At 40.6% G+C, this 144179-nt stretch overlaps 2 long non-coding RNA genes across 4 annotated transcripts in view, besides 2 other annotated features; one reads left to right on the plus strand and one right to left on the minus strand.

Moving 5' to 3' along the window:
* Positions 5874-6037: a silencer, noted in NCBI's record as "fragment chr2:16519470-16519633 (GRCh37/hg19 assembly coordinates)". NCBI's record gives its function as "represses an EF-1alpha promoter that drives an FKBP-Casp9 reporter gene in an ReSE screen in HepG2 liver carcinoma cells {active_cell/tissue: HepG2}" and the evidence as "EXISTENCE:reporter gene assay evidence [ECO:0000049][PMID:32094911]".
* Positions 22664-100671, plus strand: LOC107985855 (uncharacterized). Of its 3 annotated transcripts, none has more exons than XR_001739298.1 (3): positions 22664-22939; positions 59925-59998; positions 100177-100671. It is a non-coding gene; the product is annotated as an uncharacterized LOC107985855 (long non-coding RNA). The 3 variants fall into 3 exon arrangements; XR_001739300.1 differs by lacking the exon at positions 100177-100671 and adding an exon at positions 73877-74169; XR_001739299.1 differs by lacking the exon at positions 100177-100671 and adding an exon at positions 71466-71591.
* Positions 105234-105419: a silencer, noted in NCBI's record as "fragment chr2:16618830-16619015 (GRCh37/hg19 assembly coordinates)". NCBI's record gives its function as "represses an EF-1alpha promoter that drives an FKBP-Casp9 reporter gene in an ReSE screen in K562 erythroleukemia cells {active_cell/tissue: K562}" and the evidence as "EXISTENCE:reporter gene assay evidence [ECO:0000049][PMID:32094911]".
* The window catches only part of LOC105373444 (uncharacterized), a 9687-nt gene continuing 1842 nt past the window's right edge, over positions 136335-144179 (minus strand). Inside the window, exons 2-3 of the long non-coding RNA XR_939753.3 lie at positions 137565-137647; positions 136335-136421 (exon numbers count right to left, since the gene is read on the minus strand). This is a non-coding gene — a long non-coding RNA (uncharacterized LOC105373444). The remainder of the gene's footprint in view (positions 136422-137564; positions 137648-144179) is intronic.

The raw sequence follows: 144179 nt of genomic DNA on the forward strand, positions 1-144179 counted from the left end.
CACACAGAGATAGAGATATATATACAACACACACAGAGATAGAGATATATATACACATACACAGAGATAGAGATAGACACATACACACACACAGAGATACACACATACACTCACACACAGAGAGAGAGATATACACACAGAAATATATATATACACAAACACACAGAGAAACATTTTATATATATATACACCTAGACATACAGAGACACAGAGATATATATACACACACATACACACACAGAGACACAGAGATACACATGGAGAGGGAGACATATGCACACATATACACACACACAGATATACACACACAGACACAGAGAGAGAGACACGTATGCACACATACACACACAGAGATATACACACAATGACAGAGAGAGATATACATACACAAAAGTACACACACAGATATATATACACACACACACACACACACATATATGTATATATTTTCACTTTAGGTAGTCTCATGACATCTCCATGAAAACATTTCCAGAGCAAAGCTCCTTTTAGCGAGGTTTGCCTGAGCATGATCAGGTTTGGGAAAGGTCCAGCATAGTGTCTGGAGCCCTGTGGGTGAGCCACAGGCCTGGGGTAGTGTCTCAACACACCACATGTGTATTTCTAAGCCCCTTCAATTCTTTCAGCATTTCACAAATGAAGCTATTAGAGTAGACTGGCTTTAAGTCTTGTTCCAGGGGGAACATTTCATGATACTATGAGAGTACCAGAACACAAGGGATAGTTTCATAATCATTACTAAATAGAATAGTGCCTAGTTTGCCAAATTTGAATAAAAACAGAAGGACAAGGCCGTGTTGCCTAGGTTTATAAAGTTCCATGCCATTTTCAGATTGTGCAATTTTGTCTGAATATTCCATGTCAGTGTAACCTAACCTCTGTTTTAGATCCTGGTGATGATCCTGCACAGTTGACATAATTACCACCACCTTCCCAGGTGCCGAAATTGAGACTGAGAGAAAAACAATCAGCCCCCGATTTTACAGCTACAGAATGCTGGAGCTGGAGCCTAGCGTCCTGACCCCTCTACTGCACTTACAGATTTCTCCGGATCTTGACTACAATCCAAAGCAATCGTGCTGGAACTAAGGAGAGCTGTAGCCTCATCCATCAGACTGAATCTTTTACTTTTCTTCTGGCTGTTTGCATGTTATAAACAAAGCTACGAGTTACTCTTTTTTTCCAAGGTGGCACACAGTAACTGTGGGGAGGGTCAGATGCTTTTCTTGGAGTACTGATTCCAAGGAAATACCTTAATCTCATTGAGTCAATTCATTAGCAGCTTCTAAGACTTTAATCAACTAACATTTCTGTGCTAAGTCAAAACCAAACTATTTAAAAATTTTTAAAAAAACAATTTCTAATGAACCTGACTCCCACTTAGAGTACTTCAGCTGAGAATCTTTTTTGGCCCCTCCCTAATTGTCTAATTAATGCAATATTAAATTGACACCAAGCAAATGGGAGCTGAATTGTGTGCTAACAGTTTGGGCAAACTGAGAAGAAGTGTAATTTCTGTGCATAAGCCAGATGGGAGCAGAGAAGAGGAAGGGATATGTGCATGCTAATTTGCAGTTTGACAAACTCCTTTTGTAAAAATAAACACTTTTGCAGAAGTCTAAGGAAAGCAAATGTCATCCATTTCATACCATACAATGCCTACTCATAGATATTGAACATGTGCTGAGTGCTCATTTCTTTTTTTTTTTTTTTTTTTTTTTGTTCGACGGAGTCTTGCTCTGTCGCCCAGGCTGGAGTGCAGTGGTGCGATCTCCGCTCACTGCAAGCTCCGTCTCCCGGGTTCACGCCATTCTCCTGCCTCAGTCTCCCTAGCAGCTGGGACTACAGACGCCCGGCTAATTTTTTGTATTTTTAGTAGAGATGGGGTTTCACCGTGTTAACCAGGATGGTCTCGATCTCCTGACCTCGTGATCCGCCCGCCTCGGCCTCCCAAAGTGCTGGGATTACAGGCGTGAGCCACCGCGCCCGGCCCATGTGCTCATTTCTAACCACATTTTACAGTAAGAGTCACATCTAATGAAAGCAGAGAAGTTCACCTCCTTATTCCATCACTGCAGTATTGGCTGTCAGGTGCAAAGAGACTTGAGCTGAACTAAGAGATGCATCCAGCCTAGTGCTGGGAGGAAATGCTCCAAGTTCCTTGTTCTGAACTGGCCAGAGGCCCAGGGGACTGAACAGCACTCCAGGTTTCCATGCTTGCAGATGTCAGATGCCTACCAGAGACACAGTCTGGGGTGGCAGCATTATCTGGTCCACCTCCTACATCAGTCTTGAATGCTTTTTCTGAGGGAGAGGGAAGATTTGCTGCAACCCATCCTTGGACATCCAACAGAGGCTTTAGTGGAACCACGAGTTACAGATCAGGAGCAGTGACTATCAGTGCTATAAACTTTTTTCATAACCCTCCCAGAGATAGACGTACAGATGTGCCACCCAGATCCTTCAAGAAAAGACTCATTGCCAGTCATAAGGACCAAGGTCAACGGACAACCTTCAGCTATTTTTAAGTCTCCTGCAGCTGCAGAGAATGATACTTCATGTAAGGTGTCAGTACAGGTGCCTGATTTGGGGGCAGCCTGTATCAGGTGCCTGTGCAAGGCAAGAGGGGCACAAAAGCCCAGCCATTTCTCTCCAACATGGGAAGCTGTGAGGGATAATACACTCTCCAGAGAGCGTCTATTGGATAGTGGAGGCTTTGCTGGGCCTGCATTACAGTTAAACTTCTCCCTCTGCCCAGTCCTCCTCCTTCACAGGCATTGATCCCTAATAAACGTCTTGCTCTCCAAACTCCCTCTCAGTATCTGCTTCCAGAGGATCCAGCCTGGGGCACTGTATTTCTTGCTTTTTTCCCCCCTGTTTTCTGTAGGGATAAGATCCTATAAAATAAAGGAATGCTTATACTGGCTTTCAGGGATATTACCCAGAGTTGAGAATATTTTTTCCTGATTTGGCCCCTGTAGTCTTGGAGATTTGGGCTAGGAACCCTGGTACTGAATGACTTAGGATTTTCTCAGCAATAAGCAGTGTGGCTTTGTGTGGCTGCATCTCTGTGCAGAGCACACTGATATAGCAGAGAGCCAGGCTGTCAGCAGTGTTAGGAGTTAACTCTTAAAACTCAGACATTAAGCAGATTGTTTTGAGTAGAAGGCTCTGGGGACACAATCAGATTAATCTAGATAGCCCAGGCAATTGCTTCTGAGTGTATTGAATTAAGCTCAAAGACCAATTCAGGAAATGGCCTGGGTATTTGCATTACCAAAACAAACAAACAGACAAACAAAATAAACAAACAGTGTGATTCGCTTGGAGGGCAGCAGATCCCCAAGATGAAACTGAGCCTGAGGATCCCACAGCAAACTGTCCCAATAGACATAACCACAGACTGTAGGGCAGCCAGTATTGCAAAGTATCACTAGGCATATGGGCAGCAGGGGTGGTGCTGACCCAGAGAACTACCACCACCACAAAATGCCCAACACATGTGGCATGGGGGGAGCAGCCCCCAAAGTGACCCTGCACACCTCCACAAGACTCTCAGGGAATGCTCTTTGAGGAACTCTGGTTAGGATTCAGGATTCAACCATCTGCAGGAAATGAAATTTTGTATATGCCCAGGCATTTTACCAGGACAAGCTCATACCTTCTCCAGAACACGAGAAGGAAATGTCCTGGCTCAATATTTATATGAAGCTAATTGTTATTTTGGCTTCATCCAGGACTTAGAAAGATATCTCATAATTAAGGCTGAAGTGTCTCAGCTGCCACTGGCAGGACAGAGCTTCAGACCCAGCGGCAGAGGAAGTCTGTTAACTCAGAAACTGGCAAAACAGGAATTATTAGAAAACACACTGGCATCCAGTGATTAGAGGAGAGTGGACCCTAAATTGAAACCAGGAGACAAAAACCACTGTGGACTTTTTCTACAAACCACAGAGTAGGATGCAATTTCAGCTGAACTTAAACGAGCAAGACTTAAGAATGGAGGAAGATTAAAGATAACTCATTTAGAGACGTTCCAATGGTCCTGATTTGATACTTGATGGTCCATTAGAATTCTTGGAAAGTATAAAAGGAGAAATACATTGTTGCCAATTACCAAAGGGTCATCAGGCAAACACCTTCTGGCCTGCCTTCCTGGTGGCCATTCCCAGTGTACATCTCAGTTTTCTCAAAGACTCTTCTTAGAAACACAGGATGCTAAAAGGAGTGGAGCCTTAAAGATGCATCTAGGCATGGGATGCCATAGATGAGGAAACTAAAATCTAAAGGGAATGGGACTTGTCATCCCTGGTGCCATGCAGGGCCCAGGCTTCCTACCTTCTAACCCATACTCTTCCTGCAGAACCACGCTGACTTGCAATACTTATGCTTGGGATTTTCAAGAAGCCAGGCAGAGAGAATCTCATTATGTACCTAAAGCTTCTCTGGTGCTGCAAAGCACTGTTCAAAAGCTTAGGTCTTGTTGAGCTCATGAAGCAGTATCTGTGGCCTCTTCTGCACTCTCCATACTTGGCAGCCACACCAAACTTCATCAGAGAAAGATCCCCAGCCAGAGAGGGCATCTGTAGAGTGCAACTTGCTTGATTTTCAATATTGATAAAATAGGTCTGCTTGGTCATTTGGGGAAAGCACAACAGAAGGGAAGAGGAGAGAGCACCTCTGCACACCCAAGAGCAAACTACGGGGTGGGGTCTGGGTGCCGGGAGTGGGATAAGAGGTCAGGGGCAGCTTAACCTGTCCTCCTGTCTGCTTTACTAATCTCCTCTGGACAGCTCTGATCTCACCTTGCCATGGAGCTGTAAGTATGTTAGCGGGGAGCGCACAATGGATGTCAGAGATAGACACAAGCATTAAGGAGTCGGCTGTCAACAGGCTCAAAAGAATTAGTGGGGGCCTGTGTTAGGGGCTGACTGCGATGGGTAAGGGGCAGTTTGGAAAACGGTTCTCTCCACTCGCTATCTTCCAACAGTTATCAGTTGCTTTACAAATCATAGTCATGCCCCACATGAGGATATTTCCATCAACGATGGACCACTTATATAATGGTGGTCCCATAAGATTATAATAGAGCTGAAAAATTCTTATTCCCTGTTCCCACCACGTCATTGTGCAATTACTTTATTTTTCTCATAAATTTAGTGTAGCCTAAGTGTACTGTGTTTATAAAGTCTATACAGTAATATCTTAGGCCTTCACATTCACTCACCCCTCACTCATTGACTCACCCAGACCAACTTTCAGTCCTGCAAACTCTATTCGTGGTAAGCGCCCTATATAAATGTACCATTAAAAAAAAATCTTTTGTACTATATTTTACTGTACCTTTCCCATGTTCAGATATGTTTAGGTACACAAATAATTACCATAATGTTATAATTGCCTACCGTACTCAGTACAGTAACATGCTGTCCAGGCTTGTAGCCTAGGAGCAATAGGCTATACCACATAGCCTAGGTTCATAGTAGGCTACACCATCCTAGGTTTGTGTAAGTGTGATGTTTGCACAACAATGAAATCATCTAACGATGCATTTATCAGACCATATTCCTGTTGTTAAGCAACACATGACTGTAGGAGGTTCATCCTCAAAGACTGAAACTTGAGTACCTGAGCACACCATCCAGGGGGGTGGGTATCACCCAATCTAGCCTACCACTGTTGACACCTGAGCAGTCCTTCTGGTATTTGAGGTTGAACCCCCTGAACCTGTTACTACCACCACAGCTGCCACTCATCTGCATGTGCCACCTGCAGACCTGGGGACTGGCCCATCCAGCCCATTGTAGCCATCATCAAAAACAGCAGGGATCTCTTGGGTCCCAAAGATTGTCCCACCACTGCTACTGTGATTGCCCATGCCACACCTGCTGCCCAGGGGCTCAATAATCCACCTGCCCAGCCCACCACTGTCATTCCTGGCACCTGAGCAAGCCACCTTGAAGGCCAATAATCAGACTTCCTGGACTGGCTAACACATGCCAGCATATACAACCCTGGTGCCCAAGGATAGGCATGCTCAGCCTGCTGCTGCCATCAATGGGCCCTGAAGACTGGCCCACATGGTGTCTCAGTCCCCAGCAGAACTTCACCACTGCCTCCACTAACAACTGCACCCTAAGCCACTGAGGAAATCACAGATACCACTGATGCTGTTTTTAGCCAAAGAAATCATACAGAGACTACACTACTGCACAATCCCAGAATCAAAGCCAAAGTACCATACTCAACCAACTCCACAGATACATCTTCAGGAAAATGTCCTTCCCCAAAAAATCAAATTAAAAAATTGGAAGAAGAGACTGTTATGCTAGATGTGCAGATATCAACATAAGGACACAGGAAACATAAAAAAACAAGGAACTATGACACCTCCAAAGGAACACAAGAATTCTCTAGCAACAGATAACAATCAAAAAGAAATTTATGAAATCTGAAAAGCAATACAAAAAAGTCAGAAAAGCAATTCATGATATGAATGAGAAATTTACCAAAGAGATAGATATTATAAAAAATAACCAAATAGAAATTCTGTACATAAAAAATTAATTAATTTAAATACAAAATACATTCAAGAGCTGCAACAATAGACTAGATCAAGCAGAAGAAAGAATCTTAGAACTAGAAGATAGGTTTTTTGCAAAATCCAGTCAGATAAAAATGAGTACATAAGAATGAGCAAAGCTTAAATTTATATATGGGACACTGTAAAATGACCACATATTTGAATTTTTGGCCCAGAAGACAAAAAGAAAATGAAAGGGTAAGAAAACATATTTAATGAAACAATACATGAAAACTTCCCAAGTTTATTTAAAAATTAGACATCTGGATACAGGAGGCACAAAGATTCTCAAATAAATACAATTCAAAAAAATCTCCTCCATGGCACATTATGGTCAAACTGTCAAGTCGAAGACAAAGTAAATTTTTACAAACAGCAAAAGAAAAGCCCCTAGCAACTTATAAAGGAACCCCCATGAGACTAACAGCAGATATCTCAGCAGAAAACACAGGCAGCAGAGGATGGGATGATATATTAAAAGTGCTGAAAAAAAGAAAAAAACCCTGGCAACCCAGGATACTATACTCAGCAAAGTTATCTTTTATAAGGGAATGATAAATAATTTTTTTATTCTCTAAGCAAAAGCTGAGGAAAATCATTACCACTAGACTGACCTTACCAGAAATACTTAATTGAGTGCTACACTTGGAAGTGAAAGAACAATAACTACCATCATGAAGACATGAAAATATAAAAACCACTGGCACAACAAGCTCATAAACAAGTAAGAGAAAAAACTAAAATATTACCACTACAGAACACTACCAAACCACAATGATAAACAATATGAGAGAAAGAGAGAGGAACAAAAGATATACAAAATAACCAGAAATTACTTAATAAAATGACAGAAATAAGCCCTCACATATCAGCAATAACCATGAATGTAAACTGATTAAACTTTGCACTTAAAAGATATAGACTGATTAAATGGATTAAAAAACATGACCCAACTATATGTTATCTACAAGAAACTCATCTCACCTGTAAAGACACATATGTATTGAAAGTTAAGGGATAGATAATGATATTCCATTCAAATGGAGACTAAAAGTGAGTAGGAGTAACTATATTTTTATCAGATAAAACAGACTTTAAGTCAAAAAGCAGTAAAAAGAGATAAAGAAGGTCATTATATAATGATAAAAGGATGAATTCAGCAAGAGGATATAACAGTTCTAAACATAGATGCACCCAACATCAGAGTGCTGAGATATGTGAAACAAATATTATTAGATCCAAAGAGAGAGATAGACTCTAATGCAATAATAGTTGAGGACTTTACCATCCCACTTTCAGTATTAGGCAGATCATCTAGACAAAAATTCAACAAACTTCAGATTTAAACTGCACGTTAGACCAAATGGATCTAAAAGACATTTACATAACATTTCATTCAATGGCTACAGAATACATATTCTCATCAACACACAAAACATTCTCCAGAATAGACCGTATGTTAGAATACAAAGCAAGTCTTAACAAAATTTTAAAAACTCAAAGTCATACCAAGTATCTTCTGAGACTACAATGGAATAAAACTGAAAATCAATACAAAAGGAACTTTAGAAAAAGTACAAATACATAGAAATTAAACAACATGCTTTTGAATGACCATTGGGTTACGAAGTAAACTAAGGAGGATATATTAGGTGAGTGCAAAAGTAATTGCAATTTTTGCATTGTTGGAATTTGCTATTTGATATTGGAATACATTCTTAAATAAATTTGGTTGTATTATACATCATTTTAATGGGTACTTCTTGCTTTATGTTTTTTTGCTAGTGACTTATTACTTGCTGTTTATTTTATGTTTATTTTAAACCCTGGAAATAATGTTAGGCAAAAAGTAAATTTGAATGATTTTTTTATTCAGTTCAAAATGGGTTGTAAAGCAGTGGCGACAACTCACAACATTAACAACACATTTTGCCCACTATCTGCTAATGAAATACAGTGCAGTAATGGTTCAAGACGTTTTTCAAAGGAGATGAGAGACTTGAAGATGAAAAGCACAGCGGCAGACACTGGAAGTTGACAATGACCAATTGAGAGCAATCGTAGAAGATAATCATCTTACAACTACACGAGAAGTTGCCAAAGAACTCAACATCAACCATTCTATGGTCATTTGGCATTTGAAGCAAATTTGAAAGGTGAGAAAGCTCCATAAATGGTTGCCTCATGAACTGACTGAAGATTTTAAAAATCTTTATTTTGAAGTGCTGTCTTCTCTTGTTCCGTACAACAACAATGAACCATTTCTTGATCGGATTGTGATGTGCGATGAAAAGTGGCTTTTATACGGTAACTGGCTATGACCAACTCAGTGGTTAGACTGAGAAGAAGCTCCAAAACACTTCCCAAAGCCAAATTTGCACCAGAAAAAGTAATGGTCCCTGTTTGGTGGTCTGCTGCCAGTCTGATCCACTACAGCTTTCTGAATCCCAGTGAAACAATTACATCTGAGAAGTATGCTCAGCAAATCAATGAGATGCACTGAAAATTGCAATGCCTGCAGCCTGCATTGGTTAACAGAAATGGCCCAACTCTCCACAACAACACTTGACAGCACGTTGCACAACCAATGCTTCAAAAGTTGAACAAATTAGGCTACAAAGTTTTGCCTCATCTGCCATATTCCCCTGACCTCTCACCAATCAACAACCCCTTCTTCAAGCATCCTAATGACTTTTTGCAAATAAAATGCTTCCACAACCAGCAGAATGCAGAAAATGCTTCCCAAGAGTTCATCGAATCCTGAAGCATGCATTTTTATGCTACAGGAAGGAACAAACTTATTTATTGTTTGCAAAAACGTGTTGATTGTAATGGTTCCTATTTTCTTTAATAAAGATGTGTTTGAGCCTAGTTATAATGATTTAAAATTCACAGTTCGAAACTGCAATTACTTTTGCACCAATGTTGAAAACCTTTTTTGAAACAAATGAAAACCACAACATAGCATATCAAAATGTATGGGATATAGCAAAAATAATCCCAAGAGAGAATTTTATAGCAATAAATGGCAACATAAAAAAAGTGGAAATATTTCAAGTAAATAAACCGTCAACAATGCACCGAAGGGCCTAGCAAAGCAAGAAGATACCAAACCCAAAATTAATAGAAGGAACAACAACAACAAAAAGATCAGAGCAGAACTTGAAGAAATAGAGACTATAAAACAATCTAAACGAAACCATCAACAAAACGAAAAGCTGCCTTCTTAAAAATATAAACAAAGCTGATAAACCACTTGGTAGACTAACCAAAGAGAGAAAAGACCCAAGTAAACAAAATCAGAAATAAAAATGGAGACATTGCAATGATACCACAGAAATACAAATGATGATCAGAGACTGTCACAAACAAATGCATGTGCACAACCTAGAAAACCTAAAGGAAATAGATAAAGTCCTGGACACATACAATCTACCAAGATTGAATTGGGAAGAAATAGGAAATCTGAACAGACCAATAACAAATAATGAGATTGAATCTGTAATAAAAAGTCTCCCCCAAAAGTAAAATGCAGGACCAGATGACTTAGCTGCTAAATCCTACCAAACTTTCAAAGAAGAAATAATACGAATTGTCCTCAAACTATTCTAAAAAATGAAAGAGGACGTAATTCTCCCTTTTACTCATTCTATAAGACCACCATTGCCCTAACACCCAAACCAGACAGGAATGCAATGACAAGAAAAAAACTGCAGGCCATTATCCCTAATGAACATAGATGCAACAATTCTCAAGAATTGAGCACACTGAATCCAACAGCACATCAAAAAATATATATATATATATACATATATATGCCATGATCAAGTGGAATTTTCTCCAGGGTTGCAAGGATGGTTCAACATAGGGAAATAAATGTGATACATCACATCAACAGAATGAAGGACAAAAACCATATGACCCTCTCAAAAGATGTAGAAAAAGTATTTGATAAAATTCAACATCGCTTTGTGATAAAAACCGTAAACAAATGGGGCATAGAAGGTAAATACCTCAAAACAAAAAGGCCATATATGGCAAATCCAAAGCTAACAAAACATCATACTGTATGGCCCACTTTTGTGACTCCTAGTCAACATAGTACTGGAAGTCCTAGCCAGAGCAATCAGGCAAGAGAAAGAAATAAAAGGCAAGGCATCCAAACTGGAAAAGCAATCAAATTGTACCTCTTTGTTGACGATATGATCCTATAGCTAGAAAAAAACTAAAGACTCCACCAAACAACTCTTAGGTCTGATAAATAAATTCAGTAAACTTGCAGGATACAAATCAACATACAAAAATTAGTAGCATTTCTGTACATTCATACTGAACTGAGAAAGGAATGCCGAGGGCAATTGCATTTCCAATAGCTACAAAAATAAAATAAAATGCCTAGGAATAAATTTAACCAAGGGTGTAAAACATCTCTACATGAAAAATAACAAAACGTGAATGAAAGAAATTGTAGAGGACATAAACAAATAAAAAGACATCCCCTGCTCATGTATCAGAAGAATTAATATTATTAAAATGGCCATACTGCCCGAAGCAATCTACAGATTCAGTGGAATTCTTATCAAAATACCAATGTCATTTTTTACATGAAATAGAAAAAATAATCCCAAAATAAGTATGGAATCAAAAAAGTGCTCAAATAGCCAAAGCAATTCTGAACAAGAGAGAACAAAGCTGGAGGCATCACACTATCCAAAATATACTACAAGGCAAAACAGAATGGTATTGGTATGAAAACAGACACACAGATCAATGGACAGAATAGAGAATCTAGAAATAATTCCATGCATCTATAGCTGACTGCTTTTTGATAAAGGTGTCAAGAACATATACTGGGGTAAAGACACACTCTTCAATAATAGCTCTGGAAAAATTGAATGTCCGTATGCAGAAGAATGAGACTGGATCCCTATCTCTCACCATAAACAAAAATCAACTAAAGATGGATTAAAGACTTAGTAAGATCTGAAACTATAAAACTACTAGAAGAGAACATAGAGAAAACAATTCAGGACAATGGTTTAGACAAAGATTTTATGACTAAGACCTTGAAAGCACAGACAATGAAAACAAAAATAGGCAAATGGAAGTCTGTTAAATTAGAAGTCTTCTTTGCAACAAAGAAAACAATCAGTAGAATGATGAAAAACTTGTTGAATGGGAGAAAATATCTGCAAATCATTCACCTAACAAGAGACTAATATCCAGAATACCACTCAATAGTATAGAAACAAGTAATTCCATTAAAAAGTGGGCAAAGGACATTAATAGACATTTTTCAAAAGAAGACATACAAATGGCTAACATGTATATGAAATAATTCTCAACATAATTATCAGGGAAATGCAAATCAAAACCACAATGAGATATCATCTTACTCTGGTTAGAATGGCTATTACTAATAAGAAAAAAAATTACAGATTTTGATGAGGATACAGAGAAAAGGGATCTCCTATGCACTGTTGATGGGAATATAAATTAGTACAACCATTATGGAAAACAAAATAGAGATTTCTCAAAAACTAAAAATAGAACTACCAAATGATGCAGCAATACCACTACTGGGATTTCCAAAGGAAAATAAATCAGCATATCAAAGGGATATCTGCACTTGCATGTTTATTGTAGGACTATTCACAATAGCAAAAATATGAATCAAACTGAATGTTCATCAATGGATGAATTACTAAAGAAAATTTGACATATATACACAATGAAATATTATTTGGGCATAAAAAAGAATGAAATCCTGTCATTTACAGGAACTGGAGGTTATTGTGGTAAGTGGAATAAGCCAGACATAGAAAGACAAATTTCACACGTTATCACTCACATGTGGGAGCTAGAAAACTTGATCTCATGAAGGTAGAGAATAGAATGATAAATATCAGAAGCTGCAAATGGTGTGTGGGTGAGCGGGGGAATGAAGAGAGGTTGGCCAATAGGCACAAACATACAGACAGATAGAAGGTATAAGTTCTAATGTTTGATAGCAGAATAGGGTGTCTATAGTTAACAACAATGCATTGTATAGTTCAAGTAGCTCTTAGAAGAGAGAACTTGATATGTTCCCAACATCTAGAAATTATAATCAATGTAATACATACCATAATACCCTGACCTGATCATTATGCATGCATTCTATCTAACAAAATATCACATGTACCCCATAAATATTTAAAATACTATGTAGCAATAAACATTTTTTTAAATAAAAAAGATTAAATATTGTTTTAGAGATTGCACAAAAGCACAGCTTCTAGACTACAGCTCTGTGGCTTCTCAGACCACCATTCTCATTAAGATACAGAGGGTCAACCAGGCACAGTGGCTCACGCTTGTAATCCCAGCACTTCGGGAGGCTGAGGCAGGTGGATCTCTTGAGGTCAATAAGATCGAGACCATCCTGGCCAACATGGAGAAAACCCATCCACACTAAAAATACAAAAATCAGCTGGGGGTGGTGGTGCGTGCCTGTATCTCAGCTACTTGGGGGGCTGAGGCAGGAGAATTGCTTGAATCCGGGAGGTGGAGGTTGCAGTGAGCCAAGATCGTGCCACTGGACTCCAGCCTGGTGACAGTGAGACTCTGTGTCGAAAAAAAAAAAAAAAAAAAAGATACAGAGGGTCTTAACGACGACCTCAAATGCAAAGATGGCTTCTGCCTACTGATTTCATCACATTGACACTTTGCCTGTATGTACCGACTAGTTGGTAGCTTAAATGTTTCTTTGCTATGCAAATCTGATCAGGCCAGAAGGAGGCTACAGCTGATCAAAATGTTGAAAGTTTATCAAAGCTGAAATGTACAAGACAGTAGTGACACTGAGCTCTCCAATTATTTTTAAGAATGGGGCACCAAAATGTTCATTGGTAGCTGTTGGTGTTTGTATGGGGAGCATAAGGCTTATCAACTTGGGTTGCTCTTAGAGTGCAACTCTTGTTGAGTTTTATGTTGCAGGAACCCTTCATGTCAGTGCCTCTAGGTTTATTCTTGGACTGGTCAGCTTCCCCAAAGGAGGCTCTTCCAAACTCCTGCTAAGCTTTGTAAGTGTGGCTTCCCTTTCTGAGGCTAAGTGAGAGAAGAGAGCTGAATGGTGGTAGGGTTAGGGGTGGGGGTTCAACTTTTTCTTCTTCTCAGCTATACTTCTCTTCATATGCCAAGAGAGCCTCTGTTTTGCAATCAACAGAGAATAAGTCTTTATTCTTCTGCCGAAGTGAAGGAAGAAATCTAGGGTTTTACAGCATCAAATATAATTTTAATTGATTCTCCTGTTTTTAACTTCACCTGTATCTCCACTTTTAGATGTATATAGAGCCACAAATTCCAGAACCTTTTGAGATTTCTTCTGTTTCTGGAAGCTTTCTCCAACACTGGCTTAGGATACAGCTTTCTGGACTCAGCCAAGCCACTAATCCACGGTCCTACTGCTCCATAGCTGTCAAAATTTTGTTGCAATTGTCCTTTTCACCGATTGTTCTTGTTCTTGTAAAAAAATCAGTTTATTGACACATTACTGGAGTTTCTGGAAGGAGCTGAAGGTAGTGTATATGCTCAGTCTACCATCTTGAATGGAAGTGTTAGAATTATTTCTTTGTCTCTTCAGCATTGTATGAATCTCTAGTCATAACACTGATAACTCAAACCTAGAGCAAACCAAAGTAGTTTGCATAATCTTCAGAATCTCTTTTGACTTTTATTCTCCTCTTTTTCTCAGTGATCACTCTCTGTCCTGAATAATTAGTTGACTCATCAAACCATATCTAGGTTTGTGGGTCACAAAACTAGATACTCATGGATCCAGAAAAAGGAAGTGAGGACAAGCATTCCAAGTAGGAAGGTGGGGTTGACACAAACAGAGGCAGGGGCAAACATTGCATGTTTGGTGAACACAGTGATCAACGTGACAGGAATATGGGTATGTGTATCAGCCGGATGAGATGTGTCTGGATAAGGAAGTCACAGCTTGCCACACATTCTTTTCACTCTCCACCTCTCCACTTCAACAGGGCTGCCCCACTTGTAGGCTTCTAACAAGGTCAGTCTATTTTACGGTTTTGTATTTTCCTCCTCCCATTCCTTTTGCTTGGAATGCAAAGTCTCTGCTTTGTATATTTGGAAAACTCTGCTTTTTAAAGATTCAGCTCAAAAAGTATCTACTCCATGAAGAGTTTTATATACCTTGCATCTTATTCCCTTATTTGGGACACTGTCTGGTCTCTTTGCAATCTCATGGTTACCTACACAGCCTCCTATTAATGAGATAAATAATATTAGATGTTTTTCTGAAGGGCAAGGATGGTGTGTTATTCCTCTGATATTCCCAAGCACCTAGCACATGGTGGGTAGTCAGTAACTTGTGTTAACTTAGAGAATAATTTATGTTAAATGGGTTATTTGTTTGCTCATTTATTCCTTTAGTTTTTGATTCATTGAGGCATTTGATATTGATTGAGGCTGTCAATGATCAGGCCAATTTAGTAAAAACTGTTACTCAGTGGGGCAAAAGTTCTCTGAGCCCAGTGGTTAAAAAAGGTATTCTGGGGAAAGAAGACTTAGGTCATGAAGAACGAGAAAGTTGTAAACAACTCAAGGAGAGCCTATCTTCATATTCTCCCCTTAAGAGACTCATAGTCTTAGAGAAAAATAAGATGTAAGTCCCATGACTCTGAAAATTGAGTAAAGTAAAATGTGATGTGTAGTTTAAGAGGAGTTTAAATTACTATGGGAATACAAAAAGTAGGGAGGCCCCACACGCGGGGATTTCTAGGGATTTAATGAAAGAAAGACTAAATGGGTGTTATCTCCCTCCATCCATGTCAATCTGCAAAACATACACTCAACTTGCTCTGTATGAGGCTCTGTGCTCATTGCTAGCATGACAGACAAGAGCAAGACACTGTTTCTTCCTTAAGTTGTTGCCAGGAAATAAATACCTTTTACAAATGCTCCCAAGATGGATGTGGACATGGATGTGGACAAATTAGAACCTTTGTGCCTTGCTGGCAGGAATGTGAAATGGTGCAGCACTGTGGAAAATAGTCTAGCAGTTCCTCAAAAATTAGCATAGAATTACCACATGATTCAGAGGTCCCACTTCTACATATATACCTCTAAAGAACTGAAAGAAGGTAGCAGAACAGATACTTTTACACCCATGTGCATAGCAGGATTATTTACAATAGACAAAAAGTGAAAATAACTCATATGTCTATCAAAATAAAAGGATTAAAAAATGTGGTATATATATGCCATGGAATATTTTTCAGCCTTAAGAAAGAACAAAATTCTGATACATGCTACAGCTTCTATCAGCCTTAAGAACATTATGCTAAATGAGTGAAGTAAGCCAAACACATAAGGGCAAACATTGCATGATAATTTTTTTTTTTTTTTTTTTTTTTGTGTCAGAGTCTCGCGCTGTCTCCTAGGCTGGAACATAATAGCACGATCTCTGCTCACTGCAACCTTCGCCTCCCTGGCTCAAGTGATTCTCCTGCCTCAACCTCTCAAGTAGCTGGGATTACAGGTGCCCGCCACCATGCCTGGCTAATTTTTGTATTTTTAGTAGAGACAGGGTTTTACCATATTGGCCAGGTGGGTCTTGAACTCCTGACTTCAAGTGATCCACCTGCCTAGGCCTGCCAAAGTGCTGGGATTACAGGCATGAGCTACTGTACCTGGCGTGTATGATTCTTCTTATAAGAGATATCCAGAATAGTCAAGTTCATGTAGAAGGAAAGTAAACTAGGGCTTACCAGAAGCTGGGAGGAGGGGGTAATGAGTGTTTAATGGGTCCAGAATGTCAATTTGGGATAAAAAAATTCTGAAGATAGATGGTTGGGATGGTTGCATAACAATATGAACGTGCTTAATGCCATTGAACTGTACACTTAAAACTGGTTAAAATGGTAAATTTAGGAGGGCAGATCATTTGAGCCCAGGAGTTTGAGACTAACTGGTCAACATAGTGAAACCCCATCTGCAAGAAATACAAAAATTAGCCGGGCATGGTGGCAGATGCCCATAGTCCCAGCTACTCAGAAGGGTAAGATGGGAGGATCACCTGAGTCCAGGGAGGTCGAGGCTGCAGTGAGCTGAGATCACACCACTGCACTCCAGCCTGAGCAAGAGAGTGAGACCCTGTGTCAAAATAAATAAATAAATAAATAAATAAAATGATAAATTTTATGTTATGTATATTTTACTACAGTAAAAAAAGAAAAGGCAGAGGGGTTGCTGTAGGGAGAGTTCTAAGACCAAAAGACCAAATCTTAGTCTGAAGATGTAGTATTGTTTCTGTAGCTTTCAGGACTAAGACAGACAGGGCAGGGGCATGGGATGTGGGTTTGAGGCAAACAGTCAAACTCGAAGGAACCTTGATCTCTACCTGTGTACCAGGGCTCACTTAGCCTGTGGCCAACCCAAGGTTGTATTTCCTGGATCAGGTGGCTATGGCCTTAATGATTCTCAAAGCTTTTATAAATATCTTCATGAAACCCCTGCTGACAAAGTGAGAAATCTGGAACAATTGTGCAAAGTTTGTTTTTAATAATTGGAAAATGATATCTAAAAAGAATATATGATTTAGGCTGAAAAAGCAGAAATTTGATTCATTTTTTTCCACCAAGAAACTATGTGCAATCCTCTGTTAACACCAGAGCATCACAGGGAAATAGACTTTTGGGGAACAGATTCAACTGCCTTGAGTCCAGAGTGAGATCAACAAGACAGAAAATAGAGCAGGGTAGGAGGAGAGATCCTCCTCAGTTAGTGGTGTCTTTGTCATTTATATTCCTAGAAAGAAAGACAAATGGCTTCAGACTCTTGAGGCCATCTGGTAGTCTTTAGCATCTACTAGGGGGATCTTGTTAACATTCTGAAACTTGGGCCCCTATAGACCTCCCAACTCTTCAGTAGCAGGACCTGAGATGCTCTCAGGGTCTCTCAAATTTTACCTTTCTTTAAAATCGCCTATAAAACTACAGATGGCTGGACCCAACCCCAGCGTTTCTGATTCAGTGAGTCTGAGTTGTCATCTGAGAATCTGCATTCATAACAAGCTCCCAGGTGTTGCTGATACTGCTGGTCCAGGGATCACCCCTTTGAGAACCACAGTTTTGCATTGACAGCCCTCCTCAGACATCTCTGATAATCAGTCAGATTTTGTAAACCCTTTGAGAAACAGCCATCTGTGGGAACCACCAATAGCTTTTGTCTTTCTTTGGATTTAGTTTTCAAAATCATACCTCTGGAGGTAGGGAAGGAAATGCAAGCTATAATAAAAGTGAGGAAATAAAATGATCAATTCATGGGAGGTTTTCCTAGTCTGGCCCCTTTTCTAATCCGCACATTCATTGCATATGGTGTCTTCTACACCAAGGCAAGATATGATTTGGGTCTGTGTTTCCACCCAAATCTCATGTCGAATAGTAATTCCCAATGTTGGGGGAGGGGCATGATGGGAGGTGATTGGATCATGGGGGCAGATTTTCCCCTTGCTGTTCTCATGACGATGAGTGAGTTCTCATGAGATCTGGTTGTTTAAAATGTGTAGTACCTTCTGTCTTGCTCTGTGTCTCCTGCTCTGCTATGGTAAGACATGCTTGGTTCCCCTTCACCCTTCTGCCATGATTGTAAGTTTCCTGAGACCTTTCAGTCATGCTTCCAGTGAGAATGGACTATATAGAATATTGGTACTAGAGAAGCAGGGCATTGCTATAAAGATACCTGAAAATATGAAAGTGGTTTTGGAACTGGGTAATGGGCAGAGGTTGGAACAGTTTGGAGGGCTCAGAAAAAAGACAGGAAGATGAGGGAAACTTTGGAACTTCCTAGAGACTTGTCAAATGGTTGTGATCAAAATGCTCATAGTGATATAGACAGTGAAGTCCAGCATGAGATGGTCTCAAATGGAGATGAGAAACTTACTGGGAATTGGAGTAAAGGGGTCACTCTTGCTATGCTTTAGCAAAGAGACTGGTGGTGTTGTGCCCTGCTCTAGAGATCTATGGAACTTTAAACATGAGAGAGATAATTTAGGGTATTTGGCAGAATAAATCTCTAAGCAGCAAAGTGTTCAAGATGTGGCCTGGCTGCATCTAAAAGCCTAAGCTCATTTGCGTAAACAAATGAATTACCTGAAACTAGAACTTATATTTGGAAAATTTGCAGCCTGACCATGTGATAAGAAAAACAACAACAACAACAACAACAAAAATGTTCTCAGGAGGAATTCAAGGCTGCAGACATTTGCATTAATAAAGAGGAGCCAAATGTTCATAGCCAAGACAATAGGGAAAATGCCTCTAGGGCATTTCAGGGACCTTGGAGGCAGCCCCTCCCATCACAGGCCTGGAGGCCTAGGAGGGGAAAATGACCTCATGGGCCAGGCCCAAAGTCCTGCTGCCCTGTGCAGCCTCTGGACATGGTGCCCTGCATTCCAGCCACTCCACTTCCAGCTGTGGCTAAAAGGGGCCAAGATACAGCTCAGTTCACTGCTTCAGAGGCTGTAAGCTCCAAGCCTTGGTGGCTTTTATGTAGTGTTGGGCCTGTGGGTATGCAGAAGGCATGAGTTGAGGTTTGGGAGCCTCTGCCTAGATTTCAGAGAATGTATGGTAATGCCTAAATGTCCAGGCAGAAGTCTGCTGCAGGGGCAGAGACCTCAAGAACATCTACTAGAGCAATGTGGAGGGGAAATGTGGGGTTGGAGCCCCCACACAGAGTCCCACTGGGGCACTGCCTAGTATTGCTGTGAGAAGAGAGCCACTGTCCTCCAGACCCCAGAATGGCAGATCCATTGACAGCTTGCACCATGCACCTGGAAAAGCTACAGGCACTCAATGTCAGCCCATGAAAGCAGCTGCAGGGGTTTACCCTGCAGAGCCACAGGGGTGGAGCAGCTCAAGGCATTGGGAACCCACCGCTTGCATCGGTGTGGCCTGGATGCATGACATGGAGTTAAAGGAAATTATTTTTTAACTTTAAGATTTAATGACTGCCCTGCTGGTTTTTGGACTTGTATGGAGCCTGTAGTCCCTTTGTTTTAGCCAGTTGCTCCCTTTTGGAATGGGGGCATTTACCCAATGCCTGTGCCCTCATTGTGTCTTGGCAGTAACTAACTTTTTTGTGATTTTACAAACTCATAGGCAGAAGGAACTTACCTTGTCTCAGATGAGACTTTGGACTTGGACTTTTGAGTTAATGCTGGAATGAGTTAAGACTTTGAGGGTCTGTTGGAAAGGCATGATTATATTTTGAAATGTGAGAAGAACATGAGATTTGGGAGGGGCCAGAGCCTGAGTAATATGGCTTGCCTTTGTGTCCCCACCCAAATCTCATGTCAAATTGTAATTCCCAATGATGGGGGAGGAACCTGGTGTGAGATGATTGGATCATGGGGGCAGATTTCCCTCTTGCTGTTCTCATGATAGCAAGTGAGTTTTCATAAGATTTGTTTTTTTTTAAAGTGCATAGCACTTCCCCCTTTGCTCTCTTTCTTGTGCTCCACCATGGTAGGACATCCTTTCACCCTTCTGCCACGACTGTAAGTTTCCTGATGACTTTTGAACAGTCTGCAGAACTGTGAGTCAATTAAACCATTTTTCTCCATAAATTACCCAGCCTCAGGTAGTCTTTATAGCAATGTGGGAACAAACTAATACACATGGAAATCACTGACTGAAAGGGGAACAACTGATAAGTCAGACCATGACCATCAATTTTGTTCTTGAGTGAAATCTAGCCAGTTTAACTCATTTGCCATTTTCGTTAAGTTGTGACTGCTGGGGAAACTGAGTCCTCCATCCATGGAATGAACCACTTGAAACAAAACCAGTGACCAACACAGGTGCAATTGACATGCAGAGATGTTTAACTGACTTGATGAAGGGGAATGATAAGAAGTTCCTAGGTCAAGAGAAGGGCTGGAAAGTGACCCCTAGGCCTGGAAAATAATAGGATCAATGTGAAGTTCAGATCTGGGAATGAATGGGGCTCTGTCATCTTGTGAAGTCTGAGGAGCTGATGTTACTGTTGCTTTGGCCAGACGAATGGCTCACTATCTAGTTGAAAATGCTTCCACAAGAACTGGATGGGGACACAAGCAAATAACCATGGCACTCCATCCTGACCCTGGGACCAAGGAAGTCTCTAAAGAAAAATTGCAACAGGATTAGTACTACTAACATGGCCTCGTATTTCTACAATGGTCTACCCTTTATTTTATTGTTTTATTTTATTGGACCTCAGGTTGCATAGACTTGGATTAATTATAATCGTGATATACACTAATTATTGGTCAATTATTGGTGACTTTTATTTACTTAACCTTAATTATTATTTTCTTTTTTTCTTTTTCTTTTTTTTTGAGATGGAGTCTTGCTCTGTTGCCCAGGCTGGAGTGCAGTGGCACTATCTCGGCTCACTGCAAGCTCCGCCTCCTGGGCTCACGCCATTCTCCTGCTTCAGCCTCCTGAGTAGCTGGGACTAGAGGTGCCCACCACCACACCCAGCTAATTTTTTGTATTTTTAGTAGAGACGGGGTTTCACAATGTTAGCCAGGATGGTCTCGATCTCCTGACCTCGTGATCCACCCACCTTGGCCTCCCAAAATGCTGGGATTACAGGCGTAAGCCACCACACCCAGCCTAATTATTTTTAATAATGCAGCAAGTATTCTTGAAAACACCATCTAAAACAAAAGCTAAGACCTTGACTATAACCAACCCATCCTTCTGCCTCCTTGTTCCCTCTCACAAGGCAATCAATGTCTGAGATCCTGTGTTAGTTCACTTGCTTCCTTTATTATAAAGTGTTATTGCCTCTTTATGTAACACCATTGTGTATACAGATTATATATGATGTGCACATTATATATAATTGTGTGTAAATGCAAACATATTCACTTTAGTTGTTTTTATTTTTACCAAAAGGATGTTATACTGTATGTAATCCTTTGAGATTTACTTCTTTTACTTAACTTTACATTTTCAAGATTAATACATATTGTTACACTTCTCTGTGTTTCTTTTATAACTGTTGTATAATATACAAGTGTGAGAATATATCACACTGCATTTACTCTCCCTTTGACAGGCATTTGGGTTGCTTCTAATTGTTTTTGCCATGAGAACATTGCTGTAATGGATACTTTGGTACATGTATCCTATATCCTCCAATAGTTTCTCTTTTCCATTCTAGTAGGACATGGTGCCTCTGTGACATCATAAAGTTATTTACATGCATTTGTTTGTTTCTGAGCTCTCTATTCTATTCCATTGGTCAATGTGGCTGTCCTTCCATCAATACCAGACTGATCCAATTATTACAGCTTCATAGTAAGGTGGTGTTTGGTAAGGCAAGTTCCTTATTCTTGTTTTTTTTCAGAAGTATCCTTGTTAGACTACTTTTAGCACTTAACTCCTTCATATATATTTTATAATCATCTCATTAAAATTCATTTAACAATACCCTAGGTGGAATTTTTATTTAAATTCCATTGAATCAATTTGAATCAATAGATTGATTGGGGAGAACTGATAGCATATAAATAGTCTACTCACAAATATATTTCTCTATATATATCTTCTTTAATATCTCAGTAAACTAAAAAAAATTATAGAGGTCTGAAACATCTTCTGACAGTTGTAATTTATTGTCTTTTCTTTGTGTTTTCTATGTTTCAGGTTGTGTTTAGAACAGCAGTTGACATTTTTATATTGCTCTTGTACCCAGTTATCTTGCCAAACTCTCCTATTATTTTTTTTCTTTTCTTTCTTTATTTTTGAGACAGAGTCTCTCTCTTTGTTGTCCAGGCTGGAGTGCAGTGGCATGATCTTGGCTCACTGCAACCTCCACCTGCAGGGTTCAAGCGATTCTCCTGTCTCAGCCTCCCAAGTAGCTGGGATTACAGGTGCCCACCACCACGCCCAGCTACTTTTCGTATTTTTAGTAGAGATGGGGGTTTCACCATGTTGGCCAGGCTGGTCTCGAACTCCTGACTTCAGGTGACCCACCCACCTTGACCTCCCAAAGTGCTGGGATTACAGGTGTGAGCCACTGCACCCAGCAAACTCTCCTGTTATTCTAATCATGTACAGGTAGTTCCTTTTGGTTTTGTAAGTAAAAAAGCATTATCATCTGCAAGTATTGACAGCTTTTTATCAACTTAAAAAGTTTTTATGCACCTTTTTATTTTTTCTGGTTTTATTGCCCTAGCAAAACTCTTCAATACATTGTTGCCTAAATGTGGCAATAGAATAATTTTTTTTTTCCATTTCTAACTTGGAAGAGGATTCTTCCAACAATTTTTCATTTAGGGTAAGTTTTGCTTTAAATATTTAATGTACATTGTTTATTGTGTTTATTTATTTCAAATTTTCTAAGAGTCTTATTAAGAACAGGTGTTGAGGCCAGGCGCAGTGGCTCAGGTCTGTAATCCCAGCACTTTGGGAGGCCGAGGCGGGAAGATCACAAGGTCAGCTGTTTGAGACCAGCATGGCCAACGTGGTGAAACCCGATCTCTACTAAAAGTACAAAAATTAGCTGGGCATGGTGGCGGGCACCTGTAATCTCATCTACTCGGGAGGGTGAGACAGAAGAATTGCTTGAACCTGGGAGGTGGAGGTTGCAGTGAGCCAAGATCACAGCACTGCACTCCAGCCTGGGTGACACAGCAAGACTCCATCTCAAAAAAAAAAAAAAAAAAAAAAAAAACAATGAATGTGAATTTTACCAAATGTTTGTAAAATGAATGGTTGTTTTAGGGATTAAGGTTATACTAGCTTCATTGAAGAAATTGGGTCATTCTCTCTTTTTCTGCTGTCTAAAGGAGAATATATTTGTTTAAAGTTTGGTAGAACTTGAATGTAAAATCATCTGGTTCTGGTGTTTTCTTTGTGGGAAGATTTTAATTGCTGCATTAGTTTATCAATAATTATAAGACTATCCAATTTATTTTTTCTTGAGTTCTGTTTATACTTTTCAAAAATATTTGTCCATTTTACCTAAGTTTTCAAAGTTGCAGGCAAATAGTTGCTATATTAGTTTTTTGTCCCTTCTAATGTCTTATTTATCTGTCTTTATGGCCCAAATTATACCCCACTTTTCATTATTAATTTTTGCCTTTTATCTTCTTCTCTTGATCGATCTTGTCATGTTTGTTTTTTTCCAACTTTTGACTTTTTGATATTTTTAATTATATCTTTGTATTTATTGTGTTGATCTCTGCTCTTAATTTTATTATTTTCTGCTTCTGCTCTCCATGGTTTTATTATCTCATTCTTATTTCTTAAGAGGGACACTTAACTCCTTAATTTTAAGACCTTCTCCCTTTCTAATATTATTTATGGCTTGTATTAAAAAATATGATATCTCACACAAGTTTTGATATATTTTGTTTTCCTTATTGTTGGGTACTAAATATTTAAAAAATTAATTATGATTTATTCAGTAACACATACTTTTTTAGTGTTTATATTAAAATTTTAAAATGGAAACTTAAAATATTTTGTAAACATAATTTTATTATGTTGTGTTCAAAGGTTATGGCCTGTATAATTCTTTTTGAAATTTAATTTATTAAGGCTTTCTTTTGCTAATACCTAATCAGTTCTCTCTCTTTCTCTCTCTCCTTTCTCTCTCTCTCTTTTTTTTTTTTTAGAGATAGGGTCTTGCTTTGTCACCCAGGATGGAGTACAGTGGCATGATCATAGCTCATGGCAGCCTTGATCTCTTGGGCTCAAGTAATCCTCCTGCCTCAGTCTCCTGAGTAGCTGGGACTACAAGTGCATGCCACCATGTGTGGCTAATATTTATTTATTTATTTTTTTGTAGAGATGAGGTCTCACTCTGTTGCCCAGGCTGGTCTTGAACTCCTGGCCTCAAGAGATCCTCCCACCTTGGTCCCCTAAAATGCTGAGATTACAGGTATGAGCCACTGTGCCCAACTACCTGCTCAGTTTTTCTAAATGACCCATACTATAGTTGAAAAAAGTAGATATTCTCTAACTATTGGAAGGAGACTTTATAATTGCTCATTAGTCAAGATTCTTAATTAATTCTCTATAATACTATGATTTTGCAGAAATATCTGTAATAAGCCACAAAGGAAGCTAGACCCATTTTTAGAGCCAGAGCAATTACCATCTGCCTCCCAATTTTATGGGCTGGCCATCATAATCTTGGCTTTCTTGTTCCAGAGTCTGTCAAACAAGGTCTCACTACAATGACTATACAACTGAGATATTTTGCAGTTCTTTTATATCCTTCCTAATTTTTTTCAGCTTGTACGATCAATAATCAAGAGAGATGTGTTGAAATCTTAAAATGTAATAGGAAATTTGTTCACTTCTCTTTGTATATTTTGCTTCACTTGTATTGAGACATTTTTATTAAGTTCAAAATATTTAAAAGTTGCTGTAGCTTCTAAATTCATTAAAATGTCTATTCTAGTCATGCAAGGATGGCTCAATCATTAGAAAATAACTCACTACATTCTTAATAATGCTTTATATTTCAAAATTAGTTTTACTTGTTTAATGTAGGTTTTAAAGAGCTTAGTTAAAATAGTTAAAGCAGGTTTCTTTTAGTTAGCATTTGTCTTGTATTTACTTTATCTTTTTAATTTTAATCTTTTCAAAATTTTTATTTATTTATTTATTTATTTTTGAGATGGAGTCTCGTTCTGTTGCCCAGGCTGGAGTGCAGTGGTGCAACCTCGGCTCACTGCAACCTCTGCCTCCTGGGTTCAAGAGATTCTCCTGCCTCAGCCTCCCGAGTAGCCGGGATTACAGGTACCCCCTACCATGCCCAGCTAACTTTTGTATTTTTAGTAGAGACTGGGTTTCACCATGTTGGCCAGTCTGATCTCGAACTCCTAACTTCAGGTGATCTGCCTGCCTCCACCTCCCAAAGTGCTGGGATTACAGGTGTGAGTCACCACTCCCAGCCTAATTTTAATCTTATGTTTTATGTGTGTCTCTGGTAAACATCACGGATTTATAAAATCAATCTAATTTTTTCTTTCCTTTGGTGAATTCATTAATTTAATTTTATGTAAATTATTGATAAATTTGGGCTTGTTTCTGCCATTTTACTATATTTATTTCAGTGTGTCCCACCTTTTATGATTAAAAAATCCTTTTTTAAGACTTAAGATTGGGTACAGTGCACACTGTTCGAGTGATGGGTGCACCAAAATCTCAGAAATCACTACTAAAGAACTTATTCATGTCAGTGAACACCAGCTATTCCCCAAAAATCTATTGAAATTTAAAAAATCCTTTTTATATGTTTAAATATATATATTACATATATATTATATATATATGTAATATATATATATTTAAAGTTCTTATTTTACTAAGCCTATCAAGATCCCTGGAGTTCCCCATTCACAACCACCATATTGATAGTGTCTACATTTAACTCTGGATAAACTATGGATTATTATATTTATATTTCTCTTTTCCTTTAATCTTAAGTTATTTTCCAGATAATTACAAATTTTACCAAAATATTTGATCCCTTTTCAATGTGTGCTTGTGCCCTTGTGAAGAAAAACTTTTGAAATTTTTTATGCCAGGTAATATTTTTATCATGACTTCATGTATGAATGACAGTTTGGCTTGAAATTAAATTTTGGATTCTAAGTTCTTTTTCTTCAGTACTCTAAAAATATTACTTCGTTATCTTCTTGCATCAGTATTGCTGCTGAAAAAAACCACATGTCATCTTATTCTTGTTCCTTCATAAATAATTTGTAGGCCAGTGCGGTTACTCACGCCCAGCACTTTGGGAGTAATTCCAGCACTTTGGGAGGCCGAAGCGGGCAGACCACGAGGTCAGGAGATTGAGATCATCCTGGCTAACATGGTGAAACCCCGTCTCTACTAAAAATACAAAAAAAAAAAAAAAAAAAAATTAGCCAGGCATTGTGGCAGGCACCTATAGTCCCAGCTACTCGGGAGGCTGAGGCAGGAGAATGGCATGAACCTGGGAGGCAGAGCTTGCACTGAGCCGAGATTGCACCACTGCACTCCAGCCTGGGCAACAGAGCAAGACTCCATCTCAAAATAAATAAATAAATAAATAAATAAATAAATAAATAAATAAATAAATAATTAATTTGTACTTTTCCTTTGACACTTTTATAATTTTCTCTTGATATTGTTAATTTCATTATAATACATCCTGTTCTAGTTTTCACCACTCATCTCTCTTCTTTCATTCTGAAGTCTTTCAGCTTTTTCTAATTCTGGCAAATGTATCTCTATTACTTACTTAAATATTTCTTTTTGGTGGCTTTAGTCTCCATTGGGCAAAACACACTTTTCTTTCTTTCTTTCTTTTTTTAAAGATGAAGTTTTGCTCTTGTTGCCAGGCTGGAGTGCGATGGCACAATCTTGGCTCACTGCAACCTCCGCCTCCCAGGTTCAAGTGATTCTCCTGCCTCAGCCTCCTGAGTAGCTGGGATTACAGGCGTGTGCCACCACACCTAGCTGATTTTGTATTTTTAGTAGAGATGGTATTTCTCTATGTTGGTCAGGCTAGTCTCGAACTTCTGACCTCAGGTGATCTACCCTCCTTGGCCTCCCAAAGTGCTGGGATTACAGGCGTGAGCCACTGCGCCTGGCCAGGCAAAACACACTTTTATAGGTGTAATCAAGAAAATGGAGATGAGCTTACTGACAGTAATTCTGTGTGGCCCCTGTGCCAATAAGCGTATGGCCCAGATAATTGAGACCTTTTCTTCTCCCATTTTGCAAACATCTATTGGGATATGAATGCCTCCACCTCTTAATGGTCATACTTAAGCTTCTTAAATTCATTTCTATCTTTTAAATTTTTCTGTCTCAGTCCTCATGGTAAGATTTTCAGTTATCAACTCTTGCTTCTAGTGTTTTCTTTTAGTTAGTTTGTTAGATCTGTTTAGTAAATGTATACAGAAAGAATATATCAACAGGCTTCATATAGAAGACTGGAATATGTCCAGTTAATTATGACCATGAGTTTAATGACATTTTTTGCATGCTCAGATATTTTCTTGCTTTTTCAAGGTATAAGAAAGAACTTAATTAGTGTATTTTGGTAATGAAAAATAAAAATTTTAAACCTCTTCAGTTTATGTACAGAGATCATCATCAGTGTGGGTCTCTGGGAAGTCACAGAATGCTGATACACCCTTGGCCTGGCAGTGAGAAAGCAGAGGACAGCGGGGATGGGGAGTGCTAGTTACCATGTGACCCATAGGGCTTTTCTAATGTTGAGTCTATATCTCTCAATTGAGACCAATTTGATTTCCAATTCTGGCTCCCCCATTATCTCATTTTGTGAGTTTGTACAAATGAATTATCATCACTGGGTCTCTGCTTCCCTATCCATATAGGAAGTCTATTTGGAAAATCTCCATAGTGTCTTCCAGCTCTGGAAAACAAATTTTTCTGGTTGGAATGAAGTTGAACCTCTATGTTTTTGTAGAAATATTTGTGAAAAACTGCAAAGAAAGCTAGACTCATTCTTAGAGCTACAGCAATGACCATCTGCTTGCCAATATTATGGGCTGGTCATCATCACCTTGGCTTTTCTTGTTGCAGTGGCTGTCAAGCAAGGTCTTACCACAATGACTATACAATTGAATCTTTAGAATCAGATCTAAAACACATAATGACAGATCTGATTGACTGCTGATTTGACACAAACTACAACAATTACTATACATCATACCAGTGTTTGCCAAACCAGGAAATATACAAAACTGGTAAAATATACAAACATTTTAGTGCATATTGTTAAAAATTTACAGGCTTATTCTAAAGTAGCAAAACTTTTAAAAAATGATTTCATTTATTTACTTTATTCCAGAAATAAAAAAACATATCGAATATGCTGAGTTTTTCACTGAGTTAGTTTTCATAATACCTTTTATGTAAACTTTTTGCATCATAAAGATTATTAGTGATTTGTAGATAATTATGGAAAATACTGCTCAATGCTGTCCAGTAAAGTCTGCATATTTTCTAGGTAAAAACTTCCTATGGTCATACTTCAGTATAAGTAAAATTCCTTAAATTCCTATATGAAAATTCCTGGTGTGTTGTGGGTCTTGGCTGAATGAAAACTGGCTATTCATGCAATACAACATGTTAAAAACAACATAAAATTAATTCCTCCTGGTTTAATAAATGACTTTTGAATTTCAGTAAAAGAAAATAAAAATGTTAAAACCTTTCAACTTAAACATAGAGATTGTCACAAATGTGGATCTTTGAGAAGGAATGGGATATTGACAGAAGGGAAAGAAAGGTATTTCTTGAAGCTTAGAAAGAATGACCGATGTGGAAGAAGAAAAGGTATCAGGGACACTAAACTAACAAACCACAATACATTTGTCTGTTACCCTGTAAAATTGCCAGTCAGCATGGTTTGGAATGTCCAGCTTGGTGGCATATTGACAAGGAGGTCCATACTTTGTAGAAAAAAGGACCAAGGCCCATGTTGCATAGTCACTGATGTGCGCTCAGCAGCGTTTGTGATTCACAAACGAGAGGATGCTTGAAGGCTTAGACTAGCTCTAGGAAGGCAGTTGTCACTATAGGGTACACATAATTGTGTGAATGGCTTTGGCATTTTTGTTTCCGCCTATTTGACCTCATGTAGATCTATAAGTCACGAGCTGTCTTCAGTGCTTCTCAAAGGAAACACTATTGGTATTTCATAAATGCAATTCTTCCTTGTGTTGGACTGTCCTGTGTATTACAGGATGTTTACCATCTTGAACTCCCTGCCCACAAAATGCTAGTAACCTAACGGCAGTTATGACAGCTAAACACACCCCAGCATGTTTTCAAATGCCCCTTAGAGGGCGGTACTTTCTCTGGTTGATTACCATTGGCACGTGATGATCTCTGCAGTCTATTTCATCTGAGAAGTGTTATTTTTTTCCTCTATGTGTTATGCATTTTTGTTGTATGGAAGAACACACAGTGGGGAAATGAACCCATTATATTTTGGAAGGTTTGTAAAAGTATCATTCATTTTTTATGACTCAAGTCCACCGTGATCACTGCCTCACCAAACATAGGTGATTCCTCCTCCGGGCTAACTTAGACCCAACTTAACCTCTATTATAGCAGTTGCCATTTTACCATCACTCCCTAAACGTACCCCACTTGACCTCAGGCTGTGAGTTCTTTGAGAATACACAGACTGTGCCTTATTCATTCTCTATCTTCAGTAAACAACATAGTTCTGACATATATTAGGTACAATATAAAGTGTTGCCAAATGAATAAATGGATGAGGGAAGAGTAAAGCTGAATCTTTTGCTTTTTCTACATGAACATTTTCCCTCCAAAGGGATTTTCACTATATTTCTAGCTTAACGAACAGAAATGGAGAGCTAAGAGATTAAGCCCGGTTGATAATAATAACACAACAAAAATAATCATAAATAATATTAAGAGTAAATTGGAATCATAATTATGAACACCATTACAGAAGATCTTACTCTGTGCCACACGTTGTTTAAGCACTTTTTTTACCCAATTTCATTTAGCCCTCACAGATTAGGTAAAGCAAGGGAGACACCTAGGATGCAAAGTTTTGAGAGGCCTCAGTCTCAGCTGTGAACCCTGCAGTGAGTGAGTGCTTCATTCATCTTGTTCCAGACCTTCCTCTTTATTATTCTATCAAATATTTTTCATTATCATCTTATAGAGGAAGAAACAAAGGCTCAGAGAGCTAATCTGCTTATCCAAGCAGGTAGTAAGTGATAGAGGAGGAAATCAAACCTAAGCTTATCTGATTCTGAAGCACATGTTTCTAACCCATTAGAGAAAGGACTCGTGCCAGGCTTGGGGCGGTTTATTACAGGTCCATCCTAGATGAGTACAGAATCAAAGAGAAACCATTTAGAAGCATTATAGCAACTTGACAATGTCCCTACAAATAAAGTCATGATCAATGTATTCATTGCTTTGAACAGAGTAGAGGTACCAAAGAATCAGCACGTCACGACTGGGAAAAAAACAAGCAATGAAATTGTCCTTTGACACAGTTTGAGAAGCACTGCATCAGGAAATACCAGAGAAATTGGGAAATTTATTAAATTTTTTTCTTTGCAGTTATAGCACAAGCTGAAAGACATGGTACTCAGGGAGTAACGTAATAATGTGAAATTTTATCAGACTATATTTCTAATTATTTAATTTTTTAACTTTTTAAACATTTTTGGTACCTCACATACAGAGACATGAGTTGTATTTTTCATAACCTACTGTTTATGATGCAGTCTCAGCATCATGCATGACCATCTTTCATTTTGTATACTGATATGATATAATACTATAATAAACACTGATGAATCACCACCCAACCCAGGAATCAGATCAATTCCATTACAACTACCTGAGGCCTCCTCCATGATCATATCTGCTTTCCTTTCACCTCTCTTAACATTATGTCACTAAGAATCACCCATGTTCTAGCTATGGATATTGTTGCTTAAAGTTGTTCATTCATTTCCATGGTGATAATATTCTGTGATGTGAATGTCCTTATTTTCTCCTTAATGGGCATTTGGGATACGTGTCAGCCATTATTTCATTGTCTCTCTTCCAGAGCCACCCTTCATTGCTGTTCTGTGACAATGGGTACAGACCCTGTAAACATTTCACCTTTGTCAGTGATGGGTACTAGATGGCAACACAAGACTTCTCTTCCAGCGCCAGTGTGCTCCTTGGGAAGCCTTCTCCAGTGCCAGCTCTAGTGCTGGCTACTGTAGTACATGGCAGGCAGCAGCACATGGGGCTGGCAACATGTGGAGTTCCTGTTTAGGAAGCTTCCCGTGGTGCCCCTCAGGTGGCTACACAATGAGTTCTGAGCCACATTGCCTCCCTGTGAGTGGTTTCTACTGGCATCCTAGAGAGTGGATTCCCACCGGACACCTCAGTGGACTTCTTTACCATCTGTGAGCCACAGCAGAGAGCTTTCCAGTGGAGTCTGCATCTTAACTTTGGGGAAGGGGTCCTCTTTTAGGTGTATTCTTTTCTTTAGTGCTCTAATTCAGTTCTAGGGGTAGCGGCTGCACCTTGTATCTTCTATTCTTATATCCTTTAGAGTTCTCTTAACCTCTGAATAACCAATTGCCTGTTACTCTAATCCCCCATTATAATTAATATTTTATTCATGTATAAAAGTCCCTGTTCAAATTCCTGTGTGATTTATGTCTCTTGACTGGACCCTGACTGGTAGAGTTTGTTTTTAATTTTTTGTTATTACACAAAGTGCTTCTACAAATGTTATTGTACATTTCTCCTGGGCACATGTGAAAAATGTTCCTTAGGTATAAGAATGTAATTGCATAACCATAAAGCATGCAAAAGTTAAACTTTATAAGATAGCCCCAAATCATTATTGCTACTAGCTATGTCTGAGAGCCATTGTTTCAGATTTTCCCCATCACTTTTTATAGTCTAACTACTAAGTTTTTGTCAATCAGAAAGGTACAACATGATATATCATTGTGGCTTTGATTTCATTTCCTTGAGTAAGAATGAATTTCAATGTATCTTCATCTTTTTATTGGTTTTTCCTCTTCTTTGACATGCCTGCTCACATCTTTATTTTTCAATTGACTTTGGTCTTTTTTATTATGATTTTTTAAAAAAGTACTTTATATACTTTTTCCCTTTGTCTGATATGTCATGACAAGTGTCTTTCCAGTTTCTTAATTTTCTTAAAAAAAATTTAAAGGAAGATTTTCATGAACAGAATTTTTACTTTTTAATGCAGTCAAATGAGTCAAATTTATTTTAGGGTTAACATCGTTGTATCATTTTTAAGAAATTTTGATCTATGCTAAGGCTCAATATGTTTACTCTTATATTTTCTTCCAAAAATTTTACAATTTTGTTCTTAACTTTGGATCCAAATTTGCTATTTGTGTGTGGTGTGAGGTAGCAATCCATTTAAACTTTCCATGTAAAAAAATATTTTTTTCAGACCAGTGTCTCTGCTTTTTCACTCTTCTCTTCTATGCCTCCTTTGTCATATGTGAAAATTCCATATATAAATGGATCTGTTTCTGTGTTCTCAATTTCGCTCCCTTATGGACCTTAATTTCCATATAGGAAGAGAGTCAGGATGATGAAATGCTGATAATTGGTGCAAAAGGGGCATTGGCAGTTACCAAGAATCTATCAAGCATTGTATTGGGCAATTTACATGCATTTTATCCTTTAATCCTGGCAATAACCTCTGAATCATGCATCATTATCCACACTTCACATATGAGGAAACGAAAGCTCAAGGAGATTGTGTGACTTGCTTAGTCTCATCCAGTTTGTAAGTGGTGGAGGCCAGGATATGAATCCAAATTCTGTGTTCTTTCTACTATATTATATTGTTTTTCTAAATCATCCAAATTGAATTAATTCACATCTTTAAGAATTGGAGCTGGACTAAGATCAATGTAAGAATAATTCTATAATTTAATTTAGGCATTTCTTATAGTTGGAAGACAGGCTTTGGAACACAGAGTGAAGATGAAATATGCAAGCATCTGTAGGCTTGTCCTTGGCATTCAGAGAATGGGCTTTGGGCCACAGACTCATTCTGCCACCTACCAGCTGGTGGGGTTGGATAGTCACATACCATCAGGTCTTGTTCTCATTGGCCATGGGAGTAGGTAAGGTGGAGCCCATGGCAACCTGCTGGAGTGAAAAGAGCAGAAACCAGAAAGATTGCAATTCAAATTCTGGTTCTTCCATTTTCTTGTTGTGTATACTTGGAAAATCACTTTCCCTCTTTGAGCCTTAAGTTCCACATTTGTAAAATAGGAAAAATAAACTCCACCTTGTATGGTTCTTGTCATATCTATTAAATGTCTAGCACAGTGGTTGGCACACATTAGGCAATTAGTAGATAACAGCTTTCTTTTCCCCCCTTGCAAGTGGCTAAGATGAGAGCAAGAAGAGACTTTGCAGGCTGCTCCTATAGTTTGTTCTCCAAATATATTCTTTCTTGTAGGGGTGTTTATTTTTTACCAGTGAGGACTTCAGCTCTCCTGGAGACCCAGATCACTAAGCACAGGCTTTACCACTCTCACTATTAAAAAAAGATCAGACATTTCCAGTCTTCTGAGGACGGCCTCAAATGGGAAGACATCCCTCACAGAACAGGGTCAAATGGGAAGACATCCCTCACAGAACAGGGAGAACACTACAGCTACTTAGTACAGGTCCTTGACTAAACCGCATTTGTTTTCACTCTTTTGATCTTGCCTATTTTGGGGCAGATTAAGCTGTGAGATTCCAGAATGAAGAATGACCACTAGGGTCAACTAATTCAGTCTCTTTATTTTGCTGAGGGAGAAGATTCAGAAAAAGCAAGGGAGTCAACGGGGGCCACACAGTGATTGGAGATGGAACCCTTACCTAGCCAGCTGTTACTGCAACCGCCCCCTCTCTTAACATTTCTACCCGAGATTTTGAGAGTAACCTCACGTGCAGAACCAGCTAATCCTGCTCATTTGCTATCTGGGTACTATCTTTGTTTTTAGCTTCACCTAAAATGGTTATTAAAAGATTCAGCAGACTTTTAACAGCAACTAGATGCCCTAAGTGCTAGTATCTGTAAAGCACTTACTATGTATCAGGCACTATTTAAGTACTCTCTATGTCTTGACTTATTTAATCCTCACAACAATCCTTCAAAGTAGGTATTATTATTCTTTTCACTTTTGGAGATGAGGAAGTTGAGGCATTCAGATACACAACTTAATCAAAATCACTTGATTCCCAAGTTTACATTTTTAGCTGCTCTGATGTAGTGCCTTATTTGTTCTGATGCAAAGTAACTGACACTATAATAACAAAATGGAGCCCAAGAAATTTACTAACCAGAAAGGAAAGTAAGGTTTTAGGATAGTTCGGAAGCTCTCAGAGTTATATTCAAGACATATAGCATCAATGTATTTATTTTATGTTTTTCTCCCAAGACTTACGTCTCTGGCTCAAATAACACAATGCAGCAAATGTCTTAAATAACATATGGACTGCTATTCAGAAAAGAAAAGAAATTTAGCGCACACTTTCTGGTAAATTCAATAATGTGAACAGTATTGAAAATGTGTTTGAAGTGATGAAATTCAAGGTCTAGGAAATGCCTAACTACAGGAATGAAATATCAGAAATATACAGTCTAAGACAATTTCATTAAGTAGAATTCACATGTGTGATATAACTGTGTATCATCTAAGTAGAATTTTCTCATTGTCAGACCAGAATACATTATCTGGGTCTTACAGTTATCAGGTTCCAAAAGGAAGTGGCAGTCTTTGAAACAGTAATGATCATTTATAAATTAGTCTATAAATACCCTTCTCCACTTAACACTAACATCTCTTCCTACCCATTGTTTCAGTAGCTATCAGTTGTTTGCTATCTTTTAGATATCAAATATTTATTATAAACTACCAACCGTGCTATCCAAATCAATTGCAAAGTGAGATGTCTTTTTGTAAAAGACGTAAGATTAATATTGTATACTACTTAGATCATATACAAAGCTGTTGGCATATCAGTAACTGGCAGAGACTGTCCAGTTGAAACATAGAATATTTTAAAAAATAATGGTGGCAGGATAGGTGTTCAAAGGAGATTGATTTAAACATCAAACCCCTTGGAGAAATTAATGAAGTCCCTCCCTGTTTTTTTTTCCTAAAAATATGTGATTTTTATTATGATGTAGTACAATCCAAATGTGAATTGAAAATTGTCATAGTATACTGTGATACAAGTTTGCCTGGAAAAACAATGCCCCCTCAAATTCTAAGATTTATCTCACTGCAGCTATAACCTTTTGTTAAATATAAGATTAATAACTTATCTAACATTTATTTCATTTTTAGCACAATTTGCTGCCTAAACTTACTTGCCCTTAAAAATATATCATAAAGTGATCTCCCTATGTTGAGTTAAACTACTTTAAATTTGTCTTTTGACAAAATCCTTCCTTAGTGAATGCCTCTTGTATTTAAACATAAACATAAATACAGACTTGAACAAGAATTCTTAGGAAAGAGAAAAAATGCAAGTATCAATTCAATTAATAAACAAGTGCCTATTAAATGTCCCCAACACTTTGATTAGAAACAGAATCATTTGATTATATTTACAGGGTTATATTTACAGAAACTAACTCTTCAGCAACTTTCCTGAGCAGTATACAGACAAAAAATAAGAAATAACCAAAAGGTCTCAGGTCATTCCAAACAAACAATAAGAGCTCTCAGTTGTGTATTTAAAACCAGTAGCTCTTAGTTGATATGAAATTACTGACAATCATGTCTCTAACCTAACAGTGAGTCAAGAATAAGTCAAGGGAGGGGGGTAGTTTACTATGAATATTAATCACTTATTCAATGTCTTGTGCAGAAAAATTCCTAATTTTGGATAAAATTATAGCAAATCTTGTGCAAAAAGAAAGGAAGAGAGCTAAAGAGTGAAAGGCTGAAGCAGGAGCTAAGAGCGAGGACACGATCTGGTCTTGATCAGTCTCTCTCTGCCAGCTCTGCACAGCTGGCTAGCTTTCTTTCCCACTACTGAGGGTGTATGCACGTTCATTGCCAAGCATGGTATATGCAAGCTGTGGTTTTCAATGGCTAGATATGCAGAGGATAGACTTCTGGTTTGGAGGAAGAAATTCTAACTCAGCTGCCAGTCCATAAAGGGGGCTCAGAGATAACAAGACCCTACCACCTTTGGAATTCACCTTATTTTTGGTCTCTGCCTCTCTTTACTTTAGGTCATCTCTTTATGACATTGCTTCTGTGAAGTTGTACGTATTGGGAAGAGTAAAGCCACAGTGCATCAATAGTCTTATGAGAAGTCCCAAGGAAGGGAGGGCCTTGTAGAAAGGTAGAGAACAAAAGACATAAAGTGACAGAAAGACAAAATGTGTTATTTTAACAAAAGGAAGCATTGGCCAGGTCTAGCAGATGGCTTCAGAACAAATGAGGCACATGTATATGAGGTTGAAACAACTAGGGGGATTGGAATTATTTTGAGAGTGAAAGAAGACATTATTAATGATTAATCCTGGGCTCTGGGAATACACCGTGACTGTCTTGTACAAATGAGACTTATGGTCACCCTAGCAATAGCTGACCCCACAGTGAAGGAAGTGCAGTGCCTTTGGGGTGGCGTCGTGGGAGTGTGGTTGATGCCCGCATCCTGGCTATTATAGGGGAGGTCATTATTGAAAACATTAAGAATTTGTACGGTGAAGGCAGAAACCTTGCCAGCTTTATTTAACCACTGCAGAATTAAAAGTGTTTTAGGTTAATACGTTGTATAACTATAACGTGTAAATATATCTACCATTTACAGAAGGGTTTGAATGAAAGAATGTACCAACCTCTTGTTTCATGAATTGAATAAATTGGGGACTTAGGTGTTTATTTTATAGTTATTTTTAAATTATTATAGTAAGGTATCTTTTTACATATTATAAATTAAATATAACATATATGAAATTTCATAACATTTTTCAGGAAAGTGAACTTTGTCAGTTTCATGTTGGCTGGACATTGCCTGTGTGAAATCCATGTCAGTGTATTTGACATTTATTCCTTTGGTTACTCTATTTCTATATAACCCTGAGATTGTAATAATAGTATCCTAACCTGTCCTCTATATGTTTTCTAGTTTTGTCTTTCACAATAAAGTCTTTAATCCACATGAAACTGATTTTTGTATGTGGCATGAGATAAAGATCCAAATTAAAATATTTTTTCTTGTACGGCGAACCAATCCTCCCAGCTCTGTTCCCCACCAAACAGCAAAGTGAGGATCAGAATCTATTTCTGAGCTGTTTACTTTATTACTTTCATTTATTCATTAATCTCTGAACAAAAAAATACTTTCTGAATTATTATAGATTTTTTAAGATATACATTTAAGATTTAAGATTATACATTTTTTAAGATAAATTTTTTGGGGGGGAAGAGTTTTGGATTTACAGAGACATTACTAAGTAAAGAGAGTTTAAGTTTTGTTTATTTTAAGTTTTGATACCAATTAGGGCATTTCCTTCCAAACTGATCTTCCTCAGGCATGTCCTGGCTCATCCTTGCCCCTTGCATTACATTTTAATTTTTAAATCAGTTGTGTTCTATGAAAAAAGCTATTAGGATTTTGGCTAGAATTGCGATCACTTTCTCATTTGATGTCTTTATGATACTGATTCTTCCAATCTACAGCTCTGGTATATTTTTCCATTTATTTAGGTCTTATTTACTATTCTTCAATATATTTAATGCATTTATCCTTATAAATGTTTTATATATTTGAAATTTATTCTTATATTCCATGTAAGTCTTTTGCATATTTGAAAGCTGTTTGTTGCTTTTTACAAATTATGTTTTTAAAATGGTATCTTCTAACTTTTCCTGTTAGCATATAGAAATAAAATTCACTTTTGCATAACAATTTTATTTTCTTGCTAAATTATCTTATTAGGTTTCATAATTTAACTACAGTTTTAACTTTTCTATATGAACAATCAAAATGTTTATGAATAATGACAGTTTAGTTTTCTTATCTTAAATTTTTTTATCATTTATTTTTCTTGCTTTTTGTGTAAGACCTCAAATGAAATATTAAGTCGAAATGTTAATAGTGGGCATTTTTATCTTTTTCTTGCTTCGAATAATTTACCATTAAACATGATGTTCACTATAAGTATTTGAAAAAATATTTTATGCTGTTAATAAAATTGCTGTCTATTCTAACTTGCTAGAATTAGCAGTCAGGTTGTTGTTGCTTAACTTTTTAAATTATTACGAATACTACTAATTGTACATATTTATGGGATTCATGTGATTTTTGTTGCAAGCATATGATGTGTGACAATAAAATCAAGGTAAGTGGGGTATCTACCACCTCAAACATTGATCATTTCTTTGTGTTAGGGACGCTCTAATTCCAGTCTTTTAGTTATTTTGAAATATACAATAAATTATTGTTTCCTATAGTCACTTTATTGTGCTACCAAATGGTAGATTTGATTCCTTCTAATTATATTTTTATACCCATTAACCAACTCCTTTCTTTCTCCCCCTCCACACTACCCTTCCCAGACTCTGGTTATTGTTGTTTTTAATGGTATCAAATTAAAAAAATATTTTTCTGCAACAGTTGAGATGATGATGAGATTATACCTTTAATTACATTAAAGGCTTTTCTCTTATTAAATCAGCCCATATTACTAAAATACCTTGCTTGGCTGTGATGTGTGTATGCATGAGTGTGTGTGTTATGTATACATGTGTGAATGTATTGTTATTGTTTATTCTGTGTTGGATTCTTTTTTCTTATAGGTTACTATTTGATCTCTTTTTTATTTTATTGATATGTAAGATCAGGCTATAATTTTCTTTTCTGTGTTCTACATTTTTTAAGATAAATTTTTTGGCGGGGAAGAGTTTTGGATTTACAGAGACATTACTAAGTAAAGAGAGTTCCTGTATATTCCTCCCTGAGTTTCCCCTGTTGTGAATCTCTTACATTGCCAAGGTATGATTGCAAAATGAAGGAACCAATTCTGTTGCAGGATCTGATTGAAGGTGCCACATTGTATTTATTTGTCATATGACCTTAGCCTCCTCTGATCTGTAACAGTTTTTCAGTCTTTCCTTGTTTTTCCTGATCTTGATAATCTTGAGGAGTACTGTCCAGAAAGCCTGCAGAATGTTCCCCTGACTTGGTGTGTCTATTGCTTTTCTTGTGATTAGAATTGGGATATGAGTTTTGGGAAGAACCTCAAAGAGGTGAAGTGCCTCTCTGTTCACATCATATTAGAGGGCATATAAGATCCGCATGACATCGCTGGTAACGTTAACATTCGTCACTTGGCTAAGGTGGTGTTTTCCAGGCTTATCTACTACAGAGTTACTATTTTTCCCTTTCTCTACTCTATTCTTCCAAAGCGAATTACTAAATCTAGCCCATCCCTGGGAGGCGGGCAGGGTTAAACTCCACCTCCCAGATGGGGAGTGTCTTACATATATTATGTGATATTCTTCCATAAGGAAACTTTGTCTCTTCCCCCCATTTATTAATGTATTCCATAACTATTTGTATTGGTATGTTCTAATATATATTTATTTTATGCTTTAGGTTAGAAATGGATTATTATTCAATATTACATTATTTATTTATTTATATTTTTTACATTTTCCTTTGATTTCTTCTGTGACCCAAGATACATTATTTATTTTGTTGCTCAGATTATATTAGCTTTGGCTATTGGGAGCTCTTTCAGGCTAGCTTCTGTGCTTCTTTGACATGCTCTCACCTTTTTGTTTTTTGAGCACTTCCATACTTTCTGGCACTATGACATGCTCCAGGCTTAACTTATATTTTATGTTGGAGTAGAGATGAATGGAATTAAAGAATCAACCATTTCTTCAAAAAGCTCTTGTTCTTTTTTGTTGGAAAATGGTATTTAGAAACCAAGATGTGGGTGCTGGCTGTGTTTATTGCTACTGGGGTGTAACTGCTTCTAGGACTTTTCAGTGGACAGAGCTAAAAAATATGAGTATGTATACTAACCCATGTATGCACATATAACTATAATTATTTCTCCCTACATGTAAATCTGTATCTATATCAAACTAAATATAAGTTCATGCTGATATGCCCGATTCTAATCTAGTGCCACAGGATTACTTCTACACTTCTTGCTTATGTATAACTTCTCTTTCTAACACTGAGAAACCTGGTTCCTACATCGAACATCCATTGACTTATTTTAGCTTTATAGTAAAAAATGTCCTATATTGTAAGGTTCCTCTTCTTATAATCATTATGTAACTAAATTTCTCAAAGAAAAAGAATGATTATCTCAGTGTACAGTCTAGAGAACTTAGTTCTTTCTTCAGATCTATTGTGAGAACTGACCTATCTTTTTTTGAGACAAGATCTCACTGTCACCCAGGCTGGAGTGCAGTGGTGTGATCTCAGCTCACTGCAGCCTCGACCTCTTGAGCTCAAGTGATTCTCCTGCCTCAGCCCCTGCAGTAGCTGGGACTACAGAAGCGCACCCCCATGCCCAGCTAATTTTTTGTCTTTTTTGTAGAAACAGGATTTCACTATGTTGCCCAGGTTGGTCTTGAACTCCTGGGCTCAAGCAGTCCGCCCGCCTCGGCCTCCCAAAGTGCTGGGATTACAGGTGTGAACCACCATGCCTGACCAGTGTTTTTTTCTTCTGCTTTATTTTGTGTTTTCTATTTGCCACATTTATTATTATTATTATTCTTTCTAGCAAAGCTTTCTTGCTGTTAAAGTCTTGTTACACAGAATATAAGATCTGTAGCTTTCCTTAAATTTGTAGCTTCTAAATCAAAGTTGCCTCATATATTCAAGTACCTTGAATTTTGCACTGTAGTGAACACCTAATACAGGTCTTCATAGTTTATCCTATAAGTTCAGGGCTCATCTTATACTGCCAAAACTTCAGAAACCCTGATTTTACTTAGACAACATCTCAGTGCAAAGGCCCCTGGAGTCCAGACATCCTTATAGCCACCGGGCACCATGGAGCATGGGCAGTTGCTTTCTAAAGGCACAGACTTTTGAGAATTGTGATCTTGAACATTTGTTTTCCTGGGAAGGAGCATAAGTGAATTTGAAACATCAGATTATTTTGGTGACAGTGAAATTCTAATGAGAGTCTCTTTCTTCTATAAGAATGAGAGCCAAGGCTCAGTAAAGAACAGACTTCTCCCATTTGAACATTCTTTCCAAGAGGGAGATTCACATTTACTAAGCGGTCCTTCTTTTTTTTTCTCTGTCATCCAGATCCATATCTGGTTGTTTCATTTTTCCTTTTCCTTCTTTCTTTTCTCCCTCTCTCCCTTCTCTTCATCTCTTCTTCCTTCCTCTCTCACGCCTTCCCCCTCTCCCTTTTTTTCTCCTCTTCAATCTTCACTCTTCTCTCCCTCTTTCTCCTTTCCGTTTTTTTCAAACTTGGGTTCAAAGCTTGGCCCTACCACTTATTAGCTGTATGATTTTAGTGGCTATGTAACCTCAATGATCCATGTTATCTTTATTTTAAAATATGACTAATAATATGTTTGCTGAAGAGTTTTTGTGAGACTTACAAATAAGTTGCAAATTTCCTGGCACATTGTCTGGCACATAATAGGTGCTAGGAAATGGAAAGAATTGTTATCATTATTTTCTCCTTTCAAATCCTACTCTCTGACTCTCTTTTCTCCCCCTTTGTTCTTGGTGGACAGAAAGGCAAGCCACAGAGGAAGGTGGTCTACTGTTCTTGTACCTCCTCATATGTCTACATTCCACTGGTGGAAGCAGGGGTGTAATTTTTGCATCTGTTCAAAGCCAACCAGGTTGAACCCAAAGGACTGTGTCAGGTTAGAGTTGTACGCTTATCCAGCACCAGTGTATTATTTAAGATTGAAATGGAGTATCCAAGTTAGAGGCATTTGGGGCCTAATCAGCTCTAATTTAGTGTATTATAATTCAGTTGAGGCTCTACAAGCTGCCTTAGACTCTTAAAACCAAGAAGCAAGCCTGAGAAATAGCTTACCTGGTTCTAGATAATGTTGGTGGCCAATGAATAGCTTATGGTTTATAAAACCCTTTTACACTATGATTTTATTTGATGCCTTCAATAACATTATGAAGTTGTCATTATTATAAGAAAACTGAAATTCAGAGTGGGAAAGTGATTATAGGAAACAAACCTTGTTCATATTTCCACATTCTCTCAACGGCCTCCTTCATTATGTTGGTCAATGCCACCTACATGACTTTCCACTTCCAGACCTGGGTGAAATGCCACACAAACGAGCTGTGTCATGGCTTTGGGTGCAGCCACCTAGACGTCAGAGGATGCAGCCCCAGCGTGTGTGGGCATTTGCTCCCTGTGGAATGAAACTTGACCACTGCGATGAGAGTTGGGAGGAAACCGCTTTCTCATCCTTTCTGCTCTCTTTGTACAGCTTTGGGGTGCAGATTTTCTACCAAATTGTATTAGTTTTCTAGAGCCACCCTAACAAAATGCCACAAAATAGGGGGCTTAGACAACAGAAATTTATTTCTTCCCAGTACTGGAGGCTGGAAGTTCAAGATTAAGGTGTCGACATGGTTGGTCTCTCCTGAGGGCTCTCTCCATGGCATATGGATGGCTGCTTTCTCACTGTGTCATTGCATGGTCTTTCCTTATGCACTAGCATCTCTGGGGTCCCTTTTTGCATACAATGTCTTGGAAGGATACCAGACAGATTGGATTAGGCCTACTAACAGGGCCTTGTTTCAACTGAATTGACTGTTTAAAGGCTCCATCTCCAAATGTAATTACATTCAGAGCTACTCAGGGTTAGGGCTTCCACTTGTGAAGTTTTGGGGGGGTCACAATTCAGCCCATAAAACACACCTCTGGAGAAGACCCCATGGGAATCAAGCACACCTGCTGGGAGTGAGCTGCTATGTTTTCTAACAACTCAGGGTAAAGCCCTGGGTGGCAGGGTAGTGATGTATCACACGACATTACCCTGCTCCTTACTTACTTTATTTCCATCCTTTTCCTCGTTCTCACTACCTTGACCTTACAACTCCACACAGAGTATCAACACTTTCATCCTGGCCTCAGGCTCTACCTTCTAGGAGACCTGGGTGAATACAGTGGCTCAGTCAGGGTGGCAGCTGGGTCTGGGACTTGAGTTTTTAAATTTCAAATCTCATCTTTTCATTATCTCAAATTTGTCATTTATTCATCAGCGTTTTATAGAGTCCATGACATGTAAGATGTTGCCAGACATGAATGAAATACTGTGATGAGCAAGAAATAGCCTGAAACCAGAGGCCCATAATCCAATGGTGAGATATGACCACACACAACATAAATAACAGCAACACCACCACAAACATGAAAGCATGACTTCTGAGCAAAAACAACTCCTTGTCTCCAGAAAGGTTTTATATATTTTGCAACTTTTTCCTAGATGCCAAGTTCTAGGCTATCCCATTGGTGAATAGAGAAGACATGATATATAAGTTAAATTCAAATAATTAAAAACTAAACAAAAACAGGGCTGACACAGCACCTAAACCAGAGTCACATGGTGCCAAAGACCAAGGCATATGACACTTGCTCATGAGCAGGCCTGAGACTTTCAGAGTTTAACTTGCTGAAGAGTCTTGTGCTCAGGTTGACACACAAGGAGGGGCAGGTAGACGCCCTTGTCCTCGTCAATGTTCTGCCAGCTTTTTAACTCATCCAGTCAAGTTTTTGCAAGTGAGCACTCCTTTCCCATTTCTACAGGAAAAGCGGAAGTTGTTTCTTTTGGTGACTTCTTAGAGTTCAAATAGTTATTCGAATTTCCTTGTAACTTGAAGGTGTCATCAATATCACTATTACGTACAATTAAGGTTCTGATAGATGCAATTCTAACCTTGGTTGGAAATATGATGCCTTATAGCATCTGGACTCTTTCCAGAAGGAGTCGTCTAAATTCTTGGAAAACTCTTAGAAACTCAGGTGGAAACAGTCTACCTAAAAAAAAAGTCCACTTGGGTCATGGTCCAAAGAATCTAACCAATAATCTTATTTTTTTTAACTTGTTTGTGGACTAAGGTTGCCTTATATTAAATATCTCAAAATGGTGCTGGACAAAAACAAGGGCTTTCGAATTAGACAGACTAGGATTTAAATCTGGCTTCTATTTGTATGCCATGCTCTTGCAGCCTTGGTTTGGACATCTGTAAAGTGTGGCTAATAACACCTGTCTAATTATTGCAAAGATTGAATAAAATAATGATGGTGAATCCCAGCTCTGCTTTTAACTTGTTGTGAGAGGTTGATCAAGTTTTTTGATGTCTCTCTAACTTATTTCTTCATCTGCAAAATATGAATTATGCTAACATACATACCTATGTCCTATGTATACCTATGAATAACATATCTATAATAATACAGGGTTAGCATGAAGACAAAATTTATTTTAATTAATACAAGTGCTGGAACTGTACCTGGCACTCAACAAAAAGCATTCTACAAATATTGGCTATTTTTCTTTTTTTTTTTTTTTTGCATTATTGCTATGAGTGATCAGATTTAAATAGCAGTCGCTCATTTGGTTCCCTGAATGCATTTGACTTCCTTTGCTTCTTGAAAGTACTTTCCCTGTTTATGAAAATAATCTAATGGAACTGGTGGTGAAAAATTCTTGAGGATGTTCATTTTCACCCAAGTCCTTTCAACCAAAGTATTCTCTTATCCAAACTGTGTGCTCCCAAAGCTCAATGATTCTGGTTTCTTCTTCCCTGTAAGCCTGGGAAGCTCAATACTTGCGTTTCTAGCCCATTTCCATGACTTATCAACAAATCAGATAGGCCTACATTTAACATTTCTGTCTGCTTTGTTCTTTTCCATTCTTATTCACTCTGTAGTGTCCAGTTTCATAGACACTAGCCACGTGTGGCTATTGAGCACTTGAAATAAGGCGAGTCCAAATTGAGATATGCTGTAAATGTAAAATATATGCTGAAGAAATGAGTATGAAAAAGTAAGGCTGGGTATGGTGGCTCATGCCTATAATCCCAGCACTTTGTGAGGCCAAGGCAGGAGGATCTCTTGAATCCAGGAGTTTTAGACTAGCTTGGGCAACACACGGAGACTTGGTCTTTAAAAAAAAATACAAAAATTCGGTGGGTATGTTGGTGCATGCCTGTAGTCCCTGCTACTAGGGAGGCTGAGGTGGGAGGATTGCTTGAGCTCAGGAGGTTGAGGCTGTAGTGAGCTGTGATCATAGCACTGCACTCCACCCTGGGCGACTGAGACCCTGCCTCAAAAAAAAAAAAAAAAAAAGTAAAATATTTCATTGGTGATTTTGTGCATTGAGTAAATAAAATACATGAAATATATGGGTTAAATAAAATACATTACTAAAATCAACTTACCTGCTTCTTTTTATTTTAAAAAATATGGTCACTAGGAAATGTTAAATGACATATATTGCTCACATTCTACTTCTATTGGACAGCGATGTTCTTAATCTTCTCATCCAGCTTCTCTCTAGCTCCAATCCATCATGTACTGTTGTTGTTTCCATCATGTGCTAGATGTTGTTTTCAGATGGCCACTCTCCTGCTCAAAAATCACCATGATCTATCACCTTGATGTAAGCCAGGGCACAAGCCTCCAGGTGTGCTGAGTGGAAAGAGAATTTCGCTGCCTGTTTCTCCTGGGGTCCTGCTAAGGTGGATGTATTGGGACTACTTGAGCCTGACACACACTTCACACCTCTGCTCCTTTGCCTATGCGTTTCCTCCTGCTTGCATTGCTCACATACACCTTTTTCTCCCCCTGCATAGTGGGTTTATTCCAACCTTTGAGACTCAGCTCAATGTTATCTCCTTTAGAAAGCCTTCCCACACTGAGTTGCATGATCACTCCCTCTCCTCTGCTCTCATTACTCTTGGAGCTGCCTCCAATGATTGCCTTTTACATCTTTGGTCATCAGTGTAGGTGTCACCTTGCAAACAAGACTATGGGGACCCTGATGACTGGGGTTAAGTGTTATGCCTTTCTGTATCACTACTACCTAATTGGGTCTCAGTAACTCTGCAGAGTAAGTAAATGAATGGAATAGCTCTGGAAAAATGGAAATAGGTGGGATAATCAACATCACAATCTAGGAAATTACCATCTACGTGGTAAAGTTGCTATGATGGAGTCTTTGTTCACCCATTCTGCTTCTCTGACCTTGGTGCCTATTGTTTTCTAAAGCACTCTCCCCCTCTATTGCACTTTTATTTCTACAGTCCTTTCTTTGTTCATGTAGTTCACCTATCCAGAATCTACTTTTTCTGCTGTTATTCTTCACATCTTTCTAGAACCCTTACAGAGTCATGTAGAAAGCCATATATATCTGTGCAGAAATTTAGAAAATACTTGCAAAAAGTTTTGAAAAAATTGGCAAAAAGTTTAGTTATGCTTTTTTCTTTTTCTTTTCTTTCTTTTTTTTTTTTTTTTTTTGAAATGGAGCCTTACTCTGTCACCCAGGCTAGAGTACAGTGGTGCGAACTTGGCTCACTGCAACCTCTGCCTCCTGGGTTCAAGAGATTCTCCTGCTTCAGCCTCCCGAGTACCTGGGATTACAGGCACAAACCACCACCCCTGGCTAATTTTTTTTTTTTTTTAATTTTTAGTAGAGACAGGATTTGGCCACGTTGGTCAGGCTGGTCTTGAACTCCTGACCTCAAAAGATCCACCCGCCTCAGCCTCCCAAAGTGCTAGGATTACAGGCATGAGCCACCGCGTCTGGTCTGATAATGCTTTTTTTGACTAATGATACAACAGTTTGCATTTAATTATCATTAATTGTTGCATGGATATTGTTTATATTTTCTTACTTCAAGTAAACCCCTGAGGCCAACACTTGAGTTTAACTTGTCTTATTTCACTACCATATGCAGCAGAAAAATATCAGATGGAAATGTGTAAGATTACAGAGGAAAGAGCTGTGAAGTCAGTATGGGATATGCTCTATAGTAAAAACAGTGGGGTACAGAAGCAAGAAAAGGGAGATAAATGGACAGAATGAAAGAGGTGATCATAATACATCCTGATACACTGTATCATTTAATATATAATAAAGCTTCTATTATAAGACCATTGAGGGGGTGGAGCTTTAAAATAAATGCTATTATGCCAAAAGGTTAACTGTTAGAACATAATCAAGTTAGAATACAAATAATGAATCACATCTAATGAAGCACACCTCCAGGATGCACCTAATGAAAATAGTGGCAAAGCAATGCCTGAGAAGTTTCCAGAATTGAATATGGGTATAACCCTTCGGTAAAACGTACCCGCTAAGTTCTGAGCAAAATAAATATAAAACAAATCCACACCTATGTCCCTGATAGGAAACTTGAAAATCAAGGATGAAGAAAATGTATTATGTCATATAATAAAAGGAATTAAAGTTAAAATTCATGAAAATTAGACAAATTGTTTTTGGAGTCTTTCAATGAGGAAACATTTCTTTTTCTTTGAGATGGAGTTTCACTCTTATCACCCAGGCTAGAGTGCAATGGCGCGATCCCGGCTCACTGCAACCTTTGCCCCCTGGGTTCAAGTGATTCTCCTGCCTCAGCCTCCCTAGTAGCTGGGATTACAGGTGCCCACCACCACACCCAGATAAGTTTTGTATTTTTGGTAGAGATAGGGTTTCACCATGTTGGCCAGGCTGGTCTCAAACTCCTGACCTCAGGTGATCCGCCTGCCTCAGCCTCCCAAAGTACTGGGATTACAGGCGTGAGCCACCACGCCCAGACTGAGGAAACATTTCTTAAGCTTAATAGTGATAATGTCATTCACATGACAAATAACTTGTAAGCTTAGCTTAATAGTAAAATAAAATAATACTTGATAGACGAACAGTAAGCTGAAAAAATAATTGTAGCAGTAACAATAGGGCAAAAGTTAAATAAAGTTTTTATTATACACATAAGAACTGGCACCTGGTTAGAAAAATCAGCAAAGAGTATGAAACAATAAAGTTAACAGAAAAAATAAGACAAATGGCTAATGAATGCATGAAACATACTTAAATATTTCTAATAAATATAAGTAAATATATGAAAAAATCAATGTTGGAAATAATCAAAATGATGTCAATAATTTTTATACAATAATTTAGCAAAGGTGAAAAAATTATACTATTTAAATGGGGAAGAATGCAATGAGATAGCTCTTTACACATATTCACTATAATTAAGAATTAAAATTGGCAAAATTTTTCTGGTAAGCAATTTGAAATTAAGTTTATAATACTCAATTAATTAAAATGTGTTGAATCCGTGCTACAGCTTCATTTCCATTTATTTATCTTAGAGAAATAAATAATTTTGGACCAGAATGTTCATTACAGAATTTTTCCCTTGTATTTTTACTAACTTAAGAAAATAGAGTAGTAAAAAGACTAATATGAAAAATAATAAGGTATTCATTACCAAAAATTTAAAGAAAAGTTTAATATTTTGTCATTTATTTTATATTTTAAAAAATATAAAAGTTTAAGTAAAGTTTATATCCCTTTTGTTCTCATGTTAATACCCATTCTACTCTATCCACTGAGGAAATAATTAATATGAAATTGGTATATGTCCTTCTAATTTTTTTAATTTTAGATACCTCTAACTACTCTGTATCAGCCATATGTAATTTTTTTGTGTTTAAAACTACATAATTGCAAAAATTACTTTACTTTTCTAATTATTTCAAGGTTTTGTATTTTACAATAAATCTGTAATTCATTTATGTAACAAATATTTGTTGAGCATCTACTATATGCAGGCAATGTTCTACATACTTAGGCTGTATCAGTTAATAAAACAGAGAAATATGTCTGGCTTTATGGAATTTATATTCTGCTGGAAGGAGATAGACCATATATACAAGAAGTTTTAAACAAGAACATTATAGATTACTTAAAAGGTGATCGTGCTGTGGAAAAAAAGAAACTAGAGTGGAATAAGGGCAATTGAGAGAGGTGGGGTTTCAGAATGAGTGGGTTAAACTTTTAAACAGGATGGTCAGGGTAGACCTCATTAACAAGGTGATGCTTGAGCAAAGACTTGAAGGAGGTAAATGAGTGAGTCAGGTGGATTCCCATGAGACGTCAAGTTGGAGGGAAGAGCAGGTGCAAAGGCCTTGAGTGGGAGACCATGCTTGGTGGGCTTAAGGAATGGCAAGGAGGCCAGTGGGGTTCGAACTGAGTGACTGTCAGAGACTTTACAGGAGTCAGATCCTAGAGCACCTTGTAGGCTCATACAAGGAGTCAAACAGAAAGTCATTGAAGAAGGTTTGGAGCTGATTACTGACTTGGTTAAATATACTTAAAAATATGTTTTGGCTCCTTTGTTGACAATAGATCATAAAAGAGTAATTGTGGAGACAGAGAAACTATTGCATTCATTCAGGCAAAAAATGATGGTAGTAATGCCAGGGCAGTGGTGGTAGGGGTCATGAGAACTAGTTGGATTTTGGACCTATTTTTAAGATGGAGCCAACGAGATTTTCTGATGAATTAAATGTGTAAATTAAGAAAAAGAGTCAAGGATAATTCCAAGGATTTTAGTTTGAGCACTTGAATCGAGTGGATAAAGTCACCATCAGCTGAATTGAGGAAGGGTGTGGATAGTTCAGAAGTTCTGGTCTCATTAAGTTTGAGATATGTATTAGCCACCCAAATGGAGAAGAATCCATTCAAAATTCATTTTTGTTTTTGGCTTGATGTAAGAACCTGTTTTTCTCCTACAACTGAAACCAGTGATCCTAACATCTGAGAGGTCTATATTTCTACCACTGATTTACAATGCCACAGCTATAATATCCTAAATTCCTGTTGATACTTGAATTTGTTTGTGGACTTTCTTTTTTTCGTCTATCTGCTTTAATTAATTATGCTGCTTTAATCACATTATATTACTTTTTAAAAATTTTAATTTTATTTTATTTTAAGTTATAGGATGCATCTGCAGGACGTGCAGGTTTGTTACACATGTAAACATGTGCTATGGTGGTTTGCTGCACCTATCAACCCATGACTTAGGTATTAATCCTGCATGCATTAGCTATTCATCCTGATGCTCTCCCTCCCTCCGCACCCGCAATAGGTCTCCGTGTGTGTTGTTCCTCTCCCTGTGTCCATGCGTTCTCATTGTTCAGCTCCCACTTATCAGTGAGAACACACGGTGTTTGGTTTTCCGTTCCTGTGTTAGTTTGCTGAGGATAATGACTTCCAGCTCCATCCATGTCCCTACAAAGAACATTTCATCTAAGTTGACATTTTTTGACATAAATTTATTAATAATATTTTCTTCTCATTATTTTATTATATGTAGAGTCTGTGGCATTGTCACCTCTCAGATATTTGTAGTTTGTGTCTTTTTTTTTTCTGATCAGTCTGACTGAAGGTTTATTGATTGTATTGATCTTCTCAAGAATCAGCTTTGGGTTTCATTGAGTTTTTCTGGTTTCTCTGATTTTCAAGTCAATATCTGATTGTTCTAGTACCAAAAGAGATAAAATACATGTAAAACACAATAGTCTCTGGCATATTGGGAGCATTCAATGAATGAGTGCTTTTAATGTTATTTTATAATTGTCATCATCTTTTATGATGCAAATTTCTTCCATGTTCTTCGATAATTTGAATTGCAAACTTGTCTTCTGTGTGAATTTCATTTCTTCTTTTCTCTATGGTTTCTGGCAGTTTTATAGTGCCTTCTCCCTGGTGCAGTAGTTTTCCTTGTTCAGAACTAGGTCATGTATTATTATTAGCGGTTTGAGTTTTCATCTTGTAAAGTTTCTGTAAAGCAATTTTCAGAAACAGGGGAAAGCTAGTCCAATGTACTGGTCAATCAGATATCTCTTTCTTTCCTAGTTTCTTGGCAGCAAGTTAGTATCAGCTGTATCTTTGGGGAGGGTTTGCTGCTCTTTGTGCCTCCTGTTCATAAGTGGTAGATTTCCATTACTGTTCATCATATAAGGAAACTCTCTCTTAACACAACTTCTTGGCAGAGGTTGGGGGGCCGTTATGAGGGTGAGAAGCATTTACTTATATGATGCTATGACTGGCATCTCTAGCAGTTGGGCAGTGCACCACCTGGCCAACCACACATGGTAGTCATGTTTGCTCTGATCTTCCATATCTACTTCTGAACATGTCTAATTCTTGCTTCTTCTGCCTTTTTGGGTTATGGGGTCCTGAAAGATTACATTTCATCTTCCCAGTGATATAGTTCCATCATTTACACCTCATGGAGTTAACAGTGTTATTGTTAAGTATATTGTTAAGGTTCTCTTTTGACATATTTTTAACCAATTATCTATTATGATATGCATCTGGAGTACAAAGGTGGAATAAAGTGGTTTATTTGGGAACTCACAGGACCATCTTGACTGAAAGCCAGCGTTAATTTTCATAGTAAAACTTTTGAAACAACTTAATAGTAAGCATAGAGAAATGGTTAACCACATTCAGTACTTTCATACCATGGAATTTTATGCAGCCTTTTAATGTTTTTGAAATAATTTTAATGACATTTGAAAATTCTAAGGTTATAATGTTAACTGGAAAGATAAGATTTTTAAACTGTACTTGTACTATAATCTCAACTAAGTAAAAATAGGCATATAAACAGGCTGGAAGGAACTAACATAAAATAATACCAACTGTTCTCCGGATGGTGTTACTATGAATGGTCAAATTGCTAAATAAATACTTTCATAAAATTTAAGTTTTTTATAATGAATATACATTATATTGATGAGCAGAAAAATGTGAGTGGTATAATAAAAGCAAAAGTCCACTCACTACTTTGAGCTTACCTTGGAAGAGGCAATTCATCACTTCCGTATGTCTCTTCCTTTCTGTACCAAAATTTAGGGACTCTTGGGCTCAACTGTTGCTGCCAGTTACATAGGACAGCCGTCAGGCTCCTTAAAACCTCCAAGATCATGCTGATAGCCCACAGTGGTCTTCCTCTTTTTAACACTCTCTGTTCAGGTTTGTGCTGCACGATCAGTAGATCGTGTTCTGCCTTGTTTAGGGACCCTGATGGCTACTTATGTCAACTCAACCAGTACATGACAAATAACATGTCATCTAACATTGGCATGTACCATCTAGATCCAGGAGTTACTGCATACAGTAGGTGCTTAATACATCTTTCCTGAAATCATCCTCACCTGTGTAATTACAGCTCTGCCTTTGCCCAGGATGAAGGAAGCATAGAAAATAAAAAGTGGTTGGATAAGGTGGTAGAATTCTGTGTGATTCTGTTTTTTATTTTAAAATTCCTATTTTGGCTGTTATGTTTTTGTGGAATAAAATAAAATTTTCTTGAGTTCTTGAATTCCTTCGATTCCTTCACATCTGGGAGTGTGGTCAAGAGCTTTCGTTCTTGGAGGCCGAGGTTCAAATGCAGGCCCTTTCTGTTCCAGTATGGCTTTCATAAGCCACTTTACCTCTCCAAGTCTCACATCCTCAGCAGCAAAATAATCATATTGGCTTTGAAGCAGTTGATGTGAGGCTCAGTCAGGGTAACGTAAGTGAAGTTCTTTGTGCATAGCAGTTACTAAATGAGAAAGCTCTTCTTCCCCCTGCCTTTTATACAGTAAACCCAGGTGGGTGGACAGAGTAAGTCCACTTTGGATTTCCTTAGGGGGCCCTTTGCTACAGCTAAAGGGCCTCTGACCTCGATTCAAGAGTTTTATTTAAATGAGCAGACAGTCTTTGTGTGAACATTGCCTCTTTTGAGGATATATACCACCCAGAACTCAAGAACTTGGGCTGTGTGTCGCTCTGTTCCAAGAGAACTTCCTTGGGATTATCTGGGCCACCTTTTTAATTTCTCAGACACCTCTGTCACTTCCTTTCATCTCTGGGCCCAGGAGAAGAGAGTTTGATTGGACCTGTCAACATCTGTAAGGAGGCCACTTGAGAGTCATTTGAAGAATTCCCACACCCAAGAGCATCTCAGAGCAGCTGGGAAGACCCAGGCAACCTTCAACCTTAGGCCCATGTCTTGCCTTGGAATGCTAGCTTTTGAATGGTCTGTGTGGGATTGTCAAAGTGACTCCCCAGGTGTGTGTTAGTGGCTTTGCAAGTCATCACAGTAGCAGAGAACACCACACGAACAAATCAGACAGTTCGTTCTTTGCTATGTAAAATATTATCAACCTTAATTATAATACTCATACTTTAGAATATGAATAGAATATGAATGGAGTATGAATACAATAAAATGAAGTATCAAACTCCTATTATGCTCCAGGCACTCGGCTGGGTTTATATCTAACCGTCACCACACTGTGCAAGCCAGGACTTATGGTTTCTATTTATAGATGAAGAAACTGAGGTTCACAAAGTTCAAACCACTTTCCAAAGGTCACTTGATGGATGAAAAAGCCTGGATTAGAATGTAGATATGTATTTTATTTTGAATCCTTTTCTTTTTAAAGAATGACTCTGACTGCTTCTCAAAAAACGTAAAGATAGTTTGATGAGGAAGAAATATGGGCAGTTGCTAATATTAAGAGCCAAGATAGGGGGAAAAAGCCAATTTCCCTGGGCTGATGTTTGAGTTAAAAGGTTCTTGCTAGTATGAGCCACAGTTAAACTGGCACCAATTAGAGTCAAGTGTAATGAAAAATAAATACAGCTGAGCTGTTAGGCGAGCTGCTATGGCCCAGCATCTGTCAGCACTTCTATTATACATTGAGTTTTTTCAAGGAATTATAAGGGCTGTAAAAATGTGTGCTATGGTGGAACTTGGCAGGGAAAAAGTTTCCATTTAAAGAGCTTTTCAAATATATTTTCTAAAGTTTCAAAAAATTAGGTTTGAAACTTTAGTCATGAAGTTAGCAACCATTTACATAGTCCAACACCTTTTAACCGACTGCCGAAGTGACAAGGCACTTCAGCACCAGGACAAATTCCTTCAGCCCCGTTCATGGGCTTCTGCCGTGACCTTTGCTTCCCCACAGTGTTCTTGTTGGTCTCTACTGCAGCCTTAATAGCAATATCAGGTGTCATGTTCCAGGGGAGTAAAGAGTTGGGGAGTGAGAGCCCGGAAGGATCGTGGTTGCCCATGCCAGGGTGACATGACCCCTGTGTGCCGAGATGCTCCTCTGAAAGCCCTTCCAGGCCAGTGCACAGCTCTATTGGCCTCCTTCCAGGCCAGAGGCTGACACTCAACCTAAAGAGGGACTGGGAAAGGGACTGGAGCTGGGGAGGTGTTGGCCAGGGAGGCTTCAGAGGATGTGGGCTACAGAGTCTGGTAACAGAAGGTCTCGATCTGCTTTTAATTAATTAATTAATTAACTCATTATTTGTCTGAGCAGAACTCAAGACTTGGAGACAGAAAACCATGGTGTGACCTACAGCTCTGCTACTATCATATCTTTTGACAATGTGCTCACTGCCTAATCACTTTGGGCTTTTGTTAACTTAATTCTGAAGGAAAATGACCACCTTTATACAAGTTGCAGAATGGTAGGGTATGAGAATAACGAGTGTTGAAGTACTCTGTGAGCTTTAAAGAGGTACACAAATAGAATAAAGGAGAATCATAAGGAAACATGTGTTGACCTTTTCCTAAGGATCCTTTCCTAGTGGCCAGGCAAGGTGAAGGAGAGAAACATGAATAAGACATGCTGTTGACATACAAAAACCCAGAACAGACAAGAGTCAAGCTGGACTAAAGGGCATTTTGACAAATGCCCACATCCAAGAGAAGGAGTAAATCCAGGACTCAGTGGGCCATAAACAAGCCACTCGCTCCAACATTTTACCAGGAAAGTCCCAGGAAAAGAGCTAATATTAAATTCCATCCTGGGATTCTTACTTATCCAGAATTCTATCATTGCACATCAATATCGCCATACCTGGTCTTGGTGTTTCTTGTCATCATTTCACAATGAATACTGGAGTCAACAGGCAAATAACGTTTCTGCATAAGTCAGTTGGGGCCAGGGTACCTAACCATGGAAGTAGTAACTCTCAAACTTGACCTGGTGAAGGAATCCCTGGTGGTGTTTATTAAAATGTAGAGACCCGGACCCTCCCAACAAAGATTCTGACTTTGTAGGCAGCAGCCCCCAGATCTGGATTTCTAGAAACTCTCTAGCTGGAGGTAGGACATATGGCCACACACTGAGAAACACTGAATTTAGACTTCTCTGAGATGGCCGCGTGAGTCTAAATTGTCAGAGCTGGCAATCTCTATACAGCTTCCCCATTTTATTGCTGAGAAAACTCTGCAGAGGGAGGAGGTTGGTATTCACAGAGCATATGAGATGTGTCGAATGCTGTGCTGGCATTCAACTTAGGCCTTCTCATTTCATCTTCACCATGCATCTGGTTCCTTCCACTAAAGGCACTTAGATGTATTCCGCCTTGAGATCGGCACATTAACCTGCCTCTCGGCTCCAACATCTGGGCAGCTGAAGGAATAAAACAATGTATCTACAGCCAGTACACATTTGTGTGCTCTGTGATCAGTGGGACTTTTCATTTTGGGGACTGCTTCCACTCTCTTTCACCCCTTAAGAAGCACATCATTTGCTTCTCTCTTCAAGCTCTTTATCTTCCTCCAGCTCTTCACTCTCAAACAAAATTCCTATTCTTTCTTCATTAAAAACATTGTGTCCTACCATGGTGGCAACACCCATAATCTCAGCACTTTGAGAGGCTGAGGCAGGAGTGGCACTTGAGGCCAGGAGTTTCAGACCAGCCTGAGCAATGTAACAAGACTCTATCTCTACAAAAAATTAAAAACCCAGCCAGGCATGGTGGCGTTCGCCTGTTGTTCCAGCTACTCAGGAGGCTGAGTCAGAGAATCACTTGAGCCCAGGAGATTGAAGCTGCAGTGAGTTATGACCACACCACTGTGCTACAGCCTGGGTAGCAGAGTGAGACTCTAAAAAAAAAAGAGGCCCGGTGTGGTGACTCATGCCTGTAATCCCAGCACTTTGGGAGACCAAGGTGGGTGGATCACTTGAGGTCAGGAGTTTGAGACCGTCCTGGCCAAAATGGCGAAATCCCGTCTCTACTAAACATACAAAAAATTAGCGAGACGTGGTGGGCGCCTGTAATCCCAGCTGCTCGGGAGGCTGAGGCAGGAGAATCGCTTGAACCCAGGAGGCGGAGCTTGCAGTGAGCCGAAATTGTGCCACTGCACTCCGGCCTGGGCAACAAGAGCAAAACTCCATCTAAAAAAAAAGAAAGAAAATTCCAACATCTCGCTGGACTTCGCATCTATCAGTCATGAGTTAACTTAATACATTCACCCCTCTTCAATTCCTTTTCTCTAGTCTCTGGGAATGAGGACCCTTTCCTCCTGCTTGAGGACATCTCTTCTCACGTCCTTGACCTGAGTTTCCTCACCATATCAGGTGCATTAATTTCTCACCACAACTACTCCTTCCTGTGTCTTAAATCCCCTTTCTGTTGCTTTCTTCTCAGACCAGAAATCTGTTGAAGCCTCTTCTACACTAAAGCACAGTCTCTTCCCACACTTTATTTCCTTCTAGTCATGCTATGATCTCACTTCTTTCCTTGTCACCCAAACTTCTTGAGTGTTATTGTCTCTCTCCACTCTTAACTCCCATTTGCTGCTCGACCCATTTCAATCTGTCTCCCAGTCACACTCCTTTAATAAGATTCGATTTGCTAAGGTTACCTTACTGCTGCCCAAATTCAGTGGATATTTTTCAGTCCTTCTTCAGTAAGATAGGGATATTAATGCTTAGCTCTTAGTGCCTATTAGGTTGTTTTAAGAATCAGTGCTAAATGTATGGAACTGCTGGGTACACAGACCTATCACAGAATAACAGTTCAGCAAATGATTCCCTTTTCCTTCCTCCTCCTCTTCCTCCTCATTATTGTAATTGTTGCTATCATTATTTCAGGGACTTCAGGTGAATTTGACACCACTGACCATTCCCATCTTTTAGATTTCATGACATCTATCATCTTAGTGCTCTCATCCTCTGACGATTCCCCCAATCTCTATAGGCCTGCCTTCTTTCTCCCAAGATCGGTATTCCCTGGGAGTCTCTCTCTGGTCCTTCCTTCATCTTACTCTTCCTGCTGTCCCTGGTTGAGCTCCTGCTTGCAGTTGCTAGTTACAAGCCAATAAATTCTGTTTCCCCCGCACTTAGACATGCCCCTGAGCCATGTGTCCAGCCTGCTGGACATTTCTTCCTATTCTGCAAGACCTGGCACATAAGAGTTGCTCAAGAACAGTCTGGCCTCTTTAGGGCCCCAGCCAATTTCTATACAATATAGTGAAGCTTGGGCACAGCAGCCTTGACTCTACCCAGAACAGCCTAGTGTGTGTGTATGTGTGTGTGTGTGTGCATATGTGTGTGTGCGTATGTGTACGTTTGTGCATGTGTTTGTGGCAGCTCTAGGCTCCACTGTTCTCCATTAGAGATGGAGCACATTTGATAATATGGAGCTATGGTCACAACTGCCAGGTGGCATGTAGCTACTACCTAGAGAGAAGGATGAAGGAGAGGTTCGCTGAAGAGCTGGAGCCAGTGGCAGGCAGAAGTAATTAAGGCAGCTTTCACAATGCTATGGAAGGCCTTGGGCTGTATCTGGCAGAAATCATGGCAGAGACAAAATGGAATCCTAAAGTTTCAGAGATTAAAGTGAAAGTTTGTTTCCAAGTTCAAATACTAATTTCTTATATGTTTAGCTTTTAACTTTCCATAAGTGTGGGCAGAATTGTTGGCATATGAAAATGCCACATCCCTGAACCTGACATAGGACAAAAGGAGAAGTGTTTGGTTTTGGATTTAGACAAAGCTTGGCTCCTCTGATAACTGTATGACTTTCGTCAACCTATTTCACTTTTCTGAGCCTCAGTCATCTGTATCAGGAGGGTGACAACATCCTGGTTCTCTCATTCACTCAACATTTATTGAGAGCTTTGTTAGTCCCTGGCAAGAAGCTGGGTGCTGAACTGCTGAGATAACTCAGATATGTCCTTGCCCTCGAGGACTGTAGAGAATAGAAGAGGAAACGGGCACACATGCAAGGAACAGGTGTCAGCTTAGTCTGAGGAGTGTGGAAAAGCAAGAAATAAAAAACCATGCCCAGGTTTCTGGCTTTAGAAATCAGGAAGAGGATGGGATCGACTCAACCATGGAGAGGAGGAACCCAGGAGAAGGGCCAGGTTTAGGGTGGGAAGAAGATAAAGTTCAGTTTTGACCATACAAGGTGTGAGATGCTTGCAGGGTGTCCACGTAGAGACGCTCGCCAGGAGAGAAATGCATCTGTCTGGACGTCAGGAGAATCTCTGGAGTTGGAAACACCTATTTGGAGTCCTCAGCACAAACCCATTCTGTGAGCTCCAGAGCAGATGAAAATGCTCTGAAAGTGTATACTAAAAAGACAGCCACCTTGACAAGGGCAAGGAAGGAGAAGGCTGAGAAGGGCTCCTTGCATAGGTAGGAGGAAGAACTGAAGAGCATGGGAATATAGAAACCCGGAGCAGGAAGAGGGTCAGTAGTTTTGAACACTGCAGAATTCAAGGAAGAAGAAGACGACAGAAACACCTCCGATGGCTTAGCAACAGAGAGGTTCTTGAAAGCAATTTCAAGGAAATAATAAGGCTAGAAGGTCTGGCTTAGACAGGAGAACTCCTGACTCTTCTAGTAAAACTTGAGGAAGACTGGAAAGAACAGGATGTAGGTAAGTTTGTGGAGGATTCGGCAAGATGTTGTTGGATTTTCTTTCTAGGAATCTTTCCTTCCTTCCTTCCTTCTTTCCTTCCTTCCTTCCTCCCTTCCTTCCTTCCTTTCTTCCTTCCCTCCTTCCTTCCTTCCTTTCTTCCTTCCTTCCTTCTTTCCATAGGTTTTTGGGGGAACAGGCAATATTTGGTTACATGAGTAAGTTCTTTAGTGGTGATTTGTGAGATATTGGTGTACCCATCACCCCAGCTGTATACACTGAACCCAATTTGTAGCCTTTTATCCCTCATCCTCCTCCCACCTTTTCCTCCTGAGTCACCAAAGTCCACTGTATCATTCTTATGCCTTTGCATCCTCACAGTTTAGCTCCTACTTATGAGTGAGAACATACGATGTTTGATTTTCCATTGCTGAGTTACTTCACTTAGAATAATCGTCTCCAGTCCCATCCAGGTTTCTGTGAATGCCATCAATTCATTCCTTTTTATGGCTGAGTAGTATTCCACTGTATATGTATACTACGGTTTCTTTATCCACTTGTTGATTGATGGGCATTTGGGCTGGTTCCACATTTTTGCAATTTGTGAATTGTGCTGCTATAAACATGCATATGCAAGTATCTTTTTTGTATAATGACTTATTTTCCTCTGGGTGGATACCCAGTAGCGGGATTGCTGGATCAAATGGTCGTTCTACTTTCAGTTCTTTAAGGAATCTCCACACTGTTTTCCATAGTGGTTGTACTACTTTACATTCCCGTCTTTCTTGTGGTTTCTAATTTGTGTGTGACACCATGACTGACACTTGCTCTTAGTCAGGGCCAGCTCGTGAGGTGGGAGGTCTGAGAGAGAGAGGGTCATTTGATATGGACTGAGGAGGATGGGCATGGGCCAGGCGTGGGAGGCATGGAAAAGTTTCAGGCAACATCACAGACCCAGATGGGGAGAGACTATCAGTTTGTACCAATGGCAACCTGTGTCCCTGTGATTTTCTGCAGGAATGCACCACACTCTCGATGTGCGTACAGAGAAGATGGCTGGCTGGCTGGATCCAGGGTTTTAATGTTTCCAGGTAAGTTTAAAGAAAAGAACAACTGACCTCCTGACAAGCTGATGGACAAGGGGAAAGCAGAGGGACTAAGAGATAAGCGGTCTCTCTGAAGTCAAATTAGCGGAACGCTGAGGTAGCAGGATGAACTGAGAAAAAGCTGGATGGGTTTGAGAGCTGTGATCAGAGACAGACAGATCTGCACTCAGGGTTTCAGGGCTGGGAAAGCTCCAGGGAATGCAAGTTCCAAGGTGAAGTCATGGGAATGGGTGGCTGAAATGGGATGGAAGGAAAGGTGACAGGAACTAGGTTGATGCCACTCAGGGAAAGGGTGGTGAGAAATCCCGAGATCTGGGAGTCAAGCTCCTTAGCCGGAGGACACTGTTCAGAAAGCTGTGCAGCTGGCTCGGGAAAGCGGACATCTATCCCTCCAGTGTGGGGAAGCAGGGGAGTGTACATGTGCATGCCAGGGATTCGGCCTCTGGGCTTTGGTAATTTGGCAATATGCCACTCCCATCAAGCCTCTGCAGTGCTCTGTTGAGCCAGATTCTTCCCAGAGTCCCTGATTCCTGATGCTGAGCCTACCCCATCACCTGCTCTCCAGAGCCAGCCCTTGAAGGCAGCAATTCATCCTCCAGTGGAGCCCTCAGCAGTGACTGGGGAGCCCTAGCCCCTGGGTCAGCCAGGACAGAGCAGCTGCCATCGTTGGCTGAAGGCTACTTCTTGGCATTCGACGGCAGGTTTTGTTTAGACACAGGAGGCACATTGAGAAATGCTTCCAGACTTGTGCCTGGGGACATGGGGGAAGCAGAAGAGCACATGGAGCATTTTAAAGCCTTCAAAAGGAGTTTTGGTGCCTGGCCCCGCCCTAAACGTTTGCACCCAGATATGGTGTTTCCGCGTGCGGGTCTCATACCTGTGCCTGACAAGTGGGAGGCCGCTGACAAGCAGCCTCAGTGGCTCACAAATGGAGTTTGGTTTAAAGTTCAAGTCATAACTGGATGGTGCCTATTTGTCCCTGACCAAACTCAGCACAAAAAAAGGTTGCACTTTTTTTTTTCCTAAAAGGCAGCAAATGTGGACAAATATTAGCTCTTGGAAATAAAGGGGGAAGTTATTCATTCACTCAGCAGCATTTTCCAAGCCATCAATCTTCTGAGGATTTCTATTGCTTTAATCATCAAGGTTGTTTATTTGGAGCAATTTCTGAGAGAATAAAAGTACCTTTGGCCTTTATCTGCTGTCATCAAAGCATCCATTAGGGGACTGGAGCCCTGTAGGGAGGCTCAAGGGATTATTCCGAGAGGTTTTCTGAAACGCACAGGAATTCTGCTTTTTCTTCTCCCTGGTGCGGCAGTGAAGTTTAAACTGTAATCTGAAAGGTTGAGTTTATCGTCAGGTTTGTACCATTTGAACAGGATTTTGTTCAAGGCAAACCTACCCATAAAAGTATTTTAAGTGACCTGGAAAAAAGGCCGGCCTGCCTATCTGGAAATTGTGTGGCCTCTGACAGTCTCCGAGCCTTGGGGTTCTGACAATAGCACGATGGAGTCCCTGGCAGCCTGTACAGTAACAGGATGTCATCTTCTTGGGGAGGGTTGGGGGCAGAAGCAGGAAAGAAGCTGAGTGGTCCCTGCCCTGCCAGAAGGTGAAGCATTACGCTGCTTGGTGAACTTGAAGTGGGAGGAGAAAGAATTGAAATTATGTGGAGCCTGTGGGTAAATGCATCTGGGTGTACACACATATGCACAGACACTGCACACAGGTACACACAGCACACATGCATATACACACACACACACTCACACTCACTGCCCCGTGCCTCACAGGCGCCTCTGCCTCAGGTGCCTCCCAGCTCCAGTTCTGCCAGAATGCCACCTCCCTTCCACTGCCTCCCAGGCCCTTTGCACTCCTCTGCCTTCCAGGGCACGTCTTCAGGCCTCCTGGACCAGCCCCTGCCTGTCGGATGTGGACCCCTCAGAGGGACTACAGGACCCCCTGACTGTGAGTGCCCTTGCCCCTCTCTGGGTTCTGGGAAGCAAGGGCTGGGAACACTCTGCTCACTGGAAAACACATGAGCAGCTGCTCCATGGCTCAGCCTGAGTAAGCAAGAACGGCTGGTGTGGCCGCCTCCCCAGGCTTCTCTCTGTGTCCTGCTGTGTCAGCTGTGTCCCCACGCTCCGGAGAAGCCAGCTCAGCAGTCATCATAGCGGAGCATATGCCCCCCGCCCCCCGCCCCCACACAGCATAGAGATACACACACACCATAGAGACACACACACACCTCACACACTATAGAGACACACACACAGCATAGAGATACACACACACCACAGAGACACACACACACACACCATAGAGACACACACTTCACATCACTTAAAGACACACGTGCATTACACACACAGCATAGAGATACACACACAGCACAGAGACACACACACACCACACACACATACCACACACACCACACACACCACACACACATACCACGCACACCCCAGAGACACACGCACCTCACATACGACAGAGACAAACACACCTCATACACCACAGAGGAAAACACACACCACACACCACAGAGACACACACATACCACACACACCTCACACACCAGAGACACACACACCTCACACACCATAGAGACAGACACATACCACACACACCTCACACACCATAGAGATCCTCACACACCTCACACAGCATAGAGACACACACACACCACACACACCTCACACACCATAGAGACACACACACACCACACAAACCTCACACACCATAGATATCCTCACACACCTCACACACCATAGAGACACACACACACACCACACACCTTACACACCACAGAGTCACACACACCTCACACACCATAGACACACACACACACCGCACACACCTCACACACCATAGAGATCCTCACACACCACAGAGATTCTCACACACCATAGAGACACACACACACCACACACACCTCACACACCATAGAGACACACACACCATAGAGACACACACACCACACACGCCTCACACACCATAGAGACACACACACGCCACACACACCACAGACACACACACACCACACACACCTCACACACCATAGAGACACACACACACCACACACACCTCATACACCACAGAGACACACACACCTCACACACTATAGAGACACACACACCTCACACACCATAGAGACACACACACACACCACACACACCTCACACACCATAGAGATCCTCACACACCATAGAGACACACATATACCACACAGGCCACAGAGACACACACCTCACACATGACAGAGACACACATATACACCTTAGAGATACACACATATTCCAGAGACCCCTCTGTAACTATACATATCTCTATATGAATCTAGATAAATACAGATATAGATATACACACCACACACACACACACACACACACACAGGGACATCTACACAGAGACACCATGCCACAAGCACCATAGAGATATGCACACACACACATCATGACACGAATACCCTAGAGCTAGACACACACCATGACACACACACCTCTTAGTGACACATACATAGGAATGTCTGCATACACATAGATCTCAGACATCTGCATATCTCTATCTATTTCTCCATCTCTACACACACTGCAGAGACACACACAAGTACCCCACAGGGACATCTGCACACACACAAACCACACCACACACATATCACAGAACTACATGCACAGAGACACCTGCACATACTACACACACACATACACGCCATGGGAACATCACACACACACGCACGCCACAGGGACATCTACATACATACATACCCTACAGACAGATGTACACACACACACCCCATGGAGATATCTACACACACACACTCATCTGTTACAAAGGGAAGAAACATTCCAACCTTTGTGCGCAAAAACATGGCCACACAGGCAGGCAAACAACCATGAGATGGACACGTCATGTGCACGTACTGCACACACCCAAGTGTGGACGCCCCTCTGAAGCCTCCAAGCTGGCTTATCAGAGGCATCCCTGGACTGGGCCAGACCTGGAAAAGAGAAGGGGCAGTGCAGGAGAAAAGGCAGTCGGTGTTTGCACTGGAGCTTCCCAGACCCTGGAGCCCGCAAAACTCGAGATCAGAGCAGAGGGAAAATCCCTCCTGTGATGGGCGTTGAGACCAAGAGAGTGGGGAAGGGCCAAGCATGGTAGGAAGGGTGGCCTTTACTGCAGGCCCCATCGTTGACTTGCTCTGTGGCCTTGAGCAAGAGTCTCCGTGATCTGGGCCTCAGGTTCCCCATCTGTAAAATGGAGTTAATGCAAAAAGCAAATGACAGGAAACACGTAGAGGTGCGGGAAAAGATCAAAGCTGAGAGATTATTGCTATCTGTGTGGGTATTTTATTTATTTATTTTTTACTGGTAATAAAAAAAATCCCTTCTTGAAGATCTGCAATCATCAGAAAAGGAGGTACTAGATCATGTGCTACCAAGGATTATTAAGGGATGCAGGAGGCGTCTTCCCAACGCTAAGGTCTAGATCAAAATCAACCACATGCTTTTGTTTCTTTTCTTTTCCTTCTCTTTTTTTTTTTTGTGGTTATTTTCATGGCCGCTTCGCAGAGGAGCTGGGTTGCTGGGATGAGCACCAGGGCTCCTGAACACTGAGTCCAAGGCTCTGCCCTTCTCTGTTTTCCACAATGCCACAACTTTTTTAGACAGTGTTTTCAGGATAATCTATTTTTATTTTCCAGATTCTTGGGGGTGTCCCTAAGTAGAGTCAGATGAAGATGGGAGAAAGAGGGAATGCAGCTAGAAGGAGGTTTGGTGGTAGTGCCTGGCCGGCCTGTAGAGGCCAGCAGCCAAGTGACCATGGTGCTGGCAGCCAGCGAGGCACCCGGCCACCCTGCTGAGCCTCCATTCCCCTACTCCCTGGGGCTGCAGTGTGGCCATGAGCTGACCCTTCCCATACTGTGAAAGGTCTATGCCTAGCCTGTGATCCTGGTATTTTTGAAGTAGCTAGTTTAAACTTAAACTAAACTAATTTGTCCAGAAACTCTAGTGGAGCTTTCCAGACCCAAATTCATCACCTTCTATTGTGTGAAGGTTTATCTGAACCCCTTGGTGTCCCAATGCCCCTGCTATACCACTATGCCACGGGGATCCCACTGCCATAGAGCAGATACCAATTGATATGATATAGATTAGTGAGTGTGTTTTCTCCACTAGACTCTGAGCACTTTAATTTCCAACTCTTAGCACAGTACGTGGCTCAGAGTATGTGTATAGTAAAGGTTTGCTGAATCATTGAACTAAGTTGCATTTTCTGGTTCTGTCTCTGGCTGGAAATTCTGTGGGCAAAGGAAGTGCCACAAGAAAGCTAGAGTTGATGCCACATGTCACAGGAGAGATGTACAAGGAAAGCCTTATGAAGTTCCATGGAAGCGAGGTCACATCCACTCCAGGGCATAAAAAAGGCTTCTGAGAGAAGCTGGCCTTGGGATGGATTGTACAGAATACACGGGTATCTTGCTTTCTATCTGCTACCCTGGGAGGCTGGGGCTCCTCTGACTTTGACCTTCAGGCCTAATCATTGCTTTGTGAGACATTATGGAGAGTGGTCTCATACATTTGCTTGGACTCGCTCTGTTTTCTCTTGGCAAACAGGTCTAGCTCAAGGTGGACTCAACGCTTCTTGTGGACAATTGTATCCCTAATTTGAGTGGTTCACTGCCTTTTGGAAACCCACACTTCACTCTGCAGGCAGCACTCTTCCATCTCCTATCACACTGTATTAGTGACCACGTGTTTATGTGTCTGTTTCTCCCTCCAGATAGACACCTGTGAGCTCCTTGTAGCCATCCATCCAGTCATCTTTATCACTTTTCATGTTTGGCATACAGGAGGCAGTTTGTCTCTAGAAAGTACTTCTTGAAGGGTTGAAGGACAGAACCAGATGTGGTGAAGCTATCTGGAGGCTGGTGGCTCAGGGATCCCTGGATGGACGGTGACTAGTTTCAGACTCTAATCCCCCACTTCCCAGTGGTTTTCTGCACAGAGGATGAGGCTTTGAAGTTGAAGTTGGCTGGGGAAGCAAAATTTAGAAAGCTGCATTTTATACCCAGATGTACCTGCCATTAGTGACATAGAAGTTTTGCTTTTCATATTTTGGTGAGAGTTGAAAGCAGATATTTGAAAATAGAGCTCTGTCTCACAATAAAATATGATCACTTGGAAAATGTATTCTGAGTTTTTTGTCATTTAAGTTAAAGAGCATCTTCCTAAACAGAAACATATTCCTAGTGTAAGAATTTTCAGTTATTGCTTTTTATTTTCTTTCTAACTCATTCTTATGCCTTCCTAGAAATATGGGATTACTCATTAAATGACCCCAGTCAGCATTTTTTGAGCACAGTGTCTACATTTGTCTTGAGCTCTTAACAAATCAAGTCTAATTCAGGAAAAATAGTAGCATTTCTGCCTCATTTATGACTGTTTCCTTTGTCTGAAAAATGACCACAGGGACTAGATGTTCACAGGCGCAGGGAGTAGTGGCCAGTCTTTTGCTCAATCTGTTTATAATGGGGTGATGTGGTGGGTGGTGCAGCGTAGAAGGAAGAACAAGTTCTCTGGTGTTCAACAGAGCTTGGTTCAACTCTTGGTTGCATATTGGAGTAGAAGTGTGGTTCTCTGAACTTCTCTGAAGCTATTTCATAACCTTTAAACTGGAATTTCTCATATATAAATGGTTATGATGCTGGCGAGGTTTAAAGATATGATGTTTATAATGTACCTAGCATTGTATGGCATATAGTAAATATTGCATAGTAGCTTCTCTTATCATTATCATCATTTTATTAACAATAATAATAATTATTGAGTGAACAGTAAATATTATAAGTTCATAATATTTGGTTCCTACAACTTACAAAAAATCAGTATAAAGAGGCAGGAGCTATTTCACTCATTTCATCTCAATTATAGTCACCATGGAGTTTCATTGATTCTTAAAAGAATTTTAAAATCACATTACAATAGTCAATTCTATCATTCTTTAAATAAATATACAGATTAGATCAAGAGTTCAAAGTTTAGACCAGATGTAATTTTTTAGATTCTAATTAAACATGAGGTCTGTATTTATGTATGGAGATGTGGGTGTTTATATGTGCAGCACATAATATATACATATATTTTTGAATATATATAAGAGAACAATTTATGGCCTCATAAGCATACTAGAAACTATACATTTGGGGCTGGGTGCGGTGGCTCATGCCTGTAATCCCAGCACTTTGAGAGGCCAAGGCGGGTGGATCACGAGTCAAGAGTTCGAGATCAGCCTGGCCAACATGGTGAAACCCAGTCTCTAATAAGAATACAAAAATTGACTGGGTGTGGTGGCACATACCTGTAATCCCAGCTACTTGGGAGGCTGAGGCAGGAGAATCACTTGAACCCGGGAGGCTGAGGTTGCAGTGAGCCAACATCACGCCACCGCACTCCAGCCTGGGCAACAGTGCGAGACTCCTTCTCGGAAAAAAAAAAAAAAAAGAAGAAGAAGAAACTATACATATTAAAATATACCTATGCAGTGGTTCAAGATGTACTCATTTACTTTGTAAGCCAATTTACTATCTGATGCCAATCAGACTTAATATAATATAAAATATTCTATAGAGACATTAATAAATTTGCACACAATAAACATATATATGTGATTATAAACATATTAATATGTGTTTTTTCAAATGTGAAATTATTTTCAGATGCCCATGTCTTAGGAGAACCCACTGTGGGAAATATAAACACTTGTGCCTGACATGCAGCCCCAAACACGAGCTTGACTGAAGGCTCTAGAGGGCCGGACACCTCAACTGTGTCACACTTAATTGATCCCAAGCAGCCCATGGTTTGTCAGAACAAGATTAAGGCCTATAACCCTGAGGGGGAGGATGACTTGAGCCCATTGGACAACTCTGTCCAAGAAGCTGTCACCCTGCTTAGCGTGGCTGGGAAGTGGCTTCATTTATCAACCTAAAATCTCTTTCTGTAATTCTTGGCCATTTCCTTTTTTTCTCTTCTCGGGGAGACTGGAAGAGTAGGTTGTGACCTTTCTTATACTTAGGCTCTGCCCAGAAGGAGCCATAAAGATAACCACCAGCTCTTCAAAGGCGTCAGATCCCTGGCAACCGCACAGGGGATTTTCCCAGCACTTGAGCAAAGGGGCCTGGGGATACTGGTGGTTTACTCCACTGGGGCCACTGCCAGGGCTGCATGTGGTGAGCCACGGCCGGTGCACTGCTTCTGGGGACAACACTGCCCTTCAGCATGACACTCTACTGGGGGCCACACAAGGGGCCACAGGGAGGACACAAGTTGACAGTGTTTCTTTTGGGGAAGCAGCTCACACTAAAGAAACCTGTTTCAGGTGGCTTTGGAAAGTTTTCCAAAGTTCACTTTTGATTTGCAGTGACAGGGGGTGGCGTGCAGGGCGGAATCTAAATATCTCTGAGAACACACTTTGAAGAAATTTCAGCTTGTAGGTACTTAAAATAACATACTACAGAGTTTATATAGATATATAAATATACTTATTATATATGTTTATATATGTGTTTATATATAACAGTTTGTATATAAACTATTATATATATGTTTATACATATATGTGTGTGTATATTTATGTATGTGTGTGTGTTTACCTACGTTACACATATATAATATATACACACATACACATACATATATATGAGTGTGTACATACGTAACCTACATAAAATACAGAGTTTATGCCTTGACTACCTTTTTGTATTTGTGACCTAATTGAATCCTTGCAAAAACCCTGATACAGATATCAAATCCATTTTACAGATGTGGGAACTGAGGATGAGAGCTTAACTAGTTTTTCAAGTGAAAAGCTGGGCTTCAAACCTGAGCCTTCTAATCTCCGTGTTCTGATCCCCATGGTAGCCAGTGAAAATATAACTTTAGTTATGGAGAGATTGAGTTTGAAATTATGGACCACAGCCACATTGCTGCTAATGCTGTTTTGAGTTAGTTGCTTTTCATTGACGATACATCAAAATATGAAAATGCAAATTAGCCAGGTGCCGTGACGGGTGCCTGTAGTCCCAGCTACTCGGGAGGCTGAGGCAGGAGAATGGTGTGAACCCGGGAGGCGGAGCTTGCGGTGAGTGGAGATTGTGCCACTGCACTCCAGCCTGGGCGACAGAGCGAGACTCCGTCTCAAAAAAAAAAAAAGAAAATGCAGGTGCTTTGTGTGGACAGAGGAAGACTTTGAGAAGGGTATCACTGTCTCTAAAAGCTGCCTAAACTTGCTTGCTGATAAGTAGAGCTTTTTATACTCCAGTAGTTATTACAATCATAATAATATAATTATTTATTGAAAAAATATTTATTGTGTACCTGCTATGTGCAGGCACAGGGAACAGAGAGTGAAGTAATTTGCAAATGTCCATGTCTTCATGTAGCTTAAATGAAGTGATAAGTGATTAATTGTCAATGATCCTGTTTCCCTGAGAAGGATGTTTTGTTGCAGGTAGAGAGAACGTGGCTTGGTTCACTGGGACGTGGACCAGGGACACGTGTTTCCTCTCCCATCCAGGTGAAGAGCAGTGTAGCTGGTCTCAGGGATGTCTGGAGTGAGCCATCCAGACACTGCAGGCTAGACCGTGCTTTCTTCTCCTCTTCTTGGCCTCTCTTGGTGAACGTGATCCAGCTGCTCAAATTGTCCTTCTTCATTTTGCTTACTGCTCCCCCTAGGCCCAACAGATCTCAATGTCATTGTCAGACAGGGACTGCATCTGTCTCTCTCTGGTCCCAGTTTAAATAAGTTGGGGAAGGGCACTGATGGACCCAGATGGGCTGTGTGTTCTTTTCTGGGTCTGCCACAGATGTGCAGCAAGGCTGAATCTGTGAGAAGCCAGAACTGTCCTGGGAGTATCTGCACCATGCAGTCAGAAGGAGACAGTGGCGTTTCCCTGACGGAGGGGGGCATGATGGGTAAACCACATGCATCTACTACACAAGGTCATTCCTTTAATACTTTATCACATGCAATGGGCTTTTATAGATGTCACTCTACAACAACTAACTCCACCAGCTCTGCAGGACAGAAATTATGATCCTCACTTGACAGTTGGGGAAACTGATGTCACAGAGGTAACACTGGCCAGAAGCCACACAGCTAGTCAATAGCAGAGGCAGGATTTAGATGCTGATTTTCCAGATTCAAATTCATATTTTGGAAGAGACTGAAAGGGCTTCTGAATTTCCAGAGACAGAGTCAATCTATCTTTGTGTAATCTTTGTGCTCCATGTTTTCTTGCACATGGATGCCTTGAACTCTGGTAATTCCAGTATGGCTCTTTGTTAAAAACTTGTTGTATCAATGAGAAACATGGCTCCCTGGTCAAGCTAGAAAGTTGGTATTTTGTAAGTGTAAGGTAATTTTAGGTGGTATGGGGTAAAAGCATTAACTGGATTTTTCTAAGCTATCCACTTTATCACTGTGGGAAATTCTTCACCATCCATCATGGCAGCACATCAAAGCTTTTTGTTTGTTTTCTTACTGACTCTCTTTCTAAAGCAAGGGTAGAATTAGGATTCCAGTAACATTTATTTCCTCATCCATCTGCTCATCTATCCACTCATCCATCCAGGCCTTCCTCCACTGACACGTCCATCCATTATGCCATCTACTCATTCAAAGTCTATTTACCACGTGCTTTATGCCAGGCACCGAGCTAACAATTGAATGAAACAGAGACAATAGAACACAAACTCTTTCTTCACTGGGCCCTCCGTCAAGGTTGGGAGGCATGCACTTATTAACAAATAACTCTAATGCCAAACGCAGCTCCACTGAGGACATCTAGAATTCTTAGAGTCATTAAATAAATATTCAATGCATAGGAGGTGGCAGAGTGTTTCCAGACCAAGACCTGTCACCTGATTATGATTTGATGTGGCATTAATACATTTAAAGAAATGGTACCAATAGGAAGATCATGGACATAGAAAATCAGGATTAAGATAAACAAATGTCAGAATCCATCTCACAGTGTCCAAGTGATGGGCACCTAACCCCTCAGCCATTAGGTTATTGTGGAGGTTGCCCTTTTGAGGACTAGCATGTCTGACTTCCTGAGTCCACGTGTAATGTCCTCCCCCAATCCTTCTACTTCTCTTCTTTCAAATATAGGATCATCAAACAACATGTGTGGAAATAATTTTAATTCTAAGGTACCAGGATGTCAGGATGAGGCAGAGTATATAGTATCTTCAACAGGGTGTTCAAGTAATTTAGTGTCCACACATAGGTATCCTCACTTATCGATGACTGGATTTGCATTCTGATTATTTATAACTTGTTGCACTTTTAGTTAATTTGATCCTGCCACTGAGATTCTTCTGGGAATCTCAACAGATCAGGGTCAAAACTCTGAAGCAGACAATCTTCCATCATGGTATTGTTCTTACAGAGCCCTGCCTGGAACCAGTTGGCTTATCTAGAAAGCATCTGAGTCTCATTCTCATCTTCATCTCCTCCCCATCCACCTTCTCTTTCCACCCCATAACAATATGGGGGATGCGAGGATGAATGGAACATCCGAACAAGTGAAGAAGGAGGCACAATCTCTCAATCAGAGGAACTACAAATGGGAAGTAGAATTTGAGCTGAGCCTTAAAAAGGCGAGAATGATTTGGATAGGTAGGGAATGTAGGCAACTGCCTTCCAGCCTGGGAGAAGCACATGAACAACTACATAGAGGTCATGGGCAAAGAGTATTCAAAGAAAGGTACATGGGGATGTGGTAGAAGCTCAGAAAGTTAGCCCATGAGGATGGAGATGTTGACTGGCTTGATATTGTAGAGATATGCAATGCCTTATAAGGAACTTGGCTTTTCTCCTAGGAAAATAAAGGTGTTAAGCTGAGAGAATGGTGTGATCAGATTTATGTTTTTGCATTTTTTCCCCAGAAGCAGTTGGAGGGATGGACCGGGGATTGAGGTAGACAGTACAGTTAGGGGACAGCTGTATCGGTTCAGGATAATCTGTTTCCCATCTCTGAGGCAGAATTACAGTTTCTAGGACTCTGTGATGCCTTTTACACATGAGGTCAGAATTTCTTCTGAATCGTTAAGAGTGTCTGCACTCATAAACTACTTTGTGTGTTTTAATTTATTTCCAATCAAACTGAAAATGCCAGTAAGCTGTTTCACATGTATCACCAAACTTATGAGAAATTAAACTCAGCTCACAATATTTACTGAGCACTGATTGTGCACACAGCATGCTGTGAGACTCTACCTGGAAGACAAAGAAAAGGCATAAGATGTGGATTTGTTCCCCTTTGGCTTATTTCCCATCTCATGGGTGGGCAAAATCTATGGCTGATCCTAGTCCCAGGAGACTCATCTTTCCTGCTGGGCTCTGGGTTGAGTTGACAGGGGTCTTGGCTGTCAGGCATCTTGCGGCTGGGTTCTGGAGTGGAGAAAAGTAGAGAAAAGGAACTTCTGGGACAGAGACCTTGGGGATGAGATGCTTTCTAGCCCTGGGATTCATTCTTGAGCAAGACCTTTAGTGGAACTAGCATTGAAGTTCTGACATCCTACTTGGAGTTGTGCCTCAGTAGAACAGTTTCAGAACTGTTGGGGCACAGGCACCCATATAATTATGCCTGATTATCGGATCACAGGCCGACAGAGATGATGCTGCCATGAGTGTCAGGTTGTACTCCTCTCCTGGAGGTAGAAGGGCTCCCCATGGAGCACAGCTAGCTGCCCAGGCACAGCCAGAGCAGGTGGGACCTCTCACTGACTCATCCTATAGTAGCAATAGGTGAACAAGTTTCACTTGATTTTACAATCCCCCTGGGTTTTTTCCCTTTCCTGTAACCTGAGAAATCAGCAGTTCTAGGTGTTATCTGCGGCCTTACAGTTTGAGGCAGCTCTCAGACAGTGGCGAGCTTTGCATCTTATGTGGCTGTGAGATGTTCTGAGAAGAGAAACTGAGGCCAGGAGATGGGAGGCCTGGGTGAACTGTGGGCTCCACCTGGGGAGATCCTGGGAACAATGACAAGTGTGCAGCCTTTCTCTGTTATAAGACATTGTTCATTTAACCTCACAGTTTTTTAGGTGAGGGAACAGAAACTCAGTTAGGATGTTGTGCCTGCTCTGGAAACAGTGGCAGAGCTGGGACCAAAACCAAGTCTTCTATGTGCAATTCCTATGTCCCTTTGTGCCAAAATAGAGAAGTCCCTTGAGCCTAAAAACCCAACAGTATTAGAATTTGTAAACTAAAGACAATAACATAGTAGATGCTTGTTATTAATCTGCTAATAACAAAATACCACGGGTTAGATACTTTAAGCACAGCAATTTATTTTCCACAATTCTGGAGACCAGAATTGGTTTCTTCTGAGGCTTATCTCCTTGGCTTGTAGATGGTTGTCTTCTTGCTGTGCCGTCACGTGGTCTTCCCTCTGTGTGTGTCTGTGTTCTAATCTCCTTTTCTTATAAGGATATCAGTCATAATGTGTTAGGGCCCACCTATATGACCTTCTTTTAACTTAATTGCCTCTTTAAAGACCCTATCTTCAAATACAGTCACATTCTGAGGCTCTGGAGTTAGGACATCCACATATGGATTTTAGGGGAGATATAATTCAGCTCATGACAATGCTTAACACATGTTTATAGTATTAAAAATATCTACTCACTACAGTTAAGGGAGTTTTGTGAGGCTTGATGGAGACAACTCATTCATTCTTTCAATCACAAAATGCTTACCGAAGATGTCTTCTTTAGATACTTGAGTGCTTTAGATACAGTACTGCATTGAACATTGCAGCAACATGACAGGCTTGTTGTCATTATTTCCATTTCACAGATGAGGAAGAGGAGCTTTAGGAAAGGATATAAATCTACTCCCAAAGTTGTACACAGAGAACGGTGGAGTTGGGATCGAACTTGCATCTCTGCGGACAACCTCATTGTTAGAAAAAAAGCAAGTGAAAATATTCTGTTTTCAGGATATTCTCTGAAATTCTGTTCCTTTCCCACGTGCCCAGCTTTTGCCTGCACTGAAATTATTAAACTGACAAGGGGGGCAGGTGGGTAGAATGCAGATACTATTGCTTTCAGAGAATCCAGCTCCATTGGGCAATCCTTTCTTACTGTCTCAGCCGGGAGAAAGAGCCCCTAGCCAGAGGGAATCAAATACTTTTCAAATGTCTCATTAAAATAAAAAGGTGATTCTTGCATTGGTCCTGTGATAAAGACTACAAAGCAGCACCATGAAAACTCCCTGGTTTACCCTTCTGAATAGGCCTCAGCTCCAGCAGCAGAATGAATTAGCGGCCACCCCATTATCTGTAACCCTTAGAGAGCGCAACCCAGGCTTTGATCTGCCAGTGTCAAGGAAACTGATAAAAACTCGTTCTGTTTCTAAGCTTTCCAGGCCTGAAATTCTCTTTTCCCTTCAGCACGCTATAAATGACCCTCTGAAGTGGCTAGGCATTCTTTCACAGTCTTGTTTCCAATCTATTCATAACCACGGTTATCAATTATTATACCAGCTGGAATTTCTGAGGGCCAGGAGGCTGTCAGGAGCTCTAATTGTGGTTCAGGGATAAAAGCAAAAACACACAAATTTTAACCAATCATAATTAACTTATTCTCCAAGTGCAAGGAAAAAAGAACCCCCCCCCCAAAACAAAACAACACAAAACCAAGGCCTATGAATCCCCTCCACTAATCACTCTTGAAAGCAGCCAGGAAGGGGGAGAGGGACTCTTTTATTACCATGGTCGCTCCTGATTGGCTCCCAGAGGAGGAGTGGGGCCAACTGGCAACCAGAGAAGTTCTTAAATCATCAGGGCTTTTTTTTTAATCTTAAAAAACCCTCATTTTTCAAAGTAGCATGATGTTTTCCAAGCTCCTGACAGAGCTTTGAATAAAGAGGCATCAATTTCTCATTGAACCCAAACAACTGACTGAGTGGCCCAAAATATTTCACTAAAAAGAAGTGCAGTGGCAGCTATCACATTAATAAAGGAGGCGCGTGTGACCTGGAAGGAGGCCCCGAGTCATCCGATCCCCAGGCGCAAGGTTAGGCAACAGGTTGAGCTGGGGAAAGCCTTACTTAGCACAGTCCCGGCACTTAGTAGGTGCTCAAGGGGCTAGCTCCTGTCCCCGCCCTGCTCCCTTCTTAGACTGGCCAACAGCCAGATGTCTTGGAGGCATCTGGCTAGTGGCAACGGCATCTGAATGGAAGGCCCATGATGTCATGGAAAAGGCACGGCTTTGGAGTGTGACAGCTCTTCGTTTTTAAGCCTCTCTGAGACTCAGTGTCCTCTCTTACAATGGTGATAGCAGGCCCAATTTGTAGAGTTGCTATGGGGGCAAGGGATAAAGCTCTTAGCAAAGTGCCTGACATAAGGTGGGTGCTAAGTAAATGTTTGCTGTGGCTCCCGATGCTGCTTTGGGGATATGTGGTCACTTCTGGCACAGGGCTTCAAAGACCACCTCCTCTTTCTATATTGCCTTTCAGCATCTGCACAGAATTCTTCTGCAATCCTTGTTAGGAAAGCAGATCAGAGGAAGGGTTAGAGTCGTCTTATAGCAAACATGCTGGGGAAGGACATCAAAAGAAGAGACAAAACAGCATTTTCCAGGACAAAGAAAAGAAGGCATTAATGAAACGATTAAGCAATATCATTCTTTCCATGTAGAGCATCTGGTTACAGAAAACCATATTTTTGCTTTCATCACTGGTATTTAGCACTGCGAAAGCACTGAAGAAGATCTCACCAGTGTGTATTTATATTGTGTTATGAGATCAAGAATCCAAGTGTATTTGTAACATTTGTTGATAGAATTGCAGCCCAAGGAGCTTGAGACTTTGATATATAAAAGATGTGAAGTATTCTCTTGGTAGTTTTTGTTCACAGAAGCAGACATAACCATGTCCTAAAATTTTTTCACAAAGGAGCATTTTCTTGAAATATTTACATACACGGTAGAAGAGAATATTTTCAAAACATGCTCCTCCTTGGGTCTAAGTTGGAGGATAGATCATCAGGATAATTAGTTTTAGCTGTCCCAAGAGTCAACCCCCCCCCCCACCCCCAATTGAAATAGCTTAACACAAGAAGAGTTATTCCTCACTCAGCTCACTCAGGTGACATCAGATGAGGGTGAGCATCCTTACTCCATCTTGTGGCCATGATGTGAGGACTATTCATCCAAGATTTTGACAACCTAGTAAGAGGCATACATTCCTGGGATAGCTTCAGCCACAAGTGATATAAATTACTTCCATTCATTCTGACCAAAACTGTGAATATGACCCTATTCTAATCACAAGGGAAACTGGAAAATGTAGGGGAGCACATGAAATATTTGCTGAGCAGAAATGGTCTCTGCCATAAGAAACATTAGAGATGGTCCCTTGGCTCTGTACCCATGGCATAGGAATGTTCTTAGGAGGGAAGAGAAATGAGATAAGGCTGTTGGAATGCAGGTTCCTGAACAGAGTAGCCCACGGCATAGGGTTGCCTCTGCCCCAGGCAGGAGTTTATAATCTCCAAAGCGCATGGGAATCTGTAGCAGTACCAATGAGTTGATATTTGGGGGCAATGCATGGAATTTTTTGGCACCAGCAATTTTCAGCACGGAGTAAGGATTTCTATGTCAAGCATAGATCAAGAAGATCCATCCGTACTCAGGAAAGGGACTCTGGAAAGGGGCTGTCAGGATGTTGATCAGCGGTGAAGGCCCCTGCTCACCAGCCTAGGGCTCAGGGTTGGAATTCAGCTGTAAGTGGAAACTGATGAGAAATGGCCACCTGCTGGAAGGCTGGGCAGGCAGAGAGACTAGTTCCATACAATGGGAGTAAGATAAGGAGGCTGTGGCCTTAGGGTAATGCAGGTGCCATGGTGATGTTCACCCCAATGAATATCTGCTAAGGGAGTAGAGAATAATTCTGGAGTGCACTGGAGGGATTTAAGGGAGTCCTATAAAGCCAAAAAGGTCAGAGTGGGCTGAGCCTGCAGGGGGGTAGGTATTTTTAATGGTTTCTGGGAGGGGCTGGGCAGACTAGGACAGATAAAATATATGATATGTTCCTATACAGTGATGCCTGAACTGATAATAATTGCTGCTACTTTAAGTGACTTTTGGGTCAGCTTCTCTCTTTCAAAGCTAATCATCTAAAGGAAGAATGAGATCCTACAAAGGACTCAGTAGGGCAAGTCTGGCAGAGAAGAGACTTATGATAGTAATTGTGAGCCTGGTACATGCAGTGCTTTTCATTTTAATCCATGTGCTGATTTGTCCCTCACTGAGTTTATTAGGCAGGCAAGGATTATATTTGTTACTATGATATTAATGAGGAAGCTGTGATCTTTTGGAAAGCCAAAGTGATCAGCTCATAGATGAGCAGCTAACACATCACTGCTGGAATTCAAACCCAAACCTTCTGATTCTAGTTCTGTGATATTCCTTGCCTGTTAGCAGAAGGAAGCAATGACTGTAAGAGCTGCTGTAGTGGCACCTGCCACTTTTCCTCCTTCACTTTCTCCATCATCATTATCAACACCCTCATCACCACCCTCAACATTACTATTATCACCATCATCACAACCACCAAACTCACAACCATCAACTCCAACATCACCTCCATCATTACCATCATCATCACCATAATCACCATCATCATCACCACCATCACCACCATTATCACCATCATCACCATCAATACCATTATCACCGTCAGCACCATCATCACCATCATTATCAACGCCATCATCACCATCATGACCATCATCATCATCATCACCATTATCGTCATCATTGCTATCATCATCATCTTCTTCATCCTAAAGATAATCCCATTGCTCAGCAATGAGTAATACCTATCCTTTCAGTTTGTTCCTGGTGGCATTGAGTTTGCATTAATTCATTCAAAAATCCTCACTCACTTCCTAACCAATAATTTTATTCAACAAAGGGTGATAATTATTTGGTGTAAAAAATAATAATCATCATTTCATTTAGCTTCAAATTTTCTCCTTGTACCTTCTCAAGGGGCAGCACAGAAGACCCAGTTTTATCTGAGAAACCAAGGAAAATGAGTCTAGGAGGGTGAGAATGGTCATTTGGTCATTCAATCTATCAATGAACAGCCACTACTATACCATGTAGTGCTCTGTAGTTACCAAAGACAGCACCTACTATACCATGTGCTGGCTTGGGGCTAGATGGTGGCATAATAGAGATAAATAAATTTCATTCCCTGCTGTTGGGGTCTACAGTCTGGTAAATGCTACGCTTCATTGGATCTCTGTAGAAGTGAATTCTTGATTCTTCCTTTCTAAATTTTATTTTATTTCAACAGTTTTGGGAGAACCGGTGGTTTTGGTTACAAGTATAAGTTCTTTAGTGGTGATTTCTGAGATTTTGGTGCAAATAACATCAGGAAAAATCTCTTCTTGATTTTTTTTTCATCTCCAAAGTTTTTGAGCTCTATCTTCCAACTCAAACATTGGGCCAAATGTTTGAACTTACATGTAGAGAACACATTTGAGAATATTATCCCATGATTGTACCCTAGACCACTAGGGGGTCAGCAAACTATGGCCCAAATCAAGCCACCTGTATTTGTTAATAGGGTTGTGTTGGAAGACAACCACACCCACTCATTTAAATATCAGCTACGACCACTTTGGAGCTACATCAGCAGACTTGAGTAGTTTCAACAGAAAACATATGGCCTGCAAAACCCAAAATAACAAATATCCTGCCCTTGAGGAAAAGTGTCCTGGCCTCTGCCCTAGATTCTGCCTTAGATCCTGTTATTATAAATGAACTATTGTGCCTGTCTAAAGCCATGACCTCTACTTGCACACTAGTTCTTATTCCCCCATCTACTCAAGAACATCATGTTGACTAGTTTCCCTTCATCAGTTTTTCACACTCTACTGGATTATTCCATCAGATTACAAACATGCTGTTATTTCTCACATTTTAGAATACAAAACAAAACCTTCTTCTGCCCCTCTTATTCCACCAGTTACTGCCCACTTCTCAATACTTCTTTGCAGTGCAACATTTCAAAAGAGTTGCCAACTCTTATTCCACTTCTACTACTCTTTTTTGAACTTACTCTGACATTGCAACTGTTTTTGTTAACATCACTGATGACCTTCAGTTTGCCAGATCCAATGGTCAGTTCTTGGTCTTCATCTTACTTGACCTCTCTTCAACAGTTGACACAATCAATCCTCTTGCCCTCTTCTGCCTTTACTCCTTTTCCTCACCTGACTTCCAGAACACAGAATTTCCACGTCTCCCTCCCACCTCTCTTCTGCTCCTTCTCAGCCTTTTGTCTGATTCCTCCACTTCTCCCATAGTCTAACCTTTGGAGAGTTTGAGATGCAGTCCTTGGTCTCTGGTTCTCTCTTCACCCACTTCCTTGATTTTTTCCTTTACTTTTGTCGTAGTCAGTTCAGGCTGCTATAACAAATTAGCCTAGTCTGGGTGGTTTAAACAGCATTTATTCCTCAGGGTTCAAAAGTCTGGAAGCCCAAGATCAGGGTGCCAGCATGGTGAGAGCCTCTCTTTTGTTGTATCCTCTCATGATGTTTCCTTGGTGCAGGCACAGAGAGAGATACAGTAATTCCATTACGAAGGCCTTGCCCTGGTGACTCATCCAAAACTGATGACCTCTGAGAGGTCCAGTCTCCACATACCATCATATTGGAGATTAGAGATTCAACATATGAATTTGATGGGCACACATTCAGTTCACAGCAAGTCACATGGCTTTAAATACCACCTATATGCCGAAGATCCCTAGATTTTTACCTCTGCCCTAGTACTTTGTCTTTTTATAAGGCTTGTATCTCACTGCCTGCTCAACAGATACGCGTGACTGTGGATGAGACATCTTAACATTAACATAAGGAAAATGGAAACTTTAATAACTCCTCCTCATATGCACAGTAGTTGAGGCACTTACACTGTTTAAGCCCCACACCTTAGTCATTCACGTCTCTTCTTTAACATCCCATGTCCAATCCATCAGGAAAGCACACCAGTTATATCATCTTGTCCATTGCTTTGCTACCTATGAGTCTCCAGGCATCTCTCACCTGGATATTACTACAATTGCTTCCTGTTTTCCCTGCTCCTACAGTGGCTTGCCAACTCCCCACCAAGCCCCCACTCACCACATCCTCAGTCTATTCATAACAGAGTGGTCAGCTACTCTTTTAAAAATAGGTCCGACTGTATCCCTCCTCTCCTTAGTTCTCTCCAATGGCTCCCCATTTCACTCATATTAAAAGCCAAAGTCCTTCAACAGGCTGGTAGGACTTTTTAAAATTTTTTTATTTTTTTATTTTATTATTATTATACTTTAAGTTGGTAGGACTCTTATGTCACCTGGTTCAACATGACCTGGCCCTACCATTCTGATCTCCTCTCTGCTTTTCACCCCTCACTCTGCTCCAGCCACACTAACCTTCTTCAATGTATTGAACATGCTAGGCACCCTGATACTGCAGGATTTTGCACTGATTGTCTCCTATGTCTGAAACTCTCTTCCTGCAGATATGCAAGTCTTTGCTTAAATATTGCTGCTCAATGAGGACTATTTACATTTTACTTTATTAAAATTGCCAGCTGACTTCTTCAGCATTTTTTTCCTCCATGAGTTATTTTCCCCATAGTGTTTGTCCCCTTCCATTATGCTAGATTCTTCAGTTAACTGTTATATCTGTTGCTGATAATTCACTTCCCTTTACTAGAATGTAAAATCCCCTGGGAAGGTGATGGTTGTCTCTTCTGTTCACTGATTTATCCCACATGCCATGAACAAAGCCTGGCTCCAGTAAAGGCACTCAACAAATATTTGTCCAATTAATAAATCATTAAGTATGAGCTACTGATCAGTTTAGACAGTGAGTAACATTCTCTACTCTTAAAAAGAAAACACTGGCAGCCAGAGATAGACTTGGGAAACTGTCAGGAAGAGGCAGCCGCAGAACAGCCCAGGATGTTTCGGCTTCCGTGCTGCTGACCACCGGTCAGAGGTTCCCAGGGCACATGGCTAAGTGGAGCTCACTGCAGGAGAGGCCTGCATGTCCCAGATAAGGAGGCATCATGTGCGGTGGCTGTGGCTATGATGAGTGCAAGGACTATTTTTACATAACAGAGGAGAAGATAATCCTACAGACATGATGTCAAGGTCTGAAAAAAGTTGTACCATCTCAGGCAGGCTGGCAAGTGATGCTGTTTAACCCAGAGGCACCTCATTAGCAGACAATGTTTGGAAGCCTTACAAAGGAATGTATAGGTTGTTTCTAGCCAGGAAAGATTTCTTTGTGATCCCATGGTGTTCTATGGCCTATGAGTGGCTTGAGGAGCTCTCCTGGGGTTGGATAAGCACAGATTGGGGGTCAGAAGAGGATTTGAGGCTGTGTCTCTGTAACTTGAAAGTCTTCTACATTGGGCAAGTTTCATAACCTCTAAACACTTCGATATCCTTTTCTGTACAGTGGTGATAAAAGTGTCTACTTTTTAAGACTGAACTTAGGATAGAATAAAACCACAAATGTGAGTGATTTTATCAGTTATAAAGAGAGTATAGGGCAATTCCTATGATTATACACAAAGACAAAGAATGAGTGACTATCTAATGCAAATCTGTGAGATATCACTTAATAAACCCCAAACAATCAACAATGATTTGCTGACTACTTATGTTAAACCCAACATGTGTTCAGCACTTCAAGGGTTAGAGAGTGTGGGGCAGGGCCATTATGCGTGAGGAGTGACCAGCCTTGTTATTCACTCATACAGTCATGGAGCAAGGCAAGACAGCATTTCCACAATTCTGATGTGTAGTTGACTGTGTCTCCTGATCTTATTTAATTCAACTGATATTCTATTGATTTATTACTATGATCCAGGCCTTTAAGATAAGTTATATCAACTGAGGAAATATTTATGGATCTAGTTTGCAGATGAGGAATTGTAGTGTCTGATTGGTAAAGTGGGTATCACAATATTGCACGTGGCAGAACCAAGCTCTGGATTTTTCTGATTTCAAGTCCTGTGATTTCTCCTTGGTCCATCTATGTCACATATGAAAGCCATCTTTCTTTACCCATAGGAGTATGGAAACTTAAAAGAGGACACACTGGCCAGGCACGGTGGCTCAGGCTTGTAATCCTAGCACTTTGGGAGGCTGAGGCGGGTGGATCACCTGAGGTCAAGAGTTTGAGACCAGCCTAGCCAACGTGGTGAAACCTCGTCTCTACTAAAAATACAAAAATTAGCTGGGCGTGTGGTAGGCGCCTGTAATCCCAGCTACTCGGGAGGCTGAGGCAGGAGAATCGCTTGAACCCAGGAGGCGGAGGTTGCAGTGAGCTGAGATCGTGCCATTGCACTCCAGGTTGGGCAACAGAGCAAAAAATCCGTCTCAAAAAAACAAAAACAAAAACAAAAATGACACACCAGTACTGTGAAATCTCACTTCAACACACATTTGTTTCTATGAAGTTAATGTTTGTGTCCCTACGAAATTCCTGTGTCGAAGTCCTAAACCCCAATGTGACGGAATTTGAAGGTGAGGACTTTGGGAGATGATTAGGTCCTAAGGGCGGAGCCCTCATGAGTGGGGTTAGCTCCATCTTATGAAGGACCCCAAGAGATCTCTCCCCCTCTTTTCTTTCCCTCTTTCAAATGTTTTTTGACTGACAGTACAAACAAAAGAATGAAGGGATGAAGATGCTGAATTCAAAGTACTCTAAGCTCTTTCAGCACTTTGATCTTAAATTTATGTGAAGTTTGCACTGTAGCTTAATCATTTGTATAGACTGTTTCTGCTTTTATCTTTCTTATTTTTAGTCATTTACCGAATTTATTTTTCTATTTTAAGAAAAATTTTAATTGACACATAATAATAGTATACATATGTGGGGTACAACAGAATGTTTCGATACATGGATACATTGTGCAATGATAGGATCACAGTAATTAGCATATCTAATCACCTCAAATATTTATCAGTTCTTTGTGGTGAAAACAATCAAATTGCTCTCTTCTAACTTCTTTTTTGAAATATACATACATTAGTGTTACTATAGTGGGCCTGCTGTGCACTGGAACACCGGAATTTATTTCACCCATCGAACTGAAACACTGTACCAGTCGTCTAACCTCTCCCCAACCCCTTCACCATTGTGCCCTCTAGCCCCTAGTAACATCTATTTTACTCTACTTCTATGAGCTCAACTTTTTGAAGTTCCACATAGGACTGAGATCATGTCATGTTTGTTGTATTTCCATGCCTGGCTTGTTTCACTTAACACAGTGCCCTTCAGGTTAGTCCATTCTGTCACACATGGTAGAATTTTATTCTTTTTTATGGCTGAATAGTATTTCATCACGTACATATACCACATTTTTTTTATCCATTTGTGCCATTCAACAAATGTTTGCATATATTTGTGCCCAGGCACTGTCCTAGGAATAGGTAAATGGCATTAAACAACAGAGTCAAAGTCGTTGCCCTCAAGAAGCTATCATCCCAGAATCAGAATGGGAAACAGACCATAAACAAACAAGCAGAGCATGCAATATAAATCCGGGGGCCAGGTGCAGTGGCTCACGCCTGTAATCTTGGCACTTTGGGAGGCCGAGGTGGGTGGATAATTTGAGGTCAGGAGTTGGAGACCAGCTTGACTAACATGGCGAAACCCCATTTCTACTAAATATACAAAAATTAGCCAGGTGTCATGGAGGGCACCTGTAATCCCGGCTGCTTGGGAGGCTGAGGCATGACAATCACTTGAACCCAGGAGGTGGAGGTTGCAGTGAGCTGAGATTGTGCCACTGCACTCCAGCCTGGGTGACAGTGAGACCCTCTCTCAAAATACTACTAGTACTACTACTACTAATAATAATAATAAATAAAAATAAATCCAGGTACTGATAAACTAAAGAAAGATGTCAGAAGGAGATGGAGATTCTTTTTTAGGAAGGGGGGACTTTGAAGGTGAGAACATTTAACTGAAGATCTGATGAAGTAATATTTTATAAAAAATAAACTATTTTATACTGTAAGTTATTATGAGCCAATGCTTGCCCTTCAGTTGCACCCTAGGCCGAAACTATCTTTGCAGCCACCCTGCAATATAGGTTGTCTCATCGTGGCTTGAGGAAGGATGTGGAACTTCTCACAACATCACAAAGCACGTGTTGCACCATTGGACATTTACAATTTTTAAGTGGTTTTGCTTTTTACTGAACTCAAATATGTTTTCCATTTAACACCCACTGGAACTAGTTTTTCTTTCTGTGAACAGAAATTGCCAATTGTTCATCAAAATCTTAATTGTCTTCTTTTTGGACCACAGCTGGGTTCCATTTCTCTATCTCCTCTGCAGTTGGGTGTGGCCATGTGGACATGCACCTGAATTATAGCTGAGGAAATACCGGCAAATTGATGCCCCTATAAGGCCTGGCCCATAAAATCCTCGGGCATGAGTGCCCTCATACTTATTTCTCTGTCAGCTGAATCCAGACGATGATGCAGCCCTAGCAGCAGAACCACAGAAAAACTTGGAAGGAGTTCTGGATCCCAGAATTACCAAGGGAAGGAGGGAAATCTCATGCACTTATTTACTTTCCCAAGACTGTCAACATGAGCTAGAAACAACTTTTGATTTTGTTAAGCCAATACCTGTTAAAGTGTAATTCTATAGCTGTGTTGAGTGTCTTTGAGTTTAATTTTATAGCAGCAAAATTTGTGTTTGAGCTTAATTTTATAGCAGCAAGTCTAATATAACTATGGCACTCTGGAACAGAACAATATATCTGCCAGATATCCATGGCTTTCCATACCTCTGATATCATTGATTGTATTTGCAGACCTATCTTAATATCAAAATTGATTTCTATAAACCCATATATTTCCAAAAGACAAAATGAAGGAAAATACAAGCACATGTAAGATCTATTTCTGAAACTTTATTTCCAATTTAGAGTGTGTGAACTGGCACATGGTAGGTAGTATAGCAAGTGGTCAACAAATGTTTGTCCAGTGAATGAATGGTTGCACTGTGATGAGCTTCATATGCCAAATGGGTAGATAGTGGCATTTGGGGGCAAGTTTCTTACCTGCAAGCATTTCTGGGTCAATGTCTGTGGATGGCTGCAGGTACCACAGAGACTTTGAACACTGCACCATACCAAAGGAACATGTTACCTTATGTCTGGTTCGGCAAAGATAGGAGGATGGTAGCCAAAAATGGTTTTCCCCACCTGTTTTATTTTCATGGGGATTTGATTTACAAAATTTGAATTACTTATTTTTAGAAAACGATTTTAGAGGTAAAACTGCCAAATTGCTACTGGACCTGGAGTCCTAGGATAGCCCATCTGTTCTGCCTGTAACATTGGGTGTTGCCATCCTTCTGAAGAGACGGCTTGTGCAAACTTGGGAACCAAGGCAAAAATCGCACTTATGTTTTCAAAATTTATCAAAAGCACTTCTATGTGTCAGACACAGGGCTGTGCCCTCTACACACACACATCAAGCAAATAAGCTGAAGTGGAGCTGACCATAGGGGAAGGAGTGCATATCATATCCCTTCAGGAGTTCAGGCGAAGCTGACAGTCATGAGTCTGGGTGCTTATGAATGTTCTCTTTCTCTTTTATGAATTGTTTCTGGGCATCCATGTTCCAGATTAAGTTGAGACCATACCATGGAGGCATACAAAGATGACAATTCTTAATTATTACTTATATTTGACCCCTTTCCAAAAAAACCTGAGGTAGCTTACACAGATATGAAAAATAGACTTAGATAAAAATAAAACACCATTAAAAGCACATAATTATCAACACAGTAAAACTTGCAAAATTAGAAGAATAATGGTAATATCTAGTGGCATACTCTAATGTCCTGCAGTCATTTATGTTGAGCTGCAGTGTGGACTCTGAATGTCCCAGCAGCCAGTGTAGACAGAAGTGTGATCAGTTACCTAATTCGATCATGCATGATGGATATATATTAGTTGCTCAGGAAAAATGTGTATTCTTAGACTTGGGACATGGAGAAATTGTTACTACGGGGTTCCGTAGACACAATTTGCTGTGTTGTTCTGAACCAAGTTCTTAATAACATTCTGATAATAAGTGTAACAGAGAGACTATAAAACCTCTTGGTGTCTGCCATGCTTATAATGCCAAAGTGTCCCTCATGGGATTGATGAGGAATGATTGTCCAGGAACGCAGCTTTCTATGGCCAGATGCAACAAGAGTTTTCATGGAATAGACATTCTATCTGACATCAAATCTTGTTTATTTATTTTTCATAAATGAGCTGTCACTAAGTCTTAGAGAACAGAACTGGTGACATGCCAGTCCCTGATTTAAAGACTCTCAGGGCATAATAGCTGTTTGCGACATGTTTCTCACTTTTCCTTCCTTCCCATGCTTGAGTCCCCAGTTTCTAGAGATTTCTTTCTTTTTTCCCCCTCACCAATGCCCACTCTTGAAAAAGCACCGATTAGTGAGAGCCAATCTCTGGATTCTTTGCTCCACCTTAGGAGGGCAGTCATTGTTTTTGATATCATTTAAAGACTTCTGCTTCAGGGTGTCCCTAATATAAGCTCTGATACCCTCACATTATAAAGGCAGTTGAACTCTTGCGAGACTGGAAAAAATTCATCCATCAACTAGAATACAAGGCAGAGAAGCTGAGAATGATGAATTGTAATTGGTAAACGCTTTGCCACCTGAAAAAGATCAGCACAGCCACCCTGGGACAGAGGTGGGGCACTGGTGTGCTTCTCCCCATGCACTGTATTACCAGGGTCTAGGCACCCAATGGCTGCATATGAGAATGCTACCCAGCCATTCTGACCTTCTTTTTTTTTTTTTTTTTTTTTTTTTTTGAGACGGAGTCTCGCTCTGTCGCACAGGCTGAAGTGGTGCAGTAGCCGCGATCTTGGCTCACTGCAAGCTCCGCCTCCCGGGTTCACGCCATTCTCCTGCCTCAGCCTCACGAGTAGCTGGGAGTACAGGCGCCCGCCACCACGCCCGGCTAATTTTTTTTGTATTTTTAGTAGAAACGGGGTTTCACCCTGTTAGCCAGGATGGTCTTGATCTCCTGACCTCGTGATCCGCCTGCCTCGGCCTCCCAAAGTGCTGGGATTACAGGCGTGAGCTACCACGCCCAGCCGATACAGCCCATTTTTAAAAGGTGATCTTTTTTTGTAGCATTACTACTCTCCACCCTCCTCATCAGAAGCTTCCATTCACTATGTGGTAAGAGATATTAAACAAAACAAAAGACAAATGATAGAAGAGGATTGGCTATAGAATGTTGCCTTTAGAGAAGTGTCAGTATCAGAAGCAAAGCACTGTAGGTGAGGCTGAGGACAGAAAATAAGCCCAGAAGGACTGACCTGAGCAGAAGCTTCAATCTGTACCCATGTGGCCAGACAATAATTTAGGACCTGGAGAAAACTTCCTTAACATGAAAAAGAATATCTGTGTTCAATTCAGCAGCTGACTGCAAACATACTTCATGGTGAAATGCTATGGATGTTCCTTCCAAAATAAGGAAAAAATAAAAATTACAATTATTACTTAACTTTTTTTTGCAGATGTTGTGTATTTGCAAATGTTTAATCAGTCTGGCTAATTAAAGTGCCAGATATTCTGTTAAGCATTGGGAACAAAATGATGTGAAAAACATATACGGTTCCTAGCCTCATGGAGTTTCCAGTTTGTAAGGGGGATAGATAGCCATTAAGTAATCATATGTAGCATGTGAAACAGAATTAATGATAAAGCTGCAGAGAGCTCCATGGGTACTTTGAGCATATGTAACTGAAGGAGTTGATCTAGAAGGAAGGCTTCCCAGAGAAAGTGAGTCTAAAACTCAAGTGGAAAGATGTTAAGAGTTTACTAGGTGAAGAGGGGTACTTAGAACAGTTCTAGAAATGACACGTTAGAGGGGGCTTGGACAGGTGGGTGTTTGCAGTGGTAGCAGAGGCTGGTAAAGTAGATAAGAACCAGCTATGTTGTGCACTAGAGGCCATAGTAGGGAGCTTCATCATTATCTTGAAAGAAACAGAAAGACATTGACATTTGATGCATTCAGGTGGCATGATCATTTCATGTTGAAGATTGTCCAGGTGACAGTACTGAGAATAAACTAGGAGGCTGTCAGTGGGAAAGAGGGTAGACTTGGCAGGAAGCTCTGGCCTCAGTGAAGGTGAGAGCTGACGTGAACTTGGACAAGAGTGGCATTGGTGGGGAAGAGAAGTGGACAGGTTCAGCCAGCACAGTAGTACATGGAACAGAATTGAGAGGAAGGATATTGGAAGGAGGAGCACAGTGCTCTCATTTACTGGAAATACAATTATCTACCTAGAAAACTAAAGATGATTAGGGAAAATTCTTTTCAATTATTAAGAATTCAACAAAAAGCCAAATTATAGAATATTATATATGGATATCCTATATTTCAGCAAAAAGAAGATGCTATAATAAAGAAGTTAGTGTATTCATAATAGCAAAAGAATATAAAATACCCAACAATAACATAAATAAGAAATGCATGAGAACAAAAAAAGAAATAATTTACTTATAAATATAAAGGAGGACCCACACGAGTGAGTAAAAATAGATATCCTTCAAAGAGAAGAATACATATTGTAAAGGTATCAATTCCTTCCAAATCTATTTATAGATTGAATACAATACTGATGTCAGAAATTCCATAAAGATTTCAAAAATCATGACAAAATAATTTGACAATTCATCTGGAACATAAACAGATAAATAATTTAAATTTTTGTTACAGTTTACTTTAAATGGTTGCTTTTTTAATAGAAAGGAAGGGAAGGAATTTCCCTACCAGATATCAAACACTATAAAGCTACAGTTATTAAAAAAATTAAATATGTGATTCTGGTGCAAAGCTCACCTAACATTTTAATAAAAAGAGGAGATATTGCCTTGAAGCAGATGGCAGCATACAATAAAAGTTTCATTACAACCCCATAGGGAAGGAATGGCTATGCAACAAATAGGGCTGGGTTTAACAATGCAGTTGTAGGAAAGATTCCCATAGGAAGGTCTTTCTTGTTTTCAGCCACAATGGTTGATCAAAATTATCATGGTAAAAACAAAAACAAAAAACTTGTAAATTTTTTGAGCTTTGAATTTTGCACTAGAGACTAACTCACAGAGCTTTTTCAGGAATTGATATCCATAATAAAGTTAAAGTCTTACTCCAACACTTTTCTTTGTAAATAGAAGGTAAAGAAGCACCGTAATACAAAGACTTTGTAATGTTCCTTCTCAGCTGTAGGTACTACCCGATTTGGTGACAAAGTGTGATGAGTCTATAAATTGAATATGTATTTTATCTCCTCCAGGTCCCAAAATATTTTTGTCCAGTATGTTCTTAATAGCTTTGTATTCTTTAGATTTTTTTTAAGTGGTCCCTCAAACAACTGATTCAGAAGTATGCTGGCATACATGCATATTTGGTGATCTTTAGTGTATTTAAATGCTACTTGATGGGAAGAAATACTAGCAGGTTTTTTCTCTTCTCTCTGCCTGCAGTTACAGATTCACTTCCATATAACACTCAGAATGATATGGCTAAAGAGAAACATCTAAAGTTTATGCATATTTCAAAATGTTTCTAATTTCATTTCAATTTCCTATGAGACCCACAGTTTCTACATTTATTTAACGAAGCCATTAAATATCCCATTGGCTTTGGGGAAATGAAGATTCAGAGCAACAGCATTTTCTGAGTATGTGTGATTCAGGCACTATGGGGTGTGTAGTGGAGAGTTAGAGATGAAGCAGGCCTTGTGCCTGTCTCTTGAGACCTCATAGTCAAGGTCTATGTGAGCCCCCACACTCTTGCCCAGTCCCCTTTGACCAATGTGATCAGTGGTCACCTTTGCTCATGGGGTTGCCTATTATATCTGGGTTAAAACCCTTTTTCTGTGAAAAATGACATGATCTTGTGGGGATCCAATCTCAACTTCAGTCTTGGTCTCTGGCACACTGTTCTCAATCATAACCCATAGAAACAATTCTTTTAGTTTAAAGTTGGGTAGTTATAAACTTGCTTTTGAGGGGGCAGAGAGAGGGAAGGAAGTTGGAAACATTGATTACAAGGCAGAATTAAATACTAACACTAATTTCTCATTTCAATTTAAGCAAAAAGGGGGCCTTTCTGAGAGTTCTTATGCTTTTGAAACATTAAAGATTGGGAAGGTGCACCCTATGGATAATAGTGACGAGCTTCATACATCTGAGGCCATCCTCTTGACTCTCCTTGCTCAGGAAAATTTCCTATTTGGGAGAATGAAGAGCACAAACCAGATAGTATATTCAACTATGGAAAAATAATGACAAATTTCATTCAGCAACTACATGGAAGAGAAAGTTTGATTTCCAAATTGTAGTCATTTTATTGCAGTACCTGATCATAAGAGAGTAAAACCTTCAATTGAAGTTACAAAGAATAGGGCAATGATACATGTCAGCCTTTCATGTCTTCCAATAAAGTCTCAGTCACTCCCCACAATTAATTACCCTTCTTAGTGAAGATCTGGATAGTTCATTGCTTAGTACTAATCCCTGTGAACAGGCTCTCTCTTTCCATTGATTTATCTAGATTTGCACTAGTATTTACTATTTAGGCATCATTCACTTTGTAGAACCCCTGCAATTCATAGATCTCTGATTGCTTCCCATGCACTATGCTATGGGTTTTGGCATGCATTATCTTACTCAATTCTCACATGTTGTAGGTAGATTATAATTTTCAACTCACATAGTTAAGAATAAATAACCAATAGAGGCTTTGAACAGAAAGTAAGTGGCTTTGTTGCCTGGATTCATCCATTTATAATGAAGTAATTAATATATGGCAATTAAAAAAAATCCCAGCTGCTTCTCCGAATAGACAGAGAAACCAATATCACAGAACAAATGATGCATATTATGTGAGGAATCATTTGTGTGCCTTCCTAAGTTATGGAACTGTTAGGTCAGTAGGTACCCACTGGGTTAGAGGAAGGTTCAACAGAACCTTTTGGGCTTACTGAACATATTCATGTGCAGGATTGGTGCTGGTATGGGGAATTCAGACACTAATAATCTGCCCTTTCTCCATGAGGCTCTCAGTGTGGTGGGTGCAGTGGTAAGTGAGGGTGTGATGCATTGATATTGAATACTGGAACAAAGCTGTGTGCATCCAGTGATGACCACTGGAGCTGCCCACCCAGGCAGAGGCACAGGACCTCTAAGCTGAGAAAAGCCTTCAAGGGTGGGTGGGCCCATGCAGGCATCTTGCAGGAGATGAGATTTGCCCTGGCTCTGAAGCCTGATTTAACCACAGTAGGTCATCCTTACTCAAACTGGCTCTGGCAGGAAAGCAGTCCCAAGTACTAAGAGTTTCTTACAGGGGCGGGCTTATGGTGCCGTGGGGCCAGGACTCCAGCTCCACTTCTCTGCAATGACTCTCAGCTGCACCCTCTGAGTTTTGGGTTGCAGTACAATGACACGGAAGTCCCAGGAGCCAAATCCAGACAGGATGAAGGCCCAGGGGAAGAACAAAAACGTCTTTTTCTCATTCTCTGAAGCAAGAAAAACATTCCCAGAATTCCCCCAGAGCATTGGCCAGAATTGCATTACATGACAGATACTAAACCAGTCACTGACAAAGGGAGGGAGATAACTCTGATTGGCTTGAATCGATCAAAGTTTCCTCTTAGAACTGGGGATAAGGAGTAGCTTGGGAGCAGGTGACTTTCTGAAAGTGATCTGGGTTCTGTTAGAAGGAAGAATGAACAGAAAGACATTGTGCTGCAGGTGAACAGCTGAGCACATTATGCACAGAGATATTTCATTTTTTAGATAATTAGAATAGGGAGAGGACATTCTACACAGGGCAAAAGTGAAGCTGCCTCTTTTGAGGAGAAATGGTTAATTTAGCTGAAGCATGAAAGCAAGAGGGGGAATCACTGCAGAAGAAGATATTCTGGACAACAATACAATTATGATATCAGAGAACTCTTAATTTCTCAAAAACACTTCACTGACTCTCACATCAACTAGAACAGCAAGTATCAACAGAGAAATCTGAAGTCCAGAGCAGGTGAGTAAATCTTCCAAGGTCACACAGCCTGTAAACAACAAGGTCTGGTGACTCTTGCCTGGGATCCTTTTGCAGTTCCTTGGCAATTAGTTGAGGCAGGTATATTAGTTATCTATTGCTGCGTAACAAATTATCCCAAATTTGGGAGCAGATCAGCTGAGTGGTCCTGACTCTGCTGAGATTGCACTGAAGCTGTCAACTGGGACAAACCATCTAAGGCTTGTGTGGGGCTGCAGGATCTGCATCTAAGCTCGGTTGCATGGACTTTGGCAGAAGGCCTCAGTTCTTCCCCATGTGAACCTCTCCACAGGGACCTCTCCACAGGGCTTCTTGCATTTCCTTATGGCTTGGTAGTGGCTTCCACTAGAGCCAGCAATAAGAGAGAAAGAGCAGGACAGAAGCTTCAATGACCTGTATTACCTAAATTTGGATGCCACTACATTCTGTTGGTTAGAAGTGAGTCAGTAATTTCAGCTCATACTCAGAGGAAAGGTAATTAATCTCTACCTTTTGATGGGAGGAGTATCAAAGAACTTATGGGCATATTTTAAAACCATCACAGCAGCAAAAATGCAACATGCATCCTGACATCTGGGATGAGTTCACCATAGAGAAGTCATTCAATCTGAAGGCATTAAAATACAAAAATGGTACTCCACAACGATAATAGACCAGATGACTCAATAGGAACCGTGGTGATGGTGGCGACTGGGATTTGACTGAGGCTCACCAACAAAAACCTCAATTATATTGGTTCCAAAGCTATGCATAAATTCGGAGAGAGAGCGTCTAATATGAATGGTGGTAGGGAGTAGGTGAAATTCCCTGCTCATCATTCTGCCCTAGTAATATGCATTAAATGCTCACTATTATAATCAAAATGACACACCATCCTTCTTTCTGCTGACTGTGGGGCCTCAGGATACCTAGGTCTCTGTCTCAAGGTTGGGCAGTTTTTCCCATGATCAGAAAATACAAGATCTTTTACTAGTACCCTCTTAGCAGTTTCCAAAATGCTGGAGAGAGCTCAGCATTCTTGGACCAGAAAGGCAAGCACAGAGTGGTACCTCCCCCTACCCCTTCTACAGCCCCAGTGAGGACTTTCAATCCAGTGGCCTCATCCCAGGGAACCTTGGGAGAGCTGGCAAATACTCTAAACAGATAAAAGATAATTGAACAAGGAGTGAGTAGTAAACGGTGACAAAGTGCTATTTCCATAATAAGCTTATCTGAGTAAACTTTCTCAGAGCCCCTGAGTTCCAGAGCAGGGTGTGGATTTGGCAATAGTAAAGAAACAGGCCACGCCAGGAATGTCTGGGGAGCTAATGAATGCCCCTGAAGTGGTTGACGTTCCTATCTCTGCTTTGGATCCCTGCCACCTTGACTCGAATGTCAGACGGTGTTTAATTGGCAAACAGGGCTTCAAAGGGTTGCTGGGCCCTGCTCCCAGGGCCCTGGGGCTGTTAATGTTTAATTGTCATGTGCAAGGGCCCACTAGCTCTTGGTAGATTTGGGTGTTTTATTGCACTTTGAAAAAGCAACGTTATGAGTCTCCTTCTTGCTCCATGGACATTTTTACAGACATGCCTTGGAGTCACATGTTGCCTCACCTAAACTCTGAGTAGCAAAGTCACCATGTTATTCAGCAGGGTTAGAGAGAAACACCTTCAAGCTGAAAATACTCCAGATTTACTGCCTGTGTCCTAAAATCAACAAATATTGATTTCTTTGGAGCATCTGGATCAGCAACAGAGGAAAAAAAAAGAAACTGAGTTGGGGGTGTAGGTTTAGGGAAGAGAAAAAAGACACAGAAGTGAAATTGCTAAATGGCAGATCATACAATTTCTTCATTGAACGCTGGTGGCATCCACTCTCCTTGACACTGGCTCTGTTACTCATGGCTCTGCTGGAAATGCAAATCTTTAAAAAAATCCCTCTCCCTAAAAGGGCCTATTTGCTTTATATTGTTCATGTAATTTAAAAAGTCTAGAGATTGTCTTAATAAGACTTTATAGCCTTCCTCTAATTACATAGGGAAGAATAAGAAATAATAGAAGACAAATACTTTTTTTTTTCTAAACTACATGGAAATTGTGAATAAAGGAGTAGCTTCCAACTTCCTGACATTTGAAAAGCACTGTTTTGAATTGAATATGAATGATTCCTTTGAATTTTCAATTCAATTCCATTTAATTGAACACATCTTCATTGAGTGCTTACTAAGTGTTCATATCAAACAATTTCTTTGGTTTTGAATTAGTGGCTTTTACAGAAATTGTTTCTTTTGTTGAATTCTGGAAATGTATCGGTTTGTTGTTTTAATCATCCTTTTGCTGATTGTGAATATCTCTCTAAGGAAGGAATGTAAGGAGAAATATCTAATTACACCACTTATATCAGAATGGCAAAGTGTATATTTATCTTGTTTGTTAATTATATATGTCACAGCTAAAGACCAAACATCAACTAATGTCGACATTAGCCAGAAGGGCCTGGCACACATCAAGAGCTGGGTGGATCACAAATAAAATACAATATAGCAAGTGGAAAGCACATAGACCTTTTTATGTGTTTATGTTGAATCAAATTTTTTTGTTCTTTTTTGCACATTCTACGTTCCAAACAGCCAGATTTTCATATGGTTGATCTCTAAGAAGTAGGTTTTACAGTAGAATTGCCACTATGAACAGGTTTCAGGGTCTCCCAGCATGTGTTAGATTTTCAAGGCAATGTAGCAGACACTTAGAATCTTCCAAAGGATGTAATCTCTTTTCTTTAGCTCTCTTGTTTGCCTCAGTTCCCATTCCTTCCGTCCCTACCGCTGATTTAGCGATTCCTCTCCTTTGACAAGCGGTAAGCAGACAACCCCTTCCAATCAAAGCCGGTGCTATGAAGTTCAATCACATCCAGGGTTCTCAGCCCCAGAGCTTCCGCCGCCTATGAATGTAGATGGGGGAATAGTCTATTGTGCACAAAGCACGTGCCCTCCAAATCCATATGCACAGTTAATTAGTTGAGAGCCCTAAAATGTTATGTGATTCCTTTCTTAATAGAAATGAGAAGTTGTAAAGATGAGAGGCCTTTATTCACACTTTATCAGCTATTTTAAATTAAGGGGTATATTATCCTCTGGATAGATTTACAGGAACACCCATTATGCACCTAACTCCTATTATCATTAATGGCGGTAAATGCATGCACACACAAGCTCAGCACTCCGGGCTTTACACAAGAGGCCACTCTTTTCCTCCTGTTATTAACAATTCCTGCTTCACATTTCTTAAATATCTGCAAAATGAAACAAAACATTGTTCACAACTTAAAGACTATCTGGGTATATGTTTTTCAAAGGAAATTAGATTGGTACATTACATAGGTTTGCAAATTTACATTATGATAGCAAGTGATTATGACCGCTGCCGCTCACCCTCTTTGAATCTCCCTAGAGGTGAACACACAGGGCCAGGGGTGCAGAAGGGGGTGGCAAGGGGTCGAGATTTCCCATGACAGCGTGGCATAAGGATCTGCTGGCAAGGAGTTGGAACTTTAGCCTGTCGACTGTTTTCTTTCAGTGTTGGCAAAGCCAGCACTGAAATGTATGGAAGAGATAGAAAAGTGAGAGAATAGACTGCTAAGCAGAACTTCCAACTATGGGGAAGAGGCTATTAAAATATCAATTCATTAACTCATTCATTTCTTATTTATCCATCCATTCCTTTGCTCACAAATATGTATTAAATACCTAGTGTGTGTGTGCCTAGCAGGGTGCTGGGCTATGAGGACCTAACAGTGAAGAAAGATTAGAGCTTTGTACCAAGGAAACTCACAGTTTAGTGAAACTATAAAATTAAACAACGAATTGCACAGTTAGCTGTGTGATCCAGGAGACATGCAAGTAGCCATGAAGAACTTGGCTGAGTGGAGGGGACAGGCAGGAGAGACGCCTCAGGAATAAATGCAGAGCCTAACTCTGAAATGAATGCAGAAATCATCATGGTGATAGGAGATGGTTTAGGAAGAGCTTGCTGGGTGGGAGGAACAGCATGAGCAAAAACCTGAGGAAAGCAAGTTCCAAATTCTGGACCGGCCAGTCAGTAATAACAATGATTGGTCCTTCCTTCTGAAATACTGTACAGAAGGGTGCATTTACTTTTCCCCCTGCTAAAACAGGCATGTAATAAGGGTCACCATTTACTACCATGCATCAGTGTGCCATGAAGCTGAAGCTAGACCCCAGCCAAATGAATTCTTAGGGTTTGAGTTGTAACATCAGCACAATCTCTACTAAATGCCCCGCTCCCCACTCCCACTGGACAAATCACCTCTGTGCTCCCTCTGCACAAGGGTCAAATTTGGAGGGATGGGCTGTGGAAATCCTCTATACCTGTGTTTGTCAAATGATCTCTAAGGAAGGATCAGGTTCTTAAAAATTCTGTTGTAAATGGATACTTTTATAAAATGTAATCAAAATGAATTACTAGAAAAATGATTATGCACTTTGACGTCATGACCATATCAATTTCTGGAAAACTCTTCTGAATGCTTACTCTCAATATATGTACTTATCTCATTGCAGATTGATAGCACATGGCTTGCAGACCACACCTCCCCTTCAAGACTAAGACTATCCCTATGTTCCACACCTTGCCTCACTGACTTCCAGCCAGACTGTCAGCTAGGACTATATCTACAACTCTCGAAATTATTTACATTTCCTGCCTGGGTCACCTCTTGGGCAAGAGGTTTTCCTGTATTACACCCCCACAGCAAGAAATATTATTTTATTAATTAGAAACTCTAAGAGGCACTCACCTCAAGTCCTGGTATTTCTAGGGCTGGGAAAGTGATCCCAGGTGTTTCATGCCTGTTTCATGCTTTCTTTTCTAAAAACTTCAACATTCATGTAAGGACTAAGATTCAAAAGCCAGCAGCATAGCAGATTGGAAAATCTGGGCTAATGACTCTCAGCATTTGCTCGGGGCTGGAGACCCAGACAGTCAGAACAGGAGACCTTTAGACTCATTGTTCTATGGATGTGCCTGGGGGTCTAAGAAGGACATCTCCAACCCTGCTGGTGGGTTGGGAGAAAGACAAGCAAAGGCAAGTGATTGACTACAAAGCAGAGTGCAGTGAGATCCCTGCATGGGCTCTGGTCCCTGCTGGAGCTCTCTTTTGGCAGGCAGCCTGTGGGAATCTGTAGTATGACCAGTCAGGAACTTGGCCCTGGGAAGTTGGAGGTATGGATATAACACAAGTCCCTGAGAACTTTGAGGAAGGAACCCCAAGAGATATCAACTTCCCTGTTGCTTGCTTTTCTTCCTCTGCATGACTTTATGGACTTGAAGGAGGACCTCAATGCTTAGTTTGCACCTCACTTATCTTACTTGGAGCTATTGTACTGGGTTATCTTGCCTACCAACATGACTCAATTATTTCACTGAAACCAGTAACTTCCAAATTATATCTCTAATGTACATTCTTTTCTGAGCTCCAGATTACATATCAAATTAACTCCTAACTCTACCTGATAGACTGACCAACGCTTCCCCTCAAAGATGTCCATGTCTTAGTCCTCAAAACCTGTGAATAAGTTATCTTTACATAGCAAAAGACACCTTGCCAATGTGATTAAGTTAAGGATCTTGAGACAAGGCGATGGTCCTGGATTATCCAGGTGAGCCCAAGGGCATCACAAGGAACCACAGAAGAGGGAGGCAAAAGGGTCAGAGTCAGAGGAGATGTGATGACAGAAGCAGAGGTCGGAGTGGTGAAGGGTCATGAGCCAAGGAATGTGGGCAGACCCTAGAAGATAGAGAAGAAAAGGGACAAATGCCCCTGTGGAATACAACTCAATTCCAGAAGGAATTCAACTCTGCCAGCCCCTTGGTTTTAGCCTAAGACTATGTCACACTTCTGATCTTCAAAACTGTACAATAATCAATATGAGTGGTTTTAAGCCACTTAGTTTGTGGTAATTTTTTACATCAGTAGTAGGAAACCAGTACACCCCTGGGTATCCCAAACTCACCATCTGCCCTCCAAAATGTGATGCTTCCTCTGAACCGTTCATTTCAAGACATAGTACACGACTCTGCTAGTTCCCAAACTAGAAACATGGAGGTCATCCCAACACCTCCCACTCGCTTACCCACAACGTCCAGTGGCTTTGTTTTAAGACAAAGTGTTTAAAGACAAAGTTCAAAATCCTTAAAGGGATCCACAGGGCCCTGAAAAGTGTCCCAGGATCTCACTGACCTCCCTGGCATCCATCTTTGGCTGGATGGGTCTTTTGAGAATGTCTAGAGATAGCTCACACGTTCATACTTGCTCCTAAGCCAGCCTGGAAGGCACCCATCCCTCCTCCACCACCCACATCACTGGCAACTTTTTGAGGAATCAACTCTCATGGCTTTTCCTCCAAGAAGCCTTGTCTGTATCCACTGCTGAAGTTAGGTGCCCACTTCCCTAAATTCTCACCCTTCAGTCTTGTAAGAGTCACCACAAGTATTATGTTCAATTTATCTCCTTCCAGTTATTCTGCCATCTCATGAAGGCAGGAACCACAACTGTCTGGCTCTTGACTATAGGCCGTGTTGCTGCACAAAAGCAGACACTCAGTACTATTTACTGAAAACAAAAACAAAATAAAAAGAATAGGTGAGCAAGATTCCGGGAGGAGCTCAGGGATAGGATCTGGGATGTAGCCACAGTGGGGAGACTCAGCAAGTCTCGGACTCTCTGCTCACCTGGAAAGATGCTGATGGAGGGTTTTGCTTGGCCCTTGTCCAGAATGAATCCATGGATCTGCCCTGACAGATCAGGGGCTGCAGGCTCCCCAGTGGTTGTTCAGGATCTGGGTGGTAGATCATAATCAGAACTGATGTTTCTTGAGCTCTTACGTAACAGGCGCTACACCAAGTGCTTTAGTGGATTAACTCATTTAATCCTCACCTGAACTCCATGTTGCTATGGAGTTTCCAACATGGATTCAAAGTGAGGATTAAATGAATTGATTCTTTGTCATTAATGTTATTAATAACTTAATAACAATTGCATTTAACAGATGAAACAACTGAGGTAGAGAAAGGTTAAGTGTTTTGCCTAAGATCAGACATCTTATAAGTGACAGAGCTGGGATCTGAACCCACACACACTGACCCTAAAGTCCTTGTCTTAAACAATGTGTTGTGCTTCCTACAGCATGAAGGCAGGGACTCGCTGAGGTTACGTGAACCGGTCTCCAACCATTGATATTGGCCCATTTACTTATTTCACAGGTATTTGCTGCTAATCTACTGGGTGGTAGACACTGTGCTAGGTGTTAGGAATCCGCAGATGAATGTCAGTTGCCTTCAAAAAGTGTGGACTTGAGTGAGAAGGCAAAAAAGAATGAGTATGATGTGATGTGGCAAGAGGGGACATGGAAACCCAGGACAGGACTTAGACCTGCTTCCTGGGTTTTGAAAGGGTTGTAAACTGCCTAGGTGAAGGAGAGGAGAGGAAGGGCCACCAGGTAGACGAAAAAGTGTGTGCGAGGGCACAGGCATGGGAGAGCAAGACCTGTCGGGGTAAATTGCTCGTAATTCTTCCAGCTCAGTGTGGCGGAAAGGAGGGTGTGGAGTGGTGCTATAGGGGTGTGGGGAAGATGAGGCAGACTGGGGTCAGCCTACGAAGACTGGGAACACCATGCCGAGGACCCCAGTGTCACGTCATTCCTACCAGCCCAGGAAAGCAGGGACTGCCTTTCTTCTCCTGCCTGTGTCACCACTCAGTTCCCAGCCTGAAGAGATGCATGCAAGCTATTCAGCAATGACAACAGTTGGTGTGAATTGACCAACTGGATCAGATGCTGGCCCAGGTAAACAGCTGGAGCCTCCTGGCAGCATATCAGTTCATCCTTAGCTCCAGCACATGGTGACATTCTCTCCAAAGCTGTGAGGACAGTGGAGGAAAGTGTATTTTGTCATTTCTTAGGACAAGAGCATGGGAACAACCATCTCCTGGAATGGCCCTTCCACAGGAAGAGAGGAGGACACATGGCACAGAGGAAGGATGGGGCACCTGGATTCAAAATCTGCTTACACCATCCACGGAGCCTGGGATGTTGAAGAATTAGTTTTTTCTCTTGGAACTTGCTTTCCTTACTTGTAAAATAAAGTTAATCCTACAAACACTACAAGGCCATTGTGAGGGTCAAATGAGACCAGGCATGGTAAAGTATCTTGTAAACAGCAAATTACGAAAAACAAATACAAACAAAACAGAAAACGTAAAACAACAACAAAGGTCTTGGTTCTAAAGGACATGAAACTTTCATTTGACCCAATTTAGAGATCATTCATTCCTTCAACAAATAATAATTGAAGCCCTGCGATGTGCCATACCTTCACACATTCTAAGAATTATTCCTATTTACACACTTTCAAGAAACCTATCATTTCCGGTTGGGAAGGACACCCACAGCATCCCCTCTACCCCGGCCCCCATTGGAACCCATGGGGATGCCTCTGCTGCTTTCTCATTTTCTTTCCTTGGCCTTGTCCCACCTGAATCACTACTGAATTCCTCCTCTAACAGCTTCTTTCTGGGTGCCCTTGACTGGCAGAAGCAGCCATGGCCTCTGCTTTAAGATGAGCTCAGCTTGTGTAAAGAGTGCAGATTAACTAATATAGGCTTCTCTGTTAGAGGGAGCCAAGTATATTTGTGCACTTGCCCAGCCAAGGAAGTCATTGTCCCTTTCTTAGAGGCCTTCCAGAGTGTCAGTGTCTTAATCTAAATGGGCAGCTCTCTGGTGAAGGCCCAGGTGCCAGGGGAAGCCAATCGAGGAGCCATTTACAAGTGGAGAGGGTGATAAAGGAGGTTTGAGTACTTCCATCATTACCACTGTCTGAAAGAAGCCTGCATTTACTATCAGAAGATCTCTGTCTATCTCTTCAGTTTCAGCAATCTCATTTGTAAAATTAGAATAATAATAATCTCCTTCTTTCAGGACTATTATAAGGAACAGATTAAAATAATGTACAGGAATCAACTCTGTGTATGATAAACTCCAGCGTGTTGGTCAACTCAGGCTGCCATAACAAAATACCACTGGTTGGGTGGCTTGACCAACAGAAATTTATTTTCTCACAGTTCTGGAGGTTGGCAATCCAAGATCAGGGAACTAGCATGGTTGATTATTTTCTGGTGAGGCCTCTCTCCTTGGCTTGCAGACAGCTGCCTTCTCACTCTGTCCTCAGGTGACCTTTTCTATGTGTGTGCACACCCCTGGTGTCTCTTTCTCTTTTTACACCCCTCACTGCCCCTTATAATCTCATTTAACCTTAATTACCTCCTCAAAGGCCCTGTCTCCAAATCCCTAGTCACTGTGGGGGCTAGGGATTCAACTTATGAATTTGGGGGGACATCACTCAATGCATAACATCTGGTATTCATGCAAACCATATTATCATAAATACTCAGTGCTCACCTCAGAAACAAACATGAATTGGTCATAAAGGTTTTTCAAAGCAAAATGTTTGGAAAACAAATCATGAGTTTGTAGGGACATTTCTAAAGCCAAACTGAAATGTTTCCTTTGACTTTCTCTTATTTCACCCACATCCCAGCTACACTTATTGGCCCTCAGGAGACAATATCCAGACTGGATTTCTTGGTGAGAAATGCCCCTTGGAGATCTCCTGCAGTCACTAGATGCAGAATCGTTTCTCCAGGGAGTGAGCTGGCCCTGCTCTCAGCTCTGAGCCTTCCCAGCTTCTGAGGCAAGACCCCAGATTCAGGCCCCGGACTCCCAGAGCTTTCTGTCATCAACTTCTCACTTGAAGTTCTGCCTTTAGTGCCAGGAACACAGCAAATGATACATTCAGCTCAGCATAGCTGGCTGCCCGGGAACAAACCTTTCTGTTTACCTGAAAGCTTGCCTGGTGTTGAAGGTTGCAAATAAAAAGTCACTCTTTTGAAGATAAATACCATTTTGAGTCATTTCTTTCAGGAGGTATTTCAGCCGGGTGTTCCCATTGCCATGGAGTACAGAAGGAGACTCAGCTGACAGACCTGTGAGGATGTAAGGAAACTTGCCAGGGATGTGAATCTAAGATCATTATTCTTGATCAGCCTGGGAATGAATAGAAAATGAGTCAGAGGCTCCCATGAAGCACATGGCAACAGGAATGGAACCAAAATGCCTATCTTCAAGGTAGCTCTTGATTGAGCTAAGCTTTTTGCTCTTTCAAAGCTTGTTTTGGTCCAAAACTATTTCTGATGGAAAGTAGCATTTATACACCAGAAAAAGAGCAATTGACATTTCTTTTTACATTCCATTGGGGCTGCTTAGCCCAGGTCACAGGGCAGAGGGGACTTGGGAGCTGAAGAAGAGAGGTCAAGAGCCCCAACCTGCAACTGGGGCTTGGGGGGCGCTGAGGCTGAATGGGGTGTCCTCTGGTAGGGGCCAGGGGGCACACGCAGTTAAATTTGTAACCCTTAATTATTTAGAGTTGTTGTTATCATTTTTCCTTTCTGTTTCTCTAGGTAGAGTCATTCATTTATGCAAAAGCAGTAAAAAGAATAGCCAATACCAGGCACTGGGAATGCAGAGATCAATAAGGGACTTTAAAAAAGTCTAAATCGAGAGGAGGACATAACAGCTGGGTGGGTGTCAGATTTTGTTTATTCAGCTGGTTAAATATGTCACTGAAGACCCATCTCTCTGCTCTACCAAACACAGCCTCAGTTCCAACCTGAAGCCCTTGCTGAGTTAAAATGATTGCCAGTAGTAAATGGGACTGTTCACTTTCTTGTCTATGCCTCTCTTCAAACCATACAACCTTCTGTATGGGGCTAATGTAGATGCACAACCCTGGCCCAATAACTGTTGTCAGTGAAAAGGCATCAGGTGATGGATTTAAGGATGGGATCCTGCACACTCCCATCTCTAGAAGGGGTCGGAGGTATCAGGATTGTCTTAGACCAAGCAGAGTTCTCAGATGAGCAGCATGAAAACACATTGCTGGTCTACAGTGGGAGGACAGAATGATGTTCTGGAGGCAATAGTAGCCAAGACCAGATTATAACTAACTCTTCCTGTTATTTTAATCCATGTTACTTGAAATTGACATGCACATAGTTTAACAGAAATCAATCTGTGTTTGCATGCTTATGATGGCAAAATGAAGAGCCATTCTCCCTCCCCTAACTCTGGGTCTCAAGTCTTAGAGGCAATCCTTAAAAGTCTTTTAACTATTTCTCGTTGGATTTAGCTCTTTGTCTTTAAGTAACACACTTATATTGATTTTTTTTTCTGACGAATATATTTACATATTATATATGACATTTCTCTACTGACAGGTGAGGATTTAGCATCTTGTTTCTGCCTCCACCACCACTACCCACACACACTCTTTCCCTGATTCCTGGGGCCTGCACACTACTGCCTACAGGCTGAATCCAGCCACCTGCCTGTTTTTCTGTAGTTCCTTAGATCAGGATGGATTTTACATTTTTAAAAAGTTGTGAACAGACACAAAAACAAAAATATGCTACAAAGCATGTATGTGGCCCACAAAACCTAAAATATTTACTGTCTTGCCTTTTACAGAATGTTTGCCATACCCTTATGTACCCTTCCAAAATAGTAGCATTTAAATTTTGGCAAAATTAGTAATAATTTTTTGCATTGTTATGATTAAGTAAATATTGTTTATTATGGGCATAAGTCCTGTGATAATATTCCCTGTTTTGTACAACTTTAAAAAAATCTGGCATTAATAATTGTACTCACCAGTCCAGGTGTTCATCAATTCTCAGTCTTTGCCAGGCTCTAGTCATTGTATCATATGTCTATTAACATTCCTTTTAAAATATCAAGACTATCATATAATGCACCTGCTTCTTTTTCATCTCAGAGACCTCTTTCCTGGGTCCCTCTGGCTTTCTGTTTCACCTTACCTTCTGTCTCCGGGCACAAATGCCATTCTGGTGCTTTGCTGGATCACCATTTCTTGAGTCCTATATCTTCTCCATCTTCTCTTCCCTTGGTATATACCTTTTTTTTTTTTCCAGGAGAACCTTCTCCAGTAACCTCCCAAGAAAGAAAATATAGAAAATGTGGGGGTTTTTTAAGGCCTTGATATCTACGGATGTCTTTATTCTATACTCACACCCTTGACATTTGGCTAGACGAAGAATTCTACTTTGAATTGGGATTTTTGTCTCAGAATGATGAAGGCAGGACTCCATTATCTTTTAGTATCCTTGTCTTTCATTCTCATTTAAGAGCAGGTCACTGGAAACCTCTGTGTCTGTGTGACCAAGCCGCTTGGTTGCTTGATTTCACTGTGTGGTGACAGCCGGAGGGAGGGTAAGACGAGTTGGCCATTTGTTAGGGCGTTCCCAGGTGCCCACATCTGGACGCCTCGTATCTGAGCTCTTTCGTTCTCATAGACAAGACTCCTGCATTTTCTGCCTTGAGGAGCGCATATCTGGCTTCCAGAGTTTTGGGGAAGAAGGCTGAATCCATTTCCCTTTAACCCTATTGTTTTCTGCACTGCCTTTCATCCCTCCCTCTCCTATATCTGGTGTCTGAGGCTACAGGTCACCATTTCAGTTTCTCTAAAAAACTAAACTGTGGTCCCTTGCTTGGTTATTTAAGGTCTGGGAGGAGACTTGCAGGCTTAAATGTTTCCCATTTTCATATTAAACCAAACCAGTCGTTTTAGCTTCACGTTTCCTTCACCTCCACTCCACTCCCTTCCTCCTGCCTACTGTAGTCTGTGGTTCCTGGCAAGCCCAGGTGCAAAGCTCCCTGATGGTTCTTTGGGACTTTGTGGTTTGCTTCGCAAGCACCTAAGGTGCTACTTTCTCCTCTCTGCCACTCTTTCATTCTACTTTGGTCTTCAAAAAATCTGATTTGCCTGCATCCTCAGTGACTCACTCTGTGAAAGGGGCAGGACAGAACTGAAAGATGGGACTGAAAAAAACGTTTTCCTAAGGAGGACTAAAGAGTGACTTGTAGGGTATAGTTTGTAGTAAGACACATTCAGAAACGATGGTGTCTCAGAATTCATTCAAAAACTGAGCTGTTATGTCCCAGGCTGTGTGCTAGGGGATGAATATGTATGACTTGGTCCCTGCACTCAGAGGCTGGGATGGGCGAGAGGGTAGATAGGTGAATCAACATGATGTAGCACCCAGAGAAGATGCACTGAAGCAAAGAAGTGCAGGAGCTAAAAACTCCAGACGAGAGACATTTAGTTCAGAAGGTTGGAGAAAACTTCCTGGTAAAGGGTGGAGATAGCTGAGTAGGTTGAACTTTTCAGTTAGTTGAATGAAGTAGTTGTTCTTAAGTTTCCCGGAGTCTCATGTAGGGTGGTCAGTCTCATCTTTTCTTAATCATGGGACCTGACTTAGCGTATCCTCCAAGCCTGGACCCTGTCCTATGGACACAGTTCAGTCTATCAGTACATGCGGAACGGGATTCTATGTCCCAGTTGCAGTGTGCAAGGGTAACATAGAAACCAGCTCTTCCTGAGTCTTACTTCCCAAGTCTTACTACGTGCCAGGAATTGTGCTGCTTCTCATGCATTTATCTCATAAAATGTTCATTGTAATTTTATGAGCTGGCTAGGTCCTTTTATATTATTCCCTTCATAAATGAAGAAACCTAGAGTTAGAGAATTGAAATCTCTTGCCAAAATATCTGCTATATATGGTAGGACCAGAAATTGAAGCCTAGTTATTTTGAATTGTAAGATTATACTCTCAACCACTAAGATATATCATGTCCCATTTTTTTAGGATTGCCCTTTTCTCTGGGAAGGGAGTGAAATGCTGGGCATACTGGGAGCGGTGGTGTGCTAGATGCAGGGATGCACTCTTAACTCAGAGTTCAAAACCAGCTCAGGCAGGCCCTGCTCTGGGCCAAGTCTATAAACTGGGAGGTGTCTGGGTTCATACAGGGTAAATGCTCATCCCCAGGTCTCAAGAAAATGCCATCTAAACAAGCAAGGACTTCACTCTAAGCCCTCTCCCAGAGCACAGAGTATGAAAGGCATTGGAGAAATAAGGACTTTCTCCCTGCTGCCCACAGCTCTGAGTTGGTTAATGAAATTGATGGGTCAGGAGCCACTGGCCTCCAAGGTTTATTAGTCCAGTCTTTGAGCTGACCCAAGCTGCAGGCACTCCAGACCGAGGCCACAAACTGTGAGGCCAGGGCTCAGCCAGTCCCCCTGCTTCTGAATCACCTCACATGACAGGCAGACCCTGTGGCTTCAGAGAGAGTTATGAGCTCTGGCATCCTGTAGTGAAAGAAACAGGCGTCTTCCCTCAGTCAACTGCCCTTGACACACCAAAAACATAATTCATGATTCATGAGAACTGTTTCTTTCTTCGGACAGAACCCTTGGCTTTGCTTTGGGCCCAGGAGTAAATTGGCCACAATCAACTCTCCTGAAGAAGTGGTTTCCCCACCACATAATTCTTCTTTTTGAGGACAATGGCTTTGCTCAATGTGGTACAGGGGAAGTTTAACCAAAGGAAAAACTGAGCCCACACTGATAAAATATCACTGTTATCAAGGGACCGCCAGGCGTGAGAGTTGAAGCACCCTCGCCTTGCGGTGGCTTCAGAGGCACCCTTTGTATACCTTTCCAACGGCCCCCAAGCATGGATGTCCCCTCCCCCTAACACACACAAGCAGTATCAACAATGCTAGAGTTCAAGCAATTCAGCCTTTATAACTGAAACTTATCCTCCAATCCTTCTTATCCCCCACATGATTCATGATGTTGCCTTTACCACCTGGCAGTCACCTCTCTAGGGCAGCCTGTGTGGCATTGGAGACACCACATACGACCTGGAGGAGCTGCTAGTGTTGACTATTGAATGTCTGCTATGTGTTGAAGAACTCTAATAGATGCTTACATTTGTTATCTCATTTAATCCCCAAAAACTCCATCAGGAAAATAGTATTTTTTTTTAATGTTTACAAACAGGTTCAAAGAGTCAAGCAAAGTTTTAAGATGACATATTTATAGTGTGGGGCTTCAACTAGGGCTATCTGAAGCAAAGGAGCACATGTAGGCTGCCACCTAAATGTCTCTACCTGTGTTAACCTGAGAACCAGGTCTAAGAAAAAAGGAAAACGAAACCTAGGTATGTTTTTGTACGGAATTTGGACAAACCTGCTGTTTCCACGAAATCCCAAAGTGCAATGGTTTTCTGACTCAGAAGCAGAAATACCTATGTGTGGACCCCAAGTGGGGAGCGTTGCCCAGTCTGGCCAAGACCTTCACTTGCAGGGAGACACTTTAAGTGTGGTGATGGAATGATGGGGGCTAGGAAGTCGACCTTTCATCCCAAAGAAAGGAGAAAAGTGACTCGGGGCTGGCTCTCCAGACCCTCTTCCTGCCCAACCAATCAAGGTGGGTACCAGCGAGGCCCTATCATACCACAATGTCATGCCCTCACCACAGAGCAAGGCTCTCCTGGTCCTCTAGACTAAAACAGTCCCTCACTCTGAGAACAACAGGCCCAGGAGACGGTCTTGCTCACCTTCTCACTATTGCTTCAGTCTCCTCTATCTTAACCACTTCATGTTTTTAAAAAATATAAATATGATTTATCCCTTTAAGCACAATCTATTGCATTCGATTCTATTAGACGAATCCATTAGATAAGTATTCAGCTGGATTTAGTAGATACACACTAAGATTGTGCAAAATGAGCTTTAGGGATATGGGGAAAGATCAGAACGTCTTTTTTTTTCCCTAAGTTTTTATTTGATATATGGCTTATAACACATGCAATACATTTACAACAGATTATATATATATATATATATATATTGGCCGGGCGTGGGGGCTCACGCCTATAATCCTAGCATTTTAGGAGGCTAAGGCAGGCGGATCTCCTGAGGTCAGGAGTTCGAGACCAGCCAGGCCAACATGGTGAAACCCCATCTCTACTAAAAACACAAAAATTAGCCAGGTGTGGAAGTGCACGCCTGTAGTCCCAGCTACTTGGGAGGCTGAGGCAGGAGAGCCTCTTGAACCCGGGAGTCGGAGGTTGCAGTGAGCCAAGATCTTGGCACTGTACTCCAGCCCGGCCAAGCAACAGAGTGAGACTCCGTCTCAAAAAATAAGTAAATAAATAAATATATATATATATTTGGGCCAGGCCCCGGGAAAGAGGGGAAGGGGTGCAGAAGGAAAAGTGCGTTATTAGATAGTAGTAGGATTTAGATAAACATTAATTGTTTAGACACTTAAACTGTCAGTAGACATTATTTTTAATTATTTTATTATTGTTATCAGTAGGATTATTTAGACAAATTTATTTGACTTTTCAGAGTTCCATCTTTCCTTTCATTTTTTACAAAATTTTGGAATAGCTCAGCAGTTGCATTTAGAACGTTATTTCTAGGTGTAGGATCATCCCTTAAAGTGGAAGGGGAAGGCTCAACTCTGTTAGAAGCTTCCCACACTCCCTGACACAGCCTCTCCATAAGGCAGTAACTTAGAGTCTGAGGAGGAAGTGGCAGGTGAGGTAAGGCTGAAGCTTCACACTCCAGACAAGTGCAGACCTCGTTCCCTGGTGGTAGCAGGGGATGGCATTTCCTTCCACATCCCCTGCTTCTGTCGGGGCCAAGCCTGCAGTGTACTCCACCTTTCCTCTCTTCCTTCCTTCAGAGAATCGAACTCCTAGTCAGAGTTATCCTGGAGTTCTCTTGCTTCCTCATCACCATTTGACACACCTCTTTCTAGTTCACCAAATTGTTCTCTGGAGTGCACCCCCTAAATATTCTACCTGTTGCCTCCTCTCTGCTTCAACTTCTGTGGCTTTTCATTCTTCATCATTTAGTGCCCAGATTACCCTGACAGCTTCCTAAAACCTTCCTCCCTGCTTCCAGACTGACATCTTCTCCCAATCTCCATTCTGCAGTTACTTTTTTTTTAAAGCAAGAATGTGATCCAATCACTGCTGTTGTTGAAATATCCTTCATTGACTCACCACTTCCTAGCCTGTTAAACCAGGCCTTGCATAGTCTGGCCCCAAGCTTAAGCTCCCACCACTCCCTGACATGCCACTAACATTCCAATTGTACGCCATGCCATTGCCCTGTTTGTTTCTAGACCTTTGCTCGAATGTGCCAGATACCCTTCCCTTTCCTTCTCGAATACAAAATCCTTCCTGTCCTTCAAAACCTTGCTCCATGTCACTCACATGACTCAGTTCCTAGACCACAGGAAGAACTGATCACATTCTTTTCTGTGTGCCTACTGCACCATAGCTCTTATGACTCTGTCATCACTGTATGTTAACATAGCTATCTATCCTATTGGACTAAGAGCTCCTTGAGGGTCAGGGATTATGTCCTATCATTGCACTCTCCACTCCAGCAGCTCCACACAGTTCTGAGTACTACGGTAGCTCAGACAAATGCCTTCCTTCGCTGTAGATCGTCACTGGCTCAATTCCTCATAAACCATGGCATTTCTCCCACTGAGAAGTTTCAGGGCACTCCTGAAATGACCATTATTGGATTTAAACAGGACTGCCTCACCACCAACGCAGTTCTGCTAAGGGTTAAGAAATGCACATTGTTTTAGAATCTGGAAAACAGCCTTCCTAGCTGAAGCATCTGGGTTCTGGTCAAAGTAGCACTCCAGGGAACCACTACCATTCATTCACAATTGGGCTGCAAGATAAAAATGTTTTCCACCCTTAGCCTCAACACTCTCTCAGTGATTCAGAGAGCTCCAGACATATGTTGAAATGGCAAACACTGTCAGAAATAATTGGTAAATATGGGAAAGGGAGGTGGCACTTAGCAATATTGAGATGCATTTAGGAGATTAACATATTTTGTGGGTCCAAGAACAAAGATATTTGAAGTGAAATTCACACAGGGAGAAGCAATTGCGGAGGGACTGTCTGCATCTTAGGTACATTCTGTCATCACCAAGATGGGGTGTAAAAGTTTATTCCCCACCCCACACCAGAAAGCTGTCCCTTTCTCTCTTCTCTTTGAGTTCTCTTGTATACTCTTCCTCTCTTCCCCTTAATCAGTTACTCATCTCCAGGGGCGTGCAAGTTCCTCTGCATCTTTTTCAGAGATTGTGTGAATAAAGAGTGTTGTGGACCTCTAGGTAATGAAAGACAGATGGACCTGTAGGAGGAAGAAGTTAAGAGCATGAAAGGGGAGCCCCCATAGCTGGCAAATTCTTGTGCTCAGGCTCAACTGTAAGTCTTTCAGCAACTCTACCAGCAAAACAAGAGATCGGCCAGTGCTCCAAAAAGTCAGTCTTAGCTGCTTCAGAAGACAGATCTTTCTAGCTCTAGCTAGAATTAGGTGGGTAGGAGAACCCTGAAGTCTTCTCTCTAACTATAGCTTAGTGGCCTCATCTGTGGAGAATTGAATGGAGAGATGACATTTTCTTCTGAAGATAAAAGCTGCCTGCAGCTGGTAAGGCTCAAGGCTGAGCAGTGTTATCTGGTTGGCTTTACTGAAAGCAAGCACAGGTTCTCATATTGGGTTTAAGACCTCTGCATATGGTTATGCAGGTAGTGCTCTGCTCAAATTTAGAAGATGTCACTTGTATAAACTCTACCAGGTGATATTCAGATACACCCTAATTAAATGGAGCCCCCTAGGGTTGAACAGTGCATAAGCTATGCAGTGATGAGTGGCAGCTCTGCCTAGGGAGAGCTTCAGATCTACTGGAGTAATACTGTACTTCCTGTAACATAACTCCATGGTTCAGTTGGATAGGTTGCTTTCTGATTGGAAAGGACATATATAAATGGCGGTGATCTTCTCTTCTGGAATAAAAATCAGGACCCATGGTTGGCAAAAGACTCTTTGATTTATGATGTCACTCTTAGTGTGTACTCTTAAAGAGTACAACAATACATTATTTTTAGTTAATTAATTAATTTTTATCAAAAAGAATAAAATTAACAGCATATTGGAGTGATCTTGGAAAGCTTGGGGCATTCAAAAGTTATACAGATAATGCAATAAAAAGACATCATATTCCACTAACTCAGTCTGCCATAACAAAGTACCACAGACTGGGTGGTTAAACAATGAAAATTAATTTTCTCATAGTTCTGGTGCTGAAAAATCCAAGATCAAAGTGCCAGCCAGTTCGTTTCCTAGTGAAGGCTCTCTTTCAGGCTTGCAGGCATCCACCTTTTCTTTGTGTCCTCACATGGTGAAGAGTGCAAGAGAGAGAGATAGTGAGCCCATCTTGTATCTTCCTCCTCTTATAAGGGCACCAGCCCTATCAGACTAATGCATCTTCTGACTTTAGGTTCTTGTGACCTCATCTAACGTTTACCACCTCATCACAAGCCCTATCTCCAAATATAGTCACATTAAGTGTTAGCACTTCAACATACAAATTTGGGGGTGGGAACACAAACATCTATTTCATAATAGATATTAAATATTATTAACTTGCCTCATAAACCCTAGCCCAATGTAAAGCCATCCCCTAAAATGGCTCCCCTAATCTCTACTTTCTGATGTCCATGACCTTGTATAACATCAAACACTGAATAAGACTGAGTTCTGAAACCTGTGCCTTCCTCCTTGCTCTTTTAAATCACCTGCTCTAGGGGAAGCTAGCTGCTATCTGGCAAGGTCAACAGAGAAGCTCTATCAATAGGTCCACATGGTAAGAAACTGATTTATTAGTGACCTGCAAAGTTTTGACTCAAGTTGTATTGGGCAGAAACACTGCCAAGCTTACATAGAAAGGAGAAAGTATAAAGTGGAAAGGGGTCTTTGGACACCTAAACTTCTGAAGACGGGAAACAGACCACAAAGAGTAATCAGCTACAAAAATATGCTGCCTTCGTGGAAAAGGAAGAATGACTAAAACAGTAGAATCAAGAGATCAGAAGATGGAGTCAAGAGCCATGGAGAATAATTCTTGGGTAGGAATGGAGTGGATTCTTAATGAACTTTCATCGAGAGCCTGGCTGGATTTCAGAATTGCCCTTAATCAGTGACTCCTATATGCCTCCATTTCCCCCTTTATTGAGGACATGTGTCTAAAGTAGTCATCCTACTCTTGCCCAACTATTGTTTGTTTGTTGGGTGTGTGGAGGGAGATAACTGGTGTCTTCAGTTTTAGATAAACTGATTTGGAGAGGTTGTATTCAAGGAACCAGGCCTAAGGAGACTTGTCTGCATCTGATTTAGATAATGAGCTCTTGGATGTATAACTGATGCTATAACGGGATGAGGTTTTGGGGGCCTGCGCAGAGAGTGAGCAGTTTTGCATGTGCAACATGAATCATAGGGTAGGCAGCCTCCCAGAAGGCTCTGGTGATTCTTGCATCTGAGGTCCATGCCCTTGTATGGCCCCTTCCCACTTGGAATAAAACTGACCTGTGTCACTGACACAATACATTCATAAAAATAATGGTTTGTGACTTTGAGGCTGGGTTGTAAATGACACTGCAATTTCCACCTGGTTCTGTTTTGGATCCTTGCTCTGGTGGAAGCCAGAGCTTCCATGCTGTGGGGACATTCAGCCATTGGGAGAAGTCTTTTGGTGATGAACTGAGGCTTCTTGCCTGCAACTAGTAATAACTTGGCATCTGGTGAGAGACTACCTTGTAAGTGGATCCTCCAGCCTTCATCAAGCCACCTCCTGAGAGACCCTAACCTATAGCCATGCAGCTAAGCTGCTTCCAAATTTTTGACCCACAAAAATTATGAGAAATAATAATTATTTACTATTGTTCTAGGCTGCTACACTTTACAATAACTTTTATATAACAATAGATGACTATTATATACATGATGTGCTTCTTGATCAAAAAATTGATAAATTAAGAAGCAATAAGCAAAATAAAATAAAAAGGCAGTCATATCTCAAGGAGCCCTGGACTAAGGTCAGAAGACCCAGGATCACTCCCTAGTATCATTAAACACTGCACCACCTTGGCCAGGGGACTTGTTCCCTGACCGCAGGCCTTAGGTTTCTGATTTGTGAAAAGGTGCTTGACTCAAATGACCTGTAAAAGACATTACAGCTCAGGCACATAGAGAAATTCTCTAGTTTCTTCAATCAGGCAGCTTCAAGGCCCAGAGTATACAGTAGCTGCTGGGTTCAGTTAAAGCCTACATAGCCAGACTGGTGCTTTGTGGTGAGGGTGATAAACTGCATACAGACAGTTATTCAATAATACTACCTGTTTATCACCAGAAAAAAATGTCACCAGAATTTTCATGCAAAGTGAAAGAGAGCTCTTGGTACCAAAGCTTTTGACAGTTGCAACAAGCGGAGACGTTTTCGAGGTAGTGTGGGATGGTGGAAGGACCTCTGGAGTTTAGAATCTTGCTCTGGCTCTAACTGTTGGTGTCACCTTAGGCAAGAGACTTCATCATCTCTCAGCCTCAGTTTCCTTATCTATACAGTGGAGATAATGATAATTATGAGGACTTGTAGGGTTGTTGATATGGTCTGGCTCTGTGTCCCCATCCAAATCTCATCTCGAATTGTAATCCTCACATGTCAAGGGAGGGACCTGGTGGGAGGTGATTGGATTATGGGGGCAGGTTTCTTCCTTGCTGCTCTTGTCATAACGAACTCCCAGAAGACGTGGTTATTTGATAAGTGTCTGGCGCTTCAGCCTTCTCTCTCTCTCCTGCCTCCTGGTAAAGAAAGTGTCTGCTTCCCTTTTGCTGGCCACCATGATTGTAAGATTCCTGAGGCCTCCCCGGCCATGTGGAACTGTGAGTCAATCAAACCTCTTCCCTTCATAAATTACCCAGTCTCAGGTAGAATTTTTTTTTTTTTTTTTTTTTTTGAGACAGAGTTTTACTCTTGTTGCCCAGGCAGGAGTGCAATGGTGTGACCTCGGCTCACTGCAACCTCTGCCTCCCCAGTTCGAGTGATTCTCCTGCCTCAGCCTCTCAAGTAGCTGGGATTACAGGCATGCACCATCATGCCCAGCTGATTTTGTATTTTTAGTAGAAATGAGGTTTCACCATGTTGGTCAGGCTGGTCTCAAACTCCTGACCTCAAGTGATCCATCCACCTTGGCCTCCCAAAGTGCTGGGATTACAGGTGTGAACCACCTTGCCGGGCCTCAGGTAGTATCTTTATAGCAGTGTGATAACTGACTAATACAGTTGTTGCAAGCATTAAAGAGCAGATATCTATGAACAAAAGTGCTTTCGTTTGTTGTTGTTTTGGAAGGGTTGCTTTGGGGCAAGTATGAGATTTAGTAGAGAGCTGCTTATGTTGAATTTTTGCCAAGGTGACATTTAATATATTAAGACTCAACTGACACTTTAAATTTAAAATTTGGAGGGACACAAGGCATATCAACCCCTTCAAAAAGACAGTATTAATAATATGTTTTTTCCTCAAATTGTGACATGATGTCACAGAGTCAACAGCACAAACCTCAATTTCTATTTTAATTTCTGTTAGAAATGAAACAAACAGACATGCTTGTGCTAGGAAAAGTGATCCAAATGTTTCTTGATACTGTTCCCAGTCTTTCCCTCAAAGAATAGACATTCTAATAAACAAATAAGTCACTGATTATATAGACTTTAGGGCCCAGTTTCCGTCTTCATCCATCTTCATGCCTCCCTGGCCTTCACTGATGATACCTCCCGAGCCTGCAAGACCCTCTTCTTCAGCTTTCAAGGTTAAGCTCAAAGCACACTTCCTCCTTCCAGCCCTCCTTGATGTTTATAGGCAGAATTAGCAGTTACCAGCCATTCCACTGCCCCCTTTCCTAATGTTATAATCATCCTGGTCGAATAACTGACCCTAACTTTCCCTTTACACTAAAGACTGACCTCCAGGAGGACAGAGGTCATTTGTCTTTTCAGTTTATCTTCTATAGCTAATAGCTTATTGGTAGCTTTTTTTTTTTTTTTTTTTTTTTTTTGAGACGGAGTCTCGCTCTGTCGCCCAGGCTGGAGTGCAGTGGCGGGATCTCGGCTCACTGCAAGCTCCGCCTCCCGGGTTCACGCCATTCTCCTGCCTCAGCCTCCCGAGTAGCTGGGACTACAGGCGCCCGCCACCACGCCCGGCTAATTTTTTGTATTTTTAGTAGAGACGGGGTTTCACCGTTTTAGCCGGGATGGTCTCGATCTCCTGACCTCGTGATCCGCCCACCTCGGCCTCCCAAAGTGCTGGGATTACAGGCGTGAGCCACCGCGCCCGGCCCTATTGGTAGCTTTTAAGTGATGTTTATATTGAAGAAGGAAGGAAGGGAGGGGGACAGAAGGGAAGGAGGGAAAGAAGGAAAATGGCAGAAAAGGGAAGAGAAAAGGGGGGAAGACACAAAGGAGAAAGAATTACTGCTTTTCTATTGCTTATGGGCACCTTTCTGGTTAATTTTAGTTGAGGTTAATCATCAAATTATTATTATTGTCTTCATTTTATGGAGGAGGAAATTGACGCTTAGAAGTTGCCAAAGATTATGTAGCCTGTAAGTGATGGATTGAAAGGAAATGCCATGGTGGGAAAGAGAAAAAAAAACAAAAAACAAAAAACCCCAGAAGCCTTCAATAGAGGGTGATGAGGAGAGAAGCTGGCGGAAGAGTCGGGCTATTTTGGGGGGACTGTAAAAATTGATGATATTGGTGTGCATACCAAAATCCCAACAAACAATGTAATTAAAAGAGAGTTGTTGCATTGGCATTTTTGTGAAGGGTCGGGGAAGAAGTAGGTGAGAGGAGTAGGAATCATTTTTATTCAATATTTTTGGAGCATCAGAGCTAATTGATAACAAGGCCCCAATATCGAATGTGACTGCAGGGGGAGTGAGACCACAAGCCAGACCTGCACCCACTTCGAAGCTGAGCAGTAACTGATCTTGCCCCCTTGGGTCTAAAGAAAGCTGCCAGCAGGCTGAGCAGAGGAAGCAGGTTTGCTTTCAATAGTCTCTCCAAGCCAGGATTGGACCAAGTGAAGGGGGCTCTTCTGATCTAGCTGTGACTCATGCTCCTTCCCAGGTTACCCATTTTTTTTATTATTATACCCTAAGTTCTAGGGTACATGTGCACAACGTGCAGGTTTATTACATATGTATACCTGTGCCATGTTGGTGTGCTGCACCCATTAACTCATCACTTACATTAGGTATTTCTCCTAATGCTATCCCTCCCCACTCCCCCAACCCCACGACAGGCCCCAGTGTGTGATGTTCCCCTTCCTGCGTCCAGGTGTTCTCATTGTTCAATTCCCACCTATGAGTGAGAACATGCGGTGTTTGGTTTTTTGTCCTTGCGATAGTTTGCTGAGAATGATGGTTTCCAGCTTCATCCATGTCCCTACAAAGGACATGAACTCATCCCCCTTTTTTTTCTACTCTGCCTGTCTGAATTACTGCTTTTTCTTTTTTCAGTCTGAACAACCTCTGTGTGCTCTTCTCCTCTCATAGCTTCAGTTACAAGACAGAAGCTGATAATTTCTCCATCTTAGCTTCAACCCAGATTTCTCCCCTGAGCTCCAGACCCACACTTAGAACCAACTGGACAGCTCCGGCTGACTGTGTCATACGTGTGCCTCAGTCTCTCCAAGTCCCCTTATCGGGGATGAATTGAAATTTTGTTCTCTGCTCACCCGTGAACAATTGGTTCTAAACTTGGAGGTTGACTGATGAAACAGACACGTTTCATATTGACCCTTAAAAACCTTAATACTCCTCATTTAAAGATGGGGAAAATGAGTCCCAAGGCTTATGGAAACCGAACCCAGGGGGTAAAAGTCTCCTCTAAAGTCACTCACATTAGGAACAGAGTTGAGATATAAGCCCACATTTTTCTGAAGACTCTACCTATGATTTTTAAATATAGGCTTCTTGGAGAGGGTGGACTTAAGTTGGAATAATTCAATTAACCTTGTTAGCATTTAATGTAAAGCCATTTATTGGGAACTTTGAAATTATTGGGGATGAAAGGCAAATTTAACTATTATTACCACTGCCTCTTGGTTTTGGATAATAATAGTTGCTGCCTCCAACCACCAGCTTCAGCCAAGCAGCCTCCAGAATTTTGTGTTTCAGATGTGTAAAAATAGGCCTCAGTAACAACAACAGTAACAACAACATAGCCATCATCAACAACACCAAGAAAAGTTTTCTCTCAAATACTTAAAATGCATTTCCAATACTTAAATCAGAAATGTCAGGGGATATGTTGTCTTAGGTAAACTGCATTTACTTATGATAAACCAAAGATTTGCAAGCAGACATTTTAAAGAGACTCAGGATATTTCCTTTTTGTAGTTCAAAAGCCACTTGGTCCTAGGACCATTCAGGCAAAGCAGTTATTATGGTCCCATGTGGGAAAAGGCGGGTGAGGCTGGAATGTGCGCAGTAAATACAAAACCTCATCTACAGAGCTCCACTTGCTCCTGCTGCTCTGTTGAGGCTAATTGGAGGAGAGCAACCTTTTTGAGAAAGGAAAGAAATTTCTGGATTTGAAGCAGATGTCTGAAGCTTGCCGAATCCACAATGCAGGCTTTTAAAAGAAATATTGCAATAATTAGGAGTCCGGTTTGAAGTCAATGTGTTGCTGTAAAAATTAAGGATGTTTACAACTGTGGGAAGGTTCTCTTTAAAAACCCAATTCTGATTCCAATTTGCTAGCAAATTGCATCCTGGCCCCATGGAGGGAGTGATCAGGGGACCTGTTTAATAGATCAGGATTCTCAGTGTGCAACCAAGAGGGTGATTTTCACTTGCTGTTTATGAAATATAAATATGAATTCCCATGTATGATGCAGAACTTACTTGCAGAGTTTTATAACCCCAAAAGATAGTTGGAAAGTTAAAACCAAACAGAGTGTTTGGTTTTCAGTCTCAAGTGACTGAAAAACAAAAACAAAAACAAAAACAAACAAAAAGCCCCAGAAGATTTAGCTTTCCTTGTGTGGTCCCTGGAATGGGAAATCTAGTATTTGCTAAAATTACCACCGTTTCTCAGGTATTGGTTAGTGATAAAGCACCATATTAAATTCAATGTCAAGCTATTCAAGGACAACAAGTTAGACAATGTGTGGGCTGAGTTTTCCTGCAGTCATGGATCATTATTAAGTATCTGGAAAAAATAATTTTACTTGCATGGGTTAGAAGAGGAAAAGATGCTTAAGTTTATTGGTCAGTCCAGAATATGACATTATGTAGAAAACATTATCGTAAAGGGGAATTGGAATGCAATACACCTGAGTACAAATCTAGTTTCTACAACTTAGTAGTTCAGTGGTCATGAATTTTTGAACATTTATTCCTTAACTATACTGGGAATAATAATATCCACTTTTGTAGATTTTATATATAGGTATATATTATATAATATCTACCTTTATTGATGAGAATTAGTTGTAATAGAGCATGTGAAACACTTACTGTGGCATGGAAACACTCCAGGCACATAAGAAATGTTGAACCCTCTCTCACACACACATACTCTCAATACACACACTGTTTTATTTGCTAGATGGTATATTCACACATCAGGAGGTCAGTGTCATTGTTGAGATGATAAATCTTATTGTAATTTAGAGGAGAAGGGAAGGAAACTATGTTAGAGACAATGAAATATTTCCCAATAGCTCTTCTTCCTTTTTGTAATAGAATCCCCAAGTTCTCAATGGGCACAGAACTGTTCAGCTAGAGGATATTTTTCCCTGCGTCTTTGCCATACGACTAGGTTATGTCCAAAGACATGTGAGTAGAAGTGATACATGCGATTTTGATATCATGCCACTTGTGCTCCACCTCTTTCTCTTCTTTCTTTGGTAAGAACATGTACACAACGGTAGTGAGACCATTTTACCCTACAGATGAAGTCAACACCCCAGTGAATATAGGGATAACAAAATAGAAGGAGCCTGGGTCCCTGGATGACTTTTGTGGAGCCGACCTTCCTATACTTCTGGAACTATCTACACTTCAGACTTTTACAGGAGAAATAAAAATAAAGGGCCGGGTGTGGTGGCTCACCCCTGTAATCCCAGCACTTTGGGAGGCTGAGGCAGGTGGATTACAAGGTCAGGAGATCGAGACCATCCTGGCTAACACAGTGAAACCCCGTCTCTACTAAAAATAGAAAAAATTAGCCAGGCATGGTGGCATGTGCCTGTAGTCACAGCTACTTGGGAGGCTGAAGCAGGAGAATCGCTTGAACCCAGGAGGAGGAGGTTGCAGTGAGTCGAGATCACGCCTCTGCTCTCCATCCTGGGCAACAGAGCGACACTCCATCTCAAATAAATAAATAAATAAATAAATAAATAAAGCTGACTGGGCAAGGCGGCTCATGCCTGTAATCCGAGCACTTTGGGAGGCCGAGGTGGGTGGATCACCTGAGGTCAGGCATTCGAGACCAGCCTGGCCAACATGGCGAAAATCCATCTCTACTAAAAATACAAAAATTAGCCGAGCATGGTGGCTGGTGCCTGTAATCCCAGCTACTCAGAGGCTGAGGCGGGAGAATCACTTGGACCTGGGGGGCGAAGGTTGCAGTGAGCCAAGATGATGGCACTTCACTCTAGCCTGGGTGAGTGAGACTCCATCTCAAAAAACAAACAAACAAAAAAGGCTATTTTGTTTCAGGCACTTTTATTTTGCTCATTGTTAAAGCTCCTAAACCAATATCCTATTATAAAAACTTATCTTTATTGTGGTTACAGCTCAAATTAGATCACAGCACTTCTCTGATCTGGAAACTTCTGCGGCTTCCCCTGGCTCATCAGTGAATGGCTTGTGACAGGACGAAGAATGGCGAGCTCCATGGCAGGGAAACCAGCCTAGCCGGAGTGGTGAGTAGTGGCTGCTGAATAAAGGAAGATGTTTGGAGAGGAGAGTTGAGGCCACTGTGAGGAGCTTTATTTAATTACAAAGCTAACTTCAGGTTGCTAGGTTTAGAAAGTAATTCTTGGGATTTTCATCTAGCTGGGATGAATACTAGATGAATCAGTTTGATTTACCTATCGCCAGGCATTTTTAGAGGTCTATTTTGAGTATGCAAACAAACATGGAATTGACACTGAGGTTCTTCTTCAAGGCCTGTGCTTCACATGACGTACAATTGTTCAGGACTCCCCTCATTACCCTGCATCATCTCAGTCTAGTTGAATTGTGAGTTCTCCTATGTTCCACAGTGTTGAATCACTAATTCACTTATTCAGAGTTCACTAATTTCACAACGTCTTATTGAGCACTTACAATGTGCCCGGTCTGTATTACATACTGGGAGTACAGATATGCATAAAACCCGACCCTTATGGTCATGGAGTTTGTAGTCTAGGATTTATTAACACTCATTGTCAGTGATGGGGCTTCCCCTCTGTGATGGGGCTTTTAGAAGTCCTGTAAATAAAGAGACAGCCCTTGTCTTCAGGAAGCCCATAGTCCACAATGATTATTAAATACAGTCTTCATTTAGTTCTGCCTTATAATTATAGATAGTTGTATTTTATGCTTGACCCAATCACTAGACAGTGAGTTCCTTCCAAACAAAACCTGTGTTATTTACCTCTAGTCCTCTCTCTCTCCACACAAATATTTCCTGCCTAGCATATAGTAAATATGCTACAATATTTGCTGAAAGAAAATTCAATCTATATAGTCAAAGACATTACTCCACATGTAGACACTTCCATTCTACAGAATCAAAGGCACATGCGGAGGCATTTTTAATTTCTCAATCATTGTAGAGCACCATCACGCTAATTATTGCCAAGGGAATAATTTTAAAACCCACAAAACAATCATATTTGCTTTAATGCTCCTCCTCACATTTCTGTTATTAATGGTAAGAGATGGTGATAATTCATTTCTCCTCTATGTTTTCCAGAAACTCTTTTGTAACTGGTAAAACTTAAGTGGTTTTTATACTTCATTTATGAGGCAATAACTGAATAAGTGGATTTTTACACTTCATTTATAAGGCAGCAACTGAGATACCTGGGTAAAAGTTATTTTGAACTAATTTTTCAAGACAATTTCAATTTTCAACACTAAAACCTGCATTTGCATAAAGGAGAACAAATTCATGCTTCAAGTCACTTCTTCAATCTTAACTCATTTTGTTTAGAGGAGGGAAAAATTGGTTTAGAAAACATGTCTTTAAAATGCATTTCTATATGTTAATTAAAAGATCAACTATAATAATCTATTAATTTTTCAATACTGTTAATCAAACCTGATACATAGTGACACATCCAAGCCAGAGCAAAACTGCCTTTAAGATATGTCAATGTGTTCTAAACACCTAACCAATAAAGAGGAAGTTGAAGCACTAATCTTAAAGATTGAGTATAAGAAATCCGTAAAATATCTTCCAGAGGCCCAAAGAAGAGTCTTCAAAAAAGGATCAAATAGAAATACTTGCCTAACACTTGCCTGTCTTAAGCATGGTGCCTCTAGCAATTACCCAAAATATGGAAAACAATGACCTTACACAGTGTTTTATTGGTGATTTAAAAAGAAAATGCAAGGTTTATTTCAACTAGAAAAGGAAAAAAAGTCAAAATAACTGTCTCATTAAAGAAATAACCAATGGTCTTCTTTAACTCAGGGCCTTAAGGCCTTTGGCTTAGATGATTAAAAGAACCTCTTAAGTGGCCTCTCACTCCCCTAAATGCAAGCCCTCCTGAATATGGAGGCCAGAAAGAGCTGTCTAACTTACACATTCGACAATGTCACTTCTCTACTTAAGATGTTTTAAAGCTCCGTCAATTTTAGGATTCACAACACAGCACACAACAGTGGCTTCCGAGCGTGGGCCCAGGGACCTGCGCTGGTCCATGCTGCCAAGTTTCAACTGGTGCATGGCTAAATGACACAAAAGAAGTGCACCATGGCAGGTTGTTCAAAAAGCTAAATTAGTTGGAACTGATTTGATTTATTAAAAGCATGTTTCTTGATTCTGAGGTAATACCAGTCTCACTTTTTTGAAACTCCTTATTTTGTGAAATGATAGTTATTGATAGGCGTGTTTTGTGCTTTAACGCTCTTATTTGGCAAATTTAAAATTTGGCTTGACCAGGGATCAGTGGCTCTTCTTGCTGACCGAGCCCCCCATCCCCTCTTAATGACCATGGAGACCTTTCTGCATCTCTGGCATATCTCCCATCAGACCCGTGGGCTGGGCTGTCTATCACTAGCCTCCACTCCAGAGTCATCTCCCCTGTCTCCAGGGTGCCTCCCCTACAGGTCCACTGGCTCTTGTCTCCACTTCTGTGTCACATAGAAGTGAATGGAGCCTCAGAAACATCAAGACCTTTTCTGCCTGACTGTATCTATGTGTCCTCAGAATTGGGCGTGGAACACTCCTTGTTCTCAGAGATCAAAGGTGAGTGGGGAAAGAGCCCCTTTGTCCATTATCTCACTTATTTGTCATAATGCTCTTATCAGATATGAACTATTAGGCCCATTTTTACAGATGAGGAAGTGGAGATAGAACCATTGCTCTTGACTGACAGTGCTTGAGTTAGCAAGTGAAAGAGATGAGATTTGAGCTTCAGTCATCAAACTCCTATTCATTTGTCGATCTCCAGCATCTAGCAGAGTTCCTGGCACCTAGAGAACATTTGATAAATAATTCAAAAAAGTGAGTGATTTGTTCTTCATTGTTTAATCCTTATTTTAGCTTATGATTTTTTCTGATAATAAATATACTTGCATGTTGTGTGAAGTTCATGTGTTAAAATGCAAAGAAAGCTCACCTGAAATCCTCCCACTAGAAAGTAACCTCGTTAACATTTTCATGACCTTCATTTCACACATTTATTGTAAATATATACCTTTTATATTAAAATGTCACAAAAATGAAATATTATACATGTTTTTCACAACTTACTTTTTCACTGAAAATATTATGGATAATTTTTCCAAATGAAAAATAGAAATCTATGTGTGTTTTGTAATATTTTAAAAATTCATTTGGATGTACTGTGATTTAACCATATTTGTTTCATGGCAGTATAAGTTGTTACCAGCTTGTTTGGGTATTATAATGGATGCTGTGCTGAATATTCCCACATATACATTTTAATAACTTTCTTTGATTATATACTTAAGATTAATTTCTAGAAGAGAATTCTTAGAATCAAAATATAATTGTATCTTTAATTAAAATACATATGACTAAACTGCCTAGAAAAGGTCACTGATGTACTTTCCCACCAATCATGCCTGCGAGTGAGCATGCTGACAAGTAGGACTGGCAACGCTGGTTTCCTATTAGAGTAACCTGGAGTGCTCTACAACAAAATGAAAACAAAAGGAAGTGAAGCTCACATACTATCTCAAGACCAAGTAAATCTATGTTAAGAGGTAAATCTATATTTAATGTTATAAGAAACAATGACTGTTTTTTAATGTTATTTTGCTTTTCCTCTAGAAATACATGTTCCAGTGTTTCCCATCCTTGACAGCGTTTCATTTTGTCACTCTTAATTTTAGTCAATCCACAGGTTATATAGTGCTATATCATTATGGTTTTAATTTGCATGTTCCTACTGACTAATGATGTAGAGTATTTCATGTATACATTTACCACTCATGTATCTTTTTTCATAAAGTGTTTTCTTCCAAACTTTTTTTTTTTAATTGGAATACTTGTCTTCCTTTTGTAGAACTATAGAATTTTCTATTTATTCTTAATATACACATATATTTAATGTATTCTGGATATAAGTGCTTTGTAAGATATATGTTTTGCAAACATTTCTCTTAATGTCTAACATTTCTCTAACACTATTTATTAAAAGATAAACAATTTTAATTTTTTTGAAAATCAAATTTTTAGCCAGGTGTGGTGGCTCACGCCTGTAATCGCAGCACTTTGGGAGTCTGAGGTGGTTGGATCACAAGGTCAGGAGATTGAGACCATCTTGGACAACATGATGAAACCCCATCTCTACTAAAAATACAAAAAATTAGCTGGGCATGGTGGCACATGCCTGTAGTCCCAACTACTTGGGAAGCTGAGGCAGGAGAATTGCTTGAACCTGGGAAGTGGAGGTTGCAGTGAGCCAAGATCGCACCACTGCACTCCAGCCTGGTGACAGAGTGAGACTCCATCTCAAAAAGAAAAAAGGAAATCAAGTTTCCATACTTTTTCATCCTTTATGTCTGTGGCTTTCAAAGTAATCTTTGCCCATGTCAAAGGTACAAAAATTATTTTCTTCTAGAAGTTTTATACTTCCAGTTCTATGTTTAGGTCTATCATCCATTTTTAGTTAGTTCCACTGCTTTTTAGTTGTATGCTCTATAAATTTCAATTTGGTCAAATTGGTATACAGTATAGATCAGGTCTACTCTGTCCTTAATACTTTTTTTATTTTTTAAATTAATTACTGAGAGACAAGTGTTGAAATCTTTAAGTATAATTGCAGATTTGTGTATTGTTGCAGTTCTATCAGTTCTATCTTAATATGTTTGGAAGCTATGGTATTCAGTTTATATAAACTTAGAATTGTTATATCCTCCTGATTAATTTACCTTAATAACTTTGTGAAAGTCCTTCTCTCTTTGGTAATATTTTTTGTTCTGAAATTTTGCCTAATATCAATATACATATTCCACTTTTCTATGGACAAATGTTTATGTGTTATTTTGTTGTTGTTGTTCTTTACTTTAAGTGTATCTTCATATTTATACTTTAAATTTATAGCAGGTTTCTTATGGAAAGCATTTCCTTGAGTCAGTTGGGGCTTGTATTTTTTAACCAGTCTAATAATCTTTGCATTTTAATTCGAGTGTTCTATCATTTTCATTTAATGCAATTATCAATGAAGTTAAGTTTAAATCTACTAGCTTGCTATCAATTTTCTACTTATTTCATCCATTCTTTAATCTTTTTCTTTTTTACTATATTTTGATGATTTTGTATATTTTAGGATTCCATTTTCTCTATAATGTATTTTTAGTTACTACTACTTTCCGCACTAGTCCCTGGTGTTATTGCTGTTACACACTCTAAAACTATTAAAGCCCACATATTGTTATTCATATTACTCTGACTTTAAACATCCCTATAATTTAAGAAATTTTGTAAGCAAAAAAGAGAAAATATCCTTTTTTTTTTTTTGAGACAAAGTCTTTCTCTGTCACCCAGTGCAGTGGCACAGTCATGACTCACTGCAGCCAGCCTCGACCTCCCAGTTTCAATCAACCCTCCAACCTCAGCCTCCTGAGTAGCTGGGATTACAGGTGCATGCCACCATGCCTGGCTAATTTTTATGTTTTTTTTTAGAGACGGGGTTTTGCCATGTTTTTCAGGCTCATCTCAAACACCTGTGCTCAAGCAGTCAGCCCACCTCAGCCTTCCAAAGTACTGGGATTACAGGCATGAGCCACTGTGCCTGGCCAAGAAAATATCTTCTATATTTACCTGTATATTTATCATTTCTGATACTTTTCATTCATTTGTATAGATCCACATTTCTATCTGATACCATTTTCCTACTGCCTAAACACTGTTACTTCCTTCAACATTTTTTAATAGCGTGAGTCAGCTGCCAATAATTTTTTTTCAATTTTTCTTTGTCTGGAAAGTTTTCAGTCCATCATTATTTTTAAAATTCACTTGGTAAGTTCTAGATTTACACTTTTTCTTTTACTGCCTTAAAAGTATTTCCCATTGTCTTCTGTTTTTCATAACTTTTGTACTAAGTCTGCTGTAATTTTTTGTTCCTCTATATGACATGGATTTTTTTTTTTCTCTCAGCTTCAAAAAGTTTTCTTCATCACTGTTGTTTAGAAATGTCATGGTGATGCGCTCTGGTGTGTTTTTCCTCATGTTTCTTCTGAATAGATTCATTGAGGTTTTCTGAACTGTGTGCTTATAGTTTTCAGCAAATTTAGAAAAAATATTCAGCTATTATTTCTTCAAACATCCTTTTCCTCCCCACATCTTTGTCTTCTCCTTCTGTGAACTCACTTACATGTATGTTAGTCAACTTGATATTGTTCCACAGGTCACTGATGCTGTGTTATTTCTTTATTTTTATTCTTTTTCTTTCTATGTTTCATTTTGGATAGTTTCCATTTATTTGTTTTCATGTTCACTGGTGGTTTCTTCCACATGTTTAATGTGCTGCTAATCCCTTTGGCCGTATTTTTCTTGTCAGATATTGTCTTTTTCATCTCTCAAAGTTTTCTTTTCTTTTTTTTTTTTGTTGTTGTTTTGTTTTGGTTTTTGAGACAGAGTCTCACTCTGTCATCCAGGCTGGAGGGCAGTGGTGAGATCTGGGCTCACTGCAACCTCTGCCTCCTGGATTCAAGTGATTCTCATGCCTCAGCCTCCGGAGTAGCTGGGATTACAGGTGTGCATCACCACACTTGGCTAATTTTTGTATTGTTTAGTAGAGATGGGATTTTGCCAGGTTGGCCAAGCTGGTCTCAAACTCCTGGCCTCCCAAAGTGCTAGTATTACAGGTGTGAACCACCATGCCCAGCCATCTCCTGAAGTTTTATTGGTATTTTTAGTATCTTCCATTTATCTTCTTATCATGTTCATGTTTTTTTACATTCTTGAATTATTAATGTAAATTTATAATAGCTGTTTTAATGTTCTGTCTGCTAATATCATCTGCTCTGTCATTTTTAGTAGTGTCTATTTCTATTGATTGATTTTTCTGCTGGCTCTGGTTTGTATTTTTGTGCTTCTCTGCATGTTTGCTAAGCCTGTCAATTTTTACTAGATGCCCAACGCTGTGTATTTTGTGCTGTTAGGTTCTGGGTTTTGTTATAATTCTTTAACATGAACTCCTTTATTTCCTGACATGTAGTTGAGTAACTTAGCATAAGCTTGACGCTCTCTAGGATTGCTTTTAAACTTTGTTTTGGGAGAACCTAAAGCAACTTTTATTCTAGGGCTAATTTAACCCTATTACTAAGTCAATACTTTTTGGATGACTATATCAACTATTAACCAATTTTCATGAGCTCCCAGAATTGTTTAGCCTCCTAGTTTCTGATGTTTCTTCTTCCTCTTCCCCTCATTTCGTCGAGTTTTTCCCATGCATGAAGAGATAACTAGTCAGTCAAAGAGTTAGGGCTGGCCCCTTTGCAGATCTCCAGACCTCTCTCTGCAGCTTCCCTTTTTTTTTTTTTTTCCAGTATTTTGCCTGCAAGTTGGCTTTCTGGAATTCTGATTTCTGTCCTCAACTCAGTGAGACTGCTGGGTCTTGTTTGGGTTCTCTTTCCTGCACTATGTACTGAAACTGCCTCCAGGCAGCAAACTGGGCAATTGTAGGGCTCACCTCATTTGTTTCTCTTCTCTCAGGGATAACAGGCTTGCTCTGCTATTTCCCAGTATCTGAAAACAGTTGTTTCATGTATTTGTCTGGTTTTCTAGCTGTTTATGGTGAGAGGGCAGTTCCCATAACAGTTCATCCTTCATGGTCAGAAGCAGATGTTGGCATCAATATTTCATAAATTTCTATGGGTTACTGCATTGTGCAGCCAGGGTGGAGAGCAAGTGCTTTAGACACTCGTCAATATCAGTTTTGCTTGCCTTTTAAATCCTTGTCAATTCTTTACATGAAAAATGATGCATATATTTTTTGAACTTCAATGATTTGTGAGGTTGAATGACTTTTTATATTTACTGACCAGTTGCATTTTTCTTTAGACTTTAGACTGGTTGAGATTTTTTATCCCTCTTTTTCTCTTTGAGAAATTTGATTTTTCCTGATAGGTTTGCAGTAGCTCTTTAGACAGTAGTTCCCCCTTATCCGAGAAGGTGCATTCCAGGACCCCAAGTAGATGCCTTAAACCACAGATGTATTGGACCTTATATATTCTGTTTTTTTCTTACACCACATACCCTTGGTAAAGTTTAGTTTATAAACTAGGCATGGTAAGAGATTAACAATAATAACGAATAATAAAATAACAAGTATAGTAATATGCTGTAATAAAAATTATACAAATATGGTCTCTCTTCATCTCTCTCAAAATATCTTATTATACTATGCCCACCTATTTCCAGACCACATTTTACTATGGGTAAGTGAAGCCAGATAAAGGGGGACTACAGTAGGTTACTGATATTATTCTTTCCCTGCCATTTATGTTACAAATGATTTTTCCAAGTTATTATGCATGTGTCAGCCTTGTCTGTGGTGGTTGCAATGTGGAACGTGTTGAGGGGAAGGCCACAGTTTGTGCCATGAAGACTCTTCTGATTTTATACATAGTCAAATATACCAGTTGTTTCCTTTATGGTTTCTGGCTTACATCTCATCTCATGAAAGATGCTTTTCTGTGGCATAGTAGATGGATTTATTTTGTTTTCAATAGTTTTCCTAAAGGACATTCCTCCCAGGGCACATTTCAAAGAAAGGGCTTCTTTTTAGTGGTACTTTGCCTTTTTTGGTTAACAAACCCTTAGAAATCTGAAAGACCATAATAGATCTTATGACCTCAAAAAACTGCATATGTGTCCATACGCCAAAAGTCTGCATAGATTCTGGGTTTTAGACCCCTGTTTAGTGACCCTTATTGTGTTAGTCAGGTTTCTCTACAGAAACGGAACCAATAGGAGACAGACACACAGAGAGAGGTAGATATAGATACAGTAATAGAGATAGATGACAGATAGATAGATAGATAGATAGATAGAGATAGATAGACATAGATATAAAAGAAGGTTTATTATGAGGGTTTGGTTTATGTAATTATGAGGCTGAGAAGTCCCACAGTCTGCTATCTGCAACCTGGAGACTGAGGAAAGCTGGTGGTATAATTCCAGTCTAAGAGGAGGAAGAGACTGATGTCCCAGCTCAAGCAGGAAGGCCAGAAGCAAAAAGTGATGAATTCCTTCTTCCTCTTCCTTTTTGTTTTATTTAGGCCCTCAACAGATTGGATGATGTCCACCCATATTGGGGAGGGCAATCTACTTCACAGAATCCACCAATCCAAATGCTAATCATCTGGAAACATCCTCACAGAGAAACCCAGAAATAATGTTTAATCTGGGTGTCCCATAGCATGCTCAAGTTGACACATAAACTTAGCCATTACATCTATCATAGATTGCCTATGAGAGAAGAATCTATTACTGGTGTCTGTGAGTGTGAGAGCCAGGAAGGCTGTGGCTGGCCTCCCTGTAGTCACCTTGGATGTGCTATTGATGTGGATGAGGCTTTTCCCTGGGGCCTTTCTTCTCATAGGAGTCCTCCCTCCCCACCCCGAGATACTGATACTTCACATTTTAGTGAAGTGCACAGTAGAATAGAAGAAGCTCTGAGTTAGAAATTAACAAAGGACTGAGGTTACATTGAGGCAAGTGGGAGTCTGACCCCTGCAGGACAGCCACAGTTTGATCCTGCAGATGAGCCCAGTTCCAGACAGCATTTTCCTTAATCCTTTAGACTCCCATGCCTCTAGCAATCCACAAGAGATTCCTAACTGACTGTATTTTCTTAGCTTGTTTCCCTCTTTAGGTGATGCAGGAAGCCAAGGGGCTGGAGTGAGAGGAACGGCCTCACCCTCGTTGAGATTAGGCTCTTTAGAGTCTTTTTCTGGATAGCAGGTCTTCGTCATGGAGGCCACTCTGGGCTACTTCAAAATGGTGACTTTCCTCCTCTTCCCTTCCACATTTTCCCCCAGAGGTAGACAGGGATCTTTTCTGGCTTTGGATCTTTCTTTACTTTGAAAACTTGGGGGAGTTCCTAGAGGTAAACCCCTCAGATGTCCCACCATGTAACCCTGCCCAAGAAGCCAAAAGAAATCTCTTCCTACCTAACAGATTGAATGGCTCCTTGACCCCCATGGGGACTGGTCTCTGGAGTCTAAAGAGAAAGACAGCAGTGGAGAGAAATGAGGTTTTACAAGCAGTTGGAGCCCAGGCCATGAAAGTTTGTTTAAACATTCTTCTATGCCCATTCTAGGGGCAGTGAGGAACCACCTAAGAAGAGTCTGTAAGTGAGATTTTCAGATTTGCATTTCCAGAGATCACCCTAGTACTTTGTGAAGGTGGGGTTAAGCAGACTGAGTTAGGAGTCAATTTCCATCATCTGGGACAGAGACAGGGAGACAGTGGCCTGAAGTGATATTCCTGGAGACAAAGAGAAGTTTAAGGGTCCAAGAATATAAAGAAGCAGCACATTTGGTGACTGATGATGGCTGGTGGCAGAAAAAGGAACTGAGTCTGGACAGGCTCAGGATGTCACAGCTTCCAGCCTCCCAGAAGTGCTCCATGGAGCTTCAGCCCCAGCACATCTGGTCTCCCACTTGCTCCAAGGAGGCAATGAAGGGGGCATAGAAGTGCCTTCTGAACTCCCTTTATCCACCATCAGGCACAAGAGTCAACGTGTTCACAGGTAATTGTTGAGCATAGTCTACTTAGATTCTAATCACACCATGAAACACTTACTTGAAATTCATAACATGGGAACAGTCCTGTTAAACTACGAAAGATTGGCAAAATATAAAAAGAACCTCGTCTACATGACTAACCTGAATGTGCCAATTAAGCTAACTAGCAGCAGCTTATGCAATTGTTTTGCATCTGAGAAATCTCCACGCAGAAATGGACTCGGCTGAGTACAAAGTGCTACTCCATTACAGGCTCAGATAACGTTAGACCAGCTGGGTATGCCAGCCAGCTAGGTTCACATCACAGTCCTGGGAACAGCAAGAACCCACAAACCACTGTCTGAACCAGCTCCCTGCTTTCTGGAAGAGGCCATTCCCACTTAACTGATGAAACCATTGCATCACTGAGACATCAAACAAAAAACCCACGCCCTTAGAATCAAGCACTTCAATTATGACACATAGCCCAGGAAATTTTCTTTTAAAAGATAAATTATAAAAGTATCAGTGTCACTTTAAGGTAAGCTTTTATTCTTTTTATTTGACCTCTCTGAAATGATATGAAAAAATGAATGATAAAAAATGCCTATGCCAATTGGATAAAGATTTGGAAGGTAAAACATATATGAGTATTTACAGTCTGAAGAGCATTTTTATTTCTCCCAACACTTTCAACCCAAAAGTCAGCTCAGTATGCTGTGCTCATCAGTTCTCAGCAGCAGAGACTGAAATACCATCCTTTATTCACAGGACAGAATGTGCATCTATTCTTGACGCCAGTGGACAGAACATCCTCAGTTTCCTTTGCAAAACTATTTGTAAGGCGCATCCATGATGAGCCCATCCCATCCTGGTCCATCCATTCTTAGAGCTTCTTAGGAATTTGGAATTTCCATGAGACACAGTGTTGATTTCCTCAAAAATTCTTGTTCTCAAGAGTGAACATTTGGACACTCTCACCTATCTGGGCTTTTTCATTCTGCAAAGGACTTTCCTTTTTGTAGATTCTTTCTTCAACACCCCTCTAATAGCTGGCTACATGTAGAATCAACTCAGACTTTGAGTCAGACAGACCTAGGTTTGAGCCCAAGCCCTAGCACCATCTGATAGTGGATATTTTGGTGAATCACTTTTCCTGTCTGAGTCTCACTTTTTTAATCTGTCTAATGGAGATGCAGTTTAAGGCCATTGTGAGAAACATATGAAAAAACAAAGAAAAAAATGTGAAACTGTTTTATAAACCTTAAAGTCCCATATAAATGTGAAAAAAGAAAAGTGGCTCTATGAACAAGATATTTCAAAATGAGCTAAGTTAGTAAAATTTATCCACCTAAAAACAAATGTTTTGAAACAAAAAGAGGAAAATAATCCTGTGATTTTTTAAGAGTAAATAATATAATTCCTATTTTGTAAGAAAAGTATAATTATGTTCATTTATGTAATGCAGAAATGCCCTCACATTGCATTGTACATAATAAACTAAATGACACAAGAAAAAAAAAAGAGAGAGATAATTGTTCACCAAGATGAACATGCAGACATGTCACACATACACAGTACACCCAATGAAGTCAGCCTATGCTCATGTGCTTGTAGGACTACTTAGCAAACCTGTTACCCCACTTGTAACAGAATTGTGGGTGTGGGCAAGGCTTTTTCAGTATGATGCCTGAAATTGAGAGGAGTACTGCAAGGGTAACTGTTGGAGCCAAAGCAACCTATCTAATTGGCTTATGTGGCCTAATCTGTGCTCAGATAAATGTAAGCCTGATGCTACTTGTCACCTACACACAAATGTAGCTACTGTCATCCATGCAAGTCACAATTTTCTTCTCCAGGACATCAAAAGATAGAGGTAGCCCATTTCTCACTTTAGAGACAGAAAGAAACTCTGAAAGCAGGAATGTAAACAAAGCTCCTAGAAAATGCAAGCTCATGACTAAGTAAAGCCCCAAAAGTCCACCCAAATCAAAGTAACAAGAGGCAAAGGCCACAGCTCAGATCACAAAAGATGGAACAAGCCAGGTGTGCAGAGAGCAAACGAACCGGCAGCCGCTCAGTGACAAATGCTCTGTGGGGCTTGGGCCATCTTGTTCTTTCTGAATGGCCAAGGAAGAATGTTTGACAACAGCTTCCTCTGCACTGTATAGGGGCAAATCTATGTTTTTAAATTGAGAGAAAACTTCAGAATATATTAATTTATGCAGAAGAGCTGTTTTGTTGAATATATTTATCAGTCGTACTTCTGAAAACTGAATTACATTTTCGACATAAAAAACTTGCAATATAGGGAGCTTTATATTTATAATGCTGATGCTTGCCAATGAAGATGTGGCTTAGGTAAATGTATGTATATGAAATGCAGCATTTGAATAGCACTCCTAAAATGCAGGCAGCATTCTTGGTGCAAAAGACTATGAGAGCAAAGACATTTACCTAAAACATGTGCTTGTTAGGTATTTTTCCTAATCATCTATGCCACACGGACTTTGTAAATAAAATGATAAACCAGTCCCTTAGATCTGCATCTTCCTCTACAAAACCTTTTTCAGCACTCTTTGCACCTGGCCCTTGTAACAGTTCTGGGATATAATGGCAATAATCCCATTTTACAGATGAGGAAGTTGAGCCTCCGAAGCTCTAGCTGATTGGGGAAGTGTCACCGGGCCAGTTTGCTGAGCTCGTCTAGAGCTAGTCTAGTGTTTTCTTCCTTAGAACTTTTCTTTTCCTTTGAGAACCGCATCATTATGGAACTAGAAAAGCATTGGCTTAGGAAGCAGGAGAATTGATTTCTCCTTTCTGCTCTGTGACTAATGCATTGTGTGTCAGTCCTGTTAGCCCTTTCTCCCTCTATGACTCTGCACTCAACTGGGGGCTCACTGCCCTGCAGTGGGTTGCGACATGGATCCCTTACTAGTTTCTCTGCTTTCAGGCCTCCTTCAGAGTCATTGTGTGTGCACAGTTGCCAGAGTGGCCTTTCCATGACACAGACCTCTGTGTAACACATTCTAACCTAAAACACTTCAATGGCTTCCCATTCCCCAAAAGATAGAGGCCACATTTATTGCCTGGCTCATATGGTCCTCCATGAGCTAGTCTTTGTCTGTCTCTCCAGCCCCATTTCTTGGTCTTCCTTCCTCCATACACCATGCCACACACCTATCAATATGGATCATACCCAGATGTCTCTTGTCTCTGTCTATATTACCCTTTCTCAACTTGCTTTCACCCATCTGATTTCTACCATAAGACCTTTGTCATGAATTTCTTTGCCTAAGACATCATCTCTGGCCATTGTGTGCTCTGCCCTTCCTCAGCAGAATGTGCCTTCAGTGTTTCCCCTCTGGGGTCCCGTAATCACTTATAAATATCATCACTGCATTTTGACTTACAAAGAAATAATCTTTTTAAAATAGTTGCTCCTATATTGTCTATGAGGTTTCATTTTTGTTTTGATTTTAAGTTCATGTCTGAGTCATCTTTCAATCTCTGACATGTAGTATTGTATCCAGCACATGGTAGATGTTAAAGAAACATTTACTGAATACACCAATGAATGAATGAAAACGATTACAGTATCTCTCTGGGGCTTCCTACTTATGATATTTCCAAAGTCTGATTCACGTGCATGCTCAGAACATCTTGCCAGAACAGATTTTTTTCCCCTTAAGGAGATTTTGTTGCTTTTCTCAGAGTGCTTCTTTCTAACAAGCTGCCGGAAGAGTTGTGAGATGAATGCCTTGCACTAGAACCCACAGGAACCAGGAGCTGGGCAAGAGCTGCTGTGGCTCTCCCGCTAATCTTGGTGGACAGCTCTGCCTGCATTGACAATGAGGCCACCCATGCTGTCGATTGATGTGGCCAGGGCAAGCCTGAGCATGGGTGGTCAGTCTCTCTGGCTGGCCGAGGTGTGGGTGTGTGGGAATCCGCTCCATACCCACACAACCCAGGATGCCAGTTCTTTCCTGGGGCAGTATAGGGAGAAGGCAAGCCCACTCCTCCTGGGAGACAGGGCAATGCAGGGCCTTGCCAGGCTTTCCAGGTCCTCAGAGGTGTGGCCAGAAGTCGACTCATAAGCTGAAGTGAAACAGAAGAACTTGGTCTTGGAGAACAGACAGCAGCATGAGAGGTGTCATTCACCACAACACCCTCACTTATAGATGAAGAAACTGATCTTAACAGGACGGGTTTTTCATGATGGCTTTGCAAGTGAACCTCAGGGCACTTACCTTTGCATTGCAAAGAGAAGGGAGAAAGAAAACTAGTCCTGCCAATGCTCAAGACCATGGTCCAGCACACCTGATCCTGAGAAGTTCACAGTGTCACATGCTTCCAGCCCTCCCCGCCCTCACTTTACCTTGAAACATTCCCCGCAAACTACTCTGGACCATGCTACCAGGTTGACTGAACACATAGCTTGCATACATATGGATTTCACATTACACACTTCACATATATGAAGAGGCCAGACAGCAGAGAAGGGAAATGAACAGATGATGAAGATAAACAGTCGGTCTGGCACTTACCAGCTTTGCCATGACTGGCTTTGTGGCCATGTGCAACTTATTTAACCCATTGTGCCTCAATTTCCTAAACTTTTTAACTGGACACTAATAACCCACCTCATAGATTTGCTATGTTAGCTATGGCTACTCTAGTTGAAAGCTTACCATGTTCCAGGACTTTTAAATACATAACCAGCAAATCTCAAACAATGACCTGCAGAGCACGTGGTGTTATGATGCCTCTTCTACACAGAAAGGTACCAATTCAGCCTGTAGGGTCTCAAGTGCAGATTCCATCCCAGGTCTGGCTGATCTCAAATCCAAAGCTCTTTCAGTTCTACTTCATATCTTCTGTCTAGGAATAATTACTATTGCTCCGTTCACTTTCAAAAGTGTTCTGGTTTGGAGGATAAGTTACACAGTTGTCCTACTTTCTCCACATCTCCCCTCTGAGAAGCAGAGGCCTTTATATAAAAGATATGTTTACCTTGAAAACTTGGGCTGGAGAGCCATGTGTGGTCTGGCAAGCTACCCTGGTTTGGTAAATAGATTGGGCATCTTGACTTACTGACCTGCCTCTAAGAGCATTGGTGCCAGTCAAGAAGAAAATGCAGGCAGGAATACAGTATTATTTTTCTTTATTTTTGCAAATTTGACCAAAATTCATCGGCTATCCTCTGGCCTTTTCACAGGATGTTGTGAAACTTAGAGGCCTGTTTTGCAGTAGTTACAGTCATTGGCCCTTAAACTTGGATATTCTTTCTGCAATATTTCTTAGGTCAAGCCATATAGCCTCTGTAGAAATGGAGGGTGAAAAGTTTGGAAAACTTTTACTTAATTTTATTTCTGGGTTCAGAGTTCCAATTATTTAATAACAGTCCTCCTTTTTCATAGAAACTATTGATATTAAATAGAGAAGCAAACACAAGATAATCACAACACAAATCAGAGAGCAAACAAGAACAACAAAACAACAGAGGTGGAAACAAAATCTATGGTTTTTTGAAATCAGCAATGGAAAGTCATTCTTGGAAGGAAAGAATGTTCTTCAGAAAAGTCTCAGGGGAAGAAAGCTGAGAGTGCATGAATGGTGATGACATTGATGTCACATTTGTCTTCCAGATTTGCAAGTGCTGAATCCAGAGGAAGGCAAAGTCTTCCTCTCAAGCCTTGCCCTTCACCAGCACACACATCCAGCAGATTCCCAACCATCTCCAGCTTCTGACCTGCAAGCTGCATGACCTTGGACGAGTCACTCCCTATCTCTCCACCTCAGTGTTTCTGGGAGGTGATTTCAAAGGGCCCTTTCTGCTTGAAATCACCTTGACTCTTATCCATTTACCACCATCTTTTATTTGGCCAAGACACCATTGGATGTAATCATGATGGGCAATCTGTCTAGAGAAACAAGAGACTGAATAGGTCATTTCTGGTTACAATAGCCAAGCTTGGAATCCTTGATCTACATTTTCATATATCTTTCATTTTCATATTCTTTCAGCTCTTTGAGGGGTTGGATTGTGTTACTTTCACTGCAGTATCACCAGTGCCTAGCCCAACAACATATTCTTTAATTATTTGTTGAACAAACGAATAGATGAACAAATTTTTCTTGCCATACGGAAATATAAAATCTTGCTCTAAGTTGTAATATCTCATAATTACACATGTGAAACAATAACTATCATTTGAAATCCTCTTGTAAAATCAGGTGGGGAAATGAAAGATAGAAATATTCACGTTATATTCATTAATTATGGTGCTTTATCTCAATAAGTATTATTTTCAGAAAACAAAATCTGAATTGCTTATGTAGTATACAGTAGGCCCTTTGTCTCCATAGGGGATTGGTTTCAGGACCTTCTCAGATACCACAATCCATGGATGCTTAAGATCGATTGTTTTCCAGGTTAGTGGAATCTGTGGATGTGGTACTTGTGTATACATAGGGCCTACTGTTTGCGCTATGGCTCAGCCAACCTAACCAGTTGGCTTATTTGGCCTAATCCAGGCTCAGTTAAAATGCAGGGTCAGTGCTTAGAAGGAAATACATACAATAACCTCTCACCAACTCTGGGCACTTCTGCAAAAAACACTGGCTGAAAATCCTTAGTTGGCAAGAAGAATAAAGGTCTCACTGAAAGGGTGTTAGGGAAAAATTGAAAGTGCACTAAAGATAGATTTTTAAATGCAGTAAATAAAACTTCTAGGAAAAATCACTGTCAAAACAAGCCAGTTTTTTCAAGTTAGAAGTTGAATCTTGGAGGCAATTCTCTTTCTGTTGCTCAGGAAGAAATGCTGCAGGTTCATGATCTGCTGCTATGAATTTTCAGTTTTGTGGATCTGAAAAGCCAATCTGAAGACTAAATCCTGTATGATTCCAGACTCTACTTCATTTGACACTGTTTTTACTGTTTTGTAAACAGTACCTGCATTACTAAGTTGAATTGCACTCTTTCCCTTTTTTAATTTTTGCATGTCTTGGCAAAATGCATCTGTAATCACCTGGCCTTTTCACAAATTATTGTGGAATTTACAAACCTGTTCTGTGGTGTTATCGAGTCATCTTCCCTGAAACTGCGATCTTCCTTCTTCACAATGTTTCACAGGTCAGGCTACACAACCTGGGCAAAGAGAGAGAATGGTAAGACATAATTTCTACCATGTTTTCTTGCTTGAAAGGACTAAATAAATTCTTAAGAATTAAAAGTCATCAAAAAGGCTGGTGAGGATGTGGAGCAATAGAAACTCTCATTCATTGTTGGTGGAGATGCAAAATGGTATAGCCACTCTGGACAACAGTTTGGCTGTTTCTTATAAAACTAAACATATTCTTACCATAAGATCCAGCAATCATTGTCCTTGGTATTTACCCAAAGGAGTTGAAAACGTATATCAACACAAAAACCTGTACAAGGATGTTTATAACAGTTCTGCTTATCGTTGCCAAAACTTGGAAGCAACCAAGATGTCCTTCAGTAGGTGAATGAATAAGTAAACTGTACTACATCCAGACAACGGATTATTATTCAACACTAAAAAGAAATGAGTTTGCAAGCCATGAAAAGACATGGAGGAAACTTAAAGGCATATTACTAAGTGAAAGAAGCACATCTGAAAAGGGTATATATTGTATGACATTCTGGAAATGTGAAAACTATGGATATGACAAAAGGATCAGTGGTTGCAAGGGGTTGGGAGTGGGAAAGTTGGGGTGAATAGGCAAAGCAAGGGGGAATTTTAGGGCAGTGCAAATACTCTGTACAATGCCATCATGATAGATGTGTGTCATTTTACATATGTCCAAACCTGTAGAATGTGCAACACCAAGAGTGAACCCTGCAGTCAACTAGGGACTTGGGTGATTTGGATGTGTCAATGTAGGCTCATTGATTGTAATAAATGTACCACTCTGGTGGGGGATGTTGATAATGGGGGAGGCTGTGCATGTGTAGGGATGGGAGAGTGTGGAGGAAATCTCTGTACCTTCCTCTTAGTTCTACTGGGAAGCTAAACCTGCTTTTAAAAACATAAAGTCTTGAATAATTAAAAAAAGAGTCATGAGTTTGAACATTTTAACATACAACTATAAATCAATGCCAGCTCTAATCCATACAGAGATTATTAAAGCTTCTGACTGCAGATAACACCTGAATTAAGTAGACTGTTCCCTCCTCCCATCTCTTTTTTTCCACCTCCCCTGACAACTCCCCACCGTTACCAGGGGAGGCTGAGCAAACACCAAGGTCCTGTGGGGTTCAGGCAAGTAGTGAGAGCATCTCCTACCACAGTTGTAGAAGGGAGGTGTTTGGGGATGTGCAAGTTGAGATCTGTGAATAATTAAACTGGAGAAAAGGTCCAAATGGGTTGTCAAAACAAGGAGGGCCTGAGGCTTATGTGAGGAATCAGATAACAGTCAAGGTGTGGGAGAGACAGTGAGACTGAGAAAAAGAAACAGTAGGAGGAAAGATGTGTAGGAGGTTCTCTGGGTGAGTATCAGAGACAAGGTACAGTTGAGCATGGCTGGGCCTCTCTGTGTTCCCTATGATGAGTTGTTTGGTGGGCTGGAACCATTCCAAGGGCTTGGGATGAAACCGGCCCATCATTTTCCCTTGGCTTATCTGGGCCTCTTATTCTTTTCTCTCTTACTTCTCCTGAACCTTCCCTTCCTATACCATGTCCTCTCCCCACTGGACTTTCCATCTAATGTAGGTGTTCCAGCATAATATACCTTATGGCATTACTGTGCAAAGACCCAGTGTATTGTTTCATGTGCATAGGGTGTGGGTGGAAATGCGTTTAGGGGAAGAAGGGAAATTTATCTGTAGCTAAGGCTGATTTCTAAAGAAGCTCTTGTTCCTGGATCCCTAAGGCCCATGTTTAACATCCCCAAGTCCTGGAGTTTTCTAGACATCCCTGTTGGTGATGTTCTTCCCTAAATGTAGTGTGACGCAGAAGAAGGAACACTGCGCTCCGAGCGTGGTCTCCTGGTTTCAAGGGCAAGCTCTGCCCGTGACAGTGTACTTGAAATCTTGGCTGGGCACAGGTGCTGACATACTCCCAGGAACTGTAGGAGAAACAGAAGATGAAGTTTCCCTTTTCTTAAGTGGTACAGCTTATAGTAAAGGAGATGGCACTAACATGCTGTGCAGTGGGAAACAACACAGAAATGACGTAAAACCAGCAAGGTGACGTGAGCGTCACCTGGCCTATAGGTGTTGGGGAAGTCCAGAGGATCAGAGCAGGAGGATGCTAGAAGAGACATCTTCAGAGCCAGGACCTGGACTCTAGGGAAAATTTTCACATGAAAATGATAATGATGAAAAAACCATAATTGTAATGATAATAACATAACTAATACTTTGAGTGCCTATTGGATGGTAGGATATTGTACTAGGTGCTTTATTTTGATTGTTTTTTATATACTCATGTGAATCCACAAGGTAGAAGTTGCTAGCTACATTCTATGGAATCTCAGATTAGGATTCTGACCAATGTCACACAGCCAGTAATAGAACAGGGGACATGTCCCAAATCTGCCTGTTCCTGACACTGCCAGGTACTCTTTCCTTTATTCGACTATGTCTCACATCGGCAATGGAATCTGTGAGAGCTGATTTTGTGTGTTAACCTGACTGGGCTAGGAATGGCCAAGAAGCTGGGTGTGTCTTTGAGGGTTTCCAGAAAAGATTAGCATTGGAATCACTAGACTGAGAAAAGAAACTTTCCCTCACCCAATTAATTGAGGGCATGAATAGAAGAAAAAAAGCAGAGGAGGGGCAAATTTGGTCTGTGCTTGAGCTGAGACACCCATCTTCTCCTGCCTTCAGGCATCAATGCCCCTGGTTCTAGTGCTTATGGACTCAGACTGGGACTTACAGCATCAGCCCCTGATTCTCAGGTCTGCAGACTCAAACTGAATTACACCACCAGCTTTCCTGTTTCTCCGGCTTGGAGACAGCAGATTGTGGGACTTCTTGTTCTCCATAACTGTATGAGCCAATTCTTATAATAAATCTCCATATACGTATATAGATATATGTGTGTGCAGATATGTGTGTGTGTGTGTGTGTGTGTGTGTGTGAATAGATAGATAAATAGATACCCTGTTAGTTGTGTTTCTCTGGAGAATCCTTACTAACACAGAATCTTACTCCAGACTCTTTCATTGCATAAAGTAAAGGCAGATCAATCCTTCAATGGGGCCAGTAGTATGAATTTCAAGTTATTCAGCCATTGCTTCCTCAGTTCATTTATAAAAAGACAAGGCCACAAAGCATTCTGCAGTAGAATTCATAGCCAAAAAATTAATTAGAGACAAAGACTCTGGAATTTCTTTGAGTGTCTTATTTCTATCTCCTTTACTAGGCTCAAAATAACCTATTAAACCATGTGATAAAAATAAATCGACAGGCCAAGCACGGTGGCTCACACCTGTAATACCAGCACTTTAGGAGGCTGATGTGGGTGGATCACCTGAGGTCAGGAGTTTGAGACCACCCTGGCCAACATGGTGAAACCCCATCTCTAAAAAAATACAAAATTAGCTGGGCATGGTGGTGCATGCCTGTAATCCCAGCTACTTGGGAGGCTGAGGCAAGAGAATCGCTTGAACTCAGAAGGCGGAGGTTGCAGTGAACCGAGATCGCACCACTGCACTCCAGCCTGGGTGACAAAGCGAGACTCCATCTCAAAAAAACAAAATAAAATAAAAAAATAAATTGACAGAAATGGTTATTATTTCAATTTCACTGTGAAATATTTTATTATTCTTATTGACTCATTTGTTGAAGAATCTAAGATTACCAAGTGACACACTCATTAATTCAATTTATTTTTTGTAAATGAAAGCACTGCTCTGGCTGGACCACAAACCGCATGTGCTCAGTGGTTGGCTGCCTTCATTTCAGCTGCATAAGATTGGTTGGATCCAGAGAGATTGTCCTCACTGATGCTCTGAGCCAGCCTTGAGGAACCACCACATCTGACCTCATTCTGTTTGCTGTGACAAGAGAGGGCAGAGTTTTGTGATATTGCTTTTGAAGACAATGTCATCAAGATACAAAAGCCATGGGAATAGTGTGTATGGTGTGTGTATACAAGGGAAATGGGGAAATGGTGTGGGATGTGAACACAAGTGTGTGTTTGTAAGGGGTGGAAGGAGGGAGAGAGAAAATGAAAACCATCACGTAGGGAGTGCCAGCTCTCTGCTAGGCACTCAGCTTTGTGTCTTACCTAAATCACACACCATCCTCCCAATGTTGAAAGTATGTGATAACATCACCATATGATGGAGGGGGAAACTGACACTAAAAGCAGTGAAGAGACTTACACAAGGCTGCAGGTAATTCAGCCAACTCCCATGCTTGTCCATGCTCCTCTGCAGCTCACTGGGACATTTACTGTGAGCCTAATCCTGTATGAATGGTCAGGAGGGGGATAAGTCTGAGAGATGGGGGCATGAAAGAGTGTGAATTCATTTTCCTTCATGGAACATCCTCACAGAGGAAAAGGGCTCAAACCTCCTGTTTACCTGTTAAGAGTTAAAGCCAAGGCTTAGCTGAAGTACTTAATGCTGCAAGAACATGTCTTCACACTCTAAAGAGTCTAAAAACGTGAGTGTACAAAATGTGAGGTGATGACCTTAATAATTTTTAATCAGCATGCAATTATTTACAAGTTCAACTATTTACAAGTTCAGTTCAAAGCAATGTAGGACAATGCAGTGTGGAGATGACCCCATTCCCGCTGGAGAATGGATAGCCTGACTTTAAAGACAAAATCAAAAGAAAGTCCAGAGCAAGTCTAGATCTAAGGTTCCTCACACCATGATAATATATATCCACAGGGTAAACAAGAGGCATCAGGAAAAGATTAGTTTATGTGAAGTAAAAGTCTCTTCTAAGAAGATGAGAAAGTGTTAATATATAGTAAAAACATTTTAATCCCAAATAAAAATATATGGTTATATAGATGTAATAGACATGAATGTAATATACCTGAAATTTTAAGCTTCAGGTGAGAGGCACAAGATTGAGGAGAAAAGCCATGCATAGCCTTGAATTAAGAAGAAACAGTTGGTGTTCAGGCTTTCTCACTTGCTGGCCATAAATTCTTGGGCTTTTCCTATCTGTGCCATGCTTTCTCCCTCTATAATTAGGGAAAAACTGCTCCAATCCTGCTTCTCTCCTGTAGGATTGTAGTGAAGCTCAAATTAGAGACTGGTCACCTGTGTGTTTTATAAATTCTAAGAATCACGATCATGGTCACCATCAGGAAAATCTGTCAATGAAGGCTGTAGAAAATAATTTTACGCTTGAAATAGAAGCACGATGTCACGGGTAACTTTACTAGGGATTCCTTCCTCTGCCTGTTTTCAGGGTCCTCTCAATCCCAGGCAAGGAGTACTTTGCATTTTCGCTTTCACAAGCAATGTGTCTATAAGCATTTTGTGCACATGTTCTGTTACACACACGGACTTGCATTTCTTTAATGTACATGCCAGCGATTAAATTGCTGATGGATAGTGTTTACACATCTCTGGGCTTGATAAAGTGAAAGAGCTACTATCCCAGAGGTGTGGGTTCTTTCAGATGACTAGTGAGATGGCTACCCTACTCTAATGAGGGTCCCATTGTGGCCACATGCCAATCAATTTCCCTGTAAGTCTTCCCTAGATGAGTTCTATTATTCCATTTTGCATTGCTATAAAGGAATACCTGAGACTGGGCAATCTGTAAGGAAAAGAGATTTATTTGACTTGTGGTTCTGCAGCCTGTACAGGGAGCATGGCACTGGCATCTTGCTTGGCTCTTAGTGAGGACTTCGGGAAGCTTTTACTCACAGCAGAAGGCAACGGGAGCTGGTGTGTCACATGGAGACAGAGAGGGAGCAAGAGAGGGGGAGAAGTTACCACTCTTGAAGCAACCAGCTTTCACCTGAACTAATAGAGTGAGAATGCGTTACCTCAGCACAAGTCATTCATGAGGGAGCCGCCCCCATGACTCAAATGTTTCCCATTAAGCCCTGCCTGCAACATTGCAGATACATTTCAACAAGGGATTTGAAGAGGACAAATATAAAAACTGTTAGGAGTTTAAAGTTCCCAGGAACAAGAGAAATTTGGACCAGAAAGGAAGGCCTTAGATAAAAGATCAGGTAGAAAATTGGGCCAGGTAGGGAGGCCTTAGACAAAAAAGCAACATCTAGCTCTTTTTAGCCCTGCTTCTCCTAGATCTGGACTCCACAAGTTATGTGCATCTGGGCAAGGTGAGACAATAGCTTCACATGGGGCTGGGAAGGTCCTGATACTGGGTCCTTGTCACTGCTTGCATCACAGCTACCTCTTCACCATGAGTATGGGTGTCTCCCTGTCAGACTGAGAATGTCCAATAGGGGAAGTTCAGGGGATCATGCTTGTTTGGACCCACATTTTATCTTCATATATCTCATTTTTCTGCTTCTTTCTCTGCATACTTTAGCTGGGATAGTGTTTGCTTATTCCAATTCTGCTGACTACGTATTTCCAGGCTTTATAATCCACAGTGGGAGAAAGCCTCCCTTAGTAAAGGCCTCCCTTCTCACTCTGCTTACACACTAATTGGTTGAAGACTTTTCTCTTTCCTCTAAGGCCTGACAGAATGCTGCAAGACAGCC

Source organism: Homo sapiens, chromosome 2, assembly GCF_000001405.40.
Source record: "Homo sapiens chromosome 2, GRCh38.p14 Primary Assembly".
NCBI classification, from domain to species: domain Eukaryota; kingdom Metazoa; phylum Chordata; class Mammalia; order Primates; family Hominidae; genus Homo; species Homo sapiens.